This window comes from Podarcis gaigeae (genome assembly GCF_964106915.1).
Source record: "Podarcis gaigeae genome assembly, chromosome: 15".
Classification (NCBI taxonomy): Eukaryota; Metazoa; Chordata; class Lepidosauria; order Squamata; family Lacertidae; genus Podarcis; species Podarcis gaigeae.
The window spans coordinates 30,417,113-30,539,008 of record NC_139692.1 but is presented as its reverse complement, the minus strand read 5'-3'; the positions used below and the strand labels follow the sequence as shown (position 1 = coordinate 30,539,008).

The 121,896-nt window shown below is 45.4% G+C and overlaps 5 protein-coding genes and 2 long non-coding RNA genes across 10 annotated transcripts; 3 read left to right on the top strand and 4 right to left on the bottom strand.

Annotated features, from left to right (window-relative positions):
* Positions 1 to 506: 506 nt before the first annotated feature.
* Positions 507 to 8,570, bottom strand: PSPH (phosphoserine phosphatase). The gene is made up of 5 exons (XM_083714852.1): positions 6,429 to 8,570; positions 4,796 to 4,930; positions 3,909 to 4,054; positions 2,457 to 2,605; positions 507 to 704 (listed from the first exon to the last, which is right to left on the bottom strand). The coding sequence occupies exons 1-5, from the start codon at positions 6,647 to 6,649 to the stop codon at positions 594 to 596; spliced, it is 762 nt and encodes a 253-aa protein (XP_083570978.1). The 5' UTR covers positions 6,650 to 8,570; the 3' UTR covers positions 507 to 593.
* A 116-nt stretch (positions 8,571 to 8,686) lies between these two features.
* LOC310832747 lies at positions 8,687 to 14,595 on the top strand. Its single transcript, XR_014558400.1, has 3 exons — positions 8,687 to 11,306; positions 13,918 to 14,016; positions 14,162 to 14,595. It is a non-coding gene; the product is annotated as an uncharacterized lncRNA (long non-coding RNA).
* Positions 14,596 to 21,852: 7,257 nt separating this feature from the next.
* CCT6A (chaperonin containing TCP1 subunit 6A) lies at positions 21,853 to 33,809 on the top strand. The gene is made up of 14 exons (XM_083714606.1): positions 21,853 to 21,993; positions 25,462 to 25,525; positions 26,222 to 26,356; positions 27,310 to 27,483; positions 27,838 to 27,941; positions 28,835 to 28,945; positions 29,096 to 29,255; positions 29,388 to 29,470; positions 30,466 to 30,562; positions 30,914 to 31,061; positions 31,437 to 31,570; positions 31,880 to 31,982; positions 33,000 to 33,072; positions 33,472 to 33,809. Exons 1-14 carry the CDS (start codon positions 21,860 to 21,862, stop codon positions 33,542 to 33,544), a joined length of 1,593 nt encoding a protein of 530 aa, XP_083570732.1. The 5' UTR covers positions 21,853 to 21,859; the 3' UTR covers positions 33,545 to 33,809.
* On the bottom strand, positions 29,645 to 36,778 carry LOC310832782. The gene is made up of 2 exons (XR_014558436.1): positions 36,656 to 36,778; positions 29,645 to 30,142 (listed from the first exon to the last, which is right to left on the bottom strand). It is a non-coding gene; the product is annotated as an uncharacterized lncRNA (long non-coding RNA).
* Positions 36,684 to 47,314, top strand: SUMF2 (sulfatase modifying factor 2). 2 transcript variants are annotated; one of them, XM_083714788.1, is made up of 9 exons: positions 36,684 to 36,878; positions 37,657 to 37,798; positions 38,963 to 39,077; positions 39,437 to 39,481; positions 41,034 to 41,184; positions 42,031 to 42,086; positions 43,638 to 43,722; positions 44,276 to 44,444; positions 46,151 to 47,314. In XM_083714788.1, the coding sequence occupies exons 1-9, from the start codon at positions 36,779 to 36,781 to the stop codon at positions 46,257 to 46,259; spliced, it is 972 nt and encodes a 323-aa protein (XP_083570914.1). In that variant the 5' UTR covers positions 36,684 to 36,778; the 3' UTR covers positions 46,260 to 47,314. The 2 variants fall into 2 exon arrangements, with proteins under 2 accessions (XP_083570914.1, XP_083570915.1); XM_083714789.1 differs by having other exon boundaries at positions 36,702 to 36,878; positions 37,660 to 37,798.
* Positions 47,195 to 65,483, bottom strand: PHKG1 (phosphorylase kinase catalytic subunit gamma 1). 3 transcript variants are annotated; one of them, XR_014558343.1, is made up of 11 exons: positions 65,184 to 65,483; positions 62,418 to 62,553; positions 60,835 to 61,010; positions 57,710 to 57,764; positions 56,628 to 56,693; positions 52,971 to 53,134; positions 51,978 to 52,068; positions 51,438 to 51,591; positions 50,052 to 50,177; positions 47,455 to 48,843; positions 47,195 to 47,401 (listed from the first exon to the last, which is right to left on the bottom strand). XR_014558343.1 is itself a non-coding variant. In XM_083714725.1 (10 exons), exons 2-10 carry the CDS (start codon positions 62,498 to 62,500, stop codon positions 48,592 to 48,594), a joined length of 1,167 nt encoding a protein of 388 aa, XP_083570851.1. In that variant the 5' UTR covers positions 62,501 to 62,553; positions 65,184 to 65,483; the 3' UTR covers positions 47,195 to 48,591. The 3 variants fall into 3 exon arrangements, 2 of the variants coding, with proteins under 2 accessions (XP_083570851.1, XP_083570852.1); XM_083714725.1 differs by having other exon boundaries at positions 47,195 to 48,843; XM_083714726.1 differs by having other exon boundaries at positions 47,195 to 48,843; positions 65,190 to 65,483.
* A 1,772-nt stretch (positions 65,484 to 67,255) lies between these two features.
* On the bottom strand, positions 67,256 to 73,883 carry CHCHD2 (coiled-coil-helix-coiled-coil-helix domain containing 2). Its single transcript, XM_083714902.1, has 4 exons — positions 73,723 to 73,883; positions 70,681 to 70,921; positions 69,003 to 69,156; positions 67,256 to 67,560 (listed from the first exon to the last, which is right to left on the bottom strand). The coding sequence occupies exons 1-4, from the start codon at positions 73,770 to 73,772 to the stop codon at positions 67,550 to 67,552; spliced, it is 456 nt and encodes a 151-aa protein (XP_083571028.1). The 5' UTR covers positions 73,773 to 73,883; the 3' UTR covers positions 67,256 to 67,549.
* Between the last annotated feature and the right edge of the window lie 48,013 nt (positions 73,884 to 121,896).

Genomic DNA, 121,896 nt, shown 5'->3' with positions numbered 1-121,896 from the left:
TGTGTGAATTTGGTACTTCTGAATTTAATTGTAAACAAAATCCAATTTATTTCCATTCCCTCCCATGTGTAGCCACAGAACCAAACTCCTTGGATTAAGAGACTAGGCTTTGAGGTCTTTTCTGACAATCAAGTTGTATATATGTTTTACGAAGTAAAGTAGTAAGATGGAGTTGTTCTTGGGACATTTGGGTCCCAAACATTTTGTTCTTAGAAAGAAACCATTGCTGTCATTTGTGGAAGTCCCCCTCAGATATTACTGGACTCCAACTCCCATCAGCTCCAGCAGTCAGTATGGCCAATGATCAGGAATGATGGCAACTGGAGTCCAGCAACACCTGGAAGGCCACAGATAACCTCTGGTCACATCCGGACCACCCTTCCCTTCCTTTCCCTTTGCTATGAGTTTATCAAGGTGCATGGAACAGAGCCATTTGCCATTGGAAAACCCGACATGTAGTAGAGGTGCACTGTGTAGCCAGAAATTAAAAATCCCAAATGCCTCTGTTTGCAAACAACAATAAGAATATGTTTAATTGCATAGTTATACATCTAGCTACAATACGTGTTAATAAAATAAGCCTAGTTCATAATTTATCGTTCCTCTAGTTCTTTCAGCAATTCGTCAAAATGGGTGATGTACCACTTGGCTTTCTCCTTGACCTGTTTCCGCACAACATTGCCTCCAAAGCCAATGAAACAGTCCTGGGGAAACATAAAAAAATAAGAGATGGGCTGGTTATGTCTCCATTTCAGAAAATGCAGTGGACTATCGGGATTTCTCCTCCATTGGAGAGGTTAGATGGCCATCTGTCATGGATGCTTCAGTTGAGATTCCTGCATTGCAGGGCGTTGGAATAGATGACCCACAGGGTCCCTTCCAACTCTGCTATTCTGGGATTTCTTATCAATGATGAAAACAGGTGTGAGATGGAGTGGAAAGGTATCCTCCATCCCCTGGCAGTAAATGAGATGAAGTCAGACCCTGGGGGAAGCAGAACAGTTGCAGGCAGCTGCTTAGGCATCAATGGGTAAGGGCAGATGGGGAGTGTGGGGGAGCGTGGACTAGCCCAACCTTCCCCAACCTTTGGCCCTCCAGAGCTTTTGGACTACAACTCTCATCAGCCCCAGATGGACTATTCAGAGAGAACCAACTAATCAGCTAATTCATCTTATTAACATCCAAGCAGATTCCCTGCAAATCCTTGCAGAAACCTGGCTGGGTTTGGTAAGTGACCTTTCCCTGGCTCAGCATAATCTGAATCAGAAGCTGCTGCCAACAGTTATCACCCTCATTTTTTTTTTAATCAATCATGTGATGTGATGAATAGGTTTTTGCTGGAAAACGCCTTTGCAACACAGGGCAACAGCCATGGTCGTGCTCCTTGATGCCAGTTCTTGATGCATTGGCTGCCTGCCTTGACCTATTAATTTGGATCTGATTTGCCTCCCCTGGTAGATTCCAAAACAATCATTAACAGGCAGCTGAAATCATTAACCTGGAGCAAGCGTTTGTCTGGTTCTTATGGAAGACATGCAGACTTTTGTGGGGGGGTTTTAACGCTCCTGATTTTTTACCTGCTCTCCCCTTGTTTCTTTTGGGGTTGCCACATCCAGCAACCAGATGCTGGGGGAATGGAGAGGTGCCCTTTTTCTTTAGGAACATGTGACAGATTGGTTTTGCTTAGGCTTAGGGTTTGACTGGTTGCCGTATGAGCTCTTATCACAAGGACATCAGGACAGCTCTGTAGCGTAGATCAGACCAAAGGCCCATCCAGTTCAGGATCCTGTTCCTTAGGGCAGGCTGGCTGCAACTGTAGAGTGGGTGCCTTGCAATGATGTGCTATGTGACTCGTCTACGTTGCTTGTAATTTGAATCACAAAGTAGATTGGTTTGGGCAGAGAGGGCTGGTGGGGTGGGTGATTCTGCCTCCCAGCAGGGGCTAGGTTTGGTGACTTTCTTGTGGTTGCAGAAAGGTAATCTTGTGGATATGCACAAATTCTGGGAATTCTGATGCCAGAAAGAATCAACCATACAGAAGTCAACTCTGAGCTAACTCCTATGAGCCAGTGAGGTCCATTCACTATTGGCTAAGCTGTTGAATTTGGAGTCCTGGCTTCAAATCCATATCCAACAACATCATTCACAGGGTATCCTTTGAACAAAGGAACATTAGCTGCCTTTTACTGAGTCAGACTACTAGAGAGCAGACTGGTGGCAGCTCTCCAAGGTTTCAGACTGGAGACATTCCTTGGGATTGAACCTGGGAACACCTTCTGCATGCAAAGTTGGTGCTCGATGACTAAGCTGTGATCTTTCTTTTGACAGCCTCTCTCTCCCTTTTTCTCTGCTTAACCTACCCCACAGAATAGCTGGGAGAACCCAAGTAAGCAGCCCTGGGCTGAGAGGAGGAAGGGGTAGAAGGCAAATGCCAACACCCCACAGTCACTACTCACTGCAGGTGGGCAGGCTTCCATATCTGTTGCTCCGTCTCCAATCATCACCACCTTCTTAAACTGAAACTGCTCCTTCAGGTAACTAATGACTTGTCCTTTGCCACCCGACTCAGCAGTTGGCTGCGTCTCATCAAAACCGGCGTATTCTCCTACAGGCACATTAGAGAGAAAGTTAGTCATGGAGAATCACAAGGAAAGTCAATGTTTGACGGCAAAAAAGGAGGGCATCCCTGGAGGGCAAGGGTGGGGAACTTGGTACCCTCCAGATGATGCTGAAATCCAACTCCCAACAGCCATAGCCAACAGCCATAGCCAATTCACAGAATTTCCAATATCTGGGAGAAGTACCCTCTGATATGGAAACCTTCCTTGCTGACACCAGTGTAGGGTATTTTGGCTCTATAGCTCCATAAGAGCAATTTGGGGAACTACTATTTCCACACACACACCCTTTGGCTTCCACACTCTCAGTGCCATCAAGATTCATGGTAAAGGATATTCTACATTCAAATAAATCTTCCAGAGTGGATCTTCTACATGCTGTGAAGGAAGGGGCAATGTCATGTCCAAATAGCCTTATTTGGATCTTGTTGATAGAGGGCATTCACCAAAGCCAGCGACCTAAAACCTGATCATATAGTAAGAGATCCACCCATCTTTTTCCTCCAGTGGGCAATCCCGAGGAATTCTGCCAAAGCTTAGCTTCAGACGTGTCCCTTGAGCGACCCTATTTATCCTGGCAACCCTGAAAGTTGAGTTTGGCTGCACAGTGTGCTACAGTTAGCTGACAAAATCTTTCACCTTGAAGAGCTGTTTTATCAAGCTGCACAACCCACTTGGTGGATAAGAGACCCGTCTCTCAATGTGCTGACTCTCTCAGAGCTGCACTCCTTGACCCTCCTCTGTGCCAGTGCACCTGAGAGTTAAAGCTTAACCATGGGAAGGAACAGTTCTTTCCAAAGCAGCTGGGCAAACGGGGGCTTATCAGAAGCAGCAGGTCACTGGTGACGCTTTGCTTCTTTTCAATCTGGGAACCTTTTTTGGGCCAAGAGACGCACAGTCCCTTCCAGGCAATATTCTGGGAACCACAGGTCAGAGGCAAAAAAAGGGCAGGGTAGTGAATTTAAATTTATACAGTACTGTAAACTAGTTTCTATACTCATTCCTGCACCCCTTTCTATCCCCCGTCCAGGCAAGCAGGAAGCATTATTTAATCTTATCTTTTTTATAAAAATATTTATATACTGCCTTCTCGCAAAACATCAGGGCACCTGCATCAACATAAAAGCATCAGTTGAATTGCTTTCAGATGTTTTGATGTTGCTGTGCATACGGAGTTCAAGGACACATTCCAGCGAGGTAGAAAACACTTAAGAGTGCAAAGCAGCAAGGGGGAAGAGTTCCAAGGGCCCCGTAGAAAGCCCTGCACTCAGCCTGCCTGGGAAAGCTTACCATTGAAGTAGAACTTCAACCTGTTGGCAAAGACGTTTGCTGTTGGGATGTTGAGCTGCAAAGCCACGTGTTCCACGATGCTCTGAAACCCCCCGGAGATTAAGAAGACTTGGACCCCTCGCTGGTGGAGCCGGTTGACTAGTTCCCTGCGAGGAACAGGAGAGGGTGGCTAAGGCCCATGTGTCAGGGCAGGATTCCCCCCCCCCCCCACAGCTGCAGCACAGGGCAAGAAAAGCTTCCAGGCTCAGTAACAGGCTTCAAATAAATGAATGGCCGAGGAAAGTAAGTGGCCATGGACTTCCTCACAGGTCTTCCTCTGTGCTGAGCTATTTTAGATAGGATGTTTGTGAGTGAAGAAGAGTCTTGCTTACATGCAGGGAGCTGAATGACAACCCCCCCCCCATTTTGTTCCTTCCAATTCTACATTGTCAGGCTTTTCTCTGGGACCCATAAGGACTGGGGTGCAATTGACTGGGGAGCATACGTGGAGCAAACAAAGGGGGCATTAGATGCCAGGAGAATGGATCCACACGCTCTCCCTTTTGTTAGTTCTCACAATTGCTTTTTGCAGAGGGATCTCACCACAAGGTGAGGAATCCCTGATGCAGTTTAGTCGCTCCTTTCTCTCACAAGCGTGTCCCAAAAAGTGTTGGGAAAGGGAGAGACAGATACAGGTTTCCTCCACTGAAAAGGATGCCTTCCAGCCTCTTTCTGCCTGGTTAAGAAGGTGGAATTTGTAATTGTACAGTAGGTCTTTTGATCCTCCCTACCTGCTTCAAGTGTCGCTACAGCCAATTCTTCAGGAATCATAACCCATGAGGAGGCAATAATGTGGAAGACGTCTCCATGGATGGACATGGAGTCCAACTGTTCAGAATGCCTCTTACCTTATTCCCGGTGTTAACTGGGGCGGATGCTCAGATATCAATTTCTGCACTTGTTCATAGGAGGGGCGGATGAGGCCTAGCCGGGCAGTCAAAGCAGCCTTGAACGTTACAGTGCCACCCATCGCTCTTCGAGTCCTAAATTGAGATTCAGAGAAATCAGAGAAATACAGACCAGGCTTTTTAAGGGCAAAAATAAAGCCATCCGCTGTGTGTGTGTTTGCTTTACATACACAAGCAGTTACACTATGTCAAGATAAAATGAAGTCTGCTTCAGTTCCTCATTTAAGAGGATGGCCGCTGGATCAGATCAAGGGTTGTCCACCTTCGTGGGCATAGCCAGGATTTGGGGGGGTGGCAGAAACTCAGTTAGCTCTGTATTGGGGGGGAAGCTGCTCCTTGCCCCCCTTTAAAAAAACCCATCTGTGTTTACTGCAGTCTCAGTCATGATCCTCTGCTGCTGCTATTTACATGTTTAAAACTACACATGTAGCCCATTAATGGCACGGTCATTTTGACTGTTAGATAGCCTTAAAAGAGGATTAAATTGATAGAGGAGGAGGGAGTGACAGCATCAATCTGCAGCTATAATGCCCAAATCAGTCTTAAACACTTCAGATGATTTGGATGGCAATCCCTATCATTCCCAGATGGATAAATCAAGGTGGGTTCCTAGGGGTTGCTGTGCGGGGTGAAGATTTAGCCAGCTGGATCCCAAGTGAATCAGGAAATGCTGCATTCCATTCTGCCTGATGAGTTCTGTGAAACTCTAAAATGTGTGGAAGCACATGATCTAGTTGTGTTTCCTATGATTTGGGGTCACCGTACAGAATGGCTCCACTAAGCCTGCCATCCCAAACCTTTATGCCATCCTGATGTTTTGGACGACACCTCCTATGTTAGCTGGGACTGATGGGAAGCGTAGCCCAATACATCTGGAGAGCTGAGCTAAACCAACCTCAGGCCTGCCAGGAGTTTCAGACTGAACCACAGGCAGACAAGTTTTTCAGGTTGGAGAGAAGATTCCTGATCGGTTGGGAAAGAAGGATGGTTGCTTGCTCGTTCAGTATGCCAGGGAAAGGAAGTTAGTAAGTGCTCTCTGCTCACATAACCTTGTGGCAGAGCTAAGGAGGTATGGACTTGGTCCAGAATGTAGATGGGAGACCACTGTAGAGCCTCACAACACACAGAAGTCAGAGTCTAAGTGCAAAAAAGGGAAAGGTTTTTAAAGCAACTTCATTACACCTTACACAAACATGCAAGGATTAGCTGCTTTCTCTGCCTAATGCATGGTAACAAGGTTTGCCAATAGTGGCCCATGCTCAGTCTCAGAGCTTGCCCCCCCCTACAAGAGGCTCCTGTCCTGAAAGGATGCCCTAGAGGCCAGGCCAAGAGGTGTCTCTGAGCCACTTCTCAGCAGCATCCCCCAAATGTTCATTCTTGCATTTAGGTCCCCCACCCCAAAGGCTAGCCTTTACAAATTCTCACTAGCCTGCTTACTAAAAAGGCTTCCCTGACAGCCAGCTGGTATCAAGTATGGCAGGATCCGGGTCGGGGATGGAGCTCAACGCCTTTGCCCCTTTGGAAGGGAGGGGACAGATCTCTGCAGAAGCAAATGAGAGACAGCCTTACTTACATTTCGGCCACTGCATCTCCGACGCCGCAGAATTTCGCCAGCTCGTCAATGCCTTCCTCTTTGATGACCGTGCTGTCCACATCAAAGCAGACGGCATCAGCGTTTTGGAAGACTTCCTTCAGCTCCATAAGAGAGGACATCCTTTTGACGGGTTTCCTGTTGTGGGAGAGGAAGATGAGGTCGTTCTGGATATCGGCACACTGAACCCTGTGTTGAGCCATCTTGGAAGAGGGTCCTGTGGGGCTGGTAGCTTGGTGTAGAGAGGGAGAAGTGAGCCGTGTGACTCCTTTTTGAGAGGGAGTGGGTGGCAGTAGAGGGGGGCGGAAGTGGCTGCTGATTTGCTGGCCATGGGGGCAGCGCAGCAGTGGGCAATCAGTCAAGGTTGGCTCCCTGGCTGAGTTAACCCTTCCGGGAGCTGCTGCCTTCACTGACGTAAAGAGTCAAATAAGAGATTTTGGCATTTAGTGAACCTCTTAGAAGAGAATGCTATTCCCTCCAGTGTTGGCTGCCTCCTCTCCTGTCTTCACTGCCATCCAAACCCCCTGCAATCACAGTGCAAATGCTTTCATCAAATAATCACAACAGTGTAAAAACAGCTTAAAAATAAATTACAGTCATAAATAGAGTGGATCTTAAATTTATATCAGTTGTCTAAGAACAGGGTAAAGAGGTGCGTCTTCAGCAAAGGATGAAAGCTGTATAGTGAAGGTGCCAGACACACCTTGGTGCCACAAAGGATGCCCAAAGAAAGCACATTATTGCAGAACAATTCCCCTTATAAAATACTGTAAAAATGTTATTTCCATTAATATATGCACTTATATGTATACTTTACTCCAGTACATGCATTTTTGTACACATTAAAGTAAAGGTAAAGAGACCCCTGACCATTAGGTCCAGCCGTGGCCGACTCTGGGGTTGCAGCGCTCATCTTGCTTTACTGGCCGAGGGAATTACTTGACTGGAAAACTGCATTGCAATATTTCGGAAAGTGTGAATTGTAAAGCATGGCTGTGCATCGGTTCACATTTTGTTTCAGAAAGTGCAAATTAGGTACGTTCACTTTTAAATGTGAACTAAATCAGGTATCTCCCCCTTCTATATAAACACTCCAGGGATCAAGGGGGGACAGCCCTCCACACTAAGTCCCCCAGGGATGGCATTTGCCTGGGGAATATTCTTAAGAGTAGGGGTAGCCAATATGATTCCCTCCAAACATTGTTGGATTCCATTTCCCAATGGTCAGGGGTGATGTCAGTTGTAGCCCAACAACTTATGGAGGGCCCCACGCCGACTACCCATGTACCTAGAGCAGCCTTTCTCAAACTGGGGTCCCCAGATATTGTTGGACCACAACTCCCTGACCCCTGATCCTCGTAGCTAGGGATGGAGTTGTAGTCCAACAACATCTGGGGCCCTAAGCTTGAGAAAGGCTGACAGAGACTTCCAGTTCTTTTGATGATACCCTGATACAACAGTTACCACTATAACAGACTAGGAACTGGCTGTCACACCACTTTTATTGCCACAGCTAAGTCCAAAGAATATTTTGAAGCATCATTTGGTCTTGAGAATTCTATACAGGAGTAAGCAACATGGTGGTTGTTGGACCACAACTCCCATCAGCCCCGGCAGACAACACAGCTGACGGACAGGAGTGATGATGGGAGTTGTGATTCTGCAGCATCTGGAGGGCACTACTCTGCCCTCCAGATGTACACTGCAGTTCTCAGGGTTTCCTGGGTAGGGTGCAGCTATGAACAATGGAGGTTTACATTTGTTCTGGTGTGGATACAGGCAGACTCTGAAAGAGTCTTGCTGTCCTGGTAGGCCTCACAGCCTGCTTTGCAGCCTTGACTTGCCTGTTGGTTCTGAGCCAGGCAGAACTGCAGTGGGGCGGGAGGAGGGAGCTTTGACTCTGGGGCAGGGCTGGGACACCTTGCACAGTGACGCATCATTGCACAATGGAGTGAGCAAGGCACGTGTTGACATCTTTGGAACAGGCCCAGCTACCTGAGGTTTTTTTCAGGCCCTAGGGAAGGCTGAACATCCAACCAGAACCCAGAGCTCTGTGCTGGACTGCCAGTTTTGAAAGAGCGACCCTGGAGGGCAGTGCCAAGGCATCTGCGTCATGATGTCCTCAAATCATGATGTAACGCCCACCATCCAAGGCTAGGTTGCAACAGGACCGTATGATGCAAGGCAAGGATGAGGTTGCCAGAAAGTGACGTTGGCGCCAAACATACTGCAAGAGGATCTTCTTCAACAAGCCAATCCTTCTTGCAAAAGTTGAGAAGCTTATGGAGACTTAACAGGTCCTGCTGCTCAGTCAGAACCATGAGTCTGGATTTTTCATTTTTCCAAACATGGACATCGAGGGTTAACATTAACCTGGTGTCTTCCAGATACTGTTAGACTCCAACTCCCATCAGCCCTAGCTGGTGTATACAAAACACTTTTGAGATTTTGCAAAGTGGAGGCTATGGCTTCAGGAAATCTACAAGCAAGGCTCTTCTCATTTCAGAAATGCACATCTGGCTTCAAAGCATACGCAGATAATGCAGTTTCGTGAAGTGTATTTCATATCGATCTCTAGACATGGCTGCATATGACCAATATGCAAATGAATCCAATTCTAGTTCCCCTGCAATTCTTTTGGACTTTCTTTTCCTTCATTTCCTGCTCATCCATCCCCAAACCTTCCTTTCTATCAACAGCAGCCAGTCCCTCCTACACCTAAGCCCTGTTGGATTTTTTCCTCTCCTATCCAAATGGTTCTTTCCCTAAACTTCCTTCACAGCAACTGCACTGTCAACACCCTTCTGCTTAGGTCTTTTCCTTGAGAACTCTGGATGTGTAGGCGTATTCTGTGGCATCAAAAGCAACTCAGCTAATGGTATATGGAAAAAGTAGGAGCTTGCAGGCAATAGCAAGAGCCAACGCAACCCACCGAACCATATGCTGCTCCTACAGCCATGTCCAATGGCCAACCAGGACCTTGATAATCCCCTTCCGATTTTTGCTGGCTGCCTGGGATTACGATAAGAGGGAAACTGCCAACCGCTTCAATGGCCATGATCCATGGATTGCGGCTTGCATTTAGTTTGGTGTCTCCCTGAGTTGGGCAGGATCAGGATTTCATGGGGCACACAGAGATGTTACAAATAGTCACAGGCTGTGATTTGTAGAAATAAGAAGCATTATTATTAACACAGTAAGAAAAAGATATGGTTTAGGGTCAGCGTTTTGCTTCACTATTATTATTTATGCCTTTGTAGAAATTACCTTAGGACAAACTTCACAAACCTGCCCCCCCGCCCTGTGTTTTGGACTGCAACTCCCATCAGTCTCGCTGGCATTCAGAGGCAGACAGCAGAGGTAGGACATAGCCATTGTGGCTAGTAGCCATTGCTAGCCTTATCCTGCTCTGTTTTGGGGCTCATCCACACCTGCTCATCTCACCACTACCCCCCCCCCGGGAAAACCTGATTCTTACCACTGAATCGGAACATACATCAGTCAGGTTCTCTGCGGATTGACGTTTGCTCTGATCCAGCAGTAAAGGGTGGGTTTTCCTGGGGCAAGCAGTGGGGCAAACAGAAAACCTTGTAGACCCTTGCTTTCTAGGCATGGAACAAGCCTAGTGTGGACAACCCCTTTGTCTAACCTTCTTTTAAATCCATTCAAGCTAGAGGGCGTCACCACCTCTTGCTATGTGGTTTTACTATATTTTCTTTACTTTTGTTTATTTCTGTACATTTATATCCCGCTTGTCTTCTGTCATAAAACCCAAGGTGGTCGACATGCGGTTCCTAAGCCGTCTCCCACAAAGACACTGGCCAGACCCAAACCTACGTAGTTGCAGCAAGGTGGTGGTCCCATTCCTGGTCTGCTAGGGGTGTGGATGAAAGAAGAAAACAGAATGGGGGAAGTGAGAATGAATTGGATTGCTTTGTTTGTTTGATTGTTCTGGCATAGGGTGTTTGGGAAGGGTGAGCTCAGCATCCTGTTTCCACAAGGACCAGCCAGATTCCTCAAGGGAAGCCCACAAGAAGGACATGAACACAATAATTTTAATAAATAAACCACTTTGGGACCAGATATTGGGTAAAAAGCAACAACAACAATAGCTTCTGAAGTGAACCAGAAATTACAGCACACTTCAATTTATGATTTGCATTTGACAGAATGCATGAAAAGTGTTCATTTCCCCCTTTTCTATCTTCAGAAAACAAGTCATACCATGCTAGTCATAAAATCTGATTCCAGCCAGGCTGCAAGCTTTCTGTGTGGCATTTGGTATCTGCCCCTGGAAGAAACCCAGCTTCTTGAGAACTTTAGATTTAAAAAGAAAACCTTCAAGTTTCTAGGCCTGGTGGAGGCATAAAATAGCCTGTATGCAAGTAGGTCCTGGTATGCAGAAAGCTTGGAATTAGAAGGATCTGGGAGAGGCTTCCTGCAATCAGGGTGATTCCGTGGTCTACGTATGAATCCCAGTTTGCTGGGTGTCCATATCTCCCCTGCCCCACACTTTCTATGCCCTCACTGAACTGCTGACCAGTCTGGGGCATTGTCCTTAGTGCTGAAAGGCTGAGAAGGGCAAACAGTTCAGTGAGAAGAGAGCATATACAAACAGATGTTGCAATCCTACACCAAGTTACATCATATGCTTCCCGCTGGAACAAGAGGGCCCTTCTGTGTGCATACATAACTGAGTACAGGATTGCAGCCTTGGGAAATGGGAGGGCTCTTACATAATTTATTCTTCCAGAAGAATAGTCTTCCTTTTAAAAAGCCTCCCCTCCACATTAGCTTGTGTTTTCTCTCTGGCACGGATGACCTCACTCAGATCGGCTTTTAATGCACTCACTCTTGTGGGTAAAAGACCTGAACTGCTTTCTTCACTCAGTGTGCAATTAACTAAGTAGCTTAAGGTTGCGGTCCTAACCCTACTTACCTGTTGGGAGTAAGCCCCACAGGATTCGTTGGGACTTACTTCTGAGTAGGATGGTTAGGAATGCACTGTGTGTAGCTTTTAAAAATTAAAGAAGGTAGGGGGAAATCAATGGAAAATAAAAGATAACAGAACTTTTAGTGACAATAGCTTAATGTAGTGTTTGCCAACTTGGTGGCATCCAGCTGTTTTGGACTACATTTCCATCAACCCCAGCCAGAATGCTGGCTGGGGCTGATGGGAGTTGTAGTTCAAAACAGCTGGATGCCACCAAGTTGGCAAAAGTTGACTCAGAGAACCTCCATGGTCAGAGAGTGCATACCTCTGACAGCCAAATCACTGGAATCACCATCGCTTCTTGAGGGCTTCCTGGAAAGACTGTCTGGCTAGACACTATTCGACTAGATGGACTTTTTGTGTTAAGAAGCAGGATCCACCTGCCATCCTCAGACAATTTATATGGAAGTTGAAATTTCTGTTTGTTTCTAACCAGTACTGTTGATAGTTTGAATTTAGCTTCTCTCTGACCCATCCTTCCTCAGAGGGAAAGCAGAACCTCAGAGCGAGGCATCCTGAACATCCTGCATGCATCAGGACAGATGCTGATGCTTTGCCTGTTCGGGATTGCATCATTCATTCATCCCTTCATCACAGAGAGGCCCTGCACTTTTTAAATTCCTGCAAAAAAATTAGCCACCAGCAGAGGGGTCCAGAAGGCGAGTCCCTGTGCCAACTGTCAGTTCTAAGGAGCAAACTCGGAACCATGAAGTTGGAGGAAGCAAAACAGAAAGAAAATCTGGGAAAGGGGGAAAAAAGAAACCACCACCCTCACCCCCAAATTCAAACAGCCGGCAACTTACAGGACTGCGGAGCCTGCTGCAATTTTAGATGTCAATACCGGGCACCTCCAGGCTGTGCAGGCGAGAGAAGGCTCAGTGAAGCCCTTCAGTCACATCGATGCAAATGCACCCAGCAATCTGGAAGCCGGCCACATTTTCTAAACCAGCTTTTGCTGAGCAAGCGACAATCCTCCTCTGTTTTTCCTTTTCCCCTTTTTAATCGCTGCACACATGAAAGCAAAGGGCTCTGCTGTTTACAGAGCGAGGCTTAGGAAAGAGAGGTGTAATTTTGCACTTTGGGAGGGAGGAGCCCCTCAAACCCAGCCCTGGAAGCTCCCTGATTGGCTCAGGAGGAGCCGGCAGAGAGAGAAAGGCGAGGAGGTGGAGATTAGAAATAATAGGCTCCAGATCTCTTCTTGGAATAAGTCACCTTGAACTTGCAAACTCTGCAAGAGAGATTGTCAGGTGATATCCATATGAAATGGACTGAGCTAAGCTCAGTCACAGCCATTCGTTTCAATGTGTCTACTCTGAGTAGGGTGAATATTGGATACATTCCAATCCATCAGACTTAAGGCCTTTGCAGATGACACAGGATGGAATATTACAAATAGGAGAGCTGCGGGGGAAGGCTGATGGGCCGAAAAGGCAACTGGCTGCAGAGTTCAAGAGTAGTTATGCTGAGCCCTGCAAGATGAATGTGGTCATATTTAGTTATCTAACAAATTTTCTATACTACTTAATCAACAATGCCATTGAAGCAGTTTACAGAAACCATTCGTCAAGCATTCAAAACAAGCCGATATTGAAGTGATATTTAAAAAATACAAATAAAGCCAGCAACTTTTAAACAAATATACATACAGTACATGCTTAGATAGGCATGCTTAAACTGTTTTTTTTTCAGCAGGTACTGAAACAATACAGTGAAGGCTTGCCTGATGTCAATAGACAGGGAGTTCGAAGTGCTGCCACATTGCAGGACTGATTCTTTGCAAGTGCGGAATGAATATGATATGGCCCTTGTCAAAGTGCCTGTTCCATAGATCGAGGCAGGAGAGTGGGCATATACATGTGTGGGAAGGTGATCCTTCAAGGGAAGGACTCAGGGATGTTTTATCTGAGGAGGCTAGAAGGTCTAAAGCAGAGCTTTCCAAACTTCTCATGTTGGTGACACATCATTTCGTGACACTGTAATTCAGTTTTACTAGCAAACCAGAGGTTAAACTAACCCCTTTCCAGCCCCTACTCACCACAGCCGGCACACTAATGTGTTGCGTGGCACATAGTTTAGGAAGCTCTGGTCTAAAGTAGCAGCAAAGCTAGCTTATCAGCAGCTGGGGAATCTGCCCCTCCACTTGGAAGTTTCCAAACTTTCTTTCTAACTCCTGTGAACTGAGATGCAGGAGCGCAGTTTGGGCTACCCACAAACACCCTCAAACCCCTCCCTTGCAACTCAGGACCAAGGAAGGAAAGCTTATCTGCTCCTACGTTTTTCTTTTCTTTTCTCTTCCTACAGACGAATCCCCAAAAAGCTTCCAAGGTGCTCAGAACACAGCCTGAAAACTTCTTGAAACTTAATTTCAGTTTGAGGAAGTGACCTCTTAGATTGTATTTCAAGGAGCTTTTAATTCAGCTCCCTGTTTTGAGGTAGGATATCAGCATAGCACATTCACCATCAACTTGCTTCTTTCAGACCAAACAGCACTGCAAGGAAGGTTCACAAAAGCCAGAATTCCCATAAAGGCCACCCAGGCACTCTGGAAGCAGATGGCATCACCAAGAAGGCACCAAAGTAATGACCACCCCATGTACTGGGTCCCAGCATTGGGTATCCAGAGGTATACTGGCTGTTTGGACATCAGGGCTAATAAACAGGAATTATAGGGGTAGGAATTTATCTCATTTTTTTTCATGATCAAAGTTTTTCCCCTCTATAGGACAAAGTTCCTGTGGGACAATTAGCTCTATGTGACTCCTTCAAGCCAGCAAATCTACATTTCTTCCATTAAAAGAAATATGAAAGAGGATCCAGGTATACTGGCCAATCTGAGGAGAAAATCCACCAATCACTGGATGGATTATGAATTATCATTGCAGTCTGTTCTTCAAGACATATATCAAAGCAGTGGTTCTCAAAATTTTTGATCCCATAAACTCATTCCCAGTGCCTCCTCCCCTATAAAAGGCATTATTATTATTATTATTGTGGAACGCCCTTCCATCAGATTTCAAGGAAATAAGCAACTATCCTACTTTTAAAAGACGTCTGAAGGCAGCCCTGATTAGGGAAATTTTTAATGTTTAATGCTGTATTGTGTTTTTAATATTTGATTGGGAGCCGCCCGGAGTGGCTGGGGAAACCCAGCCAGATGGGTGGGGTATAAATAAATAAATAAATTATTATTATTATTATTATTCAGAATAGTGGTTTACATGACCCACTAAGGAAAATAATAAGACAGTAAAATGCAAAACTGTAACAATTAATTGCACATTTATTCAAAATCCAGTTACACCTACAGCATTTAGTTTAATTAACTCAACAAAACTGATGAACTGGATCCAGTGATGCCAGCTTTTTAAAGTCAGATAGTCATTTATGCCCCCAGTGCCACCCTGCAGCCCCCTTGACTCTTAGTGCCCCCAAGTGATCTCAACGCTCCCCAGGGGGCAGTACCACCCCCTTTGGGAACCACTGTATCAGAGCAAAACACACACCAATCAGATATAGGACATGATCCCGCACATGGTTAATGGAATTCTAAATGTTGTTGATTTCACCATGATAGAGTTAAGCATACCCCACTGAAATCAACAGGACTGGAAATTTAGCTGTATTGCACCTTAATAATGCCATGGCAATAGACCTCTTGTTGTCACTGTCACTCTTAAAGGGCCCACTTTTGCAGGTGAAAGCAACAAAGAGCCTTGTAGCACCTTAAAGACTAACCAATTTATTACAGTATGAAGCTGTTGTGGACTCACACCCATTTCACCATATGCAGGAAGCAAAATCTTAGTTGGCAGGTATATAATGGAGAAAATATTAAGTTGGGAGTTGAAATGAGATGCAAAGATTGCTGTCAGTGATAATTAGAGTTTAAATGTGTGTTAAACCGGAACAACTATTACAGTTAAGATTGCAGATAACTTTCTCAGCATTGCTAAGATGACTGTATGATAAATATGGGTGTGAGGATTTTTGGGCTCTTCAGATGTTGCTGAGCTCCAACTCCCATCATCCTTGGCCAATGGCCATGCTTGGTGGGGCTGATGGGAGCTGTAGTTCAGTGACCACTGGAGGGCCAAGGTCTCGCCCCCCCCCCCCGCACAGTGGTGCAGGCTGCAGGGAACAGGGAGTGAGCATGCCACACCTTGTCTTTACAAGTTTTTTTGGGGGGGGGCAGGGAAACGTTTGGACATCTTTGTTACTTCTTTCCAGTTTGGAACTTCTCACCCTGTTCCTGGATCATGACTCCTGAGCACTGTGTCTGCTGCTGAGCCTGTACTGATAATTGCCTTAATAAAGATCTCTGTCGTAAATAAGACAGAGATCGTTATTAAAGCAATTATCAGTACAGTACTTGTAAGTAAGAGTTCCTGTTTGTAAGTTTTAGGTGGCCATTGGCTCTGCTGAGAAGCCAACTCCATCAGGCTTCACCTTCTCTCAGCTGTTGCCTGGCTGCAGCAGTGGCAGAGGAGGAAAAAAGGCCTGCTCCATCAGTTCTGCTAAAAGACCAGCTCCATTGGACCTTCATTCCATCAACTGTCCCCCAGAAGCAGTCGTTTCAGCAGGTCACAGCAGAGGGAGGACAAGGAAGCAAGGCCTCTCCATTAGCATTGGGCTCCTTGAATTATTTCCATTCCAGCAGCTGCTCCTTATGAGAACTTTATAACTAAGAGCTAGTGTCTGAGGTTGCTTTCTCCCCTTTCTGCCTCCCAATTGCTTTTCCTTTCGCGTTGTGTCTTTTAGACTGCAATATAACTGATCTACATAAGCAGCTCTTGGAACCTAAGAGCACTCTGCACATGTATGAAAAGCTCTTTTATTGCTTGCTAAGTCTTCCAGAGCTTAGGTTTGGCCCTGAAACTGATTCCAGAGTTCAGCTTTGTTTTGGACTTCGGACAAAACTAGATGTAATGTAGGAATTCTGTGATTGGATCTCCCAATCCCCCGTACCACTCTTTTATTAATGATTAAAGGCATCCATAAGAGAGGGAGAATTTTAATAAATGCTGCAGTTCCAAGGACTGAGGCTTTTTCAACTGATTTCCCTACACCGTATCCCAAACAAGTATCAATTGTTCTCTGCCCCCCAAAAGCTGTTATTAGTCAGAGAAGGGGAGAAAGGCAGAAAACTGAGTTTTTGAATCAAATGCTTGTACAAGAGCCCTGATTCTTGATCAGACCAAAGGTCAATCTAATCCAGCATCCTGTTCCTACACTGGCCCAGCAGATAATTTATATAGACAGGATTTACTGTATATACCACTTAATCATCAAAATCTCTAAGCAGTTTACATAAAAATGCCTCTCAGAAGTCCACAAGCAAAACCAGAGGGCAACAGCACACTCGTGTTCCTCAGCAAGTAATACAGTGGTACCTCGGGTTAAGTACTTAATTCGTTCCGGAGGTCCATTCTTAACCTGAAACTGTTCTTAACCTGAAGCAGCACTTTAGCTAATGGGGCCTCCTGCTGCTGCCGTGCCGCCGCCACACAATTTCTGTTCTCATCCTGAAGCAAAGTTCTTAACCTGAAGCACTATTTCTGGGTTAGCGGAGTCTGTAACCTGAAGCGAATGTAACCCGAGGTACCACTTTATTCAGAGGCATACTGTCTCCAGCATGTGGCTAGTAGCCAATTATAGCCACTGTAAATCATAATGCCCTGTGGCATGTCCTTCTGAAAATCGGCTGCCCAGATAAATTTGTGAACATGCTCCACAATATTATGACAGCAACCATCACAGATAACAATGGCTCTCAAAGTGAACCATTCACAGTGGGATGAGGTGTTAAACAGGGATGTGTTATTGCCCCAACTCTATTTATTATTTTCATTGCTATGTTCCTACACATTGTCAAAGGGAAACTCCCCACCGGGCTAGATATCATATATTGAACAGATGTAAAGCTCTTTAACTTAAGTAGGCTGAAAGCGAAGAGTAAAGTTACCATAACTTCCGTCATAAAGCTTCAATATGCTGATGACAACGTAGTGTGTGCACACTCAGAGGATGACCTCCAAACCATCCTAAATATCTTTGCAGAAGCTTACAAAAAGCTTGGCCTATCGCTCAACATCCAAAAAACCAAAGTGCTGCACTGACAAGCACAAAACAACCCCTCTGCAGCACCACAAATCCAACTTAACAGTATAACCTTGGAAAATGTCAATCACTTTTCCTACCTGGGTAGTTATCTTTCCACAAGGGCCAACATCGATGCAGAAATCTAGCACTGCCTGAACTCCGTGAGTGCAGCTTTCTCCCGACTGAAGTGCAGAGTATTTGAGGACTGGGACATTTGCAGGGAAACCAAAACGCTTGTTTACAAAACTACTGTACTACCAACTTTATTGTAAGCTTGTGAAACGCGGACCACTTATAAATGCCATCTCCAACTCCTCAAAAGATTCCATCAACGGTGTATCCAAAAAATTTTACATATCACTTGAGAAGACAGGCAAACCAATGTGAAGAAACAAAGATCACCAATATGGAAGCAATGATTCTTCAACATCAACTTCGTTGGACTGTTCATGTTGTTCAGATACCCGATTATCATCTTCCAAAGCAACTACTCTATTCCAAACTTAAAAATGGAAAGCATAATGTTGGTGGTCAATAAAAGAGGTTTAAAGACTCTCTCAAGGCAAAACTAAACAAATGTAGTATAAACACTGACAATTGGAAAACACTGGCTTGTGAGTGCTCTAGTTGGAGAACAGCCTTTACCCATGGATTTTGAAGACTCTCGAACTCAGGACAAAAGTGAGAAACAAACTAAGAGGAAGGCATGTTTGGCAACCCCTCTCCATAATCAACTCCCACGAGGAAACCTATGTCCCCACTGTGGAAGGAGGTGTGGATCCAGAATTGGCTTCTACAGTCACCTATGGACACACAGTTAAGGGCATGTTAATGGAAGACAATCTTACTCGGCTATGAGTGATCACTAAAGAAGATAACCCTTTCCTCCATGAATTTGTCCAATCCTGCTTTAAAGCCATCAAGTTGGTGGTCATCACTGCCTCTTGCAAGAGTGGATTTGTTCCATAGTTCAGTTATGTGCTGCATGTATAAAGACTTCATTTGGTCTGTTCTAAATCTTCCAACATTCAGCTTCATTGAATGGTCCCACTGAGTTCTAGCATTATAAGAGAGGGATATGATGTTCTGACCAAGGGAGTGTTCACATTAGCAAGGCACCAGAGGGCACTGATGTTTTTCCCTATGCAAAGAGAGATGAATGGCTTAAGGACTACAACTGGTATGAATCACAGAATCATAAAATTGTAGAGTTTGAAAATATTGTGAGGGTCATCTAGTCCAACTCCTGCAATGCAGGAATCTTTTGCCCAACGTAGGGCTCGAACCCACGATCCTGAGATTATAGTCTCATGCTCAATCTACCGATTGGGCCATTCCAGCAATCATGAAGCTGGTTGAGAAAAAGAGCATCAAGCAGTAGTAACTTATAACAACCTGCATTTTGGATAACCTCATGTGAACATACATTAAAAACCCAGCACAGGAAGTGCAGTAGCTGCGCAGTAAACCAAGTATGAACACAAACTTCCTGACTGGGTATGGTTGCATTGCCCTCTACTGGTTGGCTATACACACAGTGCAGATAAACCCAGTGCCCATCATAGACAAATTGGTGGGGGCAGTTTGCAGATTGGGAGGGCAAGGAAAATGATGTATGAGCTTCCCTTCAAGTGGTTTAGGAAAACATCAACCACATCCTGGAAAAAATCTTCCTTCTAAGTTAGTCAAACATCCCAACTGCAATCATGTTGACTCAGAATGAGGCCCAACTGAATGGCAATGGATGTAAGTTGATTTTACAAAGCTTTTATCACAGGTGTGACTATCCTGCGGACACCAACTCCCCTCACCTCTAGCCAACATGACCAATGATTAAGAAAAATGGTCCAACAGTTCCTGAAGAGCCATAGGATTCTTATTCCTGATCCATGGGCATAACAACAGTAGCCAACTTTACAGGGTTGCTTATTTATTGGAGCCTTTACACAAACAAAGGCAAAAAACAGAAGAAATAACTATCTATAAAAATGTAACCAATATAACTTACTGAAAAGTTAGAAAGAGAAATTTTGGTACCTGTTTCCTCTTTTCTTGAAGCACATCACACCATAAAGGGACCAGGATGGAATTCTAAGCTGAAAGTACACGGGAAATTGCTAAAAATGTGTACACTGACACCTGCTATAGAAAAGTTGAATATTACTTTATGAGATATTAAATATTAATATCTGCTGTGAAAACACATATCTAAAACATCACACCCTCTGCTAGTGACCTCAGATGGTGAGAGCTGACAGGACTGGTGCCAAAATAGGACTACAGTGGTACCTCGGGTTAAGTACTTAATTCGTTCCGGAGGTCCGTTTTTAACCTGAAACTGTTCTTAACCTGAAGCACCACTTTAGCTAATGGGGCCTCCCGCTGCTGTCGCGCCGCCGGAGCACGATTTCTATTCTCATCCTGAAGCAAAGTTCTTAACCTGAAGCACTATTTCTGGGTTAGCGGAGTCTGTAACCTGAAGCATATGTAACCTGAGGTACCACTGTATTAAGGCCACATCTACACCCTACATTTAACGCAATCAACTTCCTCCCAAAGAATCCTGAAATGTATCAATTGGAGAGCTACTATTCCCAGCACCCTTAACAAACTAAAGTTCCCAGGATTCTTTGGCGTAAAGCGTGCAGCTGGATCAGGCCACAGGGGGCCCATCTAGTCCAACATCCTGTTCTCACAGTGGCAAACCAGATGCCTGTGGGAAACCTGCAAGCAGGACCTCAGCACAAGAGCAGTCTCCCATCCTGTGGCTTCCAGAAACTGGTATTCAGAAGCACTGATCCCTCCAACAGTGGAGGCAGAGAACCATTGCAAACCTTCCACCATTTCTCCGATGAAAATAGGGATGTCCCATTCCATAATGATAATTTTACTATTTATACCCCATACATCTTACCAGGTTGCCCCAACCACTTCCAACATACATAAAAACATAATAAAACATTAAACCTTAAAAAAAACCTTCCCTATACAGGATTGCCTTCAGACAGCTCAGGGGTCAGATAACTCCATACCTTCCAACATTTCTCCAATGAAAATAGGGGCATCCTAAGGAAAAATGGGACATTCTGGGATCAAATCAGAAACTGGGACAGTTTCTCTAAATCAGGGACATTCCTGGAAAGTAGAGACACTTGGGAGGATCTGCCATTGTGGCTAGTAGCCATTGGTAGCCCTCTCCTCCATGAATTTGTCCAGTCCTCTTTTAAAGCCATCCAAGCTGGCGGCCATCACCACCTCCTGTTGGGGTGACTTCCATAGTTAACTCTGCTGCCGCATGAAAAAGTTAGCAATTAATTTTATATGCCTTCACAATGAACTGCAGGGCAGAAACATTTTTAGTAAATCAATAACATTAGAAATGCTGTTGTGAGTCCCTTTGGAGACTCTGCTCAACAAGCAGGATGCAAATTTAACTGATAAAGAAAGCCAGATGGAAAAGTTAAAATATACATACTTACCCTTGATCTAAAATGACACAAGTTGTTTGGACTGCTCCTGAGTTTCACCACTCTCAATTATTTGGTATTTTGTTGTGTTTTTACTTATCAGAGAACGAGGGGTCACAAATAATTGCAAATAAATAAAATTAGACATATAACCTGTAATTCTAGTATTTAATCAATGTAGCATTTTAAAAGTGTTGCGTGCTACACCAATACATTAAATACTTTATATAACATATTATGTAGTAATATTCCCAACTAATTATAGACATAGCATGAGTATTGTCTATGATGTATGAGATACTATATATTAAATCATTATGCTTTACATATTTTTGTGTATTTCATTAAAAAATGTACATCAGTACTGCGTTTTATATCTATATGTATCTATATTGAAGGAGGTGAGGAGGAGGTGAGGTTTAGGTAACCTAAACATAGGTTAAAAATAAATACTAGTGCTATGAATTATTTATATTATTTATATAAAATTATTTAGATCCTTAAAGGGAAACACTTAATTTGCCTCAGAGTAAGACATCATGAATATAGCATGAGGCGCTTATGCATATTCATGGCCTAGTTTGCCAACGCCGGGGCCGAGGCCTGCCACGATTTTGCATAGCAACCGTCTCTAACTGCCATCCAGGCCTCCACCGTTTGCGCCCAAGGCGGCTTCCTCCTGAGCGACGGGTACGCCGGACCAATGGGAGCTGAGAGGCGGGCCCCCGAAACGGCGGAGTATTCTAGAAGGGGCTAAGACGCCACAACCCCCGCCCTGTCGGCGCCTGCGCCTGCGCGGGGACGCCCCTTTCTCTTATCACTCCCTTTCCTTTTCCTCGAGGCGGGCGGCCGACATGGCGGTGAAGGCGCTGAACCCCAAGGCCGAGGTGGCGAGGGCCCAGGCGGCTCTGGCCGTCAACATCAGCGCGGCGCGGGGCCTGCAGGACGTGCTCAGGACCAACCTCGGCCCTAAAGGAACCATGAAGATGTGAGGAGAGGGGAAGAATTGGGGGGGATGGGGGAGGCCGGTGGGCGCGCGGGGGGGGGAGGGGAAGGAGCGTGGATGCCGGGATGGGCGTGGCCACGTCGATCTCAGCCCACCCGCGTGGCGCTCGAGGGCGGAAATGGCGGCGCGTGCGCAGAGCGCGCCAGTGAACCCCGAGCCGGCTACGGGCTCTAGACTAGCGTGTGCATGTGTACAATGATTTGGTTAGCCCTGCTCAGAGTAGACCCATTGGAATTAAGATGATTTAAATACTATGCTTTAATGTTGTAACCTGCCCAGAGGAACCTTCGGGTGAAGAGCGAGTAATAAATAAAAATAGTAGTAATAATAATAATAATGACACAACTAGTGTAGGCCATTAATTTTAGTGGGCCTGCTCTGGAGGAAAATGAGTAGTAATAATATATAGTAATTTATTATTTATGCCCCGCCTATCTGGCTGGGTTTCCCATTGTCCAACTCGTCATTAATGCTATCATTAATGTCGTCAACTATTGTTCCTCTGCCTAAAAAATCCACAATCAGTAGTCTGAACGACTACAGACCAGTTGCACTGACCCCAATCATCATGAAGTGTTTTGAGAAACTGGTGCGCCGTCACATTATTTCCTGTCTTCCATCAACTTTTGACAACTACCAGTTTGCATACAGGGCAAATAGATCCACGGAAGACGCTATCACTACCACTCTCCATGCTGCTCTGTTCCATCTGGAGCAGCCGGGGAGTTATGTGAGGCTGCTGTTTGTGGATTTTAGCTCTGCTTTTAACACTATCCTCCCCCATAGACTGGTGTCCAAGCTAGAGGCGATTGGACTCTCCAACTCCACCTGTCTCTGGGTTTTGGACTTTTTGTCAGAACGTTCTCAGAGGGTTAGAGTAGGGTCACATATGTCCACAGCCCTTAGCCTTAACACCGGCTCACCACAGGGTTGTGTGTTGAGTCCCCTGCTCTATACTCTCTATACGTATGATTGTACAGCCATTTATTCCAGCAACAAAATCATCAAGTTTTCTGATGACACTACGGTGGTGGGGCTCATTTCAGGAGGGGATGAGTCCGCCTATCGGGACGAGGTGGAGCGGCTTTGTGCTTGGTGTGGAGAGAACAATCTGGCTCTTAATACGACTAAGACCAAGGAATTGGTGGTGGATTACAGGAAAAAAAAGGCGGACATTCAGCCCTTGTATATCAACGGGGAACGGGTGGAGAGGGTGGCGGAATTCAGGTTTTTGGGAGTGACTATCGATCAGGGCATGACTTGGAGCGCAAATACCACTGCTCTGGTGAAGAAGGCCCAGCAGAGAATTTATTTCCTCAGACTTTTAAAGAAGAACAATCTGAGTGAGAGACTGCTGGTGTCCTTCTACCGAGGCTCCATAGAGAGCATTCTCACATACTGTATTTGTGCCTGGTTCTCCAGCTGTACAGCTAGGAAGAGGAAGGTGCTCCAGAAGGTCATAACCACAGCCCAAAGGATTATTGGTCATCCCCTCCCATCTTTGGAAGAACTGTACGGTTCCCGTTGTCTTAGGAAAGCAAACAATATCCTGCAGGATGCATCTCACCCGGGACACAGTCTGTTTGTACTACTGCCTTCTGGCAGGAGATACAGAAACATCAAGTCAAGGACAAATAGACTGAAAAATAGTTTCTATCCAAGAGCTGTGGCCTTCTTAAATGCAGTAACTCGATAGTGTGACCTGGGAGTTTGATGGGTGTGGGTGTGGGTGTGGCTGGAATGTGGTTTGTTTGGTTGTTGTTGTTGTTTTGCTTTTGTTGTTTTTAAGGGATGGCATCCAATTTCGTTGCACTTGTGCAATGTTGCACTTGTGTAATGACAATAAAGAATCTATCTATCTATCTATCTATCTATCTATCTATTATTGATCGATTCCTAACCTCACCCCCCCTTAGAAATGTTGAACTGTAATACTATGGCATCTGCCACTATCCAGGGGTATTAGGTGAAGCAGGGTCAGGCCATTAGCCTACCAGGCTCTGTATTGCCCACAGCAGCGGTGGATAGGCTTTCAGGCTTGATGGATTTGCTTAAGATTTTTACTACCTAGCATTGAGATCCGCAAGCTATAGAGCCAAAACAAAATGATGGTGCAGGTTGAGCTTCCTAGAGTTATACCTAGAGTTAAGGAGCAGGATGCCTCTGAGCATGTGCTCAGCCAAAGAATTTGTTTTGGTACTACAGACTTATCTCATTTTGGACTTCCATTCACAATTACAAACCTGTTCTTTGTGAGCTGCTGCCATTTGGATGAGACAGCAGTGGGCTTGATGCATCCAAAATCTGACTTGACCATATGTGACAATAATTCACATGTGTTAAGAGTTCCCTCTCTTGCACAACTAAGAGTACTGGAGTCATCTGTTGTCTGGTGAGGTGAAGCAGCTGCAAAGAAAATCAGGAAAGGGACCTGGGCCTGTTTGTTTTCATTTGTGTGTGTGTGTGTGTGTGTGTGTGTGTGTGTGTGTGTGTGTGTACACACACACACACACACACACACACACACCAGGGGCGGGCATAAAGTTTATCTCTGAGCAACTTGCAGTATACTTGCTGCTAGCTTCCTGGGCAGCTTGCAGTAGACAAACACATTTCTGACTCCCAATTCTAACAATAGGCAATAAACTATCCACCCCCTTGTGCCTAAATTATACTGCTGAAACTTCTTGGATAGGGGTGCCCTGGAGTGGGTTTTTGTATAAAAGGTCAGTTTAGTATTCCAAATAAAATCCTAGTCTCCTAGTTACTTAATTCTAAATGTATGTTCTTTGCAGCAGGGTCTGGTTGATGGATCTTGGGTGGGGAAGGGGGGAGTGGACCCCCGTCTGAAACTGGAGAGGTGCTGTCAGGAAGCGTCAACAATTGAGCTAGATGGAGAAATGTCCTGACTTGGTATAAGACAGCTTCTTATGTACTGAGCAGAGGGCAGCAATTTTTGGCTAGCCTTTCCCAAAATAGAGGATAAGCCTGTCAGTGGTTGCATATTAGCTCCAGTATTGGTGTACTATGCCTCTGAATACCAATTGCTAGGGCATCATGAGTGGGAGAGGCTGTTGATATGCATGTCCTGCTTTTAGGCTTGCCAGAGGCATTTGGTTAGCCATAGTTTGAACAGAATGCTGGTCCTAGATAGGCCTTTGGTCTGAACCAGCAGGGTTCATCTTGTACGCAGCTACAAGGACCCAGCTGGCCTTTCACAAGTGGGCAGGCAGAGGTGCTTAGAAGCAGCTGCATCCAACATTGCTCCTCATCCTTCCCAAAAGAAGGACAAGTATCTGGTTGTGGCATGATCCCTTTACCTAAAAAAAAAAATGAGTCATTTTGCATATGCTGCCAGCAGCAGGGATGACTCTGCTATAATCACCTCCTGTCCTCAGCAAGAGGAGGCTGGGACCAGAGGGTTGATGGCTGTGCTTTGTCCCCACACAGGCTTGTGTCTGGTGCTGGAGATATCAAACTTACCAAAGATGGCAACGTCTTGCTTCACGAGATGGTGAGTTCTTCCCTCCACTAAGAACGTAACATTGGCATAATCTGGAGGTTTGTGGTGGTAACTGTAGGCATGAAGAATTGACAGCAGGTTGAACATAACTGCCCATCAGAGGTTCATAACTTGGAAGATTATAGGCAACCTTAAAACCATGAGGTGTATCCAACTAAGTCCTCAGAGTGCACCCATTTAAATGGACAATCTTGACTTAGATCCATTGATATCAGTAACTTAATTGCAAATGACTTTAGTTGGGTACAACCCCAGATGTCTAGTCCAGCCTTTCAGTTGCTGTTGAGCTCTGGCTCCCATCAGCCACCACGTCAACATTGGGGGATGATGATGGGGATCCCAACAATAACTGGAAGGCTCCTCCAGATTAGGGAAGGGCAGATCTTCTTGAAGGATCACTCTTAGGTTGTGTCTTTTTTCTTTTCTTTGAAACATAGTTTTTATTTTCCTCTTCCAACTGTTTAACATGGTTGCATTGGGATATATATCTTTGTTTACCTCAGAGCATATGAAAATTAACATGCAGTTTTGAAGTGACTGTTCGCCATCAAAGCCTGCTTCCTTCTCTGGTTCGGATCGTGGCATAAGATGCCAAAAATACCTATGCAAGGTTCAGTGTTGGGCTGATGGGAAAGCACACTGATGAGGAATAACTCTCTTGGATACTATTCCCCTTGTACCTCGCAGCAAATCCAGCACCCGACAGCCTCCTTGATTGCCAAAGTAGCGACAGCGCAGGATGACATCACTGGCGATGGGACCACTTCCAATGTTCTCATCATTGGGGAATTGCTCAAGCAGGCAGATCTCTACATTTCAGAGGTGTGTAGCAACTTTCTTACTTTATTTGCCCTGTGCTGGGTTGTGGGGGTTTGTTTGTTGGTTTATTTGTTTTTTAGGTGGTTGGCTGCTCTTTAGTTTCAGATTAAATAAGTTCACTTACGAGGTTTCATCATTTTAGTGATGCTGGCGCAAGCCTTTGGATGAAGATGAAATGGATGATACAGGAGGAATTTCTGTTGTAGACTCTTAACACTAGAATGTATATTTTTGGAAGGAGCAGAGCTCATCTGTCTGGCATCTTTACTGCGGAGCTGGACTTCTATGTTTCTTTAGACCAGGGGCCGATGGGAGTTGTAGTCCGAAACAGCTGAAGGGCAGCAGTTTGGGGGAGGCTGCTTTCTTCATACATCTGCTTCTTTGTGGTGTAATCAACAGTTGTCTGTGTGAAAATTTATGGAGCCTTCAAATCCCATTGCACGGTGAACACCCAAGTGAGCTCTGTAGTTCCCTTGGCATAACTCTGTGCTAGAGTAACCTGTGCTTTACCCTCTGCATTGCAAGGAACATACTTCCTTTCAAATGTATTCAAAAGGACAGGACAGTTGATCCTCAGGAGCAGACTTATTCCTTGATGAAAATTTGACAAGATTCTTGCAGGGGAAACTTTTTACTGCCTTCACAGATTTAAAGGCAGGTTTTGATTCTGATCTCCAGGGTCAGTTATGGCAGAAACTGGATGATGCTCTTGTGAAAGGCTTCTTTGCCTTATTAAGGCTTATAAGGATATACCCATTACCTGGGGAATTAGGCAAGGATGTATATTCTTGTCCCTACTCCATTCAATGATCTTGTGGATCTGTTACATTGTGAGATTCCAGTATGGCTGATTTCTCCCCCCCCCCCCCCTGCTTTGCCCAATAACGCATGACTGAAAATATTGAGAGGGTGGTGGATGTGTGCAGAAAATTTTTAATTGTTTGCTTTGGTGTTAGGGTTTGCACCCTCGAATAGTCACGGAAGGGTTTGAAGCTGCCAAGGAAAAAGCCCTCCAGGTCTTGGAGCAAGTCAAAGTGGTCAAGGAAATGGACCGGGAGACTCTCCTGGACGTGGCCCGGACCTCCCTCCGCACGAAGGTCCATGCTGAGCTTGCCGATATCCTTACAGAGGTGAGCGTTCAAGAGCCCTCTTAGTTTTCCACTTCAGGAGAAAAAGAGGTGAGCTTTCATGTTTTGATTGGAAGGAGAGCAGCAGTGGAGGCTGGTCCATTAGGGTGAGGGGGGAGGGGTTGCCCCACCAGCCTCTACTCAGCCTGGCCACACCTGCTGGCCTTCTTACCTGCAACCAATCAGGAGGTGGCTCTGCCTCTCATTGCCTCTGGCTCCACTTACCATTGGTGTTCTGGCCTTCCTCCCAGTCTTATGGCCGCCGCCACCTCTGCATTAGCAGAGGGTAGATATTTGGGGAGAGGCTTGCTAGGTCTTGGAGTGGCCTTTGATGGGGGCTGCTTTTTCTCTTTCAAGGCCGTCGTAGATGCCATTCTGGCCATCAGAAAACCAGAAGAACCAATAGACCTGTACATGGTAGAGATAATGGAGATGAAGCACAAATCTGAAACAGACACAGCGTAGGTACAATGGAAGGGGTCTATTCTTTAAATCGTTCTTTACATTTCTTCTTCCACTGCCTTCCTACTAGAAATCACACAGCTGCCACTGTGTTGCATTTTCTGCTGCTGAGATGGCAACGTGCTTAACTCTTTCCATGTGGCAAAGAGACAGAAGGCATATATGCCATGGCTAGCAGCCTCCCCTTTGTCTGTGCCAAGGATGCCGTTCTCCAAATGGTCTCAGTTAGAGGTTCTGAGCTATGAGAGTCAAACTGGCGTAAGCTTGAGGGCATGGATGAATTCTGTGTTGGCTTTGACAGTGGCCAATAGAGTCAGACACCATGCAAAATGAAAGTTCCTGCTGTGGACACTCCTAGCGGTATGCTGCATATTTGGTAGCCTGCCCAAGTCTGGAAGGGATACAGGTCTAAATTGTTTGCCACATATTAGGAGTCAGGGTGGTAGTAGAAAGCAGTTGGCTGCACATAGAATAAACAAGACACAAAGGTTGTTTAATCAGTTTATGATTTGATGATTCAAACACAGAGTTAGAAGGGACCCAAAGTCTTTGTTCCTACCTAGGTATTTGGTTAAATTGGAAATACTAGTTGTTGTTGCTGTAGTTTTGCTTGTTTACAATAGAATTGTTTAGCTGTTTATTGGTCGTATTTAAATTATTTTGTAGTTAGTGTGTATTGTTTTCCTCTGTTTATTTTTATTCTGTGTTTCCCTGCTCTGGGATTGGAAACATTCAGTGAAGAGCAAGAAAGATGATATTGGAGGGGAGGGGAGTTTCCTTTGTAATATGACTTTTCTTTAGACAAGCAGAATTAAATATCAAATTAATTAACCTAGGACAAAATTCTCAATAAAATACCGTAATATGTGAAATAAAAACTTCTTCTTAACAGGCTGATCAGGGGACTTGTCTTGGATCACGGCGCTCGCCATCCAGACATGAAGAAGAGAGCTGAAGATGCTTACATTCTCACTTGCAATGTATCACTAGAATATGAAAAAACGTACGTATGCATTGAGGGTGGCAGGCTTAATTGGCTGTAGGCTGGTCTGGTCTTCACATTCATGGGAGGAGATTTTTGGTATCACCTGAGTGTGCTTCCACCTATGTGCTTACTGTGGTGAGTTTCCAATCATGTTTTTTATGTTCCCAGAGAGGTGAATTCTGGATTTTTCTATAAAAGCGCAGAAGAAAGAGAGAAGCTAGTTAAAGCGGAACGGAAGTTCATTGAAGATAGAGTGAAGAAAATAATAGACCTGAAAAGAACTGTGGTTGGAGAGACAAATAAAGGTTTTGTAGTAATCAACCAAAAGGTGAGAGAGTTGGAGTGAGGAGCTCAGAATTGATTGGGACAGTTTTCTAAGAATAGACCTCTCATTGCACTAGTTGCCTTTCAAACTACAATCTGTAACATTTCAAAATAACATTAATTTCTATTTTTTCAGGGGATTGACCCTTTTTCCCTAGATGCTCTTGCAAAAGAAGGAATCGTCGCTTTGCGCAGAGCAAAACGAAGGAACATGGAGAGGTCAGTTTCTGGAAGGGTGGGAGGAAACATCTTGGGCACCAGTTTTATAAAGTTCATAAGATTTATCTACTACTTGATTGTGCAAGATCTCAAAACAGTTTACAAAAAGAATAAAACAATAAGATTTTTTTTAGTAAAAACAAAACAATAAAAAATTAAAATCAACTAAACTAAAAACATCAGTATTCTAAATATTTGGTAAGGCTTGTGTAAATAAAAATGTTTTTAGCAGGTGCCAAAAAGACAGTGCAGGCACCTGCTGGATGACAACAGTCAGGGAGTTACAAATGTGGAATGGATATTTTGGGGCACCTGTAGCAGTGCCAGTTCAAGAGGGCATATATGAGAAAGGCAATCTTACAAGTAGATTGGTCCCAAATTACAAATCAGCAAGCAGTGCAGATCTGAGCATATAGTAGTTCTTACAGTGATCGGCTGTTTGAGGGACAGCCTGAGGAAGAGCCTGAGAGAGCTGGTCTTGGGCAGAGTTGGTGGAAAGGGCCCACTTCTCCCACATGGAGCCAGTTGTCCTGGCTGCTGCTGAGCTGGTCTCTGGTCAGGGGGAGAGAAGGCCTGATGGACAATAAGACAATTGTGAAAAGGGATACCCCTTGTGCTGGAGTGATACACAGCAGCTCTGGGAGGAGGGTAGACTTCTCTTGTGCCATGATTCTAAGTGAATTGGAAGACCATCAGCACTGGTTTCAGTGAATCTGTGCTTCCAGTACAACTTAGCACTGCTGACTCCAGTTAGTTGTGTTTAGCCAAGCTGAATTTATTCTTTAGTAGGAATGGGTACCTAGTGCCCTCTAGATAATGTTGTACTGCAGCTCGCATCAGGGATGGCCCAGTGGTCAGGGATGGTGGGGGTTGGAGTTCAACACCACCTCCGGGATAGTGCAGGCAGCTTTCAAGAAGCCAGTCAACCAGTGTTATTGGTTAGGTTCAACCGCGTGACCTTAAATGCTGAAACATGGCTTTTTCCCACCTCCCAGGTTGACTCTTGCTTGTGGAGGCGTTGCTATGAATTCTGTGGACGACCTCTCTGTGGACTGCCTGGGACATGCAGGACTCGTCTACGAATACACACTGGTATGTGTCACCTTCCCCTTTCACGTTGCTGGCAATGGTTTTGTTTCTGTGGCAAGTGTTGCAAATTGGGAAACTCCCAAATAAAGTCTCTTAATGCCTTCTGGATCAGTGAAGGCTTCAGTACCTGCTTAAGTTTTGCCAAATGGTGGTAAGATCCCCCCCCCCCAGTAGTACTGCACAATTTTGTTTTGTTGCTCAGTTAATTGGAAAATGCAACTTGGACCACTGCATTAAAAATAATAAAAGCATCTCGGGGAGTATAGTCAGTGGGTTGCCTTTGCTGGAGCCTGATAGATTGTTGTGGCATTTATAACACTCAAATAATTCATTCCCTCTTCTTCTTGGCCCCAGGGTGAGGAGAAGTTCACATTCATTGAAAAGTGCGACAACCCTCGTTCTGTGACACTGTTGATCAAGGGGCCGAATAAGCACACGCTGACACAAATCAAGGATGCCGTCCGGGATGGATTACGTGCTGTCAAAAATGCAATTGAAGATGGTGAGTGGGTATTAGAAGCGCTTCATAAGGCTTTGATGGGCAGGGCATGGTGGGTTAAAAGGAGAAACTTTGATTTTGCTACATCTTCTCTATCAATGGTGGTGGTGGTTCAATTCCTAAAGGGGGAGAGCCCCCCCACAAAAGGCCCCAATTGGTGTGGAAATAAGAATACGAATTCTGTATTGTTAATAATATAAGAGAGTGTCCAAAATATGTAATTTGAACAGTCCTGTGCTACCCCTTGTAAAACAATGAACAGCAGAATGTTAACAGTTGAAAAGAACAAACATATAATAGTCAAAAAGATGCACATGTTGCCTTGAATTCACAGCCAGTGCGGTGTTTAAATGCTCTGTCACATTGTCCTTTTTGCAGGGTGTGTGGTCCCAGGTGCCGGAGCCGTGGAGGTGGCTATAGCTGATGCCCTCGTGAAGCATAAGCCCAGTGTGAAAGGAAGAGCCCAGCTGGGAGTCCAAGCTTTTGCTGATGCTCTGCTTATCATTCCAAAGGTCTGCTTGATGGGAAAATAAATCAATTTAAGGTGTTAAATTTACTTAGTTTTCTACCCGGTGGTTAAGGCAGCTGGGCTGATGGGTGTTGCATCTGGAATGCACCAGGCTGGCAAAGGCTGGGTTAAGGGGAGAACCATAAATAAAATCTCCCAAAGGTGCTCCAGTTGCAGAGGGAAGAGAATGCAGATGGAAGGGCAGGTTAAAAGGAAGAAGAGGATAGATAGAAATCTGAAGTGACATGTTTCATGAGTGTTGGCAGTTGTGGGGAGAAACCTGAATTTTCTTTGTGTTGTGATTCTTTCTCAGGTACTTGCTCAGAACTCTGGCTATGATCCACAAGAAACGCTTGTGAAAGTTCAGGCTGAGTACGCAGAGTCCGGGCAGCTGACTGGTGTGGACCTCAACTCTGGTAAGGGAAAGAGTGCAGTAAAATGGAGGTTGGCTTGATCTCAAGAAGGGCTGGGACCCTGATGTATTGTTCAAAGCCCTTCTGGATTTCAAACTTGGTGGAAGTGGAGGAGAAGTTGGCTAAGGAGCCCCCAAAACTGCTTATTTGACTTGAAAGTATTCTTTGTGTGGCTCTGAGTAACTATTTAAGGAGAAACAAATTCTCACCCAGAACCCAGCCTCTGGAGAGCTGTTCAGAATTCCAGCTCAGTCTAAACCGGTTCATTTGGCATGCTTACCTCTGTAGAAACCACTGAGAATGGGGTTAGTTGTATGAACTGGTTGGGGGTCAGCTCTTTATGCAGGCATGAAATGGGTTGGGTTTAAAAAAAAAAAAAAAAAAGTAAGTCAAACTGGTCTGTGTGAGGTGTTCTTGACTGTCCGACCTCCAAAGAACAGAGTGAATTCTAAATCCTAGAAAACCTGGACATTGAGGACTATGGCAAATGTCCAATCCCTGATCCAGTCCCCACCATCTCCAGGTAGGATTGGGAAAGGCCTCTATATGAAGCCAAGGAGAGCCGCTGCTAACCTGTGTAGAGCAGAGGTTGCTTATTCCTCCCCAGCTTCATGGTTTTGGACTAGCGCTCCCCAACATCTCTGAGCAGTGGCTGTTTGGGCTCATAGGAGTCCTAAGAACGGCTGAAGGGGCTGTAGATCAGCTACTTAGGGTGGTTACAGTTCTGAACCAGTTGGGCCAATGGTAGAAGTTCTTTGGTGTAAGGTTGATCAAGGCCTATAGAAGCCCACTGTAGCCTCTCCCCCCACCTCTTGGAATAAGATGTAGGTCATTTAGCTTCTCTAGGCTTTACTTCAGGTTTTGTGTGCTCAAGGCAGAATTCAACCCAGGCTTCTCAGCCTAAAGCACACATGAGCCTGTGAATAAATTTGTTCAGTCTCCATTACTGTTGTTTGAAGTATGTCAGTCAGCTACAGAATTGCCGTTGCTTTTTAAACATTTATTTCTTGTGTTTTCCAGGTGAGCCAATGTTGGCGGCAGCAGCTGGAGTTTGGGATAATTACAATGTTAAAAAGCAGCTGCTTCATTCAAGGTAAACGTTTTTTTCAGCTAGCAGAAGCTGGCAGTTAAAAGAAGAAACACTTGGCTTTTAAAGGGCTTGGCTTGCAGTCCTTCATAGATCTGTTGGTCAGTCAAGTCCAGTTGCATTTAGTAATGCTTCCTTTTCAGCAGGCTGGGGTGGTTTTGCTCTAGACTTTGCCTGTAGTCCAAAACAGCTAGAGGGGAACCTGCTTGGCAAAGGATGGGGTAAACAAATGATTGGCTTGAAAGCTTTCAGGGGTTTCTGTGAGGTGGCAAATATGAAGCATACATATCCAGAAGACTGTATGGGAAGTAATGTGAAGGAGGGAGGCAGGATGTTGGTTGCATTCCACAATCAATGAAATCTCTCTTCTCTCCCCCCTCACCCCCCCCCCGTTTTCTCTTTTAGCACCGTCATTGCAAGCAACATTCTCTTGGTTGATGAAATCATGCGTGCGGGGATGTCTTCTCTCAAAGGCTGAGCTGAAAAGCTGGCTTGAGGGCAGAGTGTGTCTCTTACAAGCAGCCTCTGGAATGAGTTCAAGGTGTCCCCCTGTATCCCTCCCTGCACAATTTAGGTGGATTTTCAGGCCAGCACAAGGAATTGGAGCTCTGCCTTTGGGAAATTCTGGCCACTCACAGATGAAAATTGTTAGCTTCTGTTACTATTTATTTTTTACATGCACTGACTGACTTAATACATCTGAAGTTACTGTCTTTCTACCCAATAAACAGTTCTGCTCTCTGCTTTGACTGTAGCAATGTCAATTTATGCCAGTCTGTTCTTTCGTTTCTTGCTCTCAGTAGCTGTTCCTGGCTTCCTCTCTGTGTTGTTGGCAGGAGATTAAGAGTTAAATTCTCCGGCAGGTGTCTCTCCCCCCCCCCCCCCCCGCCATCACCCTCCTTCCAGGTTGATTTCTGGCTCCATTATCAAGGAGGGTGTTTTCTCAGGTCTTGTTCATATTTTTAGCTGGTGGGGAAAGGGGGGTTTCCAAGACAATTGCAGAGGTGAATATTGTCCTGATGCTTGTCCATCTTGCTCCATGGGGAAATGAGCCTGGTGAAAGGTTATTCTTAATGTATCTCACCACCTTTGACATGGAACGGGCTACCTTGGAAAGCGGCAAACTCTTCTCCATTGGAGATTTTTAAACCAGTTGGGTGGCCATCTGTCAGGGATTTGCTAGCTGTGATTCCTGCATTGTAGGAGGTTGGACTAGATGAACCTCGGGGGGGGGGGTCCCTTCCAACTCTACAGTTCTTGGACATAGTTTTCCCATCTGATAGGTGGGCACCAGTCACCCTGGCAGGTTACTTGAACAGTGAGTTAATTGAGTCACCAGCCTCTGCTAGCACCCACAACATTGAGGGTTCTAGTCTGACACTGGAGGAGTAAGAAGAGCCCCATGTGGGGCATAGGAGAAAGTGTGTGTGTGCATGCATACACACAGATCCACAAACCTTAGGTGGGTCCCATGAAATGGGCAGGGTAGGTGCATGGGGCTGTTGGCTCTGAACAGTCAAAAAGAGGAGACCCCCAACAATTTAGCCCCTGCTCTCCCCCCCCCCCCCCCCGCTGGAGACAGCTTTCCTTACAGTATCCTGTCAGAGATTTTGGCTGTTAACCCATTACCTCGTGTCAGTGGATGAATGTTCTTTTCAGGCTGTGGTAAGAACCCCAGAGATGAACAGAACCCGAAAACCAGAGAGAGGAGGCTTAAGGGGAGAGGGCATGACAGGTCCACAGAAAAGGAACAAATCTCTAAAGCAGATTTTAAACCAGTGGTTCTCAAAGCTGGTGGTGGGATTACCTGGGGGGACCTTAAGAATTAAGAGGGTGATGGAAAGCTGATGTCACTGGATCAAATTCGTTTAACTAGTTTGAATTGCATTTTGAATAAATGGTTGAATTTTATAGTATTATTTTAATTCTTGGATTGTGAGATTTTCAACCTTTTAGGGTCCACAGCTCCCTTGACCACCTGCATTCTTTCTGTGGCACCCCTGTGGGGCTCAGGAGCCCAGTTAGGCCACCCTTTGCCTGCAGAGCTGGCAGCCTCTCGCCCTTTTTCAAACAGCCCCCCCCCCCCCTTTGTGGAGTGTTCCCTCAGCATTTTCTCCTCTCCCTTCTTCGAATCCCTCCAGGCAACTGCTGCTGCGGCCCCTGGTCTCTGAGCTGCCCCCCTACCCCAAACCACAGTTTTAAAGGGTAGGCTATGGGGCACCGGGGATGAGTTTATGAAACTGAAGTAACAGGAACCTGAAAAAGATTGGGAGACACTGGTCTAAAGATTGCTTTTCCAGCTATCAGAACCTGTTTGGAAGCCCCCAAATGAAGATGTGAAAGCAGCAACCCACACCCCTTCTCTTTATCCTCAGCAACTGATTGCTCTAGACTGCATTTGCAGCTGGAGGTTCCATTTATGCAGCAACCCTAACATGGCCCAATAGACCTCTCCATCTTCCACATGTTTGCCCAATCTTCTTTTCAAGAGGCCTCAACCAGCGACCATGTGAATTAAAGCAGGAGTGGCCTTCCACGTGTTGATAAGATTTGGGGCTCCTCTATGGCCATTTTCCATCCTTGGGAGGAACATCTGAAGGGCTGCAGGTGAGGCAGTCCTGCCCTAAATGAATGCCAGGATCCCTCCTTAGAGTAAACATTCTCTACTCACATCCCCTTGGCCTTGTTTTTGTACTGGTATCCATGATCTGTCCAGCTTGCTCCTTGGGGCAGAGACCTTTAATTCTCGTGTCATTCCATAAGGCAGCGCTGGGCGGGTGGGTGTCACATGCAGCCTTTGCTACAGTGTTTTACTTCGGAGTAAGAAAGCAGAGGATAAAGAAAGACATGGTATTTTAATGAATATTACAACAGAAATTTTCAATTTCCAGCTTTCTAATAAGAAATTAGCTGTGATTCCTGCATTGGGAGGGGGTTAGAATAGATAACCCTAGGAGGCCCTGTTCAGTTCTCCAATTATATGAATGCTTTGATAACTTGATGGCTGCCTTTTGATATAGCCCATCCATTTACCTGTTATTAATTTGGAAGAGAGACCTGTTAAAAATAATTGTCACTAATAATTCAGGTTATTTATGTATGCAACAACTGGTCTGTGTTTTGTTAGCCCCAAAATGGAAAGTGAGCGAGGTCGCAACCAAAGAGGATTGGCAACTTGAGATGACGTAATATGTAGAACTTGCAGATTTAAGATATAGAATAAGAGAGCAAGAAGAACATTTAAATAAGAGTGGAAAACATTTATTGAATATATCGAAAATATACAGCTGAAAACGGTGGCAACAGAGTAGCTAAATATTTTTTGGCGGATGTAAAAGTGGAAAAATTATTTGAATGGTTATAGTAAAATATGCAGGGAAAATATGTAAAATTAACCATGGAAAGAGAAGAAGGGAAGTCACTGGATATTTTACAGTTTGTAAAATGTTTATTTGAAATTGTAAAACAAAGTTAATAAAAATTATTTTTAAAAAAATCCTTCCAAAACAGGGAAGAGGAGTCACGCATTCAGCGCAGTTTTATTTTTTATTGGGGGGCGGGGGGAGAAAACGAAAAGAAAGCTTCCCACGTGCTCTTTCCTCGGCTGACCCCGGAAGCGATTCCTTGCCTTGCCCTCGGTTCCCTTTGCTGCCTTCAGCTGCAACTCAATTCTGGGCGCGGGAAGGAGCCGGTGGGCGCCTCTCCCGCTGCCATGACGTCCGGACCGGCGTCGGGGCGCCGCGGCGTCGGGGTGCTTTGGGCGGGCCTGATCTCCGCCTGGGCGCTGGCCGGGAGCAGCTCCCAGCAGCCCGGTGAGTCTCCCGCCCAACTTCCTCCTCCGGATCGCAGGCTGGAGAGTTTCTCCAGGCCTTGTCTTCCTCCTCATCGGTAGACCTATGCCTTGCTTGTCCCGCGGGAGAAGTTGCATGAAACTAATTTCAGCCTTGCAGCGAATGAGTATTAGTATTAATATTATTATCGATGGTGCATCTGATGCATGAAACGGATTTCAGCCTTGCAAGGCAATTATTCACATTACCTTTATTATTGCTGATGCATGAAACGGATTTCAGACTTGCATAGAAATTATTCTTATTGAATATGCATGAAACAGATTTCAACCGTGCATAGAAATTATTCTTATTGAACCTTCAGCAATGGGGGCTGCTCAGACATGGCTTCATTAGGCTCGCTGAAGTTAATGAGCCTGGTTAGGTGCATTGGGTGTCCCTATCTTCAGGTGTACTTGCGCAACGCAGGTGTGAGCACACAGACACTGATGCATCAAACTTATTTCAGACTTAGATACCCATCATCTTTCCCTTCCCTGTTTTCAACTTCTGCAAATGGGCGCACTGGAACGATTCCCCCTGGTGTCCTAACATTTAATGGTGTCCTCTGTTGGTGGATGCTAATATAATTTAGGCATATTTTTTCTGCAGAGACATCATTTCATATAACCGTAGCGTTGGAAGGGACCCAATGGGTCATCTAGTCCAACCCGCTGAAAAGGCAGAAATGTAGGAATCGTAACCACCATTTTTGTGTGTGCTGACTCTCTCTCCCTGTTGATTTACACCCTCATCTCAGCAGACGACAGTGTGGTGCGGCTGTCTGGTGGGGTGTTCCAAATTGGGGCAGGTTTCTTGGACAGTAAAAAAGGAGACGGAGCCTTCAGGATAGTCAAACCGTTCCTGGTGGACAAATATCCAGTCACCAACAAAGACTTCCGGTAAGGCATAAATCCCACGCTTGCTTGAGGCTCGCTGTGCTCCTGGGTCCATGGGAGTGTGGCGTTGCAAAATTGCAATGATTTCTGTCTCAGTAGGACATATGAATAGGACTTCAGAGTGTTCAACATGTTCTGCATATAGTTTATTTTTTATTTCCTTTATAAGAGTATTTCTAAGCTGCCAGCTCGTTCCCCATGCCTGTTCTACACTGGCTGGCAGCAACAGGGTGATATTTCCAGCTCTGGCTGAAGGACGTCAGGGATTTGAACCCGAGACCGTCTGCATGCAAAGCACATCCTCTGCTGCTGAGCTATGAGGGCCCTTCCCTGAAGCAGATATTGAGAAAATTGAAATATTGGCTATATATGATGCTCTATGTAGTTTAACTGTCCAGTGGGAAGTGTTCAGATTAGGACCAGTGTAACTGATGGCAAAAAAGTGATGGTGCTTTCCTCTACATTTATAAAGCTATGCATGAGGTTGAGAAAGCGGACAGAGAAAAGCTTTCCTCCCTCTTTCTTGTAACAATAGAACTCATGGGCATGCAGTGAAAGTGAATGTGAGAAGATTCAGGACGAATAAAAGAAAGTCCTTCATGCAGTGTATAGTTAAACTGTGGAACTCACTCCCACTGGAGGCATTGATGACCACCAACTTGGATGGCTTTTAAAGAGGATTAGATGAATTCATGGAGGAAGAAAGGGCTATCAGTGTCTACTAGCTGTGATGGCCGTAGTCTGTCTCCATGGTTGGAGGCAGTAATGCTTCTGAATGCCAGTTGCTGGAAGCCTCAGGAGTGGAGAGGGCTCCTGGGCTCAGGGTCATGCTTGCGGGTTTCCCATTAAGAGCATCTGGTTGGCCAGTGTGAGACCAGGTTGCTGGCCTAGATGGGCCATTGACCTGGTCCAGCCGGTTCTTTTTATGATCCTGCTATCTCAGACCTCCCATCCAGTAGCCTCCCAGGATGTTTATGGTTGGGAACATAATAGGTAGAAAAAGAAAATGGGTCAAGAGAGGTGTTCAGATGTGCTGGATGAGAAAAGTTGGACTGTCAATCAAAGCTAGGCTTTGCCGGGGCTGATGGGAGCTGTCCTGGAGGGCACCAGGTTGGGGGAGGCTGATCTAGGGATTTGTGTCTAAATTCCTGGTTTGAAAACCAACAGGGAGTTTGTGAGAGACCAGAAGTACAAAACAGAAGCGGAGCAATACGGGTGGAGCTTTGTCTTTGAGGATTTCGTCCCCCAAGAGCTGAAGAAGAAAGTGACACGGAAACTGGAGGTAGGGGGACAGCCCTAGAGACGAAGGGTGTTCCTGGTGGGGCCTTAGGTCATGGGGGTAAATGTCCATCAGAAGCCTGTTCCTGCAAACAATATGTTTCCTCCCCCCGAAGATTCTGGATGTTGTCCCTCCAAAAACTGAGACTTGCCTAAAGTTTCTGTGCCATGCTATATAAAAGGGTAGCTTGATGCTACCTGCCCATGGTTTGCCCTGCTCTCAAGCCATTGGCCAAGCTTCTGTGATGTCACTAGTAATACCTTTTTCCTAAAACGGGGACATAATTATTGTAAGGGGGGAGGTGGGCAGTATTAGCACTGGTGAGATCTTTGCTTTGAACACGCTTTTCTTCCTCCTTTTAGTCTGCCCCGTGGTGGCTTCCTATTGAGAAAGCATTTTGGAGACAGGTGAGTCTTACGTAGGGGCAGGGGAATGTTCATCCTTCTATAAGAGTGATGTCACTGAAATGGTCCATGTTGACATCCAAGGAAAGGGAGTAAAAAGTGGCCATTAGCTGGAGCCCACAGATCATCATAGAGCCTATTTTTGGAAACAGCTTTGAGGCTTTTCAAGCGATGTACAGTGGTGCCCCGCAAGACGAATGCCTCGCAAGACGAAAAACTCGCTAGACGAAAGAGTTTTCCGTTTTTGAGGTGCTTTGCAAGACAAATTTCCCTATGGGCTTGCTTCGCAAGACGAAAACGTCTTGCGAGTTCTTGCGAGTTTTTTCCCTTCCCCCCCTTTTTCTAAGTTACTAATAGCCGCTAAGCCACTAATAGCCGCTAAGCCGCTAATAGCGCTAATCCGCTAAGCCGCTAATGGCCATGCTTCGCAAGACGAAAAAACCGCTAGACGAAGAGACTTGCGGAACGAATTATTTTCGTCTTGCGAGGCACCACTGTATGAACTCTGTGAAATAAAAAAATTTAAATGCCACAGTTCACAACCTGACACACCAGATCCTTATTTCCATCCACCTGTCGCGACAAGTAAAAGAACGTCCTGCTTCATGCAATGCCTAGTTAAACTTTGGAACTCCCTCCCACTGGAGGCAATGATGGCCACCAACTTGGATGGCTTTAAAAGAGGGTTAGGCAAATTCATGGAGGAAGAGAGGGCTATTGATGGCTTCTAGCCAGGATGGCTACACTTTGCCTCTACGGTCGGAGGCAATGATGCTTCTGAATATCAGCTGCTTGAAGCCACAGTGGGGGCGAGTGCTCTTGTGCTCAGCTCCTGCTTGCAAGTTTCCTAGAAGAGGCCACCCGTAGAACAGGATGCTGCACTAGATGAGCCATGACAATGTCAGATGATTGACACTTGTCAAAGTTCAAGGGAGGTTGCTTTAACTTGCATCCATCTGTCAGTGTCAATTCGCTGGTTGTCAGTTACAGGGAGCCCCTCTGAAGTCTGCAGAGGGGAAATTGCTCCCCAAAACAGAACTTTATTTCCAGAGGAATCAGTTTGTCTTCAAAGCGCTGGAGGAAGCTCTTTCAATGCAAGCCACTTCCTCCTCATCCCTTGGCTACACTAGGAGGCTAGTTTGGTGTTCGCCCCAGAGAGGAGAATGAGCAACAGGCTCGCCCCTCTACCACCCAGATTAGGGCTATGGTTCAGACTTTTTCAGGGCCCCTTGGTCCCATAAATTCCTCCCCAGTGCCCCCTACCCTATAAAAAGTATTGTGCAGAATAGTGGTTTGCATGACCCGCTAAAGAAGATCATAACACGGTGACATTCAAAACAGTTACAACTAATTGCACATTTACTCAAAAATCCTGGTAAGACTATTTACGGTAGTTTAATTAACTCAACAAAACTGATGCACTAGATCCAGGGATACCAGCTTCTCTGATAGTCAGCAGTGGCCGCCATCTTGGGTCTGCACTGGTGCTCTGTGTCATCGTTGTTTACTGATACTGTGGGCTGGTTCAAGGCCTACTCAGAGTAACCCCAATCAGCCCGCAGGTCCCGGATCTGGCATCAAGGAGAGGCTGGACTTCCCGGTGCTGCACGTGAGCTGGAACGATGCTCAGGCCTTCTGCATGTGGAGAGGGAAGAGGCTGCCGACCGAGGAGGAGTGGGAGTTTGCTGCCAGGGGGGGCCTGGAAAGTATGTAAGCGAAGGGCCTGGGGTCGCGGTGGCGGCAGCTTCATCTGGCCAGCGTATCCAGACCAGGGGAGAGCAGGCTAGGTTTTTTGGGGGGGAAACCCTCATCCAAAGAGACCAGCCTCTGAGCACAAAGCTGGCTCTGAACGGCCTCAGACAAATTGTCAGGGCACGGGGAGGAGACAAAAAGGAGGTTTAGAAGTATTTCATTATTGCTGGCAGCTGTTTTTGTGCCCTGGATTCCTATAAAGTGGGGCAGGGGCTATTTTTTCTCCCCTTTCCTCTCTCTCTCTGCTACCTCCTTTTCTTTCTCTCCCCTCTCTCTGTGCCACCCCCTTTACCTCACTTTCCGCTCATTCCATCCATGTGAAATTTAGGCCTTCTAGGACCACATAGGCAGTACAAATGGCAGTAGATTTATGAGGGGTTCTCTGGTTAAAGTGGGGAGTGTGGCATAAGGAGGACTCCCCCCCCCCCACCCACACACTCTAAGGCTTTAACAGGATTTTTCAACAGGATTCAGGATCGGGGAGTCAATTTAAGTTTAGCCCAAAGGCAGCAAAACCATTCTGACCATCTCTCTCTCTCTCCCCCCCCCTCTCTCTCTTCAGGCATAAGGGGGGGGGGTAAGATTTCCGGCTGAGCTGCTGCTGTTTCCCTTCTGCATCATCATCAGTCATTTTAATTTAACATTTTTAGGATGGTATTAAAACCACCCTTTCCTGCTTTCCTGGTTTGATAAGAGAAGGTGGTGTTTGCGTGTGTAAACATGTTGGACTTAAAAAATAACCTTTTCTAAAAAAATTTTTTTAAATGACCTTTTCTTTTTCCCTCCCTATCTTTTGCCAGACAGGTTGTATCCTTGGGGGAACAAATTCCTTGCCAACCGTACAAACCTCTGGCAGGTAGGAAAACTGGAGAGCAGGGCTTTGGGAACCTTGGTTCCAGCCTTTCCCCAACCTGGTGCCCCCGGCTGATGAGAGTTCTAGTCGGAAACACCTGGCATACCGCCTACTAGTCTTCCATTTGTGTTTTGTCATGACTCCTATTTATTTATTACATTTATATCCTGGCTTTCCTCTTAAGGAGCTCTAGGTGGCATATCTGGTTCTCTCCCCGTTTGTTCCTCACAACAGCCCTGTGAGTTAAATTAAGCTGAGAGGCAGAATGGTTGCCCAGCAAGGTTCATGGCTAAACATGGAGGGTGCGGATTTGAACCCTGGTCTCTCTGAGGCCCTAGTCTGACACTCTAACCACTATGCCACAGCTGGCTGTCACAGACTGGCCCCTTCTGCAGGAGACTCTGTGACTGCAGTATCTCCCCAGCCTCTGGGGAGTCTTAGGAAAGCAACGAAGCAACACTCAAACTTTGGAACTCCCTGCCTCTTGACATCAGGGACTCTTTCTGGTGCCTGCTAAAAAACATTTCTGTTTCGACAAGCTCGCCTAGATGTTTAGAAAGCTAATGAAAATTTTAATTCTGTTTTTAGTCTATTGTTATTTCAGCTTTTCGAAAGCCTGAAATGATTGCTGTTATTCTTGCTTATCAATAGCATTACTGTTTTATCATTTTTGTAATCCCCTTTGAGGTGTTTTTTTCTATATGAAATAAAATAAAAAGCTTGTATCCCACATGCTTTTAGCTCTGTGGCGTGACCACACTTGGAATCTTCTGTGCACTTTTGGCAGCTGCATCTCAGAAAGCCACCTGACCATTTCCTGCTTAGTCTAATCCTCTGAACCTTCTGTTTTTATTATCAATAAACAAAATAAGCCAAAGACAAGGAGCATAATGAAAGACCATTACAGCACGTTGAAAGCAGCATACGGTTGGACATTATCATTGAACTTGTTGTTACAAACGCTACGAAAAGTACAAACGAACCTGGTTTATATGTATTATTTTGCAATAAGTCAATTAATCATAGTTACTGTAAATAATTTTTTCTCTATCCATTTGGATATGCAGGCAACCCCCAATCTGTTCCAGGTCATCTCGCACAATGACGGAGCAGGCATAAGCCCCTGTTCTGGCCACTTCCCAGTCACTGCATTGCATGCGTGGCCGCACATCAATTGGATGTGCTTAAATCAGTTATTGCCACCCACCAATTACTAGCTGTTATAATCTCAGCAGCAGCTATAACATTGAAACACTATTTTTTGATCATTTCCTGCAATAACAGGATAACCAAGCAGAAATATTTTAGGTTCCCAGGGTATATGGTATCCTAACATATCAGAGACATTAGCCTGAAAGGATTACCAGATTTCTGCAGCTTCTTAACGGACGCAATCCTGAGTGTTTTTTCAAGGCCAGTTCTCACGTTTTGCTGCTCTTAGTTACAACTGAATCGGCTTATTCCCTGGGATGTCCTTTGGGGCTTGTGACTCCAGCGGGGCAACACACACACACACAAATATTAAGTGGATGCTCCTTCCCTCTTTCTCCACAGGGTGATTTTCCTGCTGTCGACACAGCCGAAGACGGCTACCATGGGGTCTCCCCAGTGGCTGCGTTTCCTCCTCAGAACAACTATGGTAAGGAAAGTTTGTTTATTGCATAGATATCCTACTTTTTCTTCCGAGGGGCTTGAGGTGGTGCACATGGTTCTCCCCCTCCCATTTTATCCTCACAACAACCCTGCAAAGGCTGAGAGGCAGAGACTAGCCCAGTTATCTTCATGATGGCCAAGGGGGGATTTGAACCGTGGTCTCTTAAATCCTAGTCTTGACACTCTAACCGCTATGCCACACTGGCAACTCCTCCTTCTAGACTCCACAAAGCTTCCTTGGATCGCTTAGTCGGTGGAGCGTGAGGCTCTTAAGGTCAGGGTTTGGGGTTCCAGCCCCACGTTGGGCAAAAGATTCTTGCATTGCAGGGGCTATTGGACGAAATGGCCTTCCAACTCTATGTTTTTGTGATTCCATACTCTGTTACCAGGACTTGGTTCGAATCTCCCTTTAGCTGTCCCACACACTGGCCAATGAGCTACAGTAGTTTTGGTTCCTGAACATGTGCAGAGTGCATTTTCCTCCCCAGTGGGGGAGGAAAGCAAGTAGCCTAACCAACTGCTGTTGATCTGTATCCCAGGCTTATATGACCTGTTAGGAAATACCTGGGAATGGACAGACTCAGAGTATAATCCAGAGGGGCCTACCGGGGTCCGCCACTCTGCTCAGGGGATGCGTGTTCTGCGAGGAGCCTCTTGGATTGACACGGTGGACGGATCAGCCAATCACAAGGCTCAGCTGACGACAAGGTAGGTTGGCCATTGGGCTCCTCATTAGCATCACCCCACCCACCTGCTCCACCCACTAATATTTAGCACTTATTTTGAAAACTGAACGCCTCAGCTGTCCAAAATGGACTCCCGTTTTCTGAATCTGACAGTTGTAACTGAGGTTTCACAATTTAAATCTCTGAAATTTTGGTTTTGTGGGAATGGTTTTTAAAAACACACACGGGTGACATTTCTCCCTGAAGTGTTAAGCCACATTCACTTGACAGTAGTCCATATTGCAGTCAGTGGGGCTTACGTCTGAGTAAAATACAGTGGTGCCTCGCAAGACGAAATTAATTCGTTCCGCAAGTTTTTTCTTCTTGCGAGTTTTTCGTCTTGCGAAGCACGGTTTCCCATAGGAATGCATTGAAAATCAATCAATGCGTTCCTATGGAAACTGCCTTCAGACCAGGTCCGGGGACAGTCTGTCCCCCAACCTCTTCTGAAGGCTGGGGGGGGGGGCAAGGCTGTTCTGAAGGCTGGCGGTGGGAAGAAAAGCCCTTCTCCCCACCTCCTGCCCCGCAAGCTCTGGGGACAGGAGGGCTTTGCTGCCGACCACCAGCATTTTAAAAGCCCCCGGCAGCGAAGCCTCCACTGTCCCGGGGCGATTTTAAAATGCTGGTGGGTGGCAGCGAAGCCTCCGCTGTCCCGGGGCGATTTTAAAATGCTGGCAGGCATTTAAGATAGCCCGGGACAGCGGAGAAGTCTCCGCTGTCCCGGGAAGGCAGGCGGGGGAGAGCGAAGACTTTCGCCCCCCGCCGGCCTTCAGAAGAGGTCCTGGACCTCTTCTGAAGGCTGGCGGGGGGGCAAAAGTCTTTGCTCCCCCCCCCGCCTTCCTTCCCGGGATAGTGGAGAAGCGCAGCACGTTTCTCCACTATCCCGACGGCTTTTGAAGGCAGGCGGAGGGGAGCAAAGACCTCTTCTGAAGGCCGGCGGGGGGCCAACGTCTTTGCTCCCGACGGCCAGCATTTTAAAAGCGGTCCGGGATAGCGGGAAAGCGCAGCGCAATTCCCTGCTATCCCGGACCGCTTGTAAAATGCTGGCGGTGGGGAGCAAAGCCTTTCGGCCCCCGCCGGCCTTCCTGGACCTCTTCTGAAGGCCGGAGGGGGGCGAAAGGCTTTGCTCCCCACCGCCAGCATTTAAAAGAGGTCCCCGGAGATTTCCCTATGGGCTTTCTTCTTGCGAAGCAAGCCCATAGGGAAATTTGTCTTGCGGAACGACTCAAAAATGGAAAACTCTTTCGTCTTGCGAGTTTTTCGTTTTGCGAGGCGTTCGTCTTGCGGGGCACCACTGTAGCACTGATTCTAACAGGGATGAAGAACTTCGGGGTTGCAACACTGGAGCGCTGCTGCCAGTCAGTGTAGATGGTACTGAACTAGATGGACCTGATGGTTTGATTCTGTTGACGGCAGCTTCTTACATTCCTCTGAATTTGTCTGATCCTCTTGAGGAGCCCTTGATTTAGGTTCATGAGGACGAGGGACCTTCAAAAGAAGGGCTGTGAGCTCAGGGCAGCTGCCTGGCTTGCAGAAGGTCCCAGTGGCCTCTCTTAAGTAGCGCTGAGAAAAGACTCCCTGGAGAGCCATTGCTGCCAGTCAGTGCCAAGAATACTGAGGTGGGCTGGTGGGCTGACTCAGTATGAAGCAGCTTCTTGGGAACTAACCTTTCCCCCTTTTGCTCCTTAGGATGGGGAACACTCCAGACTCGGCCTCGGACAACCTGAGCTTCCGGTGTGCTGCCAGCCTTGCCGAGCAGCCACCCCCGGCAACTGGGAGCGAAAAAGCAGAGCTCTGAAGGTGCTTCCTCCCAAAAGGACACAGACCTTTTCTTCCGTGGAGAGACCGGATCCCGGCTTTGGTTCTGGGGAGGAGCCTCTTGTAAAAGGAGGTTTAGGAAGGGCTGAATTGATGATGCTGCAAGTTTGAGGCAAAGGTGTCTTCCCCAACCTGGTATCTTTCATATGTGGTGAGACCCTAAGGGTCAACCCTTGGCAATGCAGGAATTACAGCTCCATATCAGAATCATAGTTGGAAAGGACTGAGGATCATCTAGTCCAACCCCCTGCAATGTAGGAATATGCAGTTGTCCCATATGGGGGTTGAACCTACAACCTTGCTGTAACCAACGAAAGGCCACTCAACCTCTCTATAAAAACCTCCCACCAAGGAGAGTCCACCACCTTCCGAGGGAGCCTGTTCCTCTGTCCAACTGTTCTTCCTGTCAGAAGTTTCTTTGTAATGTTTAGTTGGAATCTCCTTTCCTGAATCCATTGTTTCAGGTCTGACCCTCTGGAGCAGCAGGAAATAAGCTTGCTCCATCTTCCACGTGGCAGCCCTTCAGAAATTGGAAGAGGGGTCTTGTTTCACCTTTTCAGGCTCAACATGCCCAACACCCTCAGCTGCTCCCCGTAAAAGGCTTGGCTTCCAGACCCTTCATCGTCTGGGTCACCCCTCCCTGCAAGTGTTCCAGGAAGGTTGATGGGAGTTCGAGTCCAGCCACATCCACAGGGTACCAGATTGTGGGAGGCTGAGCTGCAGAACACTGCAGAATAAACGGATTATAACTTGGAAGCGCAAAGAGGCGCCTGTTTGGTCATAGGATTCTAGAGTTGGAAGGAGACCAAATGGTCCTCTAGTCGAACCCCCTGCTATATGAAGAACCCGGTAGACATCGCTAAGCAAGTGATTTGAGGAAGCAAGATGTTGCTGTGCAATGAACCAAAGTCCACATCCAATAAATAAAGCACATTTATTCATTCTTAAATCAATCCCTCCCCTAGAAAACCAATCCATTCCCTTCCGTGTGTGCAGCTGTAATAAATAGTCATAATAAATATTTCACACCCCTGAGCTATTGGGCTGATGCTATATATAGCAGGAAGTGCGGGGGACATCCCTAGCCCTCCAGATGTTGCTGAACTGCAACTCCCATCAGCCCTGACCATTGGTTGTGCTTGCTACGGCTGATGGGAGTTGTGGTTCATCAGTACCTTTTCTCAGGCTTGCTGGACACTCCCTTTGCCGCTGGGCATCACAACACAGACATGAAGCAGCAGTTATGTTCCAGAGTCCATGGCAGGCCAACCAGAGGAGGCAAAGGCCTCCCTCCTGGTCCAGCATCCTTGTTTCCAGCGCTGGCTGCACAGACGCCTTCAGGAACACAAGAAGCCGAACTTGACAGCAAGAGGCAACCCCAGCTCCCCCTGCCCAATCCCATTGTTTGTGCCCTATGATCTGGTATTCTGAGGTATACAGCCTCTGACACTGGAGGTTCCATGTTTATCTCTCGCCACTCACAGCTCCTGGAAAACCATGCATTTGTCTAGTCTTAAAAGATTTCTTGGGGCAGCAAATTCAATATTTCTAAGAAGTTTAAGGGCCTTGGGACTCCTTTCCATACAGCAGCTTCTCTGCCTCATTTAAGCAGCCATACACTGGGGGTGAAAAGAAGCTTGCTTCACCTGTTGAGTTTCTTCAGAGGCCCTGTTGAATTTCTTCCTGCCATGCACTCCTTTTTACGTTGCATGGAGATGACCCTTCAGTGGCTGGAGTTTACCGCTTCAAAATTGTTAACAGAATCAGAATTGTGAGCTGGAAGGGGCCACAAGGGTTATCGAGTTCAAACCCCTGCAATGCAGGAATATTCGATGCCTGCATTTAATTTCTGAGCATATATCGCCTTGCAGATTTTTGTCCGCCACTCTTAGGATGGGGCTGGTTAAAGTTAAACAATGTCCCACCCTACCTCCCCAGTCCAGGAAGAAAAACCAGACAAAATTCTGCAAGTTTCTAGAGCACTACTATACTGTTATAATTTTGGTGTGTCTCAGACTGTGTAATTAAGGAAAGTATATATAATGAGAGCATGTGGTATTGTGGTTAGATTGCCAGACTAAGACTTTGGGTTCAAATCTCCACTCCAGCTCAGCCATAAAGTTCTCTGGAGATTGCTCACCCTAGCCTACCTCACAGGGTTGTAGGGAAGATAAAAATGGTGAGCAGGAAGTGTTGCTGAGCTCCATGGAGAAAAGGCAATATGAGTTGTTGTTTTTAAAGTAAATAATAAGGTTTTGCTTTAGCTGTTAACATGCTGGAAGGCTTCGCCTGACCACCGAGCGTGCTGGAACTCAGAACAACTCTTCTTCGGCTGCCAAGCTGAACAGAACGGCCTTGGGAGTGTTTTCAAAGAGAGCAGCCCGGTTCTGGGCTTCACCCTTCTTCACCCAGTGCCCATAGATCCGGAAGGCGCAAGCGTCAATCAGTTTGCGGACAGGCTTCAGGCTGTAGGGGTCCCGCTGCAGCACGTCCCTGGTGATGGGCTTGACGTTGCGGTAGTTGAGGTAGATGCGGACCGATGCCAGGACAGTCAAGCAGATGACCTGGAGAGGGAGATGGAACACGTTTAGAAACTCAGTGACGAGGGCTGTAGGCTGATAAAATGAAAGGACAGCACATAGTTAAACTGTGGAACTCACTTCTGCAGGAGGCAGTGAGTGCCACCAAATTTGGATGGCTTTAAAAGAGGATTCAGGACGCGGGTGACGCTGTGGGTTAAACCACAGAGCCTAGGACTTGCCGATCAGAAGGTCGGCGGTTCGAATCCCCGCGATGGGGTGAGCTCCCGTTGCTCGGTCCCTGCTCCTGCCAACCTAGCAGTTCGAAAGCACGTCAAAGTGCAAGTAGATAAATAGGTACCACTCCGGCAGGAAGGTAGGCAGCACTTCTGTGACTTAGTCATGCTGGCCACATGACCCGGAAGCTGTACGCTGGCTCCCTCAGCCAATAAAGCGAGATGAGTTCCGCAACCCCAGAGTCGGCCACGACTGGACCTAATGGCCAGAGGTCCCTAATGGCCAGAGGATTAGACAAATTCATGGCGGAGGAGAGAGCTATTGATGACTACTAGCCACGATGGCTATGCTCTGCCTCCACGGTCGGAGGCCGCAATGCTTCTGAATACCAGTTTCTGGAAGGAGGGTAGTGTGCTCTTGTGCTTGGATCCTGCTTGCGGGTTTCCCAGAAGAGGCATCTGGATTGGCCACTGTGAGAGCAGGATGCTGGACTAGCTGGGCTGTTCGCTTCATCCAGCAGCCCCTTATGTTTAGGGAGCATTTCATTGACTCATCACCTGTCTTTTGACTGAGGAATCTACAGTATATCAATTTAACTGCTTTGAAATGATCTTCAGCGTCAATAATTGACTTTTGGGAGGGGAAAACCTGTTTAGGTCAGCTTCTACAGAGGACATCTGTACTACTAGGTTTAGACCAGTCTTCCCCAAGCTGCAGTCACCAGCTGTTTTGGACTCTCAACTCCTATCAGCCTCAGACAGCACAGCTTTATGATGCCTGAGGAAATGAGAGTTAAGTGATAAAAAGAACAAGGAGGAGCTTCCAGTGCACAGCAGGCCATGTCATAAAATTTTAGAGCTGGAAAGGATCTCAAGGGTCATATTCAACCCCCAGCAATGCAATAATCACAGCTAAAGAAGGGGGAAAGGACTGCAATTCTATGATGAAAAACAACATCTGGGAGTCAGACACTGGGCCAGGTGAGCCCCCCAGCAGGACCTGGCTAACTCCCTTACCCTGAATTTCCGGAAGGGGCTGAAGTGTCGGACCTCCTCCACGACGTACTGCTGGAAGAAGGGATGGGCGAGGGCGTCTTCCACGGTGTAGCGGTGTTGCGGCTTCACCACCAAGAAGTGGGCGATCTGTAGGCAAAGGAAGAAGAGCTGGGATTGGGCTGCAGGAAGGCTTCTGGGGCTGCTAAGGCACGAACTGGAGCCCAGACAATTTGCCATCTGCCCTGCGACAATCAGAGCTCACCAGCCGCAGATCATAGCCTGGCACATACCTAGCAATCAAACTCTTCTCTCTTCTTTTGCTTGCCTGATTATAAATTTTTCAGGCCTTGAATGAGGGGTCACCCGTGGGATTTAGAGACAGTGGACCCTTTCAGACCGTCTCTGTTTTCAAGAGGGATTCAATTGCACCCCAGAAAATTCAGGTGGTATAGTTAAAGGTCTGGCATTATAAGTGTGGAAGGGGGAAAAATCTCAATTCACTTTCTGTATTCTGTTTGTAATTGTTCTGACCTCTGTCCTTTGAGTTGCCTTTTCTTCCTGAGAGTCAGGAGACCTGGTAAGTGAACATAAGAAGCTACTTATACTGAAAATAAAGGAAGATTCTAGTCCTCTTGATTCTAAACAAAGGGCCAATTTAAATAGGAAACTGCTTATACAGAGTCAGGCCATCTAGCTACGCCAGATGTAGGGTGGTGTGGGCGGTTCCCCCACATGGGGCACCAAGCCAAGGGGGCTAATAATAGAAGTACCTACTCCCAAGTACAAAAAGGAATTATTGTGAAAATAAGAAATATATGGGCAAGGGGCCCACCAAATGTTTTCCTTGCTCAGGACACCATACTACCAAAGTCTGTCCCTGAATCTAGCTCAGTATTGTCTACACTGATTGGCAGTGACTCTTTGGGTTTCAGAAGTGGGACATTCCCTACCCTATGGAGATGAACCTGAAACTTTCTGCATGCAACGAATATGCTCCACCACTGAGCTACAGCCCCTTCTGCTTAAACAACAAAATATTATACTTTAAATCTGTTGTTCACAGAAACTTAGGAAGCTGCCTTATATGCAGCCAGGCCGTTGGGTCCACCTTGCTCACTATCGTCTACACCAGGCTTCCTCAACCTCAGCCCTCCAGATGTTTTCCCATCACCCCGAACACTGGGTCCTGCTAGCTAGGGATCATGGGAGTTGTAGGCCAAAAACATTTGGAAGGCAGAGGTTGAGGAAGCCTGGTCTACACTGAATGGCTGCAGCTCTCCATGGTTTCAGGTAGAGGGGCCCTACCTGGAGATAGTGTGGGTTGAAGCCGGGGCCTTGTGCATGCCAAGCAGATGTTCTGCCACGGAGCTATGGCCCTTCTGCCCTCCCTCTTGAAACACCACCCACCAGGTCCTTGACGGTGTCCGACTGATCGTCCCACTCCGGGGAGCCGAACTTGTAGTCCCCGTTCATGATCATCCTCAGCATCAGCATCTGCTTCCGGTGCCAGAATGGAGGGGATCCTGCCAGCAAGGTGTACATGATGACCCCGGTGCTCCACCTGAAACAAGCAATCCCACCCCCATAATTAAATGCATCTCCACCTGAGCTGTGCATAATGTAAAGCAGACACAACGCGCACCAAGAGTCACGGAGAACGAAGGGTGGATGAAGATAGAAGTGTTGGGTAATTCCAATAGTGTGCCGGTGGGTGGATAACAAGGAGGGAGCCAGTCTGGCCTCTTTGGGGAGGGAATGCTGCAATCTGGGAGCAGCCATGGGGAAGGCTCTCTCATGGGTCACCACCAGCTGTGCTTCTGGTGCTGATGGGATCAAGAGAAGGTGCTTCCCTGAGTACCTGAGCACCCAGGTAGGTTCTCAAGGGGTTTGTGATCTTTTAGGTAAGCCTACTCCCCCACCCCATGATGATATATTGGTTCTGCTTACATGTCAACTTCCTTCCCATAACCTGGATGGTCTGGATCCATGGAACATTCTAATATTTCGGGAGCCAAGTAGCCAGGAGTTCCACAGATCTCTGCAAAGAAAAGGAATAAAAAGCTAAATACTTGTTAAAAGTAATATCAGTTAGTATTAATTATTATTAAAATCCTGCTAAACCCATTGGCTCAAAGCAAGTTAAGAACCCAAGAAGAGCCTGTTGGATCGCACCAAGACCTATCTAGTCCAGCATCCTGTTCTCACAATGGTCAACCAGATGCATGTGGGAAACATGCCAGTTTCAGGATTTTTTGTCTAGACAGATGCTGCAGGACTGTATGATCCTGGGCTTGTAAAATGGGGAAGGGCTTTGACTCATGGTTTGCACAGTGAGGTTTTCCAGGCTCAATCTACAGCACCTCTAGGTAAGTGTTTGGAAAAGACCCCTGTCTGAAACCCTGGCTGGCCAGTGTGCACAATACTAAACTAGATGGACTCAGTATAGAGCAGGGATGGGGAACCTCCGGCCCTGGAGCAGAATGCATCCCTTAAAACTAAGGCTGTAGGAAGGAATTTATTTCTACTCCGCTCTGTCTACACAGCATGCAACACTGTTTCCCTTCTACTGCAGTTCACCTTCTGGCAAAAACTACATTATTCATCTCTTAGCAATGGCAAAATTTTACCTAATTTCACGCCATTCATTTCAGGGCAAAGGAACACAATGCAAATTAGCGGGAAATTCATCAACAATACATGGTTTGGGGGCAGAAAACAGCAACAGGGAACACCAATAATGTTTGTTGGATTTGCTCCCATTCTGGACACAAGATGAATAAAACAAACTGTAAGGGAATGTGCCCTTGGGTTGAAAAAGGTTCCCACCCCTGATATGGAGCGGCTTCCTCCTCTTTTTTTTTAAGGGGCAGGGGTTAGAATGCAGCCTCCATCTTCACCACCCCACAGTTTCCAATCTTTGCCATAAGCCCGCCATGCCACCTTTGAGCTTTTCATCTCTGTGCAGCTGACAGGAGAAGCCAAAGTCGGTCAGTTTGATGTTCATGTCATCGTCCAGAAGGATGTTCTCTGGCTTGAGATCCCTGTGGACAATGTTCATGCTGTGGAGATACTGGATGACTTCCAGGAGAGCACGCATGATCTTCCTGCAGGGAGAGAGAGCGGATGCTTCTTAGCAAAAGGAAACCATCCAAAGTAGAAGATGGGCGTCCCTGTTCCCTACTGCTTTGCTGAAGTACCGGTATGTAGATGCATGGATGGATAGATCAGGGGAGCCTGTGTGGTACCCTCCAGGTGTTGCCGGAATCTCCCATCATCCCTGACCATTGGCCATACTGGCTGGGCCTGATGAAGTCCAGCAACATCTGGAGGGCACCACATTGCCTAACCCAGAGAGAAAGAGAAACATAAACAATTCAATATTTTAGTGTGGCAGCACCAACAATTTGGAACTCTCTGCCTATTAACATCAGGCAGGTGCCTTCAATGTACTCTTTTTATGCACCTTCTTAAAACATTGATTAGATAACCCTAATTTGTTCAGAAAGCTGGCACGAGTTTTAATCTATTTTTAGTCCATTGTTATTTTACCTTTTCAAAAGTCTTAAATTATTGTTAATTCTTCTTATTGGTAATTTTATTGTTTTATCTATTTTTGCAAATCGCTCTGAGGTTAGTTTTTTGTACAACCAAGTGGCGTATAAATTTTATGAAATAAATTTTATATATATATATATATATATATATATGTTTTGGTGTCCTCGGGTGTCTTCCCGTGTAAAAGTTGGGGTGTCTAGGCGACGTTTCGACGAGGTCTCACTCGTCATCTTCAGGCTGGTGCTTTCGGCTTCTTGTTACTGGAACAGAGCGGGATCTCAATGTTTGAGTTCCTATAAATACTGTAGAGGGGGTGTGGTGTCTAGCCTCCAATGTTCTGGGCAGAGAGGAAGTTCCCAGGCTAGTGTGCCTTTTCTTCTTTTGTTCCTTAATTACTTGAGGGATACCTTGACCACTTGACAACTGAGTTACAGAATCTCTCAAATGTGTTAATTGCCAATGGATACCAGCAAAACAGGATTACGAAGCTAATCCAAAAGGAAACACCCCCCAAAAACCAAGACACAGAAGAAAACAATGGCATGGCCCTCCTTCCTTATATCAAGGGCACTACAGATAAAATTAGCAAAATCCTCCATAAACACAATATCAAAACAGCCTTTTGCACCAACCAAAAAATAGCCAATATCCTCAGAAACCCCAAGGATAAAATCCAGTTGGAAAACCAAGGGATCTATGAAATACCCTGCAAAGTCTGCCCAGCCACGTACATTGGACAAACAAACAGACGAATAAATGCACGTATCGCAGAACACAAGAATGCCGTCAAAAAAGAAGAAAAAACTTCCTCTCTTTTCCAACACATGAAAGAAACAGGACACGAAATTAATTTTGCAGATTCCAAATTGCTCTTTAACACGGAACATCACCACAAGAGAATAATCATGGAAGCCATCGAGATAGAGAAACACCCTCACAACATGAACAAGCGTGACGACACATCCCGCTTGCCAGACATCTGGAAATTAGCCCTCCCCACAAAAACTGACACCAGATCCAGAGGCACACAGAACGCCAACACCAATCAACCACACCAGACCCAAACCCAGACCCTCTCCACAGATGAATTACTGACACCATCCAGTAGCCAATCCATGGTGGCACCTCCGGATGCTGCACCCCCCTGCAATCCCTACACAGATCTGGCTGACACAAGCCACAAAACCACAGCTCGCCCCTATACACGAAGCCAAGCCAAAGCACAACTAAGTGCAATACAGCCATCTTCTCAGGAAAACTCTTCACAAAGTTCAAGAGGTCAAGACACAAAGACTTTAGCAACTAATCCACACCTAATGACCCACCTAAGTGGTACTCAGGATATCACTCAAGAAATCACTCAAGGTATCCCTCAAGTAATTAAGGAACAAAAGAAGAAAAGGCACACTAGCCTGGGAACTTCCTCTCTGCCCAGAACATTGGAGGCTAGACACCACACCCCCTCTACAGTATTTATAGGAACTCAAACATTGAGATCCCGCTCTGTTCCAGTAACAAGAAGCCGAAAGCACCAGCCTGAAGATGACGAGTGAGACCTCGTCGAAACGTCGCCTAGACACCCCAACTTTTACACGGGAAGACACCCGAGGACACCAAAACCTGCATTCCTGTACCCGTGAAAATCTACGAAAGCATATATATATATATATATATATATATATGCAGGTTTTGGTGTCCTCGGGTGTCTTCCCGTGTAAAAGTTGGGGTGTCTAGGCGACGTTTTGACGAGGTCTCACTCGTCATCTTCAGGCTGGTGCTTTCGGCTTCTTGTTACTGGAACAGAGCGGGATCTCAATGTTTGAGTTCCTATAAATACTGTAGAGGGGGTGTGGTGTCTAGCCTCCAATGTTCTGGGCAGAGAGGAAGTTCCCAGGCTAGTGTGCCTTTTCTTCTTTTGTTCCTTAATTACTTGAGAGATACCTTGAGTGATTTTCAAGGTATCTCTCAAGTAATTAAGGAACAAAAGAAGAAAAGGCACACTAGCCTGGGAACTTCCTCTCTGCCCAGAACATTGGAGGCTAGACACCACACCCCCTCTACAGTATTTATAGGAACTCAAACATTGAGATCCCGCTCTGTTCCAGTAACAAGAAGCCGAAAGCACCAGCCTGAAGATGACGAGTGAGACCTCGTCGAAACGTCGCCTAGACACCCCAACTTTTACACGGGAAGACACCCGAGGACACCAAAACCTGCATTCCTGTACCCGTGAAAATCTACGAAAGCAAATATATATATATATATATATATATATATACACACACATACACACAGGCTACAAAAAGTGAGGCTAGAGGGAAATTAAATGCACCCTAAATTTATAACGAGAAACAGATAAAGTTGCTATTGTAGTATACTTCTCTTGTCTTTTTATCAGTTGTTTTGTTTACAATTGTATAATTATAACATAGACATAGAAATATAAGGCTGTCACCACACAGCCCCATAGGAGGATTTGTAGTGCTAGATTTGCATGAAGTCGAGGTGGGGAGCAAAAAGAGAAGGCAGGTTTTAAAATGGTGGCTTTCAACAACAGGAGAGATTTGAATAAAGTAAGGATGGAGGGACATGAGATGCTCTGAGGAGATGGGGGAGTTGGGTGGGAGTTGGTAAACAATGTGAGCAGGGGAGCAGCCCCCACCCACAGTTGTTGGTGATAACACAAAGATCCTGGCATTCCAGGTAACACAAAGCCACTTGTCATGCCTAAATCAACCCTTTCAAATCAATCCTGTCCAAAGATTAATTCACAGGACACTTGTCTTCAGAGCAAATCTGTTCTCTCTCTCGGGCTCAGACCCAGACTTCTTATTACAGCGGTTCGTGTCTCTAGAAAACCCAACTCCCAATATTTTGCCAGGCTCCGGTGCAAGCAAAAAACTAGACCTGGGGTGCAGAGGCAGGGGGATAGGTTGACAACTCTAATCAAGCCTCACAACAGCCCTGTGTGGTAGGCCAGTATTATCACCCCTATTTTGCCTCTGTAGGGTGGTTGAAACAGAGTGGGCTGAAATGCCTTACCTGGTTTCCTTCTCACTTAAGGTCACCTTCTCTGTGAGGTAATCAAAAAGCTCCCCTCTCTTCATTCTAAGTTGAGGGAGGGGAAACAAAATTACATCAAAAATAAGCTAAATAAGAAGCAAAGGGCATTAGCTGATGTGGGGAAGGTTGAAGGCTTCACAACTCCTCTTTCCCCTTTTACAGATCGAACAGCACTCCTAAAACTTCCAATGTTTACTTCAACTGGCCTCCAAATCTGAGGGTTTTGGGGTGTGTTTTTTTATCCAATTTCGTTGCACTTGTGCAATGTTGCACTTGTGTAATGACAATAAAGAATCAATCTATCAATCTAAAGCCTCTGGTCCTCATGGTTCAAAGGATAAGCTTGGTCAGAAATGGGGATATGGCTTGGTAAGATCTTAGCCAGGTCAGGATACATATTTAAAGCACTCATGGGAATCAGAATTTCTGCCAGAAGATACATTTGGATAAATTCTAATGACTGTATCATTATGAATGAATTATGGTATATGCTTTGACAGATAATAGATATGTGAAGAGAAGTAAGAAAAAGTGTGTCTGAAAAGGATGTTAGGAGAATTTGCTTACTCAGAGTGCATTAAACATGTATCAAGAATGTTTGTGCAGGAAAAACTCCGGTTAAAGCAGCCGCCACACCAGCTATTACACAAATGCGGGGCGGCTAAAAATAGACCCCCAAGGATCTGTGACAGCAGCAGAGACCTTAGCAAAGGTTACGGGGAAATCTGAGCCAGCCCCACAACAGAGAGGCGGAGAGACGAACAGCTGCTCCCTTCATGCCATGGGAACGTTTATCGTTGACCATTGCGAGAAACAGGAGGCTTGGCTTGATGAACCTTTGCTCTGATCCAGCAGGGATCTTCTTGGATTTCAAAACAGGTGACCCACGAATATGGTGACTCGAGCCTGTATGCAGGCGAGTAGCTGCATTTTTCACTAGCTGAAATGTTCCCCAAACCATTTCCAAACATTATATTGTTTGTAAGCCCCAGCCCGGATGCCCATGGCAAAATCTCGCTCTTTCAGTATGATGCGCTGGTTAAAAAAACACCAGTACTTACAGGTCGAACACCAGGAAGAAGAACGTGTTGGATTCAAAGCTGTCCTTCAGCTGGACTGCAAAATAAAATATGGTATTCTTAGCAATGTGGGATCACCTCTGAAGCATTCACCACCTCCATAAAATCTGGGCTTGAAAGCTGAACTGGGCTGGGAGGGCTCTGGACAGCAATTTTTACAAACTGTTCTATACCACTCTAATGTTGATGATGTCTTTACTTCAAGATAATCTGTAGTTAAAAATCAGTTCGGATATATGTGCAAGATCAACCAGGGAAGCTGGTTTATATCATTTCTGACCCAGTGTAAATTAAACTTTTAAAAGCTGGCAACCCTAGATCAGGTCCATTCGTTTTGTTGTATTAGTTAAACTAAATAGCTTTAATTGGATTTTGAATAAATGTGCAATTCATTGTTTTGAATTTTATTGTGATGGCCTGAAAAGGTTTGGGAAACTCTGGTCTAGATCACTTTACTGGCTCTGGCCCAGATATGAGACTGGGAAGGATCCTTCCTGCCCCCTGCTTTCCAAGGCCATTTAACTGGAGATCCCTGAGCAATGGTGCATTGTAATTCAGCTCCACCAGGCCTGCTCTTCCTCACCTGTCACCTGGGGCCAGCCACGCCACCAGACTGGTCATGTGACCTCCTGGGGTTGATGGGAGTTTGAGTCCAGCATCATCCAGAAGACCACAAAGTATAATTGTCTCCCAAGGACTGAGGGCCCTAATGTCTAAAAGACTCCCTTTTCCCCTACAGACCCTCTCAGAGGTTAAGCTCTGCAGAGGGGACCCCAAGAGGTATGGGGAATGACAGGCTGGGACAGGGCTTTCTCTGTGGTAGCCCCTAGATTGGGAAACTCCCTCCCCACAGATGTGCATCTAAGCACCTTCACTGTAGAGCAGATTATAATTGCCACACACCTTATGGTGAACAGCAGGTATGAAATAATTTAAATTAAATTAAAATGGTGCATAAATAGCACATTGGGAGAGATGTGATCATATAAGGAAAGCAATAGATAAATTCCACTGTGATGCCTGTAAAATGTTGAAATGTATGTTTGTTTAAAAATCCTTCGTGGATGGCATGACTCAGGCAGGGTGACTCAGCAAAGTCAGTCTGGGACATTTTGGCTGCCTGAGGCAAAAGGCAAGTCGTTTCATGTACAGAAGCTGACTGGACTGGCAGTTAAAACTTATTTTAACACTGGCAATGGGATGGATGTCTCCGCCACACCTGACGCCAACAGGCTAGTGATGGCAGAGGGAGACTGGGGGCCAGGGGCAAGGACAGGTCATATGACATACAGAAGGTTTGCTGGCTGCTTAATGGTAGGCCCCATAGCTCAAGGACGTTAGCATACCCTCCAACACTTTGAAGCCAAAATCCAGGACGCCATCTTCCTGTTTTCCATCACACAAACCCAGCGGCCATTTTGGTTGCCTTGACCTCATGTGATTCATGCTGTGGTACCATCCCCCACCCCCAATGCACCTTTTTTTGGGCACAGGAATATAGGAAGCTGCCATATATCTCTTGCAGACTATTCACCTAGGTGAGAAATGTCAACACTGACTGTCTGTGGCATTCCAGGGTTTCATAAATTGAGTCTTTTCAAGATGCTGTCAAGGATTGAACCCAGGATCTTCTGCATGCAGAGCAGATGCTCTGCCACTGAACTACGGCCTTTCCCAAAGAAAAAAGCATGATTCTAGTCCTCATTGTTCTGATTTGAATAAGAAGATAGAAACAGTCTTATATTCACTCAGGCTATTGGTCCACCTAGTTCTGCAATATCTACAATGTGTGGGACATTCTTATCCCTACCTGGAATTGCCGCCAGGGATTGAAACTGGGGCCTTCTGCATGCAAAGCAGATGCAGTAACTGAGAAATTGCTGCCATTTCATACTAATGAAAAGCTACCCCTGGTCTCTCTGCCTCTAGGTGGTTCTGGCCCTGGAACCAACCGATCCTCTGCTTGGCTGATCCACTGTGCACATGTCTAGGAAATCTTCCAAGGCAGAAGCTGTCAACCCCTTGCTGTCAAAACTCCCTGTAATCAGCCCTGGAATTACAAATGGGTCCCAGAAGCACATTAGGCACCTCTGTACAAATGCCATGAGGCAAGGAGCAGATAGCAAGAAGAGGGAAGCCTTTTCCTGGGAGTGCCTGGTCCTCCTTAAGTTATAGCCTGTGTGTTACGGTAATGCTGATTCATCAGCACATCGAAAATATGATAGCTGGGGCCATGTGGGGATCTCGCAGGGGCTGGGTTTAAAGCAGGGGGGTGTCAAATGAGAACACCATCTATCACAGGGAAGAAAACCTTGTCCACCGTTGAGAATGACCAAGGGAAGCAGAACGAGGATTTTTTTTTATGGCATGGAAATTTTACTCTCTCGGCACTGCAAATGTCACACAAGGAATCGAGACGCTGCCGCACAGGTGTTTATAACAAGATCCCAGACCAGATTTCCCCCCATCGTTCCTCACACCCATCAATTCATAATTTTCCAAATGCAATTTCTATTCTCATCAAAACATTTTGCACATATGTTTGATTTTACTTAAGTTGCATTGTTTTTATTTTATTTGTTACTCTTGCATGTCAATGAGGTGTGGGTTCTTTTTAAAATTGGAAAAAGGGAAGAAGATGACATTTAAGGGAAATGGGTGGGGTGCCAGAGTTTTTGTCGCATTTATGTTTGAGGAGATGGAGAAGGATTTCTGCGAGGGTTCTTTCTTCCATGCCTCAAATCATCTCCCCAGAGGTCTCTGCTGTGTTGCCTACCCAGCTTGTGGGCTTCTTAAAATGGGCATCTTGCTGGCCACTGTGAGAACAGATCGCTGGGCCAAATGGGTCGCTCTTGGCCTGATCCAGCAGCCAGGCTCTCCTTATGTTCTTACCCAGAGCATTTGAGACAGCAGCACATTTATCCTGAGAAATGGCAGGACACAGGGTTCAGAATCATAAAGACAAAGCAAATCCACAGGCATGATCTCAAGGTCTAGGTCCTTCACTTCAGTGAAAATAACAGCCAGCAGACTCCATTTTTTGCCGCCACCCCCCAATTCATAGCTGTTGTTCCGTCAGAACTTTCTGGAACCAAAGCCTGACTTACTAACGTTTGGGTGTCCAGACACCTTCTGAAGTATGTCAATTTCTTTCAGAGTGGCGTCCCTCAACTCCTTGACTTCTTCTGGAGAGAGATTCCCAGCCGTGATATCTATGATTTTCACTGCATATTCTTCTCTTGTAACTTTATGAATGCAGCGCCGGACGACGCTGCTCACTCCCCTGGTAGGGCAGAGCAGACAAAAGAGATTTTAGGCAAGAGTTAAACCATATATCTCTGGGACGCAGGTGGCGCTGTGGGTAAAACCTCAGCGCCTAGGACTTGCCGATCGTATGGTCGGCGGTTCGAATCCCCGCGGCGGGGTGAGTTCCCATCGTTCGGTCCCAGCTCCTGCCCACCTAGCAGTTTGAAAGCACCCTTAAGTGCAAGTAGATAAATAGGCACCGCTTTATAGTGGGAAGGTAAACGGTGTTTCTGTGTGCTGCGCTGGTGCTGGCTCGCCAGAGCAGCTTCGTCACGCTGGCCACGTGACCAGGAAGTGTCTCCGGACAGCGCTGGCCCCCGGCCTCTTAAGCGAGATGGGCACACAACCCCAGAGTCGGTCACGACTGGCCCATACGGGCAGGGTTACCTTTACCTTTACCTTTAAACCATATATCTACACCCTATCTACAAATATATAGGTACTAGGGCCAGTGTGGTGTAGTTGTTAAAGTGTCAAACTAAAATCTGAGAAAACAGGGTTCAAATCCCACTCCATCCTCAACCAAGAAGCTCACTGGGTGCCCATGGGTGCCATCCAGTGCCCCTCCCGGCCTAGCCCACCTCACAGGGTTGTCATGGGGACTAATTGAGGAGGGGGAGAACTATGCGCTATGCTATCTCCTTGGAGAAAATGCAATAAAAAATCAATCCTAATATTACTACATTTGTGTCCTACTTTTCCTTCAAGGAACTCAATGACAACCATGGGAGGTAGGCTAGACTGAGAGACAAGTGACTGGCCCCCAAGTCCATCCACTTTCAGGTGGGGATTTTGAACCATTTTGTATTATGTCATACCCTCCACAACAGCCAAGTTGTGCTATAACCCCCGCCCCCAGCTGCCATTTTGTGTTATGCCACACACTCGCATGGCAGCCATTTTGCATTATGCCCCGCCGCAGGCAGCCATTTTGTGACTGGCACTTTCTCAAATTGCCAACCGGTCCAAAAAAAGGTGATTGGCAGGGTCAATAGGAGTCCCCTGCACCTGTCAAAGTGGCTGGCCATGGAGTGGCGGAACTCAGGATCGGGCCCATCAGCCAGATCAAGCCCTCCACCCCATGCTATGAAATATAATAGTGCATCAACAGCTATAGGCCATGGTGGCTGGATGGAACCTCCAAGTCCAATAGCAGTATACTTGAGAACAACAATGGCTAGAAATGGGACTCTTGACAAGACAGTTCCAACAAGACTTGTTTTGGGTTCTTAGTACTTGTGCTCTATATATATGTTATATTGTCCTGGCAAAAGCTTTCCAATTGCCACAACTGGTTGATTTGACATCCATATTCTGGTTCTGGGGGACATGCAGCCTATTAACCAGCAAGATTAGTCCCATATATTTCATTTCATTTCATTACCTTCCCAGGATTTCCTTTGGCTCATATTTCTCATAAAATTCCCCAGATGTATGGCTGTCCGGTACTTCTTCAGTCTTGGTCATCTTGGCCTGATTTCCAGCAACCTTCTAGAGGTTTACTTCAAGATGACAAAAAGCTGTAAAGAAACAAACAAGCAAAAACACCCACAGGAAATTAGCTGTCTTCTCCAACATATACCAAATCTTATTGCAGGAGAGGGGATCCAGAAGGCCTGGGAATCAATTGCGGCCCTCTACACTTCTCTAACTGGCCCTCAGGACTCTTCCCATTCCACACACACCCTTCACAGGCCATGCCCCTCAACAGCAGTACTCTGTATCCTCCTCAGGTGTTTATGCCCGACTGGGATGTGCCCTTGAACTGTGATCACAGCACTTGCCTTATCTGTACAATGAACAGAGAAGGGTATGTGTGAAAAATTGCCTGCTTAAAAAGTTAAAATTCACATTCCTTGCTCTGCCCACTATTGCCACTGGCCGAGCGCGCCACAGGGACGTGGCCCTCAAAAAGTTGCTCAGAATGGAAAGTGGCCCTTGGACTGAAAATAGGTTTTTATTTCAACTTTATTATCAAAGAAGAAGAATAATTCCTTGTGTTGATCTTGTATTATTTTGTTGTCACTGCTTGCTTTTTCCATTGTGTGTATAGTCTGATTTTGTTGCTAGATACAATTTCCAAAAAAGGTCCCCCATTCCTGACATGGGATGCTGCCCAACGTTAGTCAAATCCACAGTATCCTGAAGTGCAGTTAGTGCAAAATGCTACAGCACAATTGCTGACAGGAGTGGGGTCTTGTCAGCATTTAACGCCTGTGCTCTAAGATCTGCACTGGTTGCTGATTTGTTCCAAGATAAAGGTAACGGTCAGATAAAGTTATTACGATTAGTATACAAAGCCCTTTGGAGCATGCAACATTGCCTTATCCTATATACAAACCCACTAGACTGCTTCCACCTGCGGAATTGGCACTATTACACATGCTAGGTGATTATTCTCATTACGTTTTTGCAATGAATCAATCTTCTGGTGTGGTGGGACCCACACTTTGGAACTCCCTGCCAATTGACACCAGGCAGGTGACTTGCTAAAATGTTTTCGTTTAGGCAAGTCTACCCAGACATGCAGAATGTTGGTGTATGTTTTATTTGGATTATTTGTTTGTTTATTAAAATGTTTTCAATAGCTTCAATAGCTGATAATTTTATTGTGTTTTTTTAAAAACTGCTTTGAGTTTTATAGCAACTTATCTTGCAGTAATAGGATTGTGTCAAATTGACTTGTAGTTCCCCTTGAAGTCTATGGGACGAATGAAGCCAGTGAAGTCTAGTGAGAGCCAGAGTAGTGCAGTAGTAGTGTCGTGTTGAACCAGGACCTGGGAGAAACCGGGTGCAAATCCCCAGTTAGCCATGAAACTCCCTGGGTGACCCTTGGGGGGTCAGTTACTGCCCCTTAGCCTAACCTTCCTCACAGGGTTGTTGTAGGGATTAATTCATGTGAGGGAGGACCATGTACACCACCTTGAGCTCCTTGAAAGAAAAAGGTGGGATATAATTGCAATAACCAAAAAACATACATCTGAAATCTCATTGGTTTCAATGGGCTCAGCCTTCTATGGGGAAGGAGGGAATCTTCATTCCGGGACCCAGGGTTCCTCACCCTTCTCATGTCCTGATCCCCCATACAATTAGGTAAAGGTAAAGGGACCCCTGACCGTTAGGTCCAGTCGTGGCCGACTCTGGGGTTGCGGCGCTCATCTCGCTTTATTGGCCGAGGGAGCCGGTGTACAGCTTCCGGGTCATGTGGCCAGCATGACTAAGCCGCTTCCGGCGAACCAGAGCAGCGCTCGAAAAAGCCGTTTACCTTCCCACCGGAGCGGTACCTATTTATCTACTTGCACTTTGACGTGCTTTCGAACTGCTAGGTTGGCGGGAGCAGGGACCGAGCAACGGCAGCTCACCCCGTCATGGGGATTCGAACTGCTGACCTTCCGATCGGCAAGTCATAGGCTCTGTGGTTTAACCCACAGTGCCACCCGCATCCCATACAATTAGGCTTGCTTAAAAACAAACAAGCCATTAGTGACAATTGAAGCTTTAAAAAAGCCTATGGTCACAACCGAACGGCACAGAAGGGGAGGGTTAACCTTCCCCTCATTTTGTGCTGTGGCACAAAATCACACTCCCACCCGCAATTGTGGCATGAGGCTTCAAAATAGCCTGCCATTGACTCTGACAGCCCAGTCCAACTCAGGACATAATCCTTGGAGGCATGTGCAGAGTACAAGCCTCTCATTCCTCTGATACCCACACAGGCAGCTCATATGCATTTGGGTTTTAAAGCAAGCAGCTTTGAGAGCTTCAGGGTCAAAAGTCTGACCTCGGTTCCAGATGTCTCAGGGACTAACTGTGATTTCTGAGCAGCGAGGAAAAAGCCACACTCTGGACAAGCTGTGCTCTGCTTTAGTTCAAGCTCAACCCAAGTGCAAATTCAGCTGTTTCCAGGCATACTCAACCCCACCCCAACAAACACATTGTCTTAGAAAGTAATCATTACACCTGCATAAACGTAGGATGGTCTCCAACTAAGCCCTACTCAGAGTAGGCCCACTGGAATTAATGGGCCTGTGTATATCATGCTCATCATTTTCAGGGAGGCTGTCCTGAGTATAAGAAATGCCTTGCCCCCCCCCCCTAAATCTCTTTGCTGAATAGGAGCAATTTCTGGACGAAGTAAACTGGTACTCACCATTACCTTCCTTTCTCTCAAACTGTTCACTTAATCCGGCAGGCAACTCCAGAAACAAATTGCCTCGATTATGTTGAGGCTACAACAAACCAGCCTTCTGTTAATTTGCTGTGGGCGCTGTTCCGCTGCTGCGGGAACACCAATGCCCAAAATAAAAACGGTCATGCAACCTGGGAGCTGGTCCAGCCCTACGGTTTGAGCATGCTGAACTGCTGGAGTGTTTATTTAGGAGTGACCCTGCTTTGAGGTGAAGGAGCAGCTCAGCAGAGGCAACAACGCTCTCTCTGAGTTGCTGGAGTGACACTGAACAGGGTGGTCAAATCCTCACTTCTAAAAGGATACTGTAGAGTTGGCACACAAAGATAAGCTGGGCGATGCACACTGAGATAGCCAATGATCAAATCTGGGACCATAGGGACTCACATTCAGAATGACTTCTGAAGAAAACAAAACTGGACCCAAATCACATTCAACCAATACACACATCTTATTGACTCGTCTAGTTTTTCTTTTTGCACATTTAAATATTGGCTTTCTTCTGCCAGGTGGCATCCAGGCCATCATCCAGGCACTGACCAGACCCCAAGCTACATGTAGCAGTAAAAAAAAACCCAAGGTGGCGCAGAGCTACATTTTGTTATTTCATGGTCCTCCAAACTTCTGGGTGAGAGATGCAGAATGTCTCCCTTCAGTCTTTACTAGCAATTATTGAGTGCCTAGCTATGTAGCTTCCAAAGGGGGCAGTGGAATTACCTGGGGGTGCTAAGAGGCAAGTGTGGGGCAGGGGTTTGTGTGGCGGCAATAGAGGTGTAAGCGACTATCAGACTTCAAAAAGTTAGCATCACTGGATCCAGTTCATCCATGTTATCAACTTAGAACTTAAGTTTTAATTGGATTTTGAATAAAGGTGCAATCACTGCTGTTTTGAATTTTATCGTTATCTGCTTTGGCGGGTTATGCAAACAGCTATTCTAAATCATGCTTTTTATAGGGTAGGGGACACTTGGGGTGAGTTTATGGAACGCAAGGGGGTGGTGGCTTGAATGTTTGGGAACCACAAGTCTTTTAGTTGCATCATATTCTACACAGTGTAGCCACTGGTGTCAAGGCAGCCTTGCAGGAACAATATGGCTGTATCAATTTCTGTAGCCATGTGGAATTTGCCTATTAAGGAGGCTCATGCATGACAAGCATGTACAGAGGGGTTGTGCCCGGGCAGCTGGTATCGCGTTGTAAGATAGCTCATGGCTAGTCCTGGGCACTGCTGGGCGGAATGGCCCGTTGCCCACCTGCTTCTCCAACCCCCTGTGCTCAGCCAACAATGTATTACCATTGCAGCCTGCAAACAGCCATTCATGGCAGTTACATAACCCTGGCTGCAGCCCAGAGAACAGGCCCTACCTTGGCTCACAGGCAGAGATTTATTTCACTTTCATAGCCTGCTGTTCCTTTTTGGAAGGATGCCCACTTTAATTTGCACTTGCTTCCATCTTCAAATAAGGCCTCTGCACACATAGAGGGCGAGTGTGCAGAAAGGGGCTACATATTTGGCTCCCCCACACCAATGTTTAACTCCTCTCTCATCTCTACAGATTCTGGAGTAGAACTCCTCCTCCAAGCATGACAGAGAGATCTGGGAGATCAGGGCTGTATATAAACCAGGCAGGAAGCTCCCCCTCGTGGAGAAGACACCCTGTTGCAGTTCTTACACTCCATGCAGAGCAGCTTTTGGTCAAGCCCCTTTTCACCACTCCTCTGAGACATGTTCTCCACAACTTGGCACAGTGCTGGCATCAAGACACTCAGCTGCAGACTTTGGATTCCCACCCAGGAATACTCTGCTTCCTGTATTGCAGAGGGCTGGGCTGGATGATCCCTTGGATCCCTTCCAATTCTACAATGCTATGCTTATATTCTACCATGACACTGAACAGAACTGGGGAAAGGATGCCATTCATCATACAGAGGGAAAATGGAGACTGTCAGCGATCCCACCATCTTCTGTTTCCCAGCTCAGCCGTACTCATCAGAGATCCATGATGTGACCTACAGAACAGGCACTTCAAAACATGTTTTCTAGAGAGAAATTGACTTTTATTCAGAGGCGCATACTGATAAATGCAAGCAGGGGACGATCACAATCCTAGCATTCTGTGTGTCTTATCTCTCCCCACGCAACAGATGTCCCACACTCTTGCCAGAAGCACCCTTCCTGCTGTAAAAAGCACTCCAGGTTTCCTTCCTCGGGAGACGGACAAGTGGCCACACATGAAGGAATGCCAGGCAGCTTTTAAGATGTTAAAAGAAGAGTTTCACTAGCGACATGTCATTCAACGAGGGGGATGAGATTCATCTCGCAGAGCTCTTTAGGCTAAACCTGTTTATTTGAAAGAGAAAAAGAGAGAGGAAAGGAAACTGAATTACTATCAAGACACACATAAAAGCCAAATATTCAGAAGAGGTCTTGCTGTGTCCAGCAGACTCCTGGCTTCTCAATGTGTTCTCCAAAGACTGCTTCTGCCTCATCCCCAGCCACCCCAAGCCCCTAATAACATTTCTGATTTTTCCACAAGAACCTAAACACAATCCACCTTGCTGAAATGGAGCTTCAGAGCAGTATTATTCTATTTTGCGGCAGGGTGGTGGTGGTGAAGTACGTAGGAGAGTTCATGGATTTCAGTACAGAACCTGCATATCAGAAAAGGAGCCCAGGATGGAACCCATCTAACGCAAATGTGGCCTTATTTGTAGATCAGCCTTCGCTAACCCAGCACCTTCCAGGTGCTCTGCTAATGGAAGCTAGGTCCTAAAACATCAGGAGGGCACACATTTCAGATTATAGGAAGTGTCTGTTCCCTACACCTCAGAGTCTGGTGCTCTGAAAGCAAACAAACCGGAAAACCAGCTCCTTCAACTGATCTGGAATCAGCCATTAATGAGAAACTGCCACAGAGGGAGAGGTGGGAGGCAGGTCTCATTCCATCAGCCCAGCTGGAAAAACTGGTTCCACTGAACTCTTCCTGTCCTTGAACTGCTTTGACAACAGCTAGTTCATGATAAGCACCGCCTTTTAACTTCAAAAATCGGTGGCTGAGCTGGGCTCCCCCTCCTTCTTTCCTCCTCATCCATTTTTCCTTTTGTGCTGTGATTTTTAGACCATTAAGCAAGTGTGCAGGAACCGTCTTGTTTGCCTTTGTGGCTGATACAGGGTATAAATAAAGTTGAGTCTATGCACCAATATTTCACCTGGGTACAATGCACCCAATAAAGAGGACCTAATCCAAGACTGTGGAGAAACAACCCTCCCCCATAATCTGTGTGAGGCTCCCCCAAACCCTCCCTAGCAGACTCTTAGGACAGGAGAGGAGGCGGCACTGAATACAACCCCATGTCAAAACAGCCTCAGTGTGATTAACAGAGAGAATGAAGCCTGTCTGGGATCCCACTTTGGTTCAAAGAAATCCCAGCGCCTATTCAGAGGCCATATATTCTGCCAGGAATTGCAGTATATACTTTTACTGCAAAGTATATTAGCAGCTAACTAAAACATGTACAAAGGACAAGGACTAAAATAGCACACAATTATGCAAGTCAGTTTTGTATTACTCTCTCATTTGCTCTATACTGACTGGTGCAGCTCCTTATTCTCTCCCCCTCAACCGGCTTAAGGTTTACCTGGCAGGGTCTGGAAGAACCAGAAGCACCTCCTCAAAAGTGTTACAGTGGTTATTGAGACCTGGCTTGAGACCCCTCAGCCCTGATCAATTGCAGCATCCTAAGTTTGTTCAGACCTCCGGGGAGGCCAAAGGAGCTACGCACCATTTGCAAACCGGCATTGCTTCAGCACCTCGCTAAACCCCTCGCACAGCTTCAAGTCGGCCTGGTTCTGGGCGCACTCCAGGAACTGCTTCATCTCGTACTGGCAAGGCGTGAACTGCGACTGCTGCATCGCAGGCTGGGCTGTCTGAGGCTCCTGAGGAGGAACAGCAGCACAGTTAAGATGGGGAAATGTTTTTTAAAATATTATATTTGCTAAGAACCCCACCCGCCATCAACAATGTTTTCAGGGTGCCAGAGTATGGTGGCTCCCCAGCAGAAAGGGGAGGCATCAACAGGCACAGCAGCATCCTCATTCCAAACTGCTGGAGGACCAAATTTCCAAATTTCAGGCATGCCAACAATTTTCCTTCCTAGTCAGTTGGCTAAATCCTCCAGTAACTAAGGACCGACAACACTTTTTATACCTTATGCATTCAGAATTAGCTTTCAATGTTTGTTGATTACATTTATATTTTCACCTTGTCCAATAATCTCAAGCTGCTGTACACAGTTCTCCCCCCAATTTTACCCTTACAAACAACCCCGTGAAGTAGGCCTGGCCCAAGATCATCGAGGTTCCATGGCCAAGTGGGGATTTGAACTGTGGTCTCACAGATGACAGCCCAACACTCTGATCCAGGGGTGCACAACCTGTGGCCCTTCAGATGTTTCTGGATAGCATAGCCAGTGATCAGGGATGGCGTGAGTTGTAGTCCAGAAACACCACACTGGCACTTATATGCTGCTAATACAACTGAGGTCCAAGGGAGAGGGGAGTGCTATAAAATGATGCCTTCTCATGATGCCCAGCTGGCTTGTTAGTTAGATTTCTGCATTCAGTTCTGTCAGGTGTCAGGGTTATTTTACGTATTATTTCAAATTTATAACCAATCCTTTCTCCCCAAAGGAAATCCAGGGTGTCTCACAGTACTAACATGACCCACAAAAAATTAGAATAGCACTATAAAATACTGCTGAAACCAGTTGAAACCAGTAGTGTGAAAAGGTTCATAAAAACTATTGTCCCAAATATTGGATAAATAAGAAAGCCTTTACGTTTTTCTTCCTGAATGCAGGGCCCTGCCCGATCTTCACTGGGAGGCAGTTCTGTAGTTGGGATGCTACCACCAAGAATGCCGTTTTGCATTCTTTGTGCAATTCCTACTGGTAGGAGACCATAAGCAGCGTCTTCTTCCCAGGTAACAATGTTCTTACTGGTGAAGGCACCCTTTCAAGTACTTGGGTCCCAAGAGGTTTAAGGCTTTGTACACTCATACTGACATCATCAAATGGGTGTGATTCATCAATACACAACTGCACATTATCTAGTCTCTTGACTTTCAGAACTGATGCAAATCCATAACTATACCAGATACAAATATATGCTTTACTCCTGGATTGGCAGGTGCTCAAATGGAACACACGTTGCATGTATTCTTTTGTTCTTGAAAAGCTTTTGTTAAGTTGCATCCTGTTAGCAAGGCTCACTCATAAGGCATGTCTGAGCCCACTTCTTTGACTTGAGGGGAGGAGGCACAGCTCTGCCCTCGTCACTTATCAGCCCAGAAAATTTGACACGGGTTTCATCAGCCAGGAGGAGAATTCTGTATGGCTCAAGGTCTTGCTCCGAGCACATAAAAAGCTCAGTTAAACAAAAATATATAATTTTCTCTCTCACCTGGTAAGTGATGTCAGGCCTTGCCGCTTCAGAGCTTCCACCTCCAAACCCTCCGGTCATGGCGTGCCCCAGAGTGTGCCCCACAGCAGAGCCCACGGCCACGCCAGCAGCAGTGGTGGCCATCTGGGCCATTAGGCCAGGCTGCCTGGGGGCAGGAGAAGCCACTGCAGAGGGAGGGGCAGGGGCTGGAACAGGGGCATGAGAAGCTGGTGGTGGAGCAGACCTCATAGGAGGTGCACGGCTGCAAAGGCAGAAGAAGAAACACATTGAAAAGCAATCCTGGATGCAAACATTTGTTACAGCGGCCCAGTGTGGGATTTTTTAAAAAAATTCTAAGTTTTTATTTATTTGACTTCTTACCAGTCCTTCAGCATAAGGTCCCATGATACATTACGAAAATACAATCATACAAATAAAAATAAACAAGTATAGCAATTCCAAAGCAAAGTCCAGTCTTTCCTCCAACCTGGTCCCCCCCCCTTCAGAGGGGGTGTGGGAGGTTGATTCTAGGGATTTGCTGCCTCAGTTTAACTTTAACACATCTCCCTACAGCATGGTCTGAAGCCACCTGATGCAGCCATTTTGCTGAAATCAGAGCTGTTATGTGAAAAAAGCTCAGGAACAATGACTTAGAAAGCAGTACATAATGTACCTTTCTCCTGAACGCTGATCCTGTGAATGCTTCCAGAGTAAGAAAAATACCCTCCTATACTCTCCTTGAAGAAAGGTGAGCCCCAAGACACGGGGCTATGCTTCCCCACCACCTATGTTCATGTGAACACCATCTACATCAGCCTTGAACCTTTCCCCTCCTCCCCCAGATGTTGCTGAACTACAACTCCCAGCAGCCCCAGCAAGTATGGACAATGACTGGCGATAACAGAAGTTGTAGCTCAGCAACATCTGGAGGAGGAGGGGAAAGGTGCAAGGCTGATGAGGGTGTGTTCACACACACACCTGATACATAAGCTTTCATGGGCAACTAGCTTTCCAGCCCACACACTTGTATCTGCAACAGGCTAGTTCCTGGTCAATAGTGCTCCTGTTCAGAGAAGAGTTGCTAAAATGCCCCTGATGCAAGAATCCAAAGTTTATAAATCTCTGCATGCACAATCTTCTTGCCCACCTCTATCCCCAAAGAATATAGCCGTCACTTTCCACCAAAGAATGCAGCATTAAACATATTACGTACTAAGAGCTAAATTGGAAGCGGGCCGTTGGGAATCCAGCATCCATCTCTACATGTCCCAAATCTGAAGGTGGGATGGGATGCTGGTTTTTGCAACATTTGGATTTTGCAACTGAAACGTAGTCTCTTTGGCGACTGCCTGCCAGTCTAGTGATCTGTCTGATGGAACAATGTGGTTTTTTATACTTCTGTGGTAAGCGATGTATACATTTAATAAACCTAACATAGCAGTAAAGCTGGGATAATGGACTGGGGTAGTACGGCATAAGACTCTTAATCTCAGGGTCATGGGTTTGAAATTCACGTTATGGTTGGACTAGATGATCCTCGTGGTGCCTTCCACCTTTACAATTCTGTCTAAGCTGCTTGGAAGGAAACAGCAACCACATTCTAGCCTCTCTTGGTGGCAAGTAAAGGCCAACTTGTAAACTCAGATTTACAGACTTGATGTACATAATAATAAGAAAGGCAAAACCAACTGCCACTGCTTTTGCAGTTCCAAAGTCTGGTCACAGCCACCCTATGCATTTTAAGCACTCTGGTACTCTTAGTAGCACCCTGAACAAGCTACAGGTCTCAGAATTCTCAACGACTGCTAAAAGCGGTCTAAAAGTGCTTTATGTGTCTGTTGTGGAAGTCCCAGATTTGCAGTGCTTTACCAATGCAATGTGGATCCCTCTCTTAGTCAGAACTTTTGTTCAATAGAACGCCAAGGTTTTTACTCGCTCAACTGCCTGCTCCTTGACCCACCAATTTCACTCCACGAACTTCAACTGTTACTCCTTCCCCAAACTTAACCTGCCCTTTCCTCCTGCACCCTTACCCACCTCTTCTATTTCTGCTTGTGATCTGCCCCTCCTCAGCTCTCACTTTCTCTGGCCACACCTCAGAGATCTCTGCCTTACCCCTAGGCAAGAACCAGTCCCAGCGAGGTCAGCCCTTGCCTAAGGTAAGCCAATTAGTACTTTTCCAGCTTTAGCATCAACTTGCTGTCTGAAGAGAAACTCTTAATCCCAGAAGCACCAAAGCAGCGCTGACTTTTGCAGCACATGGTCTTCTAGAAGATTCCTCCTGTGGAATATTCTAGAAGGTCACAGTCCAGTCCATCCAAATCATTTCGCATCCTTCAGTTGTGCTGAGAGCACTGTAGGCTGTGAGGTTACTGAAGTTAAGCATTTGATAAACAGGACTCTCATTTAGACCCTTAAGTGACATTCAGCCTATTTACAAAGCAGGATGCAAGTGTAACACCAGAAATAAGCTCTGATTTACAGATCCATAACACAACTTCCATTCCACAAGTGAAATGCAAGGTCTGTATTATACTTGGCAACCCACCGATCCCTCTCTTCATCTTTCATCACCTCCACGTGTGTTGCTGTAATCCTCACCCGAACTTGCCACATCCGCATGGAGACTTTGGATTCCCCCATCCCATCCCTTTACTCCAGCACCTGCCCCTAACATGAGATTACAACTGTCTCTCACTCTTTATTAATAAAGGGTAGAGACTCCCCCCTTATTACTACTTCATGTAGCAGGGAGATAATATAGCCCCCCCTTACTACTGCTGCCCCCTGCAATCTCCAACATCGTCTTTGTTTTGATCCCGGACTTTTATCTCTCCCCCCCTTCCTTCATCACCCCAACTTTTATGGCACTTCCCTAATATCTCTTTCCCCCTCCTCATCTCCACTGAGTTTGCAGTGCTGGGGGCGAAATTAGGAGGCCATGGAGGCGTCACGTGGCTCCCTCCCAGAACTCCTGCCACGAATATCTCCAACCACACCTCCCCCTCCCGACCCTTCCCAGATCACCCTCACAAATCGCCTCTCCTGGTCCCGCCCCCTTACCTGGCAGGGGGCGCCATCCGGGACGTTCTGCTCCTGCTACCCCTCGGCATGGTGGCGACAATAATAAGAGCGGCTCTCGAGTTGCTGTTGCTGCAGCTGCTCTCTCTCAAGGGCTCCGCAGTCCGGCCTTTTTCTCCTTCCGCTTCCGGCTCTCTCTCGCGTTCTCTTTCAAGGTCACCGCTAGAGGTCGCCTGTCTCCCCCACTACGCATGCGCAAATCATTCGTACTGACGACGGGGTGCCGATGGCCGAGAACGAGGCTGTTGCAGCTGCCCCCGCCCCCTTATCTAAATAGGGCGGAGCCAGACCGTTACGTCGGAGAGGGGAGGGAAGCGCAAGGTGATTGTGCTTAATAGGTGTGGCCGCGGCTAAACCAATGAACGAGCGGGGGGGGGGCGGAGCCAAAAATATGCGAGCTATATAAATAGGCGAACCGTAGCGTAAGGGTACGCTAATTTTAAGGCTTTGTAATGGGTGCGGGGTGGGCTTTGCTGCTCTAGAGCTAGAAATAGGCGCCGGGGAAGCGTGGTCGCCATTTGGGGTCTGGGTGGGTCAGGGCTGCTTGTACATTTTCTTTATAGTGAACTCAAAATAGGCAGCTTGGCAAGCGGAATTAGAAGTGCTTCTTGTCTCTCCCTGCCTCTCTGATAGAAAAAGCTTACCTATATTTAGTTTTCTTCTGTCTGGCGGTTATCGATAGAGGGGAGGAGGTAGCGCTGTTTTTTGTCTCCCCCCCCCCCCCTTGTGATTATTTTTCCTCGGGGAAACCTTTTTGTTTTGTCTTTAGTCTAGTTAAAAAATACCAGGGAGTCCAAACCAGAAACGAAAACTTGGGTTATGAACAGCCAGGTTGTAAACTGAGAAGATAAAAAAGGGAACGGGAGAAATGCAGTAGGATTTATAAAATGGGTGAAACAAGATTATAATGGGACTTAACACTGTGGATAAATAGGGAGATAAAGGTGCCTACTACTTAAAAAAAAAAGTTAAGTGATTTGTTGGGTAACTTGATAAACAGAAAGGATTTAAGATCAATAGAATGTGAATGTAGAAATAAGACAGGTTTGGTGAAAATGAGGGAATGGAATAATTGGTCTAAGAGAAATATGAGCTAATATATCAGCATGAATTATTTTAAAGTGCTTAGGAAGCTGCTTCATGTTTCAGAAGTCTAGTCATAGTTTTTTAAAAAGCCGCAACCTAAAGCTAATAAAATGGCATGGAAGCGCACTTTAAAGCAGGAAAAACATGGGAAAGCCTGGGCAATAAATATGAAGGAAATTGATTCAAAAGACTGAGTTTTGACTCACCCTTTTCTCTTGTAAAATATAAAAAAGCCAATAATCAGTGTTTACTATTTGGTTAACTAAGTTTTAGATTTGACTGAGCTTTTTTTTTTGTTGGCCACATTGGGCTTCTCCAGGAAAGAGAAGCAAGATGCCGTCAATATTAACATGGGGGTGTAATGAAATGTGTAATAAAACAGCATTGTTCTCTACCACTCAAGTTTAAAGAACTGTTACTAGCTGCTCCAGCTACCATATTAGCATTTAATTTCAGATAGTACAATTAGTTACATTAAGGTGGTTCCAAATCCACAGCTTTTCAAAGTAAGACATGTCCTAGTGCACGTATAAAGAGAAATTACTATCGGCTCCTCAAAAAATCTCAATTGTGTGAAATTACAGACATTTGAGTTGTACCCAAATTCTCGAGTAGACCAGCTGAAATTATTTATGCCCATTAATACAACTCTGGGTTTCATTTACTTGAATTTTTAAGTTTCTTGTACCTAACAGTCAATAAATGTAATGGATATCAATTCCAATAAAAGGAATGTGGTGGGGAAAATGATTTCTATCATAATAGAGAATTGAAAGGGAAGGGTTTTCAGTCCGGGAGAGGGGGAAATGAACTTAATTGGGTATGTGAACAAAAATCCAGCTCAAACTGTTAAGGGCTGAAGCTCAGTAGTAGAGCAAATCCTTTGCATGCAGAAGGTTCAAGGCCCAATCCCTGACACGCCTTAGTGGGGGTGGGAGAAAGCACACCTCAAATCCTGGAAGGCTACTGCCAGCGTAGAAAGTAGGTGGTTGTCAAGGACTAGGGACACAGAAGCCCTCTCCAGACCAGGAAATAGGAAAATTTAACTTGCAGTAGAAGGCAAATAAAGTATAAGAGAATGGAGCAACTTTGAATTGACACCCCAGAGCAGTATAAAAAAAATATTTGAATAAACCAAGCTTTTCAATCACAAACTTTTAATTAACTGTAAACGCATATAGAAGCAGGGTTGCAAGGAGAGCAGAAGTTTTTGAAACTTGAGGAAATGATAATGATAAACAATAATTGGGATGAAGATTTTAAAAAGCACCCCCCCAACAGGCATGCCTTTTGTGAAATGGTGGAAGTACCCAGGAGTCAGAAAAATTATGTATACTGCTAAAATGCTGCTGTGTGAGGTCCCCAATAAGGTTTGGGAATTGAAAACTATTGAATATGCAGAGTTCTTAGGTCTAACAAGTAAAATAAGATGATGATGAAGTATATAAGGAGTGGGAAAAGTCTGTCAAGTATTTGGAAAATAATTTTAAACAAGTGAAAACACTAAGCAGGATTAAAATAAATTAAACAGTATAATATACTAAATGGATGTGCAAGAATGCAGGAGTGGTGGGAAACTCAAAATAACTGGGGAAGGGAAGGTGTTGAGTGTTCTATTATAAAGAAATACCACAACTGGATTAAAAAATTCAGGAGTATAACAACCAAGCATGCTGAACTAATAGGGTTGTGTTGTCTAGACCCTGTCACAAAGAACCTAACCAACAGCACCTGGGCTTTACTAATTAGGTCAGCACAAGGCCAATTGGACCTGGACAGTAAATGCTTAATATTGGTGTCTTACTTACAAGAGACCTTTAAAATGTGCTGTAGGTTCTAATATAAGTTTGAATACAGTGTTTGGGAAAAGGATAGTGGTTGGCAATAGTAGGTAAAAGCTTGGCAAGCATTGTGGTTGAAAAGCCTCCAATTAAGGTGATAGTTTTGTGAGCACTATTCACCAAAGAAAGCAAGTCAATGATGTCAAGGCCTTTGGCAACTTAGACTGGGGTTACTTGAGGTTCTCAAATTATAGCTACTCAAGTGTTCTATAGAAACAGTCGGGTCTGTAGTATTTAAATTATGGTAGTTTAACCACACAACGTTTAACAGTTTAAAGCCAAGGGTTCCTTTTGTCACCATTCTTCATGTTCTTAGCAAATATAGTTGTAAATCTCAAAATTTAAAGGCACATAAAAGTAGGGGTCAGTTTCAATTTAGTAATTTTCTATTGATAACAGCTCTTGCTGGGTGAAGCGTTTGGTTCTTCAATGGCTGTGACTAAAGAATATTGTGAAGTAGCCAGCCACCCCAGTATGATGCAACCCTTAAAGGGCTCTGGCTGCTCTGAACCTACTTTGATCTCCAGTTCAATGATGTTGGCAGTAAACAGACTTAGGGGGGGGGCTAAGATGGGGGGCAACACGAGTAACAGGGCAGGCTGTTGAGTGTGTGAAGACAACAGCCCCTAGAAGTGTAAAGGGCCTGCCAGAGGAGCCTGCATAACACTACAGGACAGGCAGATGGTTTGAGGGTGTGATGGGTTACATGAACAAGGAACCATGAAGGGCGTTGGGTCTGAAATTCTTGAAGGGCCAGCCAAGCTGGAGCAGGAGCGTTAACAATTTGTGAAGTGACGAGATTGTCCATTCTTCACGAGCTTCCCAGATGGGGCTCGGGGATCTCGTGTCTGGGAGAGGTTCTGGAGGTTATTGGAGAGGGGAGCCATGGAGAACGTAAGGTGTTAGGTCCTGGGTGGCCACTTTGCCTGTTGGGAGATCATGGTGTTTTGCAGCTTTAGGGCCTCTGTATGGATTGGGTCCTCTCCACTTCCACCAAAAGTAGCTCTCTTTGCCAGTGAGATTTTGAGGGGTCTTTGAGCTCCAAGTGGATGCAAGCTTTTCACAGTAGACTGGGATGGGGTGGCATCTGCAACACTTTAGCCCTGGTAATCATGATTGGAAATAGGAAAATTAGCAAGAGGGCCTTGGATACCTGCAATGATCTTCTGCAAGGGCAGCCTCTGCTGTGTAGTGTCACCATCCTAGTCTGCGGAAAAGAGGAAATAGCTTTCACCTCTGTCCCTAGCCTGCAGGAGATAAATCAGTGCAGCAAGTCACTTCCGCATGGTTGGCGGGGTGTGTGTCATTGTGTCTGATGATAACCACAGCAAAGAGGGAGAGAAAAGGGATGCAAGAGGTGTGTGGGCGGGGGGGGGGATCACAACTACCAGGGCAGGTTGTTGGGAGTGTAAAGACCTGCCTGCTGCCCCTGGAAGTGTCACTCTTGCTTTTTCTGCACTGAACCAGGGCCAGGGCAACCCCTTCCCCCCTTCTGAGTCTGACCTACCCCCACCCCCTCGGCCCATGCAAAAACCTGCACAGCGGACCTGACTTGCTCACTGTCCCCACTTGCTCTCCTGCTCTACTCACTGCCTCCACTTCAGTCAGAGCAGCCCTCGCTTAATGTCAAAGAACTCAAGTCGTTCAGGGGAGAAACCATAGTGGTGCTTAGAATGCGAAAAGTCTCCGAGTGAGGGGAGTCTATTGGAAATTGAGGAAGAAAATTGGCAAGAGTCCTTGGATATCTTCCATTATCTGCCGCAAGGGGAGCCTCTTCTCTGGGGCCCCCATCAAGGTCTGAGGAAGATAGGAAACAGCTTTCACCTCTGTCCCTAGCCTGCAGGAGATAATCAGTGCGGCAAGTCACTTCAGCAAGGTGTGGGGGGGTCATTGTGTCTGATGATAACCACAGCAAGGAGGGAGAGAAAACTACTGTTTTGAGTGTGATTTTGAGATGTCTTTGAGTAGACGATGGGTTGGTGTGGCATCTGCAACACTTCAGCCCTGGTAGTCATTATTGGAAATTGAGGAAGAAAATTGGCAAGAGTCCTTGGATATCTTCCACTATCTGTCGCAAGGGCACCCTCTTCTGTGTAGCGTCACCATCCTGATCTGCTGAAGAGAGGAAACAGCTTTCACCTCTTTCTGTAGTTGTAAAAAACATGGGAATTTTACTTGTTCTTGTCCAATTTGAATGTACAAGGGAGGTAGGCAATACTTAAGTTACTGAAGAATATTTTCATGAATTCATGTCGGAGACGAATATTTGCAGACTGGTTTTGAGGCATGCCTAACTGAAAACTGCCTACTGTGGTGGCAGCATGAATTCTTTACTACATTAATTCTTTGCATAGCATTTTGGATGCACCACTCGTGACAAATTCCCTTGATTTTCTAGGACTGGCCTGGCAAATTCTGGTGTCTCTAGCAGCTGAGGTTGGATTAGTGACCTCTGATCCAATATCCCTTAATTCAACTACCACCTCATTCAATGCCACAAGTCTGCATGTAGTTCCACTTCGGCTGGTCTCTCAGGCTGACTATTCAGTTTGCTCAGGTTCTGTGGACTGACTTGTGACAGGTTCCACTTCTTTATCGCTTTTGGTTGAATCTGTATTTTTGGGGATTGCCTTTCTGTAGTTTTGGACAGTGTAAGGCTTTGTGTATCCCTTTCTCCTGACAGTGGAAAACAGACTACTCCTACTGTTGATATCACAATGACCCGATTGTCAGGGTTATCTGGATCGATCCCCCCCCCCCCCCACGTTTTGAAGACAGTGTCCAGGGATGCCCAGGAGCAAGGCAAGGATTTGAGGCTTGAGCTCCTGGCTTCAGATTCCAGGCTGGAGGTCCGCTGGTTGTCCATTCTTCTCGAGCTCCCCAGATGGGGTTTGGGGATCTCTTGTCTGGGAGAGGTCTGCAGGTGTTGGGCGAGGGGAGCCATGGAGAACCTAAGGCATTAGGTCCTGGGTGGCCACTTCGCCTGTTGGGAGATCATTGTGTTTTGGAGTTTTAGTGCCTCTGTATGGATCAGGTCCTCTTCCACCAACAGTAGCTCTCCTTGCAAGTGAGGTTTTAAGAATTCTTTGAGCTCCAAGTGGATGCAGGCTTTTCACAGCAGACTGGGTTGGGCTGGCATCTGCAACACTTCAGCCCTGGTAGTCATTATTGGAAATTGAGGAAGAAAGTTGGCAAGAGTCCTTGGATATCTTCCATTATCTGCCGCAAGGGCAGCCTCTTCTGTGTAGCGTCACCATCCTGGTCTGCTGAAGAGAGGAAACAGCTTTCACCTCTTTCTGTAGCCCACAGATGATCAGTGTGGCCAAGGTGGTTTCTCCTGAATCCACCGGTGAAGTCCTGCTCCCAAAGGGATAGCCCCGTTAGTTACTTATCTACTAGTTCCCATGCAGATAGATAGATATAGTTTATTATGGCCATAGGCCCATATTCAATACATCATACAGCAAAACAGGTATAACAAAATAAAATTAATAAAATAAAATACGTTTAAATCAAGTACATCTCAAACCATGTTTCTGAATTCCATTAAAATAAGAACAATATAGCGCTTAAAATATCAATTTATCAGTATAAATCAATATTATTTAGGCAAAATCAATAATCATAGAGTAAGCTAATACTGTTATCAGAAATCTGGCAACAATAAGGGACCTACTCTGATCAGAATCTTGCAGTAAATGTATTAGCTGTGTTTCCAAAGAGTCACCCGAGATTTCCAATAATAAAGGGGACAAAAATCTCATCCGAGAAACTGAATGTAGTGAACCAACAGAATAGTATATGTTGTAAGGATTCTATAGATCTATTATCACATACACACCGCTGAGATGACCATTGGAAAATCTATTATTTCAAGACATTGGAAGGAAAGGCGTTAAATCTTGCCTTAAAGGCATATCTGTGGGCCGCTACAGACAAGTCAAATAAGATGGTATCTGCTGAGAGGGCACTATGCCAAGATTTAATGGTGAGCAAGTGCCACTACCCAAAATGGTGTAGGTCAATCTCCTCAGGTTTTTGAGTGAGGGTTTTTTTTGCTGTGGCTTGGTCCAGTTCCAATAATTCTGATGGAGACAATCCATAGGTCACTGCTTTAGAATGGATCTCTTTTGCCCATAGGACGGGAAAATCATCTCTCCAGAGGCATTGGATCAGATACAGATTCGGGAGCCTATGCCTTAAGGACAACCAGTAACAAAGGCTGTGCCTCCAAAGAGTATTTTCTAAAGATGTAGTTTTTAATTCTAAGCGAATAGCTGCATTACTAACGCACTGAGGAAGTTTTAGCAGTCGTCTTAGAAATTGATTTTGGATTACCTCCAAGGGCATCCCCCATAAAGGAACAGCATATGCCAATGTTGCAATTACTTTAGCTTTGAATACTTTCAGGGCAGATGGAACATGAAGATCTCCGTCAGAAAAGAAAGAAGTGCAAAGGATAGGGCCTTGGCCTTGTTTAAAATATGTGCAATATGCGCCTTCCAACCCAGGTTATATTGGAGAAAAACTCAGGTATTGAAATTTATAGACCTGTTCAATAGGTTTTCCATCTAATTGCCACTTATAGGATTTCCGAATTTTGAGAAAATTAGTACTTTTGATTTAGATTGCTTTATAGTGAGGGAACAAAAAATTTTAATGCTCTCCTGAGGCCAATTCTTGAGAAGGATAAAATCACAGCATCATCAGCATAGAGTAATAATGGGCAACGATAGTTTGCGAGACGGGGGGCATGGATGATTTCCTGACATTCAGCCAATGGTATCCTCATGTCACTAATGAATAAATTGAAAAGAAAAGGAGCTAGGATACATCCTTGCCGGACTCGTCTGTTGATGGGCACAGAGTTTGTGAGATCGCTGGCTGGGGTTATTCTCACCCTAGCAGCCGACCCCTCATGCAGCTGGATTATTAACCATAAAAGTCTTCTATCAATTCCCCATCGGGCCAGCTTTTCCCAGAGTAACCTGGGGATGCTGTCAAATGCAGCCTTAAGGTCGATAAAAGCTGCACAAAGTTGGCCTCGGTTTGAAGAGGAATATTTTCGGGCTAGATGGTGCAAGACTAAAACATGGTCCGTAGTTGACTGGTTCGGTCTGAATCCTGCTTGCTCAGGGCCTATCAGTTTCTTTTCTTCAGCCCATTGGGTAAGTCTATTCAGCAGAAAAAGTGCGTATATCTTTCCAACTATTGACAGTAGACTTAATATTCCTATAATTCTCCGGATCGTCTGGGGAGCCTTTTTTATATATTGGAATTATAATAGCGTCCTTCCATATTTTTGGCACCCTTCCAGTTGCATTAATAGCATCGAAAGTAACAGCCAGGATTTTTGCCCACCAGTCAGAATGTAGTTTTATGGCTTCCGCCGGAACCAAATCTGGCCCAGGGGCTTTGCCGATTTTAAGTTTAGAGATTAAATTCAAGATTTCATCAGGGTCAGTAGGAGACCAGATGGGGAGATAATCAAATACATCATCAAGAGCGTTGGTATTGGATTCTGGTGACGCAAAAATATTTCCTTAAAAAGGATTCCCAGACCGGGGCAGGAATTATTGTTAAGGGGTATCTCCTTGATCTTCTATTAACGTTCCCATGCAGATTCCCCCCCCCCCCAAATGTCTGGGGTTGACCTCTTTACCACTACCCCAACATTTACCGAATTTATTCCCATTTTAAAATACAGTTAATCATTCTTTAAAAAATTAGTTTAGATTTTTACATTTTGGAAAAGTTGCCACTGTGATGCATGGAGCTTGAGGCTTCTCGTTGTGGAGCTGTGTTGGATGCTGACACTTCCGGCTTGAACTTGCCCCACCCTGTTATTTTCAGAGCTACATGGGGGCACAAAAGATGGAGATTTGCACTTCTGGACCCTTCAGAACCCCAAAAGACCTTTGTGCTTTCTTGGGGGTGCATGGCGCCTTTGTGCTTCCCCCAATTACCTCACAATGAGCAAGCCGTTCACAGAATTGGGCTTGCCATTCGATGCTGTTCTGCAATAACCTGGAAGTCGGAATCAATAGCTGTTGTGGAGTAACAACAAAATCAGTCCTCCTGGCAAACTGGGAAAATCTCACTCGTGCAGTTTAGGATATTCCACACTTTTTCTTAGCAATTTCTTTCTAGGCTTGCCTAAATATAAACTAAGCTTTAATAAGTAAAGCTAAAAAAGTAACAATGAGAAAAACTAAACGTTTTAAATACCTTGATGTGATTTTTTTCAAAAATTCTGAATCTTAAAGAAACCAAACCATTCAGTAGCACCCCCCCAAAATAAATTACAGATATCGCAAAAGCTTTGATGTGTGATAGCCACACACCCGCCTAAATCTGTTTCCCCTAACAAGCCTGCCTGCCCCCTTAGCAAAAATCCTGGTTACGCCTGTGGAAACTTCTCAATAACTTCATACGTGATTGAGTGGGGAATGACCCACATAGGCACAAAGAATATAAGGAATTTGGTATCTGGCAATGCCAAATCTGCAGATAAATCGGTGCCTCCTGTTTTAGGTTCTTTACCATTGTTCCAAAGGTGGTGTGGTCAGTGGATCAGTATGGAAAATCAAGATACTCTGTTAAGTGCTTGTGTGACCTATATTTGGTTCAGCTCTCTGAACAAGTAGATTCAATTGCAACCCCTTTGTAAAATGTGACTTGACTTTTTAATTTTTAATTTCAACTAATTCACATTACATGTTAATTGCCATACACCTTCATTATTGTACATAACATGAATATATTCTGCAAATTCCCTACATCGAACCCTGCAACCAACCTCCCCTTATACCCAAATGCCCGTGTGACTTCCTTCACCCTCATGCGTGATACCCAACTTACTAAAAACCCTCTAACGTGTTCATTTTTAATCCTTACGATAGTCCATCATCTATTAAAATCGGGGGGGGGGGGGAGAGAGAGGAAAACAACTTAACTTAATGGGTTCAGTCTATACTTATCCAGAGATTTCTAATAGAATGATTTTGTACAATATATTTTCGAAAACTATTTCCATTCCTTAATTTTTATTTTTACTGCAATCTGATTGCATCTTGAATATATTTGGGAAGAAATGAGGAAGTAGACAGATTTAGAATCTGTTTGGGTAATGTCTGCAGGAGGGAAAACTTCTTTTTGTATTCTGCTAACTTGCAAAATGATGTAATCTCGCTCTGCACATACTCTTGTACCCGTGTCTGGAAGTTGTTTGTGACACTTACAAAAGTGAGCCCCAAAAAGCAATTGCCATCAGGAAAACTGACATCCTGGGCAGTCTGCCTCTACTGGATCAGATGCCTTTTGGAAGCATCCACAAATAATGGGTATTGAAGAACACTGATGCAGATCCAAGGCAGGGAAGACTTACCTCCATCCTGGGTCTGCCTGAGTTCCATCTGCTTGGCCCCAATTCTTTGCACTAGAGAATCTCAATGGGTCCTGTGGCCTAGTAGGCAGAGACTAAAAGACAACACCAAGAAAGAAGGCAAGAAATGTGGTAATTGCACTTTATAAAGTTGTGTGCTATTTGCCCCAAGTTGTTTGACCCTTTTAAAGAGTTACTTTCCCTCTTGAAAAAACCCACGCAACACTCAGGTTTTAAAAACGACATGGGAATTTTACTTGTTCTTGTCCAATTTGAATGTACAAGGGAGGTAGGCAATACTTAAGTTACTGAAGAATATTTTCATGAATTCATGTCGGAGACGAATATTTGCAGACTGGTTTTGAGGCATGCCTAACTGAAAACTGCCTACTGTGGTGGCAGCATGAATTCTTTACTACATTAATTCTTTGCATAGCATTTTGGATGCACCACTCGTGACAAATTCCCTTGATTTTCTAGGACTGGCCTGGCAAATTCTGGTGTCTCTAGCAGCTGAGGTTGGATTAGAGTGACCTCTGATCCAATATCCCTTAATTCAACTACCACCTCATTCAATGCCACAAGTCTGCATGTAGTTCCACTTCGGCTGGTCTCTCAGGCTGACTATTCAGTTTGCTCAGGTTCTGTGGACTGACTTGTGACAGGTTCCACTTCTTTATCGCTTTTGGTTGAATCTGTATTTTTGGGGATTGCCTTTCTGTAGTTTTGGACAGTGTAAGGCTTTGTGTATCCCTTTCTCCTGACAGTGGAAAACAGACTACTCCTACTGTTGATATCACAATGACCCGATAGTCAGGGTTATCTGGATCGATCCCCCCCCCCACGTTTTGAAGACAGTGTCCAGGGATGCCCAGGAGCAAGGCAAGGATTTGAGGCTTGAGCTCCTGGCTTCAGATTCCAGGCTGGAGGTCTGCTGGTTGTCCATTCTTCACGAGCTCCCCAGATGGGGCTTGGGGATCTCTTGTCTGGGAGAGGTCTGCAGGTGTTGGGCGAGGGGAGCCATGGAGAACCTAAGGCATTAGGTCCTGGGTGGCCACTTCGCCTGTTGGGAGATCATTGTGTTTTGGAGTTTTAGTGCCTCTGTATGGATCAGGTCCTCTTCCACCAACAGTAGCTCTCCTTGCAAGTGAGGTTTTAAGAATTCTTTGAGCTCCAAGTGGATGCAGGCTTTTCACAGCAGACTGGGTTGGGCTGGCATCTGCAACACTTCAGCCCTGGTAGTCATTATTGGAAATTGAGGAAGAAAGTTGGCAAGAGTCCTTGGATATCTTCCACTATCTGCCGCAAGGGCAGCCTCTTCTGTGTAGCGTCACCATCCTGGTCTGCTGAAGAGAGGAAACAGCTTTCACCTCTTTCTGTAGCCCACAGATGATCAGTGTGGCCAAGGTGGTTTCTCCTGAATCCACCGGTGAAGTCCTGCTCCCAAAGGGATAGCCCCGTTAGTTACTTATCTACTAGTTCCCATGCAGATAGATAGATATAGTTTATTATGGCCATAGGCCCATATTCAATACATCATACAGCAAAACAGGTATAACAAAATAAAATTAATAAAATAAAATACGTTTAAATCAAGTACATCTCAAACCATGTTTCTGAATTCCATTAAAATAAGAACAATATAGCGCTTAAAATATCAATTTATCAGTATAAATCAATATTATTTAGGCAAAATCAATAATCATAGAGTAAGCTAATACTGTTATCAGAAATCTGGCAACAATAAGGGACCTACTCTGATCAGAATCTTGCAGTAAATGTATTAGCTGTGTTTCCAAAGAGTCACCCGAGATTTCCAATAATAAAGGGGACAAAAATCTCATCCGAGAAACTGAATGTAGTGAACCAACAGAATAGTATATGTTGTAAGGATTCTATAGATCTATTATCACATACACACCGCTGAGATGACCATTGGAAAATCTATTATTTCAAGACATTGGAAGGAAAGGCGTTAAATCTTGCCTTAAAGGCATATCTGTGGGCCGCTACAGACAAGTCAAATAAGATGGTATCTGCTGAGAGGGCACTATGCCAAGATTTAATGGTGAGCAAGTGCCACTACCCAAAATGGTGTAGGTCAATCTCCTCAGGTTTTTGAGTGAGGGTTTTTTTTGCTGTGGCTTGGTCCAGTTCCAATAATTCTGATGGAGACAATCCATAGGTCACTGCTTTAGAATGGATCTCTTTTGCCCATAGGACGGGAAAATCATCTCTCCAGAGGCATTGGATCAGATACAGATTCGGGAGCCTATGCCTTAAGGACAACCAGTAACAAAGGCTGTGCCTCCAAAGAGTATTTTCTAAAGATGTAGTTTTTAATTCTAAGCGAATAGCTGCATTACTAACGCACTGAGGAAGTTTTAGCAGTCGTCTTAGAAATTGATTTTGGATTACCTCCAAGGGCATCCCCCATAAAGGAACAGCATATGCCAATGTTGCAATTACTTTAGCTTTGAATACTTTCAGGGCAGATGGAACATGAAGATCTCCGTCAGAAAAGAAAGAAGTGCAAAGGATAGGGCCTTGGCCTTGTTTAAAATATGTGCAATATGCGCCTTCCAACCCAGGTTATATTGGAGAAAAACTCAGGTATTGAAATTTATAGACCTGTTCAATAGGTTTTCCATCTAATTGCCACTTATAGGATTTCCGAATTTTGAGAAAATTAGTACTTTTGATTTAGATTGCTTTATAGTGAGGGAACAAAAAATTTTAATGCTCTCCTGAGGCCAATTCTTGAGAAGGATAAAATCACAGCATCATCAGCATAGAGTAATAATGGGCAACGATAGTTTGCGAGACGGGGGGCATGGATGATTTCCTGACATTCAGCCAATGGTATCCTCATGTCACTAATGAATAAATTGAAAAGAAAAGGAGCTAGGATACATCCTTGCCGGACTCGTCTGTTGATGGGCACAGAGTTTGTGAGATCGCTGGCTGGGGTTATTCTCACCCTAGCAGCCGACCCCTCATGCAGCTGGATTATTAACCATAAAAGTCTTCTATCAATTCCCCATCGGGCCAGCTTTTCCCAGAGTAACCTGGGGATGCTGTCAAATGCAGCCTTAAGGTCGATAAAAGCTGCACAAAGTTGGCCTCGGTTTGAAGAGGAATATTTTCGGGCTAGATGGTGCAAGACTAAAACATGGTCCGTAGTTGACTGGTTCGGTCTGAATCCTGCTTGCTCAGGGCCTATCAGTTTCTTTTCTTCAGCCCATTGGGTAAGTCTATTCAGCAGAAAAAGTGCGTATATCTTTCCAACTATTGACAGTAGACTTAATATTCCTATAATTCTCCGGATCGTCTGGGGAGCCTTTTTTATATATTGGAATTATAATAGCGTCCTTCCATATTTTTGGCACCCTTCCAGTTGCATTAATAGCATCGAAAGTAACAGCCAGGATTTTTGCCCACCAGTCAGAATGTAGTTTTATGGCTTCCGCCGGAACCAAATCTGGCCCAGGGGCTTTGCCGATTTTAAGTTTAGAGATTAAATTCAAGATTTCATCAGGGTCAGTAGGAGACCAGATGGGGAGATAATCAAATACATCATCAAGAGCGTTGGTATTGGATTCTGGTGACGCAAAATATTTCCTTAAAAAGGATTCCCAGACCGGGGCAGGAATTATTGTTAAGGGGTATCTCCTTGATCTTCTATTAACGTTCCCATGCAGATTCCCCCCCCCCCCCAAATGTCTGGGGTTGACCTCCTCTTTACCACTACCCCAACATTTACCGAATTTATTCCCATTTTAAAATACAGTTAATCATTCTTTAAAAAATTAGTTTAGATTTTTACATTTTGGAAAAGTTGCCACTGTGATGCATGGAGCTTGAGGCTTCTCGTTGTGGAGCTGTGTTGGATGCTGACACTTCCGGCTTGAACTTGCCCCACCCTGTTATTTTCAGAGCTACATGGGGGCACAAAAGATGGAGATTTGCACTTCTGGACCCTTCAGAACCCCAAAAGACCTTTGTGCTTTCTTGGGGGTGCATGGCGCCCTTGTGCTTCCCCCAATTACCTCACAATGAGCAAGCCGTTCACAGAATTGGGCTTGCCATTCGATGCTGTTCTGCAATAACCTGGAAGTCGGAATCAATAGCTGTTGTGGAGTAACAACAAAATCAGTCCTCCTGGCAAACTGGGAAAATCTCACTCGTGCAGTTTAGGATATTCCACACTTTTTCTTAGCAATTTCTTTCTAGGCTTGCCTAAATATAAACTAAGCTTTAATAAATAAAGCTAAAAAAGTAACAATGAGAAAAACTAAACGTTTTAAATACCTTGATGTGATTTTTTTCAAAAATTCTGAATCTTAAAGAAACCAAACCATTCAGTAGCACCCCCCCCAAAATAAATTACAGATATCGCAAAAGCTTTGATGTGTGATAGCCACACACCCGCCTAAATCTGTTTCCCCTAACAAGCCTGCCTGCCCCCTTAGCAAAAATCCTGGTTACGCCTGTGGAAACTTCTCAATAACTTCATACGTGATTGAGTGGGGAATGACCCACATAGGCACAAAGAATATAAGGAATTTGGTATCTGGCAATGCCAAATCTGCAGATAAATCGGTGCCTCCTGTTTTAGGTTCTTTACCATTGTTCCAAAGGTGGTGTGGTCAGTGGATCAGTATGGAAAATCAAGATACTCTGTTAAGTGCTTGTGTGACCTATATTTGGTTCAGCTCTCTGAACAAGTAGATTCAATTGCAACCCCTTTGTAAAATGTGACTTGACTTTTTAATTTTTAATTTCAACTAATTCACATTACATGTTAATTGCCATACACCTTCATTATTGTACATAACATGAATATATTCTGCAAATTCCCTACATCGAACCCTGCAACCAACCTCCCCTTATACCCAAATGCCCGTGTGACTTCCTTCACCCTCATGCGTGATACCCAACTTACTAAAAACCCTCTAACGTGTTCATTTTTAATCCTTACGATAGTCCATCATCTATTAAAATCGGGGGGGGGGGGAGAGAGGAAAACAACTTAACTTAATGGGTTCAGTCTATACTTATCCAGAGATTTCTAATAGAATGATTTTGTACAATATATTTTCGAAAACTATTTCCATTCCTTAATTTTTATTTTTACTGCAATCTGATTGCATCTTGAATATATTTGGGAAGAAATGAGGAAGTAGACAGATTTAGAATCTGTTTGGGTAATGTCTGCAGGAGGGAAAACTTCTTTTTGTATTCTGCTAACTTGCAAAATGATGTAATCTCGCTCTGCACATAGTCTTGTACCCGTGTCTGGAAGTTGTTTGTGACACTTACAAAAGTGAGCCCCAAAAAGCAATTGCCATCAGGAAAACTGACATCCTGGGCAGTCTGCCTCTACTGGATCAGATGCCTTTTGGAAGCATCCACAAATAATGGGTATTGAAGAACACTGATGCAGATCCAAGGCAGGGAAGACTTACCTCCATCCTGGGTCTGCCTGAGTTCCATCTGCTTGGCCCCAATTCTTTGCACTAGAGAATCTCAATGGGTCCTGTGGCCTAGTAGGCAGAGACTAAAAGACAACACCAAGAAAGAAGGCAAGAAATGTGGTAATTGCACTTTATAGAGTTGTGTGCTATTTGCCCCAAGTTGTTTGACCCTTTTAAAGAGTTACTTTCCCTCTTGAAAAAACCCACGCAACACTCAGGTTTTAAAAACGACATGGGAATTTTACTTGCTCTTGTCCAATTTGAATGTACAAGGGAGGTAGGCAATAAGTTACTGAATATTTTCATGGTATTTACGTCGGAGACGAATATTTGCAGACTGGTTTTGAGGCATGCCTAACTGAAAACTGCCTACTGTGGTGGCAGCATGAATTCTTTACTACATTAATTCTTTGCATAGCATTTTGGATGCACCACTCGTGACAAATTCCCTTGATTTTCTAGGACTGGCCTGGCAAATTCTGGTGTCTCTAGCAGCTGAGGTTGGATTAGAGTGACCTCTGATCCAATATCCCTTAATTCAACTACCACCTCATTCAATGCCACAAGTCTGCATGTAGTTCCACTTCGGCTGGTCTCTCAGGCTGACTATTTAGTTTGCTCAGGTTCTGTGGACTGACTTGTGACAGGTTCCACTTCTTAAAATAAATTTATCGCTTTTGGTTGAATCTGTATTTTTGGGGATTGCCTTTCTGTAGTTTTGGACAGTGTAAGGCTTTGTGTATCCCTTTTGAGGCATCTAATCATAAGCCTGCATTTTTTATCAAAGCTTATATATTTCAATCAGGGCCTGTATCTTAAAGATTTTCAAATGTTTCATGCCAGGCAAAAGACCAGCTGCCTAAAAGGCCTTGGCAATGTTTTTCCTCCTAGACAAGGGGCCCCCTGATTTATAGCAGAAAACAATTCTCAAAGTCGTAAAAAAGGAAATTACAGGCTGAGAGCGGACACTGATCCTACATGTTACAGAAGATAAAAAAGCAGAGATAAACATAATTAGGAATGAGTAAATAATAAAATGATACCATGTGCCTCCCAGTAAAATGAGCCATATCTTCTTCCTAAGGTTAAAAAGGCCAAGAGCAATGGAGAGGCATCTAGCTGGCAGAAAAAGAGAGCATTTTAAGGAAATCTTTTAAAGCTGTTTCTTTTTTTTAAACTGAGAGAGTTAAAGGGCAATAAATGTTGGGAAGAGCTAATGGGAAAGCAGCTGGCTGGAAAGGAGGGGTGAAAGGGGTGTAAACTGAAGAGGCTTCTTTTGAAGCTGTTTTTTACTGAGTTCCTTTTTTACTTTACAAAGGCCTTATTCCTTTTAAAAGGCTACCTATGATAATATATTAAATATATTGGCTTAAATGTAATTATGCAAAGGATTTAAGAAATGCTAGATTCTTATTTCATATAGTTGTAAGAGTTTTAACTATCCTGAAATTAAGTCAGCCACCAGCCTAGCCCCCTGCCAGACAGGAGACGCCATAGAGCACTCCTGATATATAGTTGTCAGGCTTTTTGTTTAGAAACCTTCAAATGAAGGAGATCTTTCAATGTTGATGTGAACTCAAGATCCTTGACATCTGTTGAAGATAAAAATTCAAGATTAACTATCTGTTTTGGAAGGCAATAGGGCAAGGAGGGCAAGAGGTGAGCTGGCAATTAAGATTCCTTGTTGAGACACATGTAAGATATATTACTACTTATTTGTCATTTATAGATGGAAGAATATATAGCTCTTTGTGTTCCATAAAAGGACAGAAGGAAATGGGTGTATCTTTTGTGATTGGTTCTAGCAAACAGCCAATAGGAATTTCAACCAGGCTGATTGGACAGAGGCAGCCAAAGGAGGAGCAAGGGGGCTGGATTAAGGAAATATAAGTGCTGGCCAGAATGGCAGGAGGCCAGGCCAGAGCTTGTAACCATATACCACTGTGCCTCTCATTTATTTGTCTGACAAATAAATTACTATTTTAATTTCTCTATTGCTGCGTTGAATATTTCATTCCAGCTAAGCGTTAACCACAAGCAGAGGTGCTACACTTTCTCCTGACAGTGGAAAACAGACTACTCCTACTGTTGATATCACAATGACCTGATTGTCAGGGTTATCTGGATCGATCCCCCCCCCCCACGTTTTGAAGACAGTGTCCAGGGATGCCCAGGAGCAAGGCAAGGATTTGAGGCTTGAGCTCCTGGCTTCAGATTCCAGGCTGGAGGTCTGCTGGTTGTCCATTCTTCACGAGCTCCCCAGATGGGGCTTGGGGATCTCGTGTCTGGGAGAGGTCTGCAGGTGATGGGCGAGGGGAGCCATGGAGAACCTAAGGCATTAGGTCCTGGGTGGCCACTTTGCCTGTTGGGAGATCATTGTGTTTTGGAGTTTTAGTGCCTCTATGGATCAGGTCCTCTTCCACCAACAGTAGCTCTCCTTGCAAGTGAGGTTTTAAGATGTCTTTGAGCGCCAAGTGGATGGAGGCTTTTCACAGCAGACTGGGTTGGGCTGGCATCTGCAACACCTCAGCCCTGGTAGTCATTATTGGAAATTGAGGAAGAAAATTGGCAAGAGTCCTTGGATATCTTCCACTATCTGCCGCAAGTGCAGCCTCTTCTGTGTAGCGTCACCATCCTGGTCTGCTGAAGAGAGGAAACAGCTTTCACTTCAGCAAGGTTGGGGGGGGGTCATTGTGTCTGATAACCACAGCAAGGAGGGAGGGGAAAGTGATGCGTTTGTCTTCTGGATGGATTTCCTATGCAGGGTCTGGGCTGGAGAAGTTGAACACAGTGTCCAGGGATGCCCAGGAGCAAGGCAAGGATTTGAGGCTTGTGCTCCTGGCTTCAGATTCCGGGGTAGCGGTCCGCTGGTTGTCCATTCTTCACAAACTTCCCAGATGGGGCTCAGGGATCTCTTGTCTGGGAGAGGTCTGGAGGTGATGGGCGAGGGGATCCATGGAGAACGTAAGGCATTAAGTCCTGAGTAACCACTTTGCCTGTTGGGAGATCAGCGTGTTCTGCAGAAGAGATTGTTAGACAATTAAATGCATGACTCTTTTCGGATAAGCAGCACAACTGCACAGGAAAAAACTTGGAAGCCGTTTAACCAATTTTAAAGTTTTCTCAACCCTGGGGGACTTATACTTGCGTTTACCAAAACCATGCTTCCTTTCGGGTTTTTCATGGGACTCATCTAGCAGGAACAGCTTGAAATTTTTGAAGACAAGTTACCCAGGATAATGTCCTTGGGTCTATTAGATTTTAACATCCTACTCATCTTCACACTCCCAAGGTCCCCCACAACCTCATCCTATGGGAATTAGCGCTCCTATTCCAAGCCCATAAAGAAAGACCAGGAACCCCAGGAACCCCTTCCCCCTGGCCCCAGTAAGAATCCATAGACTCATCACTATCAGAATCAGACCTGAATCTGAATTCCTGGACTTTTTGCTCTTGCTGGAGTCTTATGATGGTGCTTCCTGAGTGGTATTGCAGCATCTGGAAATGGAATCAATACCGCCAGATGCTGCCCAGCAGTAGCATTGATAGGAGAGTGAGAAACTGGCCTTTCTGCACCTCTAGTAACCCTTCGGCTCGTGTGCCAAGCCTGCGTCACCCCAACTTGTGGCGGATTCTCATTACTACCCCTGTGGCGCAAGCGTGATGTCACAGTGGGCTTTTTATTGAGGCACCGGGATGCAGGGTTGAATAGGTGTGAGGCGCTGAATAGGGCCTGAGAGGTAGAAGGCATCTCATCCCTGTCATCACTGGCCAGAGACATACTAGAACTGGCTCCAGTGTCGGGAATACAGTCGGGGGTAGATTGAGGGTCAGAAACTTGCAAGGCCTTGGCCTAAACTGCTGCATCATTGTATCAAATTCATTTTAAAAAACTTGGTAATGCGTGTGGATTCTTGGCCACACCCGCCAAAGTTGTACCTAACTGCCCCACTGCCTGCCCCACCAGTGAAGCACCCTTGTCTGCCTGTGCCGATTGGGATCAGGTAATGGGAGCACGAGAAAACAGCTTGGAAAAGTTTTACCTCAAAGCTGGACCAGCAAATGCTGGGCAAAATACTCTGTATCAGCCATCATAATTCTAGTCGGATTTCGGGGTATGCGCAACGCCAGCCAGCAAATAGCTTCCTAACATGGAAAGTGTCACAGGAGTCGGGCTGCCACAAACAATTACTGAAATAGGAGCGCAGACTTGTGAAGGCTCATGGTCTTAAGGGCCAGGCCTTTTTGTTTCAGATAAACCAAATACTGTATTTCAAGACATTAAATTCCTTAGCATAGTGCCCATAGTTGGAGCAAAACCTGGCTCTGACCCTTTTGAAATAAGACGATGCTTTTGTGTAAGCCCTCAGTCTGGAGGGTACAAGGGCTCTCAATACTCCCTGCATCACTTGGCTTGTGCAATCTTCCTTTAAAAAATGATAACTGTCAGTATCAAGTGGACTTTCTCATCATTTACTGGAATAATCAACACATATTTCTTTGGCATTCCAAATCTCAAACAGTACTTCCAAGGTTTGCACTGACAATCTTCAACACATCTGGGTCTGTATGAAGTGGCAACTAAGTGGGAAAATTGTTCCATTGTGACCTAACTCATTGGCCATGATCACCCTGGAGGCAAGAAATGCATCTATTGTTGGGTCATTTAACCAGTTTCATCCTCTCAGTGTGTCTGTGTCATAATCATAGAGATGTTGGCAACTGTGAACCCACAAGTCCCATGGTTTGTAGACATGAGTGTGGTGAAGGTACAGTTGTGCCATGGGGGAACTGATGTACAAATCAGTGATTTGCCCAAACGCTTCTCACTTTGTGTTGAATATGGGGCTACTATATGTCACATTTTCTTTTATTGCTTCGCATGCTGTGAATTTCCAATTTTCCCTCCAAAGCTTCTCCCACTGTGTTATTTGAATGTTTTTACCCAGATCCATAGCCCATTTAATCATTACTTCCTTGATTTGTTCGTCCTTAATTTCCCATTCTAATAATAATCCATACATTTTGGAAATTACCTTAACATTACTTGTTATTACTTTTTATCTAGTGAGAGTTCTGTCGCAAATCTTTTTTTCTTCATTAAATTTACCATATAACTAGTGGTATTGAATCCACCCTGCCAGGTGATCCTTTATTTCTTTGTAATCCTTTAATTTTAATTTGTTAACCCATTCCTCTAGCAAACTATGTAGCCCAGTTTGTTTCCATATTTTTCTTTTTAATTGTTACTGCTTCTTGGGAGACAGCCACCAAGGTACTTTGAGTTCTAAAAGTTCTTTATATTTTCCCCATAGTTTATATAATGATTTTCTTACAATAGGGTTAAGAAAACCCCTGTTTACCTTCACTTTTTCATACCCTAGGTGTGTGTGCCAGCCAAAACGGTTATTGAACCCTTCTAGGTCCAATAAATCTCTTATTGTTTAGTGTTAGCCATTCTCTCAACCACATGAAGCAAGCTTCATCAAAATATAAATTTAAATCGGGTAACTGCAATCAGCCTACTTTTACTATCTCTTAATAATTTAGCTTTAATTCATGGTGTTTTGTTTGCCAAATAAATTTTGTTAAATCTTTTTTCCATTGCTTAAAACGTCATAGCTTTCATCTTTCTTAGGCCGCAGAAGTTCTCCCCTTTGTACAAGATCCATGATTTGTGATGGATCACAAGCTATATGAGGAAAGACTGTGTTCTGGTGATCTTGAGTGCCAGATAAACTGAGGCTACAAATGAAGGTTTCCTGTGTTACATAGTCCACGAAAAATTGCTCGAGTAAAGTTTTTGCATTGCATATACGGATAACACCATTGCTTCAATCATCATTTCTTTCTATTGTGAAAGTCTTTTTTTAGAGCTGCATGAAAACTCAGACAGATTTCATTACAGTATATATGTTCAGTCTCTTTGAAATCCAGGCCCCAGCAATGAGTTAATATTGCTTGGTGCAGGTCTTCATTAAAGTAGTCCAAGAACACTTTGCTCCAACTTCTACTGAGTTTATTTAATTTGAATGTGTAGCCTTTGCTCAGAATTTGACCTCAGAAGATAAAAGTCAGCAAGGTATACCTTGGTATCTTCTGAACTGGCCCCATGTTTTTTCTACCAAAACACCATCTCTCTGCGGATGTGATTCCAGCATTACCACTCTGTGGCTCTTGAGCAAAACATTATCCAAAGCCTTTTCAATTCCTTTTTCTCTGTCAGACACTGAGACAACTTTATCTGAATTGAGCAAAGGACACTGCTTTGAAAGGGTTTCCAAAAATATCCTGTAATTGTTCTCTCGCCTGCTGTCATGTATCATGAACATTACAGGAACCAGTGGTGATTCAGTGAAAAGCACATTTTGAAATAATAAAGTAGATAGGTAGAAGTCTCCCAAGTTGTGTTGCAGCAATTGGTTAGGCCAGTCAAATGACCACACAGAAATCAGAGAAATAAAGCAATAAATTTTTAATTGTTTGCCGGCAGCAAGCAATGGCACAGAGGAATAAGTTCCAAAGTCTGGCCCTTCCCAACAGGGAAGGCTTCCCTTTATACATTCTTAATCAGGTCTTTATCCAATCAAAAGTTACAGCATTGCACATACTCTGATATAGATACAATAGATTCTGCCTAGAGACAAGAACTGCTTTGCCTGGAGATTGTGTTCCAGATAGATACATTAGGTTCTGCCTAGAGATAAGGCATGAGGAGTTGGGACACATGTCCCATGGATATGGGGGCCTGGCGTAGATCAACAAAATGGCTTCCTTGCTTAACATTTTAACTCTCAAAATGGCTTCCCTGAGCACATAGCCACAGTGTCTCATGAAAAAAGCATAGGTAAATCTGTCTTCAGTGATACTACTTTCCCAATTTCAGATTAAATATCCTGTAGGCCCATAACAACAATCACTGTAGGACACAGATATGGATGAAGCCTTCAAGGAGTTCTGTAAATTCCAATATACTGTACTGTCTTCTTTATATATTTAGTATAATTGTTGATAGTGCAACCAATTCTGAAAGTGATCTTTTATCTTGTCATAGTCTCTTAATTTCCATTTTCCATCGTGATCCTTTAACAGATCAGTATATGTGAGCCATTTTCCTTTCTTTCCAATTGGTTTGAGCAGTAACGCTTCATGTGGTGAGACCCACCAAGGAGTTTGTTGTTCTAACAAGTCTTTGTATCTCTCCCATACTCTCATTAATGACTTCCTAATTATATGGTTGTAGAAACTTCTATGAACCTTCCCTTTCCCATACCATAAATATGCATGCCAGCCGAATCTGTTGTCATATTCTAATTCTAATGCTTCTTGTTTTTCCAACCTCATCCAGTCCCTGATCCATATCAGGCAAGCAGATTCATAATACAATTTAAGGTCTGGGAGGGCAAACCCGCCTCTTGTCTTTTACATCTATTTTATATTTTATCCTTGGCCTTTTGCCCCCCCCCCCATAAATTTTGAAATATTTCTGCCATTTTTTAAAACATTCATCTTTCAGGAAGACTGGGATTGATTGCAAAAGGAATAACATTTTTGGTAACACATTCATTTTAATCGCCGCTATTTTCCTAGCAATGAGAGTTTCATTCTACTCCACATTTCTAAGTATTTTTTTTACCTCAAGCCAGATTTCTTCATAATTATTTTTATATAAATTTTTATTTCTTGATGTCAACCATATCCCTAAATACTTAACAATGTTTTTATGGACTTCAATCTCAATATTTTGTTCTAACTCCTTTTTTTTTCTTCCTTCAAGTTTTTAACTAATAATTTTTGTTCCTATTTAATTTTAAATCCTGGCACTTTGCCGAATTTCTGAATCTTTTCTATTACTTTAGGGAGTGAAGGTTTTGACGCTTCCACTGTTATCACTAAGTCATCTGCATATGCTTTTAATTTAAACTCACTTTCCCCAGTTTTAACACCTGTGATCTCTTTATCTGCTCTTCTGGCAAGTATGTTTCTGGCAAGTACTTCCAGTACCAGTACTTCCAGTACCATCCAGTACCAGGATGAACAATAATGGTGATAGTGGACATCCTTGTCTAGTTCCTCTTTGAATGTTACAATTGTCCGTTATCACCTGATTTATAATTAATTTTGCTTTTTGTTCTGAATAGATTGCTGCTATTCCTTTTAAAAAATTAGAACCACATTTAATTTGTTCTAACAACTTTGTCATGAATTTCCTAGACACGTTGTCAAAGGCTTTTTCAGCATCTGTAAACATCATTGGCACTTTTTTTTTGTTTTGGACTCCAGGTATTCTATTATATTTAGAATATTCCTTATATCCTCCATTTGTCTACCTGGTAGGAACCCTGCCTGATCTTGATGTACATACTTGTTTAGTATATTGTAAAATCTGTTAGCTAGTATGTTTGCAAACAATTTGTAATCATTATTTAACAAAAAAATAGGCCGCTGCCGCTTTCCTAGTTGTTACTCCCTCCTTGCCTGACATCTCTTATCAGTTGGTTCCCAGTGTTGTATGAGTTGTTCAAGGTCACACCTGCAGGTTCTGAGTCTGTTGGCTCGCCCCCTCCCAGATTTTTTTATAGTTTTCCTTTCTCTTTTGTCTGCCTTCCCCCTCCCCACCACAATTCATTATACAATTATATAGCAAAAGAAGAAAAAAGGCAGGAAAAAACAAAACCATTCAATAAATCAGAAATTATGAAATGTGCAATTTAAGGAATGAAAAATAAAAAAGGAAAGTAATGAAGTAATTTAAAAATCCAAAAAGCAGAGGGAAGAGAAAAGATAAAAATGTTAGGCCAAGTCATTTTCAAGTTTGTCTTTAAAGGAAGAAAAATGAAATTGTTCATTGAATTGTACTTGTTTCCTTATAAATGTCTCAGTGGTGACTTGCAGTAGTTCCAAAAGTTATATTTCCATTTTATTTCTTATTTGTAATCCCATGGCATTTATGTTGTAGTTCAGTTCACAGAAGTGTTTGAGTTTCAGTTAGCAAATCTTTCTTGGTGAGCTCTTTCAGTCTTTGGGGTATCAAAGATGTTTAGAAACTGTTCCAGGCTCTTTCCACTTTCTGGGGTTACCCCCCAGAAGAGTCCCCTACAAGCTTCCTTTACCCTTTTCCTCTTCCGCTCCACCAATTTTAAAAGACTGTTCAGATTCCTCCAGCTGTCAGTAGCTTTTTAACTTTGTATTCCAGTAGGTAACTGAATACAGTTAATGTATAAATCCGTTAGAATGCAACCATCCACCAAGTCACGAGTTAAATGTTGCAACTCTCCTTTGCTGTAGGCAGTGTCTGAGTCCCATTCACAAAAGTTCCCTTTGCAGAGCTCGTCCACAGAAATCGGAAGCTGACTTCCTGTTTTGCTTCCGTTTTGCCAAATTAAATTTTTAGACTCTTAATTCAAAGTTCAAAATGTTCTATTTGACTTTTACCTCTAATTGGAAGATCTGCTTCTGGTGACGGATCGTAGCTTCGGCAGGAGGCTGCGTTGGTGCCAAGAGCGAACTTGAGCCTCTTCCTCTTCCCTCCTGTGCGCACAGCAGCAGCCGGGAGACGTTTGGGGGGGGGGCAAGGTTTTCCCGCTCCGCTGGAGCCCTCGGGTCCCCACTCTACTGTGTGAGGGGGTTAGGGGGTGTGCTGATCTCTAGAGCTGCCATCCAACCCTCTGCCGACTCTGTGTCACGGACGACACTTAGCACACCGCCATTGTCCTCCTTAGCTTTGACCAGTAGCAGGAAGGCATCTCAGCACATCCCACGTCTTCCATGACCCTCAAAACGGCCCAGTGAACGATGCTGTGGCCAATGATCCAAATGTTTAAACCCAGGAACCTAAGATGAACAGCAAAAATCAGGCACAGGAAAACTTAACAACGCGATCTCATGCATCCTTTATTAGCATCTGAATTCCAGCGTTCCATTTTTTTAAAAAAATTATTATTCTTTCCGCAAATTTTTGAAGGGTTAGCACTTGTATCTGAAATCTTTCCTATTACTGAAGGCATTGTCCGTACATGTGGTCCTATCAAATTTATTTCTGTTACCATGAGGAACTGCATGGAATTCCTTCTCATTTCCAATATAGTGTAACAACCATTTCACAAGAAGGTTGTAGCAGTGTAATAACTGTGCCTTATGAAGTTGCCTGTACTTGAACCAGTTTTGATTTTATGGTAACATTTTCTCAACTCTGGGTCCTTTGCCTTAGTCGGGCACCACAGTTGATCCAAGATTATTGATCACAGTGCCAGTTGGGTTTTTTTTTCCTGAGGAGAACCTTTGAATGAATACAGGAAGACATCACCACCAAGAGGCTTGCATGGCGGATCATTTACAATCTTCTGATAATTAGGATGAGTTCGAATATGAAGAGCTTTTTCTGTTGGAATGTTCAGGGGGGCAGGAGAGGATATATTGTTTAATTATATCCTTCCCAACTTGTTTTAACAAGTTCTATGATTTAGCAGAGTAGCATTCCCCTTTTAAATTTGCACAGCAGATGTCATTGCCAGGCTTGCATAAGCCTCTAAAATAAGTTTCCTGGTAATTTCCTTTTATTCCCTCTTAAAAGAATAGACACGACAGTCTTGTATAAAAGTATATAAAATAATTTACTCAAATTCTGTTCACAGAAGGATCCCAGAAGGCAGACTTAAGTTGCAAAATATATACACCTGCAATCTATCCCATAAGGAGATAGTTCCTTTGTCCTCTCTAAGCCAAGAGAGCATCTCAGGCTAAGGAGATGACGCCTAGTGTCCTTTACTGGGGATGGCCCCCTATTTATTATGCATTGCCTGAAGCCGTATAAGGGCCCCCTTCCCCTGTTGATCAGTTTTGAGCGATGGACATGCAGAACTAAATCGAGCAGGATAAGGTCAGGATTCCCAGGCTGCAGAATCCGGCTGGCCCTCGCAAACCAGCTCGCAAAGCGCCAAAGAAGGCAATGGAGTAAGCGGCAGAAAATAATTGTGCCTCAGATTTGTGTGTGTCTGTGTCATGCTTGTGCTACATTCATTGTGAGTGTCAACTCATGGTGCAGGGGTGCTCCAGACCCCTCCCCACCATGTTCGATGTCAGAATTACTGTAACACTTAGCAAAAGCTTTCTCAGCAGTTTCAAAGCTTTGAGCGGCTTCTTAGAATTTTCTTAAAGTTACAGGCTTCTATAAATTCCTTTTCCCAGTCATGTGATGCCACAACGGCACTTTCTCACCCTAGCGCCATTGAGCCAGCCCTCAATTAAATTTAGTGCAACCATCTCACAGTACACCAGTTAGACGAATTTCTACAATTTACCCCAAATTGTGGGAGACTTCTGTGAGGGAAAACTTAATGATTTAGAGTGTCAGGCAGGAGTTGATCAAACAAACATGAAAAGTTTTTATTAAACAAAGGCAGTTTATGACACAAAGTGGGTCAGGAAACGAGTTCTTTCAGGTGGAATTTAACTTTATAAGATGTCTCAGGCTTAAACACATTATAGGTACAACTCTTCTTAAACTTCAGTTACTAAACATTGGTTAGCACACCAGGTAGATAAATATTCAGGTTTCCACAAAAAATGTTGAAATGTTCAAATCAGTGTCTATCGCAGCTTGATGCTTTGGTTCATGAGTAAGGGGCATTTTTCCTCAGTTACTCCCTCTCTTAACAATCCCATAACTGAGGTATTATAAATGGTGTTACAGACCCAGGGGATCCCCTCTCCCCTTGTTACTGAGTTGGGAGTCTTCAGTACCTAGAATTCTCCCTGGCTAGACTAAAACCCAGGGAGCCATAATTCCCTCAGGATTGATCTCTCCTGGTTCAGACTCAGCCCTCCCAGCACACTCCTGTCTGGATCTCTTCCCCAGACTCTCAGCCTGGTCTCCCTATCCCAGTTGTGAGGCTCTGTCCTCTTCCTAGGGATAGTCTCCTGAGTGTGTATCTCCTTTCCCTCTCAGAACCCCTTCACCTACTCTCCCAACCAGAAACCTATCTTAATCTCTCCAAACCAATCATATCCCTCCCCTGGAACTCTGGCCAATCAAACCCTATTGCCAGTCAATCATTTGCTGGCAGGAAAAAAAACCACTTGGTGACCCAAACTGCCCAGCAAACAAACTTTTCCGTCACAGGCCTTGGGTGTCAAGGACCTTTGTGGGCTCAATAGAGGAGTCCAGCTTTTCAAGGATAACCTGAAAGACAGCCGAGGACAGAGGAGAACAGTCAACCTGTGGACATCAGGAGGACTGCTCCAACCCCAAACAGTTGGCACAGGGTTGCATCGCAACAGGAATTGGCAATTCCATGTCAAATACCCATGCAAGCTTTCCTTCCACCCAAAATCATAGCCCTAGACCTTCTGCCCACCTCACGATTGGATATCTCATGTAGCTTCTCACTCCACAATTAAGTATGGCAGCCATACTTGTTGAATATTTTAAGGATCTTCATACCTCTACAGTCTCTAAAGTGGAATATTGGCATGCCCAAATAGTAAACAAAGCTCATGCTTATGTTCAGGTTTGGGAATCTTCATTGCATAGACTAGCTGCAAAGGGATGCTGCTGGTCAGCTGATTTCTGTCTTCATGTTTTCAGTGGCAGTGTAACATTTCAGCTTCTGTGGGAGGAAGCAGCATATCAGAATCACGGGGCTGGTCTGGACCAAGGAGGCAGAGCACAGCTTGTGGCAAATCCCCTCAGTGAAGATGTGTCATAGAGCTCTGTTGTCCTTATTTATGCCAAAAGCACAAGGCCGCCTGTGAGATCATCGTGGGCTCTCTGAAATGTGCCCTCTTTCCATGATCAGAGAGAACCAAGGAGCGGAATTTAAGTTAGTTCTCCTTGGACATGAGGACACAGGTTTAATTTTCTTTTTATTAATTGTAACAAAAAAAATGAATAGAAAAAAATAGAAACAATACATAACCACACATACAAACTTTTTATCTACACAATTTTCCAGAATGCAAACTACAAAAGAAGAAAGGCAAAAGATAAAAGAAACAAGAAAAAAAATGAAAAGAGAAAATACTTTTCATAATTATTCCAAATTCATACATTACAATGTTTAAATCCTAGTTAAAATATTATAAAAGACTTCCACCGCATTCACCGCACGTCTCTTGGTTATCTAGTTAACTTTTACATCTGTTCTTCAGTCACTTCCTTTCCTTAAATTATTTCATAGTAGGACACAACAGGCTTTTTTGATTCCAAGTACCCTTGGCAAGTCCGTGCCAAATGTCCTCCTTAGCCATTGTTTCAGCCAGACCCGCAGGACGTCTCCCCAAATAATATCCAATCTTCTCGCTTGCCAGAATCTCCTGGGCAGCGAGACCTTTTCAATAGGCAAGGCTTTCCTTGCCCTCATAGCAGGTGCCCAGGACACTGGAGAAATGCCTCACCCCAGGACAGTTGCTGAAATGGGCAAATGTCAGGCTGTCACTTCAGGGAAAGAGCTTTTCAGCTTTTGGGACTGCAGAATGGAAAAAACTAGGAGAGTAATGGGTATTCCAGGATTCTGGGTGGGGGTGGGTGGGTGTTGTATAGTGGGAAAGATGGGTGACAGACACAGCTCTTAAGCAACAGCTCTTACAGCAGTCAGCACTGCTCTAAGTCTCTGAACAACAGTGAAGCTGGCTGCCTTATATAATGCTCACTAACTTGTAACAATAACAAATTCCAACTAACTACCCAATCGGTGAAAGCAACTCTCAATCCTTCATTTGCATACTAGTGGCCCAGAGTGAGAACTGCAGCCAGTCTGAATACATAACAGTGAGTAACACCATGCGGCTTGGGCGACAGTCATGTGCGTTATCCTGGTAGATCGTGGTTGATCGCGGGCAAGTAATGTCCCCTTATTCCTCCCCCGGTGCTCGGTCCCTTTGTTGGCACTGCAGCAGTAGTGAACATTATGTAATGCGCAAAGCGAAAGTAAAGTTAGCCTGCCTAGGAAAATTGGGGGGTGGAGGAAAGAAAGAAGAAAGCCCGTTTCCTTTTCCCTCCCTGTAGCGCCACCTGCCGTGGAGGCGGGCAAAGGCAGGGGGCGTGGCTAGCTCGGGAGGGCGTTGAAACTGGGGCTTTAAAAAATGGAGCGAAGTCGGAGAGAGCGTGGTTTCCACAAAAGTTGGCAGTCGAGCACCTGCTGTTTGCTCAGCTGCTTCTCTAAGTGTGCAGCCAGCTGGATTGTGGCTAGTGGCCCCTTGTTGGAGATAAACTGCGGGTCCATGGCTCCAACTTTACACTCTTATGCAGCCTCTGGTCCTGCAAACTGGAGACCTGCGTGGAACAAATTCCTGTTCTGGTTTGGCGGGGCGTCTTCAGACTTCAGTGCGCCTGTTACTAGGAGCTACTCGGGTTTGCAATAAAAAGGCGACATACTTTATTGAAGAGGCTCAAAAAGCGTTGAGGAACTCTGACCATTTGGGAAACGAGGGGAGTTGATTTGCCTGGAGTCGGAGAAGCCAGTCACAGCATTATCACCTTACAAGAAATCTCCGAATTTGAGGAGCCGTTGCCGGAGCTAAGTGAGGCTGAACTGAAAAGGAAGGCAAAAGGGAAGCTGGGAGAGACTGCGAGAGTGCAAGAATGCTTCCTACTCGATCTACCTAACATGGAGTTCTGGCCAGAAGTGCCCAATGCGGAACAGCACTCATGTAGCTATCAGGAAGCCCGTTCCAAAGGCACTTAGCTTGGGTGGATGGGTCACGGCACCATCCTAACGTCAGCAAGTGGCTGCAGAAGCAATGCCGTAATCTTTGCTGCCCTCTCCATCATTGCAGAAAACTCCAGAGCTACAGCTCTTGGTTGACTTTCCTCCTCTTCCTCAAGTGGCCACTAGGATGAAGGAGGAGAATGGAACCAGAGCCCCAAGCAAATGCTCCATGGTCTTCAGGATGCTGTTGCAACAAAAAAATGTAAGCCGCAAGGAAATAGCAGGAAAATTTTTTACTGTTTGTTGGACCTAGCAAATCTGCAAACTATTGACCTGAAGCAGATAGACCCATGCGGTGATATTACTATAACGCTTGGTTCCAGATTCCATCGTCTTTGAATGTTTGGCTTTCTGCATGTTAGCACAATTAGTGCTTACCTACAGGAGAAGAAAATAAGTGTTTATTGTGTGCACAGTTATTGAATTTGGGGCTGTTTTTCTATTGCTGCTTACCACTTGCATTTCTCTTACTATTTTGCACTGGGTGCAATTGCATTGATGGGGGGAAAAATTGGTTCAATAACTTTGATCAGCCTTTTCCCCCCAAAAGCTCAACAGCTTATGGCAATTCCCCCCTAAAAGCGGAAGCTCCTCCCTCCAATGACATTGCTAGCTTTTTTAAAATTGCTTTATTAAACTTAGAAAAACATAACACAATTTAGTTATCCATAAAAAAAGAACAAAAAACAAAAGTATCAATATCTGTTACACTCTTTCACAGTCTTCTTTTAGTTCCATTGAGTTCCCGTCAATTCCATATAACTTTGATTATACTGTATATTTATCGCACTATTCATATCTGTTTCTCATAATTGCTTATCAGAAATATTGTATTTTCTTAAACTTGCTCAGTGGACTACAGAAGCTATTCAAAGGCTGCCACAGAGATCATGCTATTAGAATCTCGGATGTAATTTTTAAAGAAACTCCATTTATCAAAAATGTTTGGTCTGCTTGGTCTACCTTTCCTGTTAGCTTAGCGGGGTCTGTGTATTCCATGAATTTCTGTTGCCACTCCAATTTTGATAGTATTTTTCCTCCTTTCCAGTTTGATGGTATTAACATTATTGTGGCCACTGTCGCTTACTAAAATTTGCTTACATTCTTTGGTAAGTCAGGACCTAATATTCCAAGAAGGAAAGCATCTGGAGTTTTTTTATGAATGGAACCTTGAGCATTTTTTAAAGTTCCCTATATATTTCATCCCATAATTTCTTAATCTTTTTGCATGTCCACATATGCAGCATAGATCCCACTGCTTCTCCACATCTCCAACATTTATTTGATATGTTTTTATACATTTTGGATAATTTTTGAGGGGTCATATTGTGGGGATGTTTCGGGAGGCAGGAGAAGATATAGCTTTTCGGTCCATCTAATACATGAGTATCTCATCTCCATGTTGGGGGACCTGGGGGCTTCAAGTTTATCATTACAAAATAAGTCTTTTCTTACATCCAGGAGGAGGCAGAGCGGTAAGTGATCACTATCAACCCTCTCCTCCACTTTGCACTCAAGGGCTCTATTTAGGAGATTAAATGATACCATAACATAGTCGATAGTAGAAGCTTCTGCATTTGATATAAAAGTAAATTCCCCACAAGTCTCCCCATTCTTGCGCCCATTTAGTATGACCAGGTCCAGCTTGTTGGAAAGACGCAATAGGCACAGACCTGCATAATTACATCCCTTGTCTTTTGAGAATCTGGTGGGTATAAGATGGTTTTCTTCCGCGATGGGTGGCGAGTCGTGGAAGTGTGCATATAGTGCTTCGTCAGACTGGCCAATTCTGGCATTAAGATCGCCAGCCACTAGCACTGAAGCTGCAGGGGTTTGAGTCATCAAACCGTCAATGTATGTTTCCAGCCCATGCCAGGTGTTTTTAATCAGCTGCTTGCCTCTTTGGGGGGGGGGAAGATATACATTAATCAGTAGCAGGGTGAAGAAACTACTTTTCACTAATAAGGCCATAGCCAGGTGTTTCAGTGTCTCTAACTTTACTAAGAACGCCCTCAACCTTGTAGATATTAAAATGCCTAGGCCATCCTTGACTCTCCCCCCTTTAGTGCTTGGAGATCCTGTGAGGGACATTGAGGAAAAGCCGTTAACTTCTAGGTCCCCTGTGAGCCATGTCTCCTGTAAAAATACTATGTCGTAGCCTTGGATAAATTTAGCAAAGGATGGATCAGCTGCCTTTTTTCCCATCCTGCGATGTTCCATGATAAAAAGCTAAGGTTGGCTCTACCAAGATCCACTCCTTGTCAATTATCTTCCAAGGTACTGTTGGAATTTACCATTCTACGTGGCAGCCGACTATCATCCTTACATGGAGAGCTGTCCAGGTGTTCTATGGTGTCAGATGGTAAATGTAGAGTGCTCACATTGGTAGACATTGGGCCTTTGCTGTGCAAGGCCTCCTCCTGGGTGTACTCTGCCTGGTTGTAGCCTAATTCCGCTTCATCTAAATATCTCATTTTGGACCAGAAGCCTGGTGAAGTTTCCTTAGGCATGTTTTTCCTTATAGGGAGCAGTGCATTATTCCAGGAGAGGATATATTATTTTATGATATCCTTCCTAACTTGCACTAGCAAGTTCTATAACTTAGCAGAGTTGTTAAACAACCCCCCCCTTTAAATTACCCAGCGGTTAGCTAGTTGCAGGCTCGTCTGATCCTCACTATTTAGGATTCTTTGTTTCCCTTTTTATATCATTCCTAAAAGAATAGACACGGCCATCTGATTAAAGTTAACATAAAACTAGTTTACTTACAATCATCCAGTTCACAATAAGATCCCTGAAGGCAGGCTTAATTTACAGAACAACATACAACTAATGTGAACTACCCCATAAGGGAAATAGTCTCAAGTGACTGCGACTCAGCAGTTAAGTCTCCTAACTCTTAGGAAACCAAAATAGAGAACAAGAAGAGCAGAACATGGAGGCCATGTGCTCCTCTGTCCAAGAAGGAGGCCACACCCACATTAAGTCACATGCAAAGGAAGTTTGTCCCAGCTCAGGAGGAACTAGCAAGTTTTCTCCTGAGTGATAAAAAGCATTCCCCAGCATGTGCATTGTAGTAATGTTGTATTTGACTGCAATACGTTTTGACATCCCACAAATACTACCTCCGGGCTTAGCTTTAACCCAGTGTTTTATGTTATGTTTATGTTACGTTGCCAGAAAAACTACATATTTACACCCCCCACCACATGTGAACATACTTATTGGTTTCCTGGCAATCCCCTTCAACATAACACCGAATATTCCTTATTTTTTTTATTTAATCTTACTGGTGTTAAATACCATCTCCAAGCTAATTCATAATAATTTTCTTTTATTCTTACAGACAACATTTTCAATGCACAATTCTCCCATATTTCCTTCTCCCAGCTTTGACTGTCTATTTGCCCTGGTGTCTCCTATTCCCACACCTCTTTGAATTGATCTTCCTGATCCTCCATTTCTACTAGTATTTTATAAATTTCACTGGTATTGCCCTTTTATAACGGTATTTTCTTAAACTCCCCCTTTTAAAATCATTGTTTTAAATTTTGTATATTCTTTGCAGTTCTTGTTTTCCCTTAACCACTTCTTTGTCCATTGTTCCAGTTGTATACAGTTAAACCAAGTTATTTTAGTTCCTGTTAGAGCTTCTGTTACTTGTTCTTTGCTTCTCCTTTTCTCCACCCAGTCCTTTAGTTTAAGTATTTTATTCTCTTTCACTTCTTTTTCAATTTCCTTTAAAACATTTTCTGAGAAGTCTTCTGTCACCACCTCCGCAGTTATTTGGGAATTTGCTGGTATCAATTTTCTTTTATATTTCACCATATTGTTTCACTTGATCTCGGGGGGCAACTGCACCCATGTTCCAGGCAATTGCGTTTTTGAGCATTTGCTGTTTTCTTTCACACTTGGGGAATCTTGAAGTAATATTTGCACCAAGCTGCATACTGCAATTTGACAATGACGGGTTGATGTATCCCTTTAGCCATTTCCTAGTGTGATGGCCTGGGAATCTAGGACCGCCCTAGGCCCCAGAGGAGATAAAGGCCAGTCAGCCCAGTCCCAGGTTGCGGGAGCAACATTGTTGGAAACCTGTCTCTGCCAGCACCCAGACCTGTTTTTCTGGAGTTCCCGACCATGCCCGGCTTCTTGCTTTGGACCCCGCTTCCCCCTTGGTGGACAGTCTCCAGACCCTCGGCCCAGGACCGGACTTTGACCATGCCTCAAGGTTACCCCCCCCCCCCCCGGGACCAGCACACCTAGACAGGAAGATTGACTACAGAGGGCAAAGGATACGTGCTTGAAGACATATAAGGATACATGACTTTACATCTTTATACACAGGTCTTTGTGCCAATTTGTTTAACAGGTGTACGGGGTGTTAGGGGAGGTGGCGCCCTGCACTCAGCTCTCACCTGTGGTTCCTAGAAGTTGTTAGCGTGCGCCAGCAGCCACACACTGGAAATGGCTTTGATTGGCCAGCTAAACCACGTGAGGGTAGCTGATGGGTTCTCAAACCCTCTGGGAGTCCCTTTCTCTGTGAAGAGATTGAGTTGGGTATAAGAAGCTGCCTTAATTGAGCCAGGCCAATGATCCATGTAGCTCAGTATTGTCTACATTGACTGGCAGCTGCTCTATAGGATTTCAGGCAGACGTCCCTAGGGATTGAGCTGTGGTAGTAGCCGAAGCTGGGTGCAGGACAGGGAGTCTGGTGAAGTCAGGAACAGGCTTGCAAGCAGGGAGCCAGGGCTGGTCAGGAGCTCTGGCAGGAAAGCAGGACAGGCTTCAGGCAGGAACTAGCAACCAACAATGTTGTTCCCACAACTTGGGACTGGGGTTGGCCGGCTTTTATCTGCTCTGAGGCAGAGGGCGGCCACGATCCTCTGGTGACTTGCCTCTCCTGGCCTGGAGACGAGCGCTCCTACGGGAACTTAGTTCTCTCTGCCTTGAGCCTCTGCAGCTCAGGAGAGGCTGGAGGGTTAGCAGACCCAGAGGCAACCTCATCTTCCTCTGACAGGGCTGAGAGTGGAGCACCTGCAGACAGTGGGTCCTCCATCACCTTAGGAACCAGAGCAGACTCAGCTGATGCCTGCACCTGAGGACCCAGCACAGGTGGTGAGGACCCTTCAGGCTCATGCCCCAGCCCCAGCTCAGCTGGTTCCAGAGGTGGGGGATCCTGTGCAGGCTGGGATCCCTCAGGTTCAGCATCGGAGTCCGAATCCCAGGCCATCACAACCACTTTGCAATGATTCCTGCTGGAATACCTTTGCGTGGCAAGTCCCCTCCCCCATGTGAAATGAAGACACTGGACACATTATTTAAGGTTAATGGGCATAAAAAGGCCACAACTTTATTGATTACAGAATTGAAAGGTATTGGCCTTAGGCATTGGCTCCTATCGACTACCTGGCATGGAGACCGGGAAGGGTTATCCACAAGCCATGGGAGTCCTGTTGAAGTACACCAACTAGGATCCCATGGGTGTCACCGCTCGGGGGCGTGCCGGAGGCCCCTACCTCCCTAGGTTTCGGACAAGGCAACGCCCCCAGAGTCCTCTACCGGACTACCCTTTCCATTGGGGGAAGGTGATGGTGCTTCCTTCCCCCCTTCATTTGCATAACAATTAACCCCCTGCCAATGCCTAGCTGCCACTCGAGCAAGGCTCGCCGCCAATACCTTCAAACCTGTAACCAATTCCTAATCCCTGCTATGATGTCCCCCAGCCAAATATCGTTTCCAGCATCTGACAGATGCACGCCATCCCATCTGTAGAGGGCCTCGTTGCTATACAGGATGCTTGGGTGTCCAATGACGCACCCGCCCAGAGCAGCCACTCTACGCTCCACAGCCCGCTGCATTACCTTCCTTGCTTTATTGATTCCAACCGGGCTCAAACAATCCCTCCATGTCCTCCTCTCAAGCAACGAGGACCACAAGTTGGTAATGTTTGGGTAAACCGCCAACAAATTAGCAAAATCGTCAAAGATGTTCCATCTCAAGTCAATAGCTTTGCGGTACGCAAGGTCGTTTTCCCCCAACTGTATAACCAGGGCATCAGGTGGGCCCTCAGAGGCAGCTCTCGCCATCACAGCTGGCCTGAATTCGCTCCAGCGCATCCCTCTTTGCGCTATCCACGCCAGCTCAACGTTTGCAGGTAAGTTCAAGTTTTGGCCCAACCCAGTACTCATGGCACGATTCTTGGCCCAACTCACAATGCTGTGGCCCACCAACCAAATGCGCACCTTCCTGTGCTCTGAAAAGCAAATAGACAGAAAAACCAAGGTCAGGATTACAACCACTAGTCATAGATTCTGTTTTATGTAAGCTCTGTATGCATTGGATTTCCACCGTCCCATGTCCTTTATCCTCTCTGTGGAGAGTCGTGAGGTGCACAGCAGTGGTAGCGGCCCCGATCCGAAAGGAGTGAGCTGCAAATTCAGCCGCAGGCAAACCGCATGCTGCCAGAGCCATGCGCATCACCCGTGTAAACTGGTGTCTAGCCAAGAGCGATCCATCCGCGTGAATTAAAAAGGGGCCAGGGCTACTGGGTCTAAAGTAGAGGAAACGCCTTGTATCCCTAACCGGGCAGGGACCACTACCTTGTGCAGCTGGTAACTATGAGGGCCCCCCTTCCCTGTTGGTCTGTCTTAGAGCTCTGTACTTGAACAATTAGGTCGTTCTTTAATAGGGTCAGATCACTTAAGAGGATGCCCCTCTGGCAGTGAGCAACCTCCCCCTCACAAACTACCTCCCCTATGCGCAGGGCACCAAAGAACGCTAAGGAATAAGCGGAAGAGAATAGGCGAGCCTCATATTTTGACCAGCATATTTCACATAATTTTTTGTGTATCTGGATCAGAATATCATAAGTTATGGGCCTCCTCTTGTCAGAGTTGGGGGCTGGAGCCGGCGCCAACCCTCTAAAGTCTTACACACTATAAATTCAGCGCACGGGTTGGTGGCGAAAAAGGTTTTACAAAAATATGAGATCCCAGCGGACTGAATATTGAGTCTTTGGTGCCCTGCCCAGCTCTTTCAGGTGGGCTAAATAGTGGAGGACTTCCCTTGTTGAGGGAATAGATTTTTGCCTCGTGCTGGGTAATCTATTGCGGAACTTTAGGAAGTCAGCCCACACTTTCTTGTATGATCTCATTGTGGAAGGGGCGACTGCACCGAATACTCCATCACTTCTTCCTCCCAAGACTCCATAGATGCTCTGGGAAAGGCCTCGATGATTGTTCCGCATCCGGCGCTAATGAGCGGAAGCGCTCCATCTGAAAGCGAGACAAAGCACCCGCGATGTCATTATTAATGCCAGGTACGAATTTGGCTGAAAAATATATATTCTGCTCATGACACAGGAGGACGAAGGACCGTAGCAAGTTTCCCACCCTGGTGGAGCGCGCGGACTGTCTGGAGAGAACCGCTACTACTGCCTGGTTATCTGTGTTGAAAGAAACCCTACGATTGCGGAACTGCTCTGCCCAACGATGTACTGCCACTACAATAGGGGAAAATTACAAGAATGTAAGGTCCTGAGTAATGGGCTGGCCCTGCCAGTCTGCAGGCCAAATTTGAGCACACCACTGGCCCCTGAAATACACTCCAAAACCCGAGGACCCTGCCGCATCTGACTGGACTTGGAAGTCAGCATTGAGTGCCATGGAGTCTTGCCACAAAGATATACTGTTGTACTTGTCAAGGAATTGTAGCCATACCTCCAAATCGGCCTTGACTTCCTTGGAAAGGTGCACCCTATACTGTGGTGCCCTGAGACCTGCTGACAATCTGGCCAAGCGGCCGCAAAAGGGTCGACCTGGCACCACTACCCTACAGGCGAAGTCCCTAGCAGGGATTGAATTTGCCTTAAGGTAACCTCCTTCAGGGGCAATAGCTGTTGGGGCAACCTGGAGGTCTGGGCCACTGTGTCTAGCTCAATGCCTAGATAGACCAAGGAAGTGGCTGGACCCTCCCTTATTTCGGCGGCCAGTGGCACCCCCAGCTCTCCTGTAAGGGCTGTGAAAGCCTCGAAGAGCGCGGAGTATCATTGCCTGTTATCTGCCACCAAAATAAAATCATCCAGGTAATGCGACATGCCCAATGACCCTGTCCTAAAGCGTAGAGCCCAATCCAGAAACGTACTAAACGCCTCGAACGCTGAGCAAGCCAGTGAGCAGCCCATAGGCATTGCTTTGTCAATAAAATACGCCCAACCAATGGAAGTCAGCTGGATGGACAGGAAGAAGGCGGAACGCCGACTCGATGTCACATTTGGCTAGCATTGCACCATTCCCAAATCTGAATCATTTTGATTGCTTGATCAAAGGAGGTATATTTCACTGTACATAGCTCCTGGGGGATCGTGTCATTAACCGAGCCTCCTCTTGGGTAAGAGAGGTTGTGGATCATGTGGAATTCCCCTGGGGGTTTTTTTTTGGGTACGATGCCCAGAGGAGAAAGGTGAAGTCCTTCCAAGGGCGGTACAGCAAAGGGACCTGCTACCCTACCTGCCCTAATTTCTTTTTCTATTTTCTAACTATCTTGGGCCTTTCCCTAACTGACTTTTGATTTTGTGGGTCCCCGGTGTTAGGGGAGAAAGCCACAGGGATTCTGAACCCCATGGAGAACCCCTCCCAAAGGTATTGTGCGGATTTCCAATCGGGATATTGATCTAACATGGTTTTGAGGGGCTGAAGACGGATAGGGGAGGAGGCCAAACCAAGATACAAGTTACTGGCGGTTGCCAGGTCCCTGGTGGGAGGATCCGGGGGCACCTCTGGTATTGTTCTGAAAGTACCCCCTGCCCCCTCGAAAGGGCTGCTGTTTATTCTTAAAGCATGCCGAGGCAGGGTGGTTTCCCAGGCACCTCTCACATTCATGAAGATACTTACAGGAGGGTCACGAGCATACACCCCTGTTGAACTCCCAGCACTGGCACCGCCGTTTTGCCTCTGTCTTACCCGCCTTGGCTGATTCCTGGTTTTTCTTTTCAATGTAGGGGTTGATGTCCTCGCCCCAGTAGTTAGGATCCCTTAGATCCCATCGGGTGAAAGGCAGGAGAGAAACATTTCTATGTAAATTCTCATCGTGTGTTAAAGCAGCATTCTCCCCTGCGAGCGTGTGAGCCCGCCTCACACAAGCCAAATAAGCAACCAAATCCATGGAGCGCCGGGGATAAGCAGTGCAAACAACTCCCATGAAAACCTGGTACCCATCCAACCAATTTTCAAAGGTGCGTTCCGCCCTTGGTGCCCTATACATCCGCTTACCAAAAGAGTGCCTCTTTTCACCTTTCCCATTACCTTAGTAGGGAGGAGAAGGGTAAACATGTCCACATAGTCCCCGTTGAGAATCTTATTCCTCTTCTTCTGGGACAAATGGTTCCCCAGTATAAAATCAGTGGACTGATTGGTGGAAACCTTAACATCCCCAACGCTCCATCCTTCCATTCCAAAACTCCATTGAAGGTCTTACGATGGGAATTTGTCCTCCTTTCATGTGCCCAAAGTGGGATCCCATGATTACCTTCACCAAAACCCCAGTAACCATCCATGGGGCCCTCACTATCAGAATCAGAGGATGACGTACCTGACTCGTCCTCTGTCTTGGACTGCTTACTTTTCTTCTTCGCAGATGTATGCTGCTTCTTGGATTTTCTTTTACCTCCTTGCACCTCCACATTGCCCAGGTTCACACAGGCCGCTGACTGAGCAATATGAGGTTCCTTGTGCTCCTCCAAACCGGAACCCGCACTGTCCTCGATAGAGCTGTGCTGGGGCTGCTGATCCTGAAACACACTAGGAATGTCTACCACCTGTGAAACGGTTGCTGCTGGTCCCTTTGGCAATAGACTTCCCCTTGCTGGGACCTTTTGCCGGTGCCTTACCCTTTCCCGTGCTTTGGTTAGCTTTCTTATTAATGGCTGCCTGGGCACGGGTATTAGGGCGACCTAAATTTGCGGTTTCTGACTGGGTGCTGCCCACTGCAGTGGCTGGGATGGCCTGCTGCCCCTGATTGCTAGGAGGAGTGTCGGGGAATACCTCCTGTGACAGTTCCGGGGCCGGAAGCGCCAAAGCCCCAGGCCTACATTGCCTATAAAATGTTTCGAACACCCTTAAAAATTGAGCAAAGGCTTGAGGGTCACAGGGCATGGCCACAATTTGGGCACTACCATTTCCTGTGGCAGGTGCCAGCTGATTACTAGAGGTGGATGCCTGCTGGTCCCCGTCAGAAGCCATTACTTACTATGTGCAAGACCTAAGAAACCTCAAATTACTTCCCAACCACAATGCACCTGTTCAGGAACGACAAGCCACCAAGGGTTCTGCCTAGTTCAGTATTGTCTACACTGCTTAAGTCTCTACCCAGAATCTAAAGGCCAATTTCCTTTATTTAAGCTTTTATTTAATATTTATTGTCAGGACTGCCGCTAGGTCCCAGCTCACAGAGGACCAACGCCCAGTGGATGTTATATACAAAAGTCTTTATTAAAGTTTAGTTTCCATTTCCAAGCTCTGGGCGCGCAGACCCACGTCTCGACGCTAGACCGGCTAAGTCCCCTCTGACTCACTGCTCCACCCACACCAGTTTAAGATTCTAGCCCGGCTCCACCTCTTGCGCTGCTCTTTCCTGCGCTGGGTCCTTCTGCCCTCTGGGGTTCCTTCCTTCCTGGACTCCTCTGACGCTGAGTCTCCTGAGTCTTGCCCCTCCCTCCGGCGGGCTTTAGGACCTGGCTCCCTTCCCGGGCTCCCCGCTGTGCCGCGCTCCTGTACATTTGAACTTGGCGCGCGTGCCCAGCCGGTGACTTTCCTTCTGACCGTTTCCCCGCTTCCTGATGTGGGTGTTGCCAAACCTGACTCCTCTCCTCCCTCTGGTGGTGAGGACACTGGTCCCGACTCCTGGGACTCCCCCTCCCCACTGCGCTCTGGTGGAGACGCTGGTCCTGATCTCCAGCTGCTGCTCAGGGACTCCCCGCTGGCCCCTTCCTCCTGGGGCTTCCCCCCTGGACCCCCCTTCGCTCTGGCCACCGGCGCTCCCTTCTGTGAGTCCTCCGATTCGCTAGAGAGGCTTGTGGAATAACTCTGGCCACTGTCACTGCCTGCGCCCCCCTCGTACTCCTCCTCCTCACTCTCCATTTGCTCCCCCTCCTGTGTCTCTCCTTCTGAACCCCTGACATTTATTCTCTCCTTTATTTATTTAATTATCTGCTGCCGATCAATAAGTAACTTCAAAAGCTATAGGTTGCAACTAAAAGGTAGCCTACTGGGTAGAGCCCAGATTGCCAGTCAAGACGGAAGCTATTATAGATTATTCGTTATTTATTTAAATTCTTTATCTTTTTAATTATTATTATTATTATTATTCATTCAACAACCCTAATTAAAAGCAACCGATGGATTAATCAGGTAGATTGTGTCAAAATAAGTAAAGCAAAATGAATTGTTATCACCAATGAGCAGCCAGGTAACTGATGCTGCAAAAAAAACCTTGCCCACTTTAGTTAAATCCCTTTAAGCCTCAAGTAAAGCGACCAAGTAATTGGAAGATCAAATGATAAACCTTTATCTATTCTTCAGTATCACTGAATACAATGAAAATAATAAAGTGAAATAAAAATCTCTTTTAGAGGCCCCCTAAATATTTCTGGTGGAAAATATTAATTCAGACGTTGTCACTTTTGTTTTTATTGCTTTGTTGTATAAAAAAGGGGGGCGGTGTGGGGAACCGTTGATAAAGGAAAAATTCTCCCACGTGATTTGCCTATGCAAAAATTGCCGCCGCCACCAAGCCGTGTGGGCTGCTCGAAATGGTGACTGCAGAGGCTTGCGGGAAATTAATTCCCACGTACCGATGCCTATGGTAAAATGGTGGCTGCCAGACCCGTGGTCCTGTAGATAATTTAAATGGTAAGTAAGCAACCGCGATCAAACTAACAAACACAATCCGGGGAGAAGCAATCGCAATCAGGCTGAACTTGGGAAGGCTGAGGGCAGGAAAAATTGCAGGAAAGGAAACACAATAACACGGCAAGTAAATCGCTGTTCTGCAAACAGCTCATGAGAACTGAAAAGGAAGCTTTCCCAAGGGTAGTTGCCTGTCGCAAGATGGCGGCCACAACACAAGCCACGTGGTCCTCTAAGATGGCAACCGGGACCAGCTGGTTACCTAGCAACGGCACGGCTTCCCTTTAAATGAGCCTGCTGCACAGAAATCAAACAAAAATCCCCAATGCCCGGTGGGCCAGGCTATTAGATAAAAACAGCGCCCAATCCTCCGTGCTGCAGAGAGAGCTACCCAAACCACTCCGCTGCGTAGCAATACAAGAATAAAATTTAAGCAGCTCCCTCCAATAACAAAGCACACACTCCCCTACAAAACTTTCAATATGTTACCACTGGGAAGGAGCGGGGGGGGGGTAGCTGAAACGACGAGAACCTGATCCGACTGGCACAGCCGAGGCTGTCTCCGAAGACTCCCGTGTGTGTGACCGAGGAGCCGATTCCGTGGACAGAAGACTGCAGGAATACACCCTAGCCGAAACCTCCAGATTGCAGCTCAGATTGAACGTGCGATGCGTCGGAGCAGGGATCCGAGAGATGTGCGAGCGCTGACCAAAAGAAAACACTCCCAACAGCAGAAAAGGGAGCGCCAAGAGCAGGAAATAGAATCCCGATGACCCGATCGGCAGGGCAAAAACATGGGTGCTTGCTCCGCTGCAGAGCTCTTGGGACCGTCTCCGCTGTGGAGCTGCTGCCCTTCGGTGCGACTGATGATGCTTGCTGCTTCCCTAGGTCCACTCAAGCTACTGAGCGCTCGTCCCTCAGCCAGACAAATTCCAGATCAAAGGAATCACGTCTTGGTCCGAAAACCGCTCAGCTGGAAAGGGGAAAGAGGGCGTTCCCCGTGCGTGCCTGGCCTTAAATAGGCTAGGCCCCGCCTCCCCAGCCCGCCGATTGGGCTGGGTCGAAGGCACACCCAGGGATTCCCTGTTCTCGCGGGGGCAAAAGGCCAGCCCCCGCGTGTGTGGGAGGGGTGACCCGCAACACCCTCTCTTCACAAGCTCAGAAATTGCTTAACTAGAGACAAAACATGTGCCGCCATTCTATTTTCACCTTTTTGATGGATAGTTTTATTTCCAACCATATCAAAATTCATTGGCGTTTCATCCATATTTCCAATACTACTTAATGCATAGCCATGTTTAGTGCGCTGTTGTATTACGTATCGATGGAAACTATTTACTTTGCTATCAAGATCTGCAGGTAATTTTAGAGCAATTTTCATCTTTTAGATCACTGCTAATAATGTCATATTGTAAAGTTAGCTGTATCGCTATGTGCGAGTGGCAGTGGCTTGTATTTTTTGGAGTGTTTTTGTCACCCCCCAAAAAAATTTCTCAACATCTCAGTGCCCCCCCCAAGCTCAATAAGTTTGATCAGTAAGGTGGTTCATAAGTTTATTTTTTAAAAATGCCTGCTCTGAAGGTCTGGTCTAAAATTTCATGAATTTCGTGAGGTAATGCCTTGTCCTCCCTCCACTGAATTGAAATTTCAGCCTTCATGACATAGGAAAAGAGCCAAGTAAACAGCTATTTTCATTACTTCATGACCAATTCGGCTTTATTTGGCATGAATTGCTGTTTTAAAAGAACAGTAAAAGATGCTGAATACAGATTGATACTACAAACACCAGTCCTTTTTTTAAAAAAAAACCTTTTAATGATTATAGTATTGGCATTTCAATCAAAATGTGACTCATATGATCCTACAACAATTATTTTTTCCACATTTAAGCAAGTGGATACGTGAGTATTGAATACCAACTTTTATTATGACTTAATACTAATAATGACATGCAAAGTTACATTTACATTACTTCAAGAACAAATAAAAAAATTAAAGCTGTGAATGTAGAGCCCTGTCTTTATACTCTTAAGGTCCAGCCAAACCGTTTTTGATGGGAATTTGCTCTCCTATTCCAAGCCCATAACGGTAAACCCGGAACTCCTTCCCCCTGACCCCAGTAACAATCCAGTGACTCATCGCTATCAGAGTCAGAGCTGGATGAAGAGGAGGGTGTATCTTGAGTCCAAGTCATCCTTCCTGGGCTTCTTGCTCTTCTTGGAATGCTTCTTATGACAACGCTTCTTGGGTGCTATAGCTGCATCTGGGTATTAAAGCACACTTTCCTCTTCTGAGGACATGTAAGCGCCTATGATTTGTGACAACGCATTGCTCGGCGTGCAGCTGGAAAATGACACTGATGGCTGCCTCCCAGCCGAGACTGGAACGGGGGGAAGAAACCCGCCTATCTGTCTTTTGCAAGGCCTTTCGGCCTGTGTGCTGAGCCTGCTCACACCCCCCCCCCCTTGGGGCACAATGGCAGAATGAACATTTTTTCACACGTGCGGTGCAGAACTAGGTTGCTTGTTGCAGGACTTGGGCACGGGAGCCCCATGCTGGGGTACAGCATTAGTCGGCTGCATGTTACCGAAAAAGGCCTGGGACGTGCCAGGCATCTCTCCACCACTCTGAGATCCACTAGAGCCACTGGCTCCAGTATTGGAAATGTGGTCAGGGGAAGACTGATGGCCTGAACCCTGGCTTTCCATCTCCTGGCCTAAACCTTTGCATTATAGAATCAAACTCAGTAAAACAATTTCGCAGTGCCCGTGGGTTTTTTGCCATGCCTGCCAAAGTTGAACCCAATTGCCCTACTGAAGGAGGTGAGGACAGGTGACCCTACCTAGGCCTGTGTAGTCACCCCCCAAAAAACCAGGCCTCAAGACTTTTCAAAATTACTTTCTCAGTAGCTTAAAAGCATTAGCTAAGCATTTGCTCTGCTGTAACAAAGATAGCTGGGGAAAAATGCTTTGTGCTTCCCAGGCTTTAGCTGACCTTGCCAGCAGCACATCCAATTTGCAACAAATCTTATTCTAGCCATGCCTGGGGGACTATCTTTGGCCCATACCTCAGGACTCACACTGTTCAAAATGCAGGGAGGGATGGGTTCCTTTTTCTCCTGCATTAACATGAGGTGCCAGTTTTCCCTTAAAGGGCTTTCCACTATCAGTTCTCCGGGTGGTCCGGCAGTGGACATTGTGACCCCTCCTGATGGCTGGAAAGTGATTTGAGCCTGTAGTTTGGCCAGTAAATCCTTGCCCATCAGCGGAATGGGGCAATTGGGAATGTAGATAATCTATGTTGGACTATGTGCCCCCTTAAGTTTGCAGGCTACAGGGTGCAAGACTGGCACTCGCTGCGATTTTCCTGTGGCCCCAATAATGCTGATTGATTCAGCAGTTGGTGTGGCAACGGGATTTGGTACTACGGAAAAGGCCGCTCCAGCGTCCACCATGAAAGGTATAATCTGGTTCTTTGTGACAATGTTAACCATGGGCTCACGGGAACCTGCTTTTGTTGTGCCTGGTCTATCCTAGTAAGTTTCTTTGTCCTTTCTCAGGGTCATTGCCCTATAAGCTCCTGGCTGGTGAGGTGGGATCCAGGCAGATCCCTGTCCTTGCCCTCTGCCTCGATTGGAGTCCAAGGCTGGGCTTGTGGTTGTAATGCTGAGGCCTGTGGGGAGTGGGGGTGTTCCCTGTTCTGTGGGCATTCCATCTTCCAATGACCTTCCTGCCTGCAGATGGCGCACTGGTTCCTTCCTAGGCATCCCCTGCCCCTCCCGTGGGCTCCCTCACCTGTCCTGTCCCACGTGGCTCTTAAAGCCTTCTGTTTCTTCTGCCAATTATCATCCTTGCATTGGGCTGCCTCTAGAACCCAAGGGCCACATCCAGCTCTGTTTGATATGGTTCTGCATACTGAAATACTCTTCCGGACTGCTTGCTTGTCCATTTTGTCTCCTTCCCTAAGTTCTTTCTGAATTCCTCATCATCACCTTCCTCTTCACTTTCCTCCTCAGTCTCTTTGCTTTGGGGTTGGGAAGAGGCAGCAGGAACCTCATTTGGATCCTTAGCCTGGGCATGGGGCGGAGAAGCAGTCCTCGGAACCCTATCTGTTCCCAGAAAAAGGCCTGAAAAGGCTACACTACCACCTGCCCTGCAATAGAGGAACCCTTGCTTGACTGAGCACGCTTGACAGGAGCACTTTTTTGCCCAAAGTCAGCAGTGGCCGTTTCCTGATTTTTCTTGGGTGCCATGAGTCCACTGAATAAGCTCTCACCCACTTTAATTAAAAAAAGCAGCACCTTCAAGGCTAGCTCAGTACTGACTACACTGCTGGCAACTTTAATGATATAGAGCAGAATCAAGGTCCTAGGTATCCCACACTACACAAGCAACAACCAATCGCGAAGTGAACTTACCGCAAAATAATTTTAAATTTGTTGCAATACAGCCACAAAGACACCAAACACAAAATTAAACCCCCAGTATTAAGCCCACTGTTGTTGCACAATAAACGAGCAACCACCAATTGAAAAGTAAACTCGCAGCAAAAACAATTTTAACATGTGCAGCAGTGAAGCAACCTGGCCCCCAAATTAACTTAAACCACCAGCATTAAGCCCACAGAACAAGTTAAAATAAAAGTGATGGTACTAATTGCACTGATAAGCGTTTGAATGCACAACAATGAGGCTGAATACAGGAACTCGAGCACCACCGATATGCCAAACACTAAATTTTAAAACTCCACCGCAGCTGACCCCCAGTGCCTATGGGTAAACTGTAAAATAAAATTAAGAACCAAAGGGTCCAACAGCAATCCTAATTACTAGTTTATATGTGTGTGAGAGTGTGTGTGTGTGTGTGTGTGTGTGTGTGAATATATGTGTATATGCTATTTATTTTATTTTAATTATTAAATTTATTATTTGTTATTATTTTCTATCAAATTATATTCTGAAATTATAATAAACGTCTGACTTATTGACCTTGAAACGCAAACAAAGAGACCGAGGCCAGGAGAAACAGCCCAATCTGTTTATTTACTTCCTACTGCCAGCCAATACAAAATGGCTCAGAGCAGGTGGCAGCAAGCACGTGGTCACTATTCAATGCCTCACCTAAAATGGCAACTACCAACCCAATCAACGTGGTCCCTTTCTTAAATGGTCACCTTTGCCAGCCGCGCCGCTAGGTAAACAAAGGAGCTTGGGTTTAAAAGGAAAAAACCAGAAGCCACAAATGACCAGGAATAAGTTTATCTGGATGTGCTATGGCGAACCAGAGACCATTTAGTGCAGGAGCCTCACAATAAAAGTCAAGGCTTAAACCACCAGCCGCAAAATAACGAAAGGGGAAGCAGCCAGCTAGCGCTGCGTGCAAAGCGAAGCGCACATTCCTCAGCTGAAACAGGCAATAATAATCAGTAATAAATTGTTTCCCTCCAAGCATGCGTCACTGAATGATTAAAAGAAAGGACCCAATGCTAAGGAGCGTCCCCATTAACAGCTTCACTTAAGATGGCAACCGGCAGCTGCCGGGATTCCTGCGCACGTGGCCAATTCCAAATGGCCGCCGCTGCCGTCCACGTGCTCCTAGCCACCAATGGGGACCCACAGGACCAAACAAGAGTAAACTAAACACGCTGCCCCAATCCGGCTCTGCTCCCCCCCCTCAAACTGGCGGGTTTCTTCCTCATGGCACAATCTCTTAACAGTAAGCACCCCAGAGCCCAGGCGCTGTAAAGAAGCTGGAG

Bases quoted from the DNA above. Each gene is read 5' to 3' on its own strand.
- CHCHD2 (XM_083714902.1), bottom strand. From the start codon at position 73,772: ATGCCGAGGGGTAGCAGGAGCAGAACGTCCCGGATGGCGCCCCCTGCC. The intron at 70,922-73,722 runs GTAAGGGGGCGG...CTGCCTTTGCAG, and splicing joins CGGATGGCGCCCCCTGCCAG to CCGTGCACCTCCTATGAGGT. The intron at 69,157-70,680 runs GTGAGAGAGAAA...GTTCCTCCTCAG, and splicing joins GGCCTGACATCACTTACCAG to GAGCCTCAGACAGCCCAGCC.
- SUMF2 (XM_083714788.1), top strand. From the start codon at position 36,779: ATGACGTCCGGACCGGCGTCGGGGCGCCGCGGCGTCGGGGTGCTTTGG. The intron at 37,799-38,962 runs GTAAGGCATAAA...GAAAACCAACAG, and splicing joins GTCACCAACAAAGACTTCCG to GGAGTTTGTGAGAGACCAGA. The intron at 39,482-41,033 runs GTGAGTCTTACG...AACCCCAATCAG, and splicing joins AGAAAGCATTTTGGAGACAG to CCCGCAGGTCCCGGATCTGG.
- CCT6A (XM_083714606.1), top strand. From the start codon at position 21,860: ATGGCGGTGAAGGCGCTGAACCCCAAGGCCGAGGTGGCGAGGGCCCAG. The intron at 31,983-32,999 runs GTAAGGGAAAGA...TGTGTTTTCCAG, and splicing joins TGGTGTGGACCTCAACTCTG to GTGAGCCAATGTTGGCGGCA. The intron at 33,073-33,471 runs GTAAACGTTTTT...TTTCTCTTTTAG, and splicing joins AAGCAGCTGCTTCATTCAAG to CACCGTCATTGCAAGCAACA.
- PSPH (XM_083714852.1), bottom strand. From the start codon at position 6,649: ATGGCTCAACACAGGGTTCAGTGTGCCGATATCCAGAACGACCTCATC. The intron at 2,606-3,908 runs GTAAGCTTTCCC...ATGTGCCTGTAG, and splicing joins GTTGAAGTTCTACTTCAATG to GAGAATACGCCGGTTTTGAT. The intron at 705-2,456 runs GTGAGTAGTGAC...ATGTTTCCCCAG, and splicing joins TGGAAGCCTGCCCACCTGCA to GACTGTTTCATTGGCTTTGG.
- PHKG1 (XM_083714725.1), bottom strand. From the start codon at position 62,500: ATGACCAAGACTGAAGAAGTACCGGACAGCCATACATCTGGGGAATTT. The intron at 52,069-52,970 runs GTGGCATGGCGG...TTTTCTTTGCAG, and splicing joins CAGAGATGAAAAGCTCAAAG to AGATCTGTGGAACTCCTGGC. The intron at 51,592-51,977 runs GTAAGCAGAACC...TGCTTGTTTCAG, and splicing joins TATGGGAAGGAAGTTGACAT to GTGGAGCACCGGGGTCATCA.